The following is a 130,635-nucleotide window of genomic DNA, read 5'->3' on the forward strand; positions in this document are numbered from 1 at the left end:
TGGATTCTAATCCAGGTCACTGGTACTTAACTGCTACATTAACAATGCTGTATTACTACACCCTTTTTGCACCTTTTTTTTGGTTTTTGTATATTTTATTAATATTCCATACATGCAGTAACTAATTATAATACTACAGATATCAAAAAAGGAACAAATGATAACATACATGATAGATTTCACCCCACCCAAAAAAACCCTACCTCCCACCCATCCACCCCCCCCCCTCAACGAAACAGTATACAAATTAAAAAATAAAACTTTATAGGTATATAAAAAAAGAGAAGGAAAATATATATATATTTGGATTGCAGAGAGAGATATCGTCCAGTACAACTCATCTATCCTAACATAAACATACAGAGGAAGATCTCGCAGGCCTAGAGGGATTGGAAGGATATATCACTACAAATTTGTAAAAAATATATAGAGTATTTATTTTCTAAATTATAAGCATTTTTTTTCCAAAACAATACAACTTTGAATTTCAGCATGCCACCTTGGCAGAGTTAAAGATGTATCTGATTTCCAAGTACAGTTTCTTGCTACCACTATTGCTAATTTAACAAATTTCAATTGATAAATTTATAGTTTCAATTTAGGACTTGCACCTTCAATATTTCCTAATAAAAATAAATCAGGACTTAGCAGAAAAACAATTTACGTAACTTGTTCCAGAAAGCTACGTAAATCTGCCCAAAAAGGTCTCATATTGGGACAAGGCCACAATGAATGTATAAAAGATCCTACATTTTCCCCACACCTAAAACATTGGTCTGATAAATCTGATTTCAATCTATTCAACTTCTGAGATGTAAGGTATAATTAATATTTAAAAATTGTATTGAATTAATCTGTATGTTACATTGTTAGTATTACTCATACAATCCCTACATAAATTTTCCCACATTTGTTGATCTATTATAATCAAATCTGTTTCCCATTTCTTTCCAGATTGATGTAATCCTAGTATGGAAGTTTCTGTTTGTAACAATGAATATATCAAAGAGGTAAACATTTTAACAATCCTACTCCTAATAAGAAGTTCTACCTCTATACAACTAGAAAGAAATGGTGGGTCCTAACTTATCTCTCAGATATGCTCTTAACTGAAAATAGCAAAAAAGAGTATTATGTGGTATAGCATATTTATTTCTAAATTGCTCAAATGATATTAATTGACCTCTTTAATAACAATCTTCAACATTAACAATACCTTTACGGTACTACATATTCAAGAAGTGATTATCTCTTGGAAAATCTGAAAATAGGGTTAATCAATGGCATTTTAGGTGATATAGACCCTCCACCATTATCATTTTATCCAAACATTAAGCAAATGTTTCAATAAGGTGAAGGTTTTAGAGGGACTTTATCTTTTTTTTAGAAATCACAGTAATTAATGCCATCGAGAATGATTCTGGAAGAGAAGAAGTTTGTGAAGCCTGGTCTCGTACTTGCATAAATATAGGAATTAGTTAATTCTTTAAATTCTTTACAAAATTCATATGGAAAATCATCTTACTTTGTAAAGAGCTCATTGCTTCTCTTACTGCTGCCTCAGTAAACAGAGCATTAAGTTCAGTTTGTTCTTCTCAACTTAGCCTTGGCTGTATTTATCTGCGATAAATAATTATTTATTTTAGCTTTCTCTCCTAAAGACTCTGAAGTATATAATTTCGTATAGAAATTTCTAAAGGATTCATTTATTTCTTGAGGCTTATATGTAATTACATTAGTATCTTTTTTAATTGTATTAATTATTCTTGGTCTGTCTGCTTTTAATTGCCAAGGTAACAATTTATGTGATCTCTCACCTAATTCATTGTATCTTTGCCTCGTTCTAATAATAGCTTTGTCAGTCCTATAAGTTTGTAATGTATTATAATGAAACTTTTTTATTAATCATTTGTCTAAGCTTATCTTCAGAAACCCATTTTTGAAGGTCCTTTTCCAAAACTGTAATTTTTTAAATTGATCAACTTCTCTCATTAAATTTTAGATATGAAGCTTATAATTTGACCTCGTAACTATGCCTTTAAAGTGTCACATATAATAAATATATCACTTACCAAGTTTAAATTTATATTGCAAAATGCCCAAATGTGGTTTCGAACAAAATCACAAAAATCTTTCCTTTTCAACAATAAAGAATTTATTCTCCTTCTATATATTGACTTCTCCTTGTCAGGCATTTCCACAGTTATTAATAACGGTGAATGGTCAGATAGAATCCTCAATTTAGAGTCCGCTTCAAAATTCCTAGTTTGTATTTGAGCCGAAACCAAAAATAAATCAATTCTAGAATAAGCATAATACCTGCTAGAATAAAATGATTAGTCTTTCTCTCTAGGGTGGATTCTTCTCCATACATCAATTAAATTCAAATCTCTTATCAACCCAATGTAGCTTTTGCAGCTTTCATTCTTATCATTACTTGAGTAGACCTATCCAACAATGGGTCTAAGCAAAAATTGAAATCCCCTCCTATTAAAATATCTTCATGGGCCTCTGCCAAATTTAAAAATGGTATCCTGAATAAATTTCTCATCATCAATATTTGGAGTGTACAAATTCAAAAATGTCCAAATTTCAAAAAATATTTGTCTGTGTATTTCCCTGTAGGATCTGTGCCAATATTTTAAACTTTAATTAGGAGATTCTTTTGAATCAAAATTGCCACCCCTCTTGCTTTAGAATTAAATTAAGATGACATTACATATCCCACCCAGTCCCTTTTTAATTTCAAATGTTCTTTTTTAGTTAAATGCATTTCTTGAAGAAAAGTTATGTTGACTCCCAATTTCTTAATATATGTTAACATTTTATTTATTTTAATTGTTCTGTTTATCTCATTAACATTAAAACTTACAAACTTAATGACCTTACTCGTCTAGATCAAATATTTATCAATCCCTCTCCCTCACCTCATCCTGCAAGTCTCCTCCAAATCCAACAAAAATCTATGTCCATATGCACATCCTTTAGCAATCCAAAAGAAGAAAGAAGAAAAAGGCAAAAGTACAAAGAAAAATGTTTACAAGTTCATACCTATAGCAATATAGGAAAAATCCCTCCCAATAAATGTCTAATACAACACTAATTCCCTCCATTTTACAGGTTGTGACCAAAGTCACAAACACACACGTAATCCCATAGAAATCAACGCCTCCCACTCCTCCCAACTCCCTTGGTACATTTGGCTAATAAAAGTTAATCAATTAATTAGTTAATCATAATTAAAATAGCAATTCAAAAATCAAAAGAAAAGGGCATAAAAGACAAAAAAAATCACCAAGTTCTTCCATCTCAATTATGAAATTAAAATAAAGGAAAAAAAGGATAGTTCATTGCATCAAGTCCGTAGTAATTACTAAAGGCTGAGCTTCAGGAAGACTCTTCCACTTGAGCAAAATTTGTAAAGAATCTGTTCTGTTGTCCCGGTACAAAAATCTTCAATTCGCAGGATATCGAAGGACAAACTTGTAATCTTTATCATATAAAATTTTCTGAGCTAAATTAAATTCTTTCATTCTTCTCAACAAATCTTCATTCAAATCAGGGTAGAATAAGAATATCCCCTTCCCATAACAAATGACTTTGTCGTTCTTTTGCTCCTTTCACATCAAGTCTTAGAACTCTCTCTCTCTGTCTTGATTGCACGGAAACTTTATTAATATAGAACATGGTTTTTGATTTGGGAGAGGCTTAGGTCTTAGAGCTTTATGGGCTCTTTCAGTTTCAATCTGATTCTCAAATGATCTTCTCCCAATACTTTAGGAATCCAATCCAAGCGAATTGCATCCGGACCTTCTTTCCCTCTGGAAAGAACTAATATTTTAATGTTACTTCTTCTAAAATTCTGCAAAATATCTACTTTATCAGAAAACTTTTCATATACTGTAATTAAACTAGTAGTTGTATTTTCCACATTAAACACAGTCTTTAACTTCCTGTACTCTAGTGATTGTTTCTTCCATTTTCTCAAATTTTTTCTTCATTTTGTTTATAACATCCAACACCTTATCAGTTTCTTCTTTTATTTCTTTAATTTCAGCTTCTCTCATTTCCCCTTTCATTGCTTTAATCTGCTGCATTATCACCATAAGCCGCGGCAGGGAGAGTGCAACTGGGATGTTCAGGTGGCCATGGAGAAGATGCCTTTCTGTCACCTGAACGTGCCGGCTGAAGGAGAGATGCGTCCGAGCGAATGCCAGCCCCTGTGGACTGTGGCCATAGTCCTACTGCTGTTTTCAGGGGCAACAGGGGATTCTCCGAGCCGGAGAATATACCTACAGGAGGAGGGTTTGGTAAGTGCTGCTCCTGGCCAGGTTCTCCACTTTCAGGTGGCCACCTGACAACACATTGGGGTAGAATAGGCGGCTTTACAGTCGTGTATTCTGGCCACCTGAAAGCAGCTATAGATAACTCTTCTGTCTTGATCTGAGGATTATATTTAATTTCTTCCATTACCTCTTCTTGTATCTCTTCTTCCTCCTCTTCAGCTGATGAACCTCCTCTTGAGGCCTATTCTTCCTCTTCCGGTGCTGAAGTCGAGGTCCCCGACTTTTCTAGAGGGTTGCTGCACTCCCAGTAGTGTCTTGAACATCGGTGTGCTGTGCATGCGCGTGAGACACCAGCAAGAGTCCCCTCCAAAGGCTCACCAGGTTGGGAGGCAGAACGGAGTCCAGCACCGTTTCATCATCAAGGTAGACCTAAAATTTTATTTCTTCTTGTCTTCCCGTCAGGTTCCAGAGGTCATTGCTGTTCCTTTTTTCTTTTTTTTTTGGAGGTATCATGGAAGTAAGGTAAGAATGTTTAAATACACTTTTTAAATATTTTTAAGATTGAAACAGTGCTTATTCAAAACTTTTTAAACTAATTTCCCAAGGGAGTCAGGAGCCTACGTGTCAATCCTACAGCATAACGTGACATCCCCCTTTTTGAGTTACAGGGAAAGGTTGTGCAAACTAGGGCTTTTTTCTCTGGAGCATAGAAGATTGAGGGGGGACTTGATAGAGGAGTTTAAGATTTTAAAAGGGACAGACAGAGTAAATGTGGATAGGCTTTTTCAATTAAGAGTGGGGGAGATTCAAACTAGAGGACATGGTTTAAGATTGAAGGGCGAAAATTATAAGGGGAACATGAGGGGAAATTTCTTTACGCAAAGGGTTGTAGGGATGTGGAATGAGCTTCCGGCAGACGTGGTTGAGGCGGGATCATTGTTTACATTTAAAGATAGACTGGATAGTTACATGGAGAGGAGAGGACTGGAGGGGTATAGACCGGATGCTGGTCAGTGGGACTGGGAGGGTGGGAATTTGTTACGGCATGGACTAGTAGGGCCGAACTGGCCTGTTCTGTGCTGTAAGTGGTTATATGGTTATATGAACCATTGATGTGTGTAGAAAAAGGGATAAGTTTAGATTTATAGGAGAGTACTTAAAGAAGAGGGCAAAAGTGAGGCAAATATCACAAGGGCTCTGGCATGATTGGCATCCTAGTGTATTGGGACTTTGGAACTATGGGTAGAGAAGGTGCAACTTGGATGCTTCGAGGACTGGTTCACTGGACAAGACAGTAGTTTGTGCGGCTATAGATTTTACAGGGACACAGAAGGCAGCAAGATCCATGGATTTGAACATCTATGAATCCACTCTCTTTTGCTTTTCTTGTCTTGATAATAGCACTATATTAATGTCTCTGTGAGCCTTTACAGGGCACACAAAGGTTCTGGTGTACTTTGTGTACATGATAATAAATGGAATCTTGAGTCCAAGGTCTAAAAATTATAAGCACTTGCATTGATCGTACAAAGTAGTAATGAATATTTGTTCAAATTAAAAATCAGCCAAAAGTTTGGGTAGCTGCTACAGTTTTGTTTGAAAGATGTTTTTCAATAGCTTGGTGTGTATCTATTTCAATGGCACAAACCTACAGGACATTTAAGTTTGAATTGAATAAGTTCACTTCAAATCAAGATGCTGTTTGTCCTAATATTTGAAAGGTTTCTTCTTATTTCTGTGTTCTGGTATTGGCAGCACAATATAACAGAATATTTGTACATGAGTGATCACCAAGCTTCTGTCTTGGGTCTGGTTTTTTGACCATTTGTTCCTTGATTGGATGAAGGGTATTTCCTTTCCTAGATGAGGCAAATCTTTGAATAATCTGAGAATTCTTTCCATTCTGATGCCTATAGAAACATGGCATAAAACATTTTTAATTGACCTGTACATACACTATCAAAGAAAAGTATTGAGCATATAACTGAGAGCAATGCACCACTGGAACAGGGTCTTCAGCACATGATGTCTTCCACGAACATCATGCCAGATTAAACTACCCCTCCCCCACCACATTCCCTGCGTATTCATGTGTCTATCTAGAAGCCTGTTAAACTCTGTTATCATATTTGATTGCACACTACCTCCTGGCAGCCTGTTCCAGGGTCCTGCCATTATTTATTTGTGTAAAAAAAAATCATGTCCAACACATCTCCTTTAATCTCTCACTCCTCCAACCTCCCACACCCCACCCACTTTAAATGCATGTCCTCTTGTATTTTCCATTTTCATTCTGTAAAAAGATATTGATGCCTCTCATAATTTGATGAACGCCTCTCCTCAGATGCCATTGCTCTGGAGAAAATAACTCAATTTTGCCTGACCTCATCTTCTAGCCCATAGCCCCCAATCCAAGCAGCAGTCTTGTAAATATCTTCTGCACTCTTTCCAAAGTCTCCACACCCTTCCTGTAATAGAACAACCAGAATATTCCAAATGCAGCCAAACACAAGTTTTATACCGATGCAACAAAACACTTGATACTTAGCTAGCAGGGAGTCTCAAGTCAAGCTAAAGGGTTAAGAGGCAAGCAAAATTTTAAAATTGTTTAATTTTTAGTAATGATTGTTTCATTATTTTTTTATTTTTCATACTGTAAACCATATCAACCAAAATATGTACAAACATTTCTCATTAAATTTACACAGTGGCATTTTCTCCCTTTTTCCCCCTTTCCCTCCCTCCCCTCTTCCTACCCCCCCTCCAAAACCCATAAATATTCAACGTATACAATACAATAAAACCATTAAACAATATCTTCACACAAAGGAAAATAAACAAGAAAAGTGCATCATCTATTTGTTACATATTGAATCGAGTCGTTTTGTCTTCTTATCATTTTCAATCTCATTTTAGGGGATGGAGGTCCTAGGCAAGCTCTCTCTGTTATGTTCTATGTATGGTTCCCAAATTTGTTCAAACAATGTGACTTTATTTTTTAAATTATGTTATTTTTTCCAATGGAATATATTTATTCATTTCCATGTACCATGGCTGTATACTCATGCTCTCTTCCATTTTCCAAGTTGACATTATACATTTTTTTGCTACTGCTAAGGCTATCATAATGAAATTTTTTTTGTGCTTTATCCAATTTGAGGCCTAATTCTTTACTTCTTGTGTTACTTAAAAGAAAGATCTCTGGTTTTTTTTGGTATGTTATGTTTTGTAATTTTATTTAGTATCTGATTTAGTTCTTCCCAAAACGTATTCACTTTTGTACATGTCCAAATTGCATGTACTGTTGTTCCCATTTCCTTCTGACAGTGAAAACATATATCCGATAATGTTGAATCCCATTCTTTTAATTTTTGAGGAGTAATATAAACCCTGTGTAACCAATTATACAGTATCATGCATAACCTTGTATTTATTGTATTCTTCATTGTTCCAGAACATAATTTTTCCCATGCTTCATTTTTTATCTTTATGTTTAAATCCTTTTCACACTTTTGCTTAGGTTTATAGTTTATTTCATCATTTTCCTTATCTTGCAGCTTAATGTACATGCTCATTATAAATCTTTTAATTATCATTGTGTCTGTAATCACATATTCAAAGCTGCTTCCTTCAGGTAATCTCAATCTGTTTCCCAATTTATCCTTTAAATAAGCTTTCAATTGATGATATGCAAACATTGTACCATGAGTTATTCCATATTTGTACTTCAACTATTCAAATGTTAATAAATTATTTCCAAAAAAACAATTTTCTATTCTTTTGATTCCTTTTCTCTCCCATTCTCTAAAGGAAAGGTTATCTATTGTAAAAGGGATTAACGGATTTTGCATCAATAATAATTTTGGTATTTGGTAATTCATTTTTTTCCTTTCTATGTGGATCTTCTTCCATATATTAAGTAAATGATGCAATGCTGGTGAGCTTTTATATTGCACCAGCTTTCCATCCTACTTTTAAAGTATATGTTCTGGTACCTTCTCCCCTATTTTATCTAGTTCTATCTTAGTCCAGTCTGGTTTTTCCCTAAATAAATACCTTAATTGTGCAGCTCTATAATAATTTCTAAAATTTGGTAACTGCAAACCACCTTGGTTATACCTCTCTCTTAATCTATCTAACGCTACCCTCGGTTTCCTCCCTTTCCACAAGAATTTCCTTATTATTCTCTTTAGTTCATTTTTAAAAATTCCATTAAGGGAATTGATAACATTTGAAATAAGTATTGTATCCTTGGGAACACGTTCATTTTAATGCAGTTTACACTCCCCCCATCAACTTAGCGGTAATTCTTTCCAATGTTCTAAGTCTTCCTGCAATTTCTTTATTAGTGACTGATAATTTAGTTTGTACAAGTGGCTTAAGTTATTATCTAACCTGATCCCTAGGTATCGGATTGCTTGTGCTTGCCATTTAAATGGTGATTCTTTCTTAAGTTCTGTGTAATCCGCATTACTCATTGGCATCACTTCACTTTTATTTGCGTTGATCTTGTACCCCAATATTTCTCCATATTCCTTCAATTTCTTATGTAATTCTTTTATTGACATTTCTGGTTCTGTTAGGTATACTATGATGTCATCTGCAAATAAGCTGATTTTATACTCCTCCTTTATTTTTATCCCTTTTATTTTATTTTCTATTTCTATCAGTTCTGCAAAAGTTTCTATTGCTAAGGCAAACAATGAGGGGGATAATGGACATCCCTGTCTAGTTGACCTACTTAATTTAAATTGATTCAATACATATCCATTTACTGCTACCTTCGCCAATGGTCCATTATACAATGCTTTAATCCAATTTATATATTTTTCTGGCAGATTGAACTTCTGTAATACTTTAAATAAGTAGTTTCACTCTACTCTGTCAAAGGCTTTTTCTGCGTCTAAAGTAACAGCCACTGTTGGTTTCTTATTTCCTTGAACTGCGTGGATTAGATTAATAAGCTTACAGACATTATCCGCTGTTTGTCTTTTCTTAATAAATCCAGTTTGATCTTCTTTTACTATTTTTGGTACACAATCGGCCAATCTGTTTGATAATAATTTTGCTATTATCTTATAATCTGAGTTAAGTAGAGATATTGGTCTATATGATGCTGGTGTTAATGGATCCTTCCCCATCTTTGGTATTACTGAAATTATTGCTGTCTTACATGAATCTGGCAAGTTTTGTATTTCTTCTACCTGGTTCATTACTTCCAGGAGAGGAGGAATTAATAACTCTAAATGTTTTATAAAATTCTATTGGAAATCCATCCTCTCCTGGTGTTTTATTGTTCGGCAGCTTTTTTAATATATCCTGTACTTCCTCTATTTCAAATGGTTTTATTAGTTTGTTTTGTTCCTCTTCTTGCAATTTTGGCAGTTCAATTTTAGCTAAAAATTCCTCTATTTTATCATCTTTCCCCTCGTTCTCAGTTTGGTATAATTGTTCATAAAATTCCTTGAAGTTTTCATTAATCTCTGTTGGGTTATATGTAATTTGTTTGTCCTTTTTCAATGATGCCAATACAGTTCTTTTAGATTATTATCTTCTCTAACTTTATTCCTTGCCCGCTCCAGTATATTTTCTCTTGTCGTATATCTCAAAAATTTTACTAAGATGGATCTTGGTTTTTGATGTGCCTGCGGTTTTGGAGCTAGTGGTCTGTGTGTCCTTTCTATTTCCATTTCTTCCTACATTTCTATCATTCCCAGGACCTTTGGGATCCATCCTTTTATAAATTCTTGCATGTCTGCGGCTTCTTCTCCCGCCTTCAGGCCCAATATTTTTATGTTGTTTCGCCTACTATAGTTTTCCAACATATCAATTTTCTTTAATTTTTTTTCATTTCCAATTTTTCTCTTAAGTCATTTACTTCCATTTCTACAGCCATTTCCCACTCTTCCACATTCTCTACTCTTTTCCCTATTTCTGTCATGACCAGCTCTAAACTTTGCATTTTATCTTCTGCTCTTTTCATTTTCCTTTTAATTGCACTAAATTCTAATGATAACCTTTCTTTTAATAATCTCATTTGTTCTTCATAAAAAGCTTTATCTATATTCTGTCCATCAGTTTTACCTTCTAATTCTCTGTGAAGATCTTGGTCTTCTTCCTCTTCTTCTGTGTCTGTACCTGTGTTTGTGTCTTCTTCTCTTCTTTGTGTCTGTGTCTCTTCTGTTTTTCCTGATGAGCTGCTTGTATCTCTTTGTCGGGCCTCTTTTTGCTGGGCCTCTTGATGCTGGTCCTCCCCTCCTGGGCTGCTCGTCTACCGGGCCTCCTGTCGTTGATGTTCTTGTCGGTCACCCCTCCGTCTTTCTCCCTCGTCTGTTTTTTTCGCTCCCTCCTTCTGCCACCTTTCTTGTCCTCCAGCTGAGCACCCTGATGCTGGGCGTCCCTCAGCTGTTCGCGCTGTGGCTGCCCGCTCCTCTGCTGAGCCCCCCTCCCATCGGTGTCCTCTTTTCCCTTTGATTGTGCACTGCGCACTTTTGATTGGCTCCGAGAGCCATTTTTGAAGTCCACCATCCGGGAGGTCGCAACTCCGCAGGGCAGGCACTAACCTCGGGGATCGGGTGCTCCTCGCCACCATAGCTCCTTGTTCCTTCATGCAGGTAAGGCCTTCTTCTTTCTTCTCCAGCGACTTTACTTTTTTTTTCGGTTGTTTTTACTTTCTCCTTCTTGGGTGCCATCTTCTTTCTCTTCTCTACAACTTTATCTTCTATTTCTTATATTTTATTTTTGTTGTGCTTTGTCTTTTCCTAACTTTCTTCCTATTTTCCTGGAGAGGGCTGGTTTTCCCAACTGACCAGTACTCCATCTTGTGGCTCCTGATTGTTTCATTTTTAAACTATTAATAGTTAGAAATATTTTTTCATTGATTGTAAATGCCAGGAATATTTTAAATGATCTACAAATGTATAGCTGTGAGACTCTCCTGCTCCAGTTTCCTGGTAAAAGCATTAGTTTTGGGAGCAGGGTTTGACTGCACCGCTGGAAGCCTCGTCCACCTCCTCCGATCAGGCCAGGGTGTTCTCTTTCGTCGTGAAAAGAGGGCGCATGATGCGGGCAGCGTTGGGGATGAATCTCTGGTAAAAATTAAAAACTTACCATTCCCACAAATTCCTGCAGGTCCTTGAGGGAGGAGGGTTTGGGAAAACGCTGGACGGCTGCCACTTTCTCCAGTGCCGGAGCTGCCCCAGATGCTGAGATGGTGTGCCCCAGGACTGCAATGTCTGTTTCCCAAACTGGCATTTGGCCTTGTTGACCGTGAGGCCAAAGTCTACCAGCTGGGCGAATGGCTGAGACCCTGCGAATGGATTCAGAGATCCAGTGGACAAGCTTGAATTTCAGGATCAAGGCAATGGCAAATACACACAGCAGCTCTGATTGTGGGCAATCAGGCCTGTTGTCTAAAACTAGTTAAAGTGCAATAGGAATGTGATCAGGGCTTGACCTCTCCACTTTTTTTTTCTATTTTGCATCAATTCTTCATGTCATAATGGGCAATAATATCTCTTTAACTAAATATTGGTAAGGCACCTCAATCCTCTTTTTGACCTTAAAACCTCTGTAGTACAATCTCCCAGGTGTATTTTAGCAGAATGGAACCTTAGCCTCAGATCCTGAGATGTGGGTTATATATATATGGTGGATTCATTTCTGAGAGCATTTGAGCAGTATGATATACCAGTGAGAATATGAAGTGACTGATTGTCGTGATGTAACCACCAGCTTACTGCAGGGGGGCGACCTTTGTACCTGCAGGAAAACCAGCTGAGAGGCCGACTCCACCTGGCCGGCTGTCAATCAACCAACCTGGATATAGACCTTGATCCGGCCACTCCCGGGCCAGTCACATGTGGAATCATCGAGACTGAAGCTGGTGTACAAGATTAAGTGGATTAAAGTCTGTAGTGGTCTTTGTGTTTTGAGTCCGCTTGCTGCACCACAGCGCACCACAATTAATGAAGTGATACAGGCACATGATGCCCAGGTGACAAAGGGTGTTGTGCAATGCCTGCAATTGGTCAGACAGCATGCTGGCGCAAGTCCGGGACAGGATGTTGTGGGAGTCGTTGAACTTCCCTGGTCTGTACTGGATGTCATAGCTGAACATGGCCAGCTCAACTCTCCAGTGCAAGATCTTATCATTCTTGATCTTGCCCTTGTGGGTAGTGCTAAACATGAATGCCACTGCACGCTGGTCAGTGAGAAGGGTAAACTGCCTGCCTGTCAGGTAGTGGCGCCAGTGGCGGACCACTTCTACTGGGCCTCATTTTCAATAGCGGAGTGCCCGAGCTCTGAACCATGGAGCGTCCTGGAAAAGAAGACCATGGGTCGGTCCCCTTGGTTGAGGGTGATGTGAGGACAACATTAGAGGCATCGCACTCCACCTGGAATGGGATGTCCTTGTCCATGGCATGCATCGTGGCATCAGTGATATCCTGTCTGATATGAGCGAAACCTGTTTGCGCCTCGGAGGGGGGGGGGAAAGGAAAAAGTGGTGGCTTGGGCCAGTGGGCGGATCGTGTCTGAAAAGCGGGGGACCCACTGGGAGTAATAGAGGAGACCTAGGCACCTGCGGAGGGCCTTGAGTGTGTGAGGAGGGGCAGTTCCATGAGGGGGTGCTTGCCTTTGGGGTCAGGGCCAATGACACAATGTTCCACGATGTACCCTAGGATGGCGATGCGGGTGGTGCTGAACATACACTTCTTTGTTGTGAGGTTCAGCTCCTCAGCCGTCTGGAGAAATCTCTCCAGGTTGGTATCATGGTCCTGTTGGTTGTGGCTGCATTACGAGCCTTTAAACTCTTGAACCCTTCATGAAGCGCCCAAGCCTGAAACATTGCTTATGTGTCTTTATCTTTGCTATATAAAGTACACTGTCTGACCTGCTGAGTTTCTCCAGCATTGTGTTTTACAGTGTCTACAGACTTTCACGTTTTAATACTTAGAATATTGTGTTCAGTTCTGGTCACCTTATTATAGGAAGGACATAAAAGCCATGGAGAAGGTGCAGATGAGATTTATCAATATATTTCTTGGATCATGATTCAACAGAGCTAGGGCTTTTCTCTTTGGAGTGAAGAAGATTGAGAGGTGACAAGAGAGGTTTACAAGATTATGAGGGGCACAGATAGAAAAGACAGTCAGCACCTTTTTCCCAGGGTGGGAGTAGCAAACACCAGAGGATATCTGTATAAGATGTGGGGAGGAATTTATTGCCAGGAGTGATGGTGGAGGCTGGTGCAATAGGGACATATAGTTTATTGAGTAGGTTTATAGAGGTTGGCGTAACATCATGGGTCGACGGGCCTGTACAGTGCTGCAATGTTCTAAGATATGATAGTAGCATTGAAGAAACATTCAGACAAGTACAGGCAAGGGACAGAGGGATGTCGACCATATATGCAGGTTGATGTGCAGTTTAACCTGGCATCATGGTCAGCACTGACCTGATGGGCTGAATGACCCACTAAATGGTTAATTTCTATATTTTCAAGACATTTTAATAATACAATTAGAACTCGAAGGCTGTACAATATGTCATTTTGAAGAACGACTACAGAATATTACAAAGCAGGTCAAGGTAAAAACACGCAAAACATGAGTCTGCAGACTCTGTGGTGGAAGCAAAAACAATGCTGCAGAAACTCAGCTGAAACGACACTATTTGATGTGCTGTTTCTCCAACATTGTGTTTTTACATTACAAAGCACCAGTTTAACATTATCCATTAATTTTATTTTTTAATATAGGGTGTCATGGCTTGGAGGTAACACTTTCACTTCTAAATGTAAGGATTCGGACCTTGTTTCACAAGACCCACAAGATTAAGGGGAGAAGTAGGCTATTCAGCCCATTGAGTCTGCTCCACCATTCCATCATGAGCTTATCCATTCACCCATTCAGCCCCAACTCCTCTGCCTTCTCCCCATAACCTTGGATACTCACTATTCAGAAACCTATCAATCTCTGCCTTAAATACATCCAATGTATTTAAACTTCAGCACATATACAGGTGCTATCTTTAGAATCCTCTCAATTGTATGCAAAAGAAACCAAGAGCAGATTTCCCCATCGTCCTTGCCCTCCACCAATTTCAGAAACAAATTACCTGATTATCGGATTACTGTGCACAAACTGGCAGCGTCGTTACATCAATAACTATACTTCAGAAAGAACTTCATAAGTTGTGAAGGACTTTTGGATGCCTGTAAATGCATGCTCTTTATTTATAACTAGCTGTCTATGCAACCATGGACTGGTGTCAGAATTTGTGTTAGTTTAAAAAAACAGAAAAATTACATTTTTCAGTGGAAGCAGAAATTTATTTTAAATAAATCTGCTCCTCAAATCTCCATTCAAGTATTCAGACAATGGAGTTGATGAGAAAAGACTGGCAATAAAATGTATTCTGAGAATAGTGGAAATCAAACAATGAGACAAATGCCCTTCTTTTGTCAGTTCATTTCAAGTTTATTGTCACATGTACAGTGAGAATGTTTGTTTTGCAAGCAGTCCAGATAGTCAACCCATACAGAGTACAGCAATAACAATGCAGAGTTACAGAGGGTTCAGGTAGAACAGAGCGAAGGCAACATAATTTTACTAGTGTGAACTTCATTCAGGAATCCAATGACAGCAGGAAACAGTCCTTGAATCCAGTGGTATGTGATTTGGAATCGGGGTGGGGTGGGGGGGTGAGGAGGAAGAAGAGAATTTGGACAGTGGAAGGAGTCTGCTGCTTTTCTGAGGGAATAGATCACTGCCATTGTCTATTAAAGAAGGGCTTTTTAAGCATTAGTCTAGATATTTTTAATCCCATTTGACAAAGAGAAGACTGTCCTCTGTCAATACAGCCAGGATCTGGATAATGACCTCAAACACGGGGTAGGAATGTTGGGGACTATTTAGCCAACTCTCTATGGGCTGGAAATTGAACATTGAGTCCTGATTATACTGTTCCAGTAATTCATCAAGAGCAGAGATGTAATAAATATACACAACTGGGAAAAAAATACACACACCGAACATAAAATTTCAAATTAAAGGAAATTTTACAAAGTGGAATAATCAAACAAATTTCACTTTTTTGTGCAAGGTCACAGGACATTTCACGAAATACAAAGTCAAAAGCTTCCAAATCTGTGGTGGAACGACTGAATGTAAATGTTAGGTTCCTTAAAAAGTGTTTTAAATGGAAGTGCATTTGGTAGAGTTTTTTTCCCCCCCATGTAGCATCTAAGATATCTACATCTTGCCTGTTAGTAAAAAATTACAAATTTGATTGACATTGAGTGTTGAAGTCAACAGAAAAAGAGTCAACTTTTTGACTTGTTCTTCTGTGAGCCAAACCAAATAAGAGAAGTGAAAAACCATTGCCTAACCTGGCTTCGAACTTTAAACAAATAAAAAGTGATGAGATTGCTGAATAGTGACATAGCACATTCTCCATACATTTAGTGCCTAGACTTGAAACCTTAATCAAATAAACTGGCATGTTGGTTTAATAGTTATTTATTATTAAAAATAAACTTCTGAGATTAGAAATTTGTTTTGAGTATGAAATGAAACTGCAGTATTAGTCACAGCAACAATATTGACAGTCTGGATCCCAACATGGCATTCTCTAATTTCAGGTAACTCACACCCCCTTTGATTTCTCCCCCTTCTGATCCATCCAGGTCCTCTTACACATTCCTTCCAAACCCCTTCCTGCCCATCACCCACAAATTCCCTTCCCCGTTTATTCCCATCTTCCAACTGTCTCTCCCTTATCTGGTTCCACTCGTCACCTTCCCTTCTTATCAAATCCCGTAAATAACAGTTCATTGTGGTCTCACCTCCCAGCCTGTCACGAGTTCCACCCTTCCCTGCCCCACTTGGATCCATCGGCCAACAACCCCTCCTCATCAATGGACAGCTCTTTCCTCACCCCTTCCCATCTCTTCTTATACAGTTCAGTTCTGGTGCAAGATGTCATCATTATCACTGTCTCCACAGATGCTACTTGACTCAGAGTTCCTCCAGCAGTATTTTTTTGCTCCAGATTCCAGCATCTGCAATCTCTTGCATCTCCAACAATATTGACAGGTATGAAGTAAATTGCCATTACACACCATAGTGATAACACATTTTATGTCAGGCAGATATGGTGTGATAACACAAAAGAAGTGGGTTTTTTTTGGGAAAACATTGGTCTGTAGCTGGAATTAAACGAATTAATTGGAATCCTCAGCATTCAATCTGTACAGGAATCAAATGTCTTTGAAATTTCAATGCAATCCTCTTTTTCAAGGCAGGTCAAAAGTCATTCCTCGTTTCAGAGAGTTTCTTCTATTCCTTTGTCAGGGTGAGGAATTCCTCCCGTGTCTTTTGATCCTCACGGAAAACTCCAAGCATTGTGCTGGTTACTGTCTTGCTGTTCATTTTCTGCACACCTCGCATCACCATACACATGTGCCTGTCAATAAGATCAAGTTAGTTGCAAGTTTTTCCAAATGCTAAAATAGCAGCTATCCCTTTAATGCTAGAAAGATTGCTGTGGCATTGCTCTTTTTTGAAACCTTGTCATTTTTTAACTGTTTTAACAGTTTAGCTGCAGGTGAGAGTTTACGTCATAGAATAATTTAATACATGAACAGACTTTAAGGGTTGAGGGTTCTTGATGTAGATTCCAGTCTGCTTCAAGTAAAAACACAATGCAATTTTTTAAAAAAAGATCGAATAGTGAAAAATGTAACACTTTCATCCATTTTCAAAGGCCTCTCCTCAGGAAGTCATTGCTCCAGGTTCATTTGACCCAGAAAGGTCAGATGCCAGAGCTACTTGTTGACAGTCAGTAAGATTTTAGCCTTTACTCTGGATTTCGGGGTTAATGCAAGGGCAGGGACACCATCATAAGTCAGGGCATTGACAGGAAGAGCAGCGACATCACGTTACAAGCTGTAAAAGATGCTGGTGAAGCCACACTTGGCATACTGTTATGGTCATCCAGTTATAGGAAAGATATCATTAAGCTGGAAAAGATGCAGAAAAGATTTGCAGGAATGTTACCAGAACTGATAGGCTTTAATTTATCAGGGAGAGGCTGGGACTTTTCTGTGCAAAATAGCTGCTTACATGAACAAGAGTATGCTTACGTGGCTTCTATGACGACTGCTACTCCAGCTGGTTTCAAAGCCTCTGTGATGGCGACAGCAATTTGCTTGGTCAACCGTTCTTGAACTGCAATAAATAAATGTCAGACAGCTCACTTACAACAACTATATTTACAAATAGCAACAGAATAGAGAAAAAAAGTCAAAATTTAGAAATAGCAATGCAAATATATTAAAAGTTGAATGTTAAAGACACCTCAAAATTACTTTCAAAAGGTGGATGCCAAAAGGGTACTTACACATTTAAATATGATTGGTTTACAGTTAAATCATGTCAAGAAACATACCATTCTCTGGCCATTGTATTATTATAGCAAAAATTTATTTCATAGCAAATCTGAAAACTTTCTGCAACAAGAGGATTGACATATACATGTGGTATAATAGAGAAATGTGGAAGGAAGGCACAAAGAAAATGTGTTTTTAAAAAAAAAAATCAGATTGGTTTTAGTATTCAAGCTTGATCCCAGTCCAAATCCTTGAATTGTAACCAGCATCCATTTCTAATTAGACAATCTACCTGGTATAATCTAGTGAATATGTGAAACCATCTGGAAACAATGCATACTAGACATCTGATCTGTGACCCATATCATGGGTGAAAGTGATTCCCCACAAGATGAAGAGTTTGATTTAATGAAATTTAGAATGAAACCATAATATTGATATGTTAGCATGGATTTGATAAGGAATTAAAAGCAGTAATCTATAATATTTAGAAACTAAACATTTTAGGAGGTAATAAAAAAAAACTTTTTGAACACTGGTACCTTGAAGTCTTCTACTGTAGATTTCAACAATCCTGTGAAAAAGATAACTGTCAGTTTGGCATTATTGGTTATTAATAATTTCAAGTGCATGTGAAAAATAAACCACCTGCATTTGTCATATTTCAATTCATTGGTTAACAGCTGTACAAATATTGCCAAAGTTGAAAATGTCAAAAAGTTAAAATGTGATATTAAAATAGGTTTCCAATGAAAAACAGTACTTTTCAACACCAGTATATTAAAAAATAAACTTTGATTGACTGATATATCAACATGCTTAATAATTTAAACTTTTCCTTCATTATTACAGACATTTTATACAATAGATTAGCTATTCAAGAACCTATTAAAATAATGTATCCAGAGACTTTTTTGTGGACAATTTATTCAGAAGCTTCCTCATAAGAGTCCCAGGCCTAATTCAATTTCAAACATTCAGGCTCTGAGTAACAAATTCAATTTGATCCTTTGGACCCTGGGAATGCAAACATGAAATTTCACATGCAAACCTAGAGTTTGTAATAGTCAAGAGTATGTAATTGACTTGAAGATGAAAAACATTGAAATCACATGGAATCCATTTTGTTACAAAACACTGTTGTTCATGTGGAATATTTGTAATTATTTTTCAAATCTGTAGATTGATACCTCACCTAATGTAATTGTCATTTTAGATTAATTAAGAACAGTAGCCTAAATTAAACAAGACTGACTACTGCAAGGTTCTGAACATGCAATCAGATTGTTTCTCTGCATGTAAAATTCTTGACTTCAAACTATGAATACCAAATTTAGCTATCTTCAGACAGAGGGAGTGTCCAAGCTGGCTCAAGTTTATTGCCCAGTATCAGGCTGCATTGGTTCATACAATAACAGTGAAATATTTTGTGCTCCAGGAAAATGAGCAGGTTGCTTATATTCAGGTCATTTCCAAATCTACCAGATGATTTGCCATCTGTCATCAATTTCACATTAAAAGGCACTCAAATTCATGTTAACTTTATTTTTGGATTGATTAGTGGATAAATATTGGTGCATGTGCGTTTTGGTCTCTTGTCAGTTGGCAAATGCATTGAGGTGGGGTCAAAATGAAGTAGAAATCGGTGTAAATTTTTATTTTGTCAAATGAAGGTAGATGTGCAGGTTTGTAATTTTTCTCTTGTATATTTCTGTCTTTCATTTAGAATTCATAACAATATACAAAATGTCACTTCAAGTCCAAAAAGTTTAGTTATATACACACAAAGTGCCTTTTAATGTGAAATTGATGGCAGATGGCAAAAGGTTGAGAACCACAGACCTAAACAGATTAAAGCTCCAAGATGAAGCTGATCTGAATGAGCTGCTTTGTGCTGCACTTTGTCCAAAAATAATGGACAGGGAAATCAGCCTTGCTGCCAGGGTGCTCCCACAAGTAACCTGCAACTAATGTCAGAATTGGGTTGATACTTGGCGGAAAAGAAAGTGGGGTGGGCTGTGCAAACAACTGAATCTCTCAGCTTTACACATTTACTGTGTCCAGCTCAATAACCCCTTCCATTCAAAATCTGTGCTCAGCCCTCTCCCTCAACCTTTTCCTTTGAATATTTTGTCTTGATTTTTTTTTTAAATCAACAAGCAGTACCAAAATTACCATCACAGAAATGTGTTGCAAATATAGCCCCCATAAAAGGAAAAATTAAGGGAAGAAAAAAATTGAATAAATATCTTATTTATTAAGTACTCAACCCTACACTTTGTAGTTAAGGATCCCATACCTGTGAAAATGTGTTGTAGTTAATCCTTAAATTGTAAGTGATTTTCTCCAGGGGAACACAACTAAGCATCTCCGAATTACAAGGTAACTGCAATACATTTCCTGGCCACTGCCAATGCAATTTTAACAAATCTAATTGGTACTTACAGTCTCATTTTGGGTTTTTTTACATCCACAGTATTTACTAAGAGAAACAATTCTGGACTTTGAGGGAATTGTTTCCCAATAATTTGATTTAGTAAAACTCTTAAATTTTCCCAAAAGGAGTTTCAAATATAAGAAAGTACCCGTCTCTTCCCCATGTATAAAACATATCGGAAAAATTATAGAGTTTAATTTATGCAATTTTTGGTGGGGCAAGATATAGCTGATGCTAAAAATTATATTGCACTAGCTAACATCTTACATTAATTGTATTCGTCATACAATCATGATAAATTTGACGAGGTCTTGACATCAATACTAATATTCTTCCCATTTTTGTTTTGGTCTATTAGAACTCCTGTTTAGGAGTACCCGACTCAAGAATACATAACTGATGTGAATTTCTTTGTGTTCCCTTTTCGAATTAGAATCTACATTTCACTGCTCTCTGGTAACATCATAGTCAGTCCTAATTCCCTGAGAAAAATTCTTAAAGTAACAGAAGATTGTATTAGAAATATTATTTTTAATTTTTCAAATGACATTAAATGCCCTTGTAACAATCTTCTACATATCTGATCTCTTTATGGAACCAGACATATAGAATTAGATTGTCCATAGTTAAAGGAATTAATCTGTTCTAAAACAAGGGTGTTTTGGGGGTAATTTTTTTTCTCATGCCATTTTATACCAAATGCACAAAATGTGTTTTATTGTCGGTGCTTCTTTTTCCAGCAAAAATAAAGTTAAAAGCCCATTTATATACAAATTCTTCTGCCACTTTCTACTCTAGAGGAAAGTGACAAACTTCATCTGTGCCATAATAGTATTTAAAGTTGGGAAGTTGTAATCCTCCTGTGATATTTCCGTTATTTTTTTTTAAAAAACATGGAGATTCTAGCTATCTTTCCTTTCCATAAATATCTCCTAATTCATTTATACTAATTTTGAAAGAATGTCTGTGGTCGTGGTGTCAGGAGAGACTGGCAGAGGTACTGTAGATGAGGAAATATGTTCATTTTAATACAATTCACTCTATCAATCAATGTTATCAGGAAAGTGTCCCAGATTTTTTCTCTTCTACGCCCCATCCCCCCCCAAAACCCAGTACCAACCCTTTACCTCTTAGATTGTGATCCTCCACCTGCTCCTTTCTCTCACCATCTTTTTATCCAGATGCCTTCCTGTTTTTGCTTATACCTGCTGAAGGCCCCACGATCAAATCATTAGTTACCCTTTTGTCCTATGGATGCCGCATAGGACTTGCTGAGTTTCTCCAGCACAATTACATGTTGCATTCAGCCCTGGCATCTACCAATTTTAATTAATAGGGAGGATAGAGAAATGCTCAATCTATCCAGTTGCTGACCTTAGGAAGACAATAAAAAAAACCCTCCCCAGAGACCAATGAAATTCAGGAGGAGGAACGGAACCCAATTGTTATCATGCATCTGTAGTTGCACTAGGCATACATCAAGTGAAAGCACACAGCGTTGAAAGTGAGTTGAACCAGCCAACTTTAATAGAATTCTCGCACACATTTAAATCCCTTGGAACCCAATGACGCTTGCGACTCCTGGGACATTTATGATGTCAGCTGCCAGGCTGTGGGCCGGTTTGCCTGTTGCATGGGAGAACTGCCACAAGACCCTCCCCCAAGAACTGGTGTTTGGTTGTGTGGAATCCACGGCCAACACCTCTTTAGTCCATTTGGGTGGCTGACTTTGTTGGGGTGGGGGTGGCACAGTCACAGGAAATTCCAGGTCTAGAGGCACCGCTTGAGGTAGTCAATGGTGAAAGTCTCCTCATGGCCACTCACATGGAGGATGCACGCGGTTCCATTCTGATGTACCACATTGTATGGGCCTATATACAGCCGTTGGAGTGGAGTCTGGTGCATGCCCCTGAGGACAAAGATGTAGTCGTAGTCCTTGTAGGTCCTTGGGGACAAAGATATTGGGCCAGGAGCTAGTGTTCCTACTTCTCTCGAAGTCTTGTGAGCACTGCCGTGGGTGAATCCTCTATGCCATGGGCCGCTGGCATAAACTCGCCTGGAACCATCAGTGAGGCGCTGTATACCAACTCTGCCGAAGACATGACTAAGTCTTCTTTGGGAGCCGTGCAGATGCCAAGAAAGCACCCATGGGAGTTTGTCCACCCAATCCGGGCCGACTTCAGGAGCCAGTGGAAATGCTCTACCAGGCTGATGGACTGTGGATGATAGGCTGTGGTGTGGTGCAGCTGGGTCCCAGGTAGCCGTGCCACCACCAACCATAGGCTGGATGTGAACTGTGATACCCATCCCCTATCTGAGGTGAAGTTGGCACGTAGAAACTTGCAACCCAGCTGGCAATGAGGGCTCTGGTGCAGGACTCCATGGATGTGTCGGTGAACATTTCGGCTTCTGACCCCTCCAAGAAATACTGAAAGTGCTGGATGGTGAGGTAGAGGACTAGCAGGTCCCAGTTGAAGGCGCTATATTTCACCTCCAGGAGTCACAGATGCCGGCTGAAGTATATGAGTGTTTTCCGCTGACCCCAAGTTAGTTATTCCAGCATGCTGCCAACTGTTTTGTTGGAAGTGTCAACCATCAGGGGTGTTGGTGTATCAGGAGGGTGGCGTTTGCAAGGGCATCCTTGGCCTGCTGACTGCACGTCCCAGGTGATTTTCTTGGCCTTGCAAGTCCTCAGGCCGAACATGATTCAAGCCAGTGATGGTAGGAATCGGTGGTAAAATTTGAGCATGGCCGCGAACTCTTGTAGGGCCTTGACTGTACTAGGCCTGGCATATGGCCTCTTTTTTCGGCAGCAAGGAAACCATTTCATGCAAGTCAATGCGGTGCCCAAAGAAATCAACGGCTGACAGCCCAAACTGGCACTTCATGGGGTTGATGGCCAGGCCGTATTCTCTCAGGCAGTGGTAGAGTTGGTGCGTCAAATCCTCTTTGTGCAAGTGGCTGGTGATCAGGATTTCATCTAAGTAGATGTGACAGAATCTAAACCATGCCCCACTGAGTCCATGAGCCGCTGGAATGTCTGTGCCGTATTCTTGAGTCCGAAAGGCATCCAGAGGAACTCAAATAGGCTGAACAGGGTGATGAGGGCCATCTTGGGAGACATTGCTGGGGTGGACAGCAATCTGATGACCAGTCGACGTTGGAGAAGATATGTGCCCTGTGAAAATCAGCCATAAAGTCCTAAATGTGGGGCACTGGGTAGTGGTTGGCCATGGTGGCATCATTGAGACTCTGTAGTCGCCACATGGCCTCCATCCTCCAGCCAACTTGGGCACCATGTGCAGTGGAGAAGCCCACAGGCGATCTGAGCACCAAATGATCTCCATCTTCTCCATTTTCCTGAACTCCTCCATGGCAATACGGAGTTTGTTGGGCAGGACCCTGCATGAAGCAGTCCTTGACTGGGGATGTGGTGCTGTACACCATGCTTCAGGTCATCTGTGGAGAACTGCGGCATAATAATAGTCGGGAACTCCGCTCATACTCTGGCAAATTTGTTGCCTAACAAAGTCACAGAGTCCAGGTGTGGGACCGATAAATTGGCTTTGCCACGTGACAAGGTCTGGAAGGACTTGGCATTCATTAGGTGCTGTCCCTTGAGGTCCACTAGGAGGCAGTGTATCCCGAGGAAATCTGCACCCAATAAGAGCTGTGACACTTCTTTCTTTGGCTTGGCTTCGCGGACGAAGATTTATGGAGGGGGTAAAAAAGTCCACGTCAGCTGCAGGCTCGTTTGTGGCTGACAAGTCCGATGCGGGACAGGCAGACACGATTGCAGCGGTTGCAGGGGAAAATTGGTTGGTTGGGGTTGGGTGTTGGGTTTTTCCTCCTTTGCCTTTTGTCAGTGAGGTGGGCTCTGCGGTCTTCTTCAAAGGAGGTTGCTGCCCGCCAAACTGTGAGGCGCCAAGATGCACGGTTTGAGGCGTTATCAGCCCACTGGCGGTGGTCAATGTGGCAGGCACCAAGAGATTTCTTTAGGCAGTCCTTGTACCTTTTCTTTGGTGCACCTCTGTCACGGTGGCCAGTGGAGAGCTCGCCATATAACACGATCTTGGGAAGGCGATGGTCCTCCATTCTGGAGACGTGACCCATCCAGCGCAGCTGGATCTTCAGCAGCGTGGACTCGATGCTGTCGACCTCTGCCATCTCGAGTACTTCGACGTTAGGGATGTAAGCGCTCCAATGGATGTTGAGGATGGAGCGGAGACAACGCTGGTGGAAGCGTTCTAGGAGCCGTAGGTGGTGCCGGTAGAGGACCCATGATTCGGAGCCGAACAGGAGTGTGGGTATGACAACGGCTCTGTATACGCTTATCTTTGTGAGGTTTTTCAGTTGGTTGTTTTTTCCAGACTCTTTTGTGTAGTCTTCCAAAGGCGCTATTTGCCTTGGCGAGTCTGTTGTCTATCTCATTGTCGATCCTTGCATCTGATGAAGTGGTGCAGCCGAGATAGGTAAACTGGTTGACCGTTTTGAGTTTTGTGTGCCCGATGGAGATGTGGGGGGGCTGGTAGTCATGGTGGGGAGCTGGCTGATGGAGGACCTCAGTTTTCTTCAGGCTGACTTCCAGGCCAAACATTTTGGCAGTTTCCGCAAAGCAGGATGTCAAGCGCTGAAGAGCTGGCTCTGAATGGGCAACTAAAGCGGCATCGTCTGCAAAGACATTGCTGTGACACTGCTGCCAGCGTTAACGACCAGGTGAAACAGCTGGAACCGAACTGTAGTGGGATGGTCCGCATGTCGTATGTGAAAATACTGCTGTTGTTGGCAGTGGTGAGCACCAGTCCCGACTTCCCAGACGGGCTTTGTGACTCAAGGGGGCCACTAACCTCTGCCCTGTGTCTACGAGGAAATTTCACCCGCAGTGTTGGTCCCACAAGTAAAGGAGGCTATCATGATGGCCAGGTACCATAGCCATTAGTGACAGCTGGCTCTAGCTCCCAGAAAAGAACAGGGTGGGCGACAATGGTGGGCTCCTGAACCCCTCTTTTGGGGTTAAAAACACCCAACAGTCCGAACTGGGGTCACTCCCTTCTGTGGGGGTCACTGGCTTCATTGGTTGTATGGAGAAGGTCCAGGTCTTAGGGTGTGTCACTGCAACTTGGTTGATGGAGGCCCTGCCATGCTGCTTGGTGTGCCACAGGATATCTGTGTGGGCCGCTACTTTCCATGGGTCACTGAAATCATAGTCATTGATGAGGAGGCAAATATCTTCTGGCTTCTGCTCGAGAAAGACATGTTTCAATAGTAAACATGACTTATTGCCTTCTGCTAGTGCCACCATCTCGTTGATTAAAGCCGATGGCGCACAGTAGCCTAGGCCGTCCATGTGGAGTAACCGCACTGCACGCTCTTGGCGGGAGTGGACGAAAGTACAGACCAGGGGGACCTTGATCGTTTCATACCTGTCCACAACTGATGGCTGGTGTAGAAAGTCGATGATTCAGCCTGCTATTTTCTGGTCGAGTGAATAGACCAGATTGTAGTATCCCAGACGATTTTCCTGACCTAGAATTGTGCTTCAGCCTGTTAAAACCAGACCTGCAGCTATGAGGTCCATAGTCAGCTGTTTCAGTGAAACTGCATTCTGTATGCTTAAGTCAGTCACCAACGTAGTCGCAGTAGGCACATAACGAGCGAAAAAAAGAGTCGAAAGCGAATTGAACCAACTATCTTTAATAGAATTCTTGCACACGTTTAAATCCCTTTGAACCCAATGATGCTTGCGAATCCTGGGACCTTTATGATGTCAGCTGCCAGGCTATGGGCTTGCCCTGCACCCGGAGCTTTCAGTCACATCTGCCATGGACTCGCCCGTGACTCCGTGAGCTGCTTCGCCTGTTGCGAAGGCAAGTCACCACACATCCAAGACATATGACCAGTGAAATGTAGAGTTAGCATTAAGTAACCTGCTATCTTTTGTCAAGAAGATGTCAAGTCACATTTATTTGTCATTCATATATCTTGTGCAGTGAAAACAAGACCATGGAGCTGGTTATTTACATGGATAAATTACCTCAAACATTTTTTAATATATAAATAACAAATCATTCAAAATATCATGTAACATATGCTAGCCCTGTTTCCCCAGAGTTCAGAAGCCTCACTGCTTGGGGGAAGAAAGCTGTCTCGTAATCTGGTCGTGAGGGCCTGAACACTTCAGTACCTTTTCCTGGATGGCAGGAGGGAGAACATTGTGGGAGGGGTGTGTGGAGTTCCTCACAATGTTTATGGCTTTCTGCAAACAACGGCCGTTATAAATATCCATCATGGCAGGGAGACCCCAATAATCCCCTCAGCAGTCCTTACTATCCACTGCAGGGACTTGCGTTCTGAAATGGTACAGTTCCCAAACCAGGCAGTTACATAAGATGCTCTCAGTGGATCCCCTGTAGAATGTTGTGAGTGTGGAAGCTGAACGTTCCTCAACCTCTGCAGGAAGTGAAGGTGTTGTTGTCCTTCTTAGCAATGGATCTAGTGTTGGGGGACCAGGAGAGATCCTCTGCCAGGTGCACACCAAAGAATTTGGTGATCTTGACTACCTCAAGAGTGGAGCATCAATGATCAGCAGAGAGTGGTTCTTTCTCTCTGCTCCACCTCCTCCTCCCCCCCCCCCCCCCACCCCACCCTGGTGGTTCTCCTTAAGTCAATCATCATCTCCTTTGTTTTGATGTGCAAGCAGAAAAAGTAACAAAGTTCAGAATTTAGCAGGTATTGCAGCATCTTGAACCAGCTGACTGGATTAATTTTCATATTCACTGTGTGAAATTTGCACTACAGCTCCCTCAACATCCTATTCTCACAGGAGTCACCACAAGCCCTGTGAAAGCAGAGGCTTCTTTGGAGATTCAAGTTCCAATCCCTATGTATCTACCTTGTATTTGCAATTTGGTATTCCAGTTTCAATGAAATAAGATTCCAAAAATATTACTTTTCACCTTCTTTGCATTTTTCATCATCTTATGCAAATAGGTATCATGACTCAATCAATGCTTTAAAAATCCTTAAATAAATAAGAAATTTGATTTGCAGTTTACCTACCTTGCTAGTTTGCTTAGTCCAACCACCTTTTTATTTGGGAGGTAACCTATGTGTACCTGCAAGTGAGAAATAAATAAAAATATGAAAAGTGATACATGTTGCTTTGCCCTGGACTCATTTAAAATGCATTTATGACCTCTTGCTACAGCAAGGCCTACAAAAGCCTTTGGATTGAATACCTGAGACAGTGAAACAAAAGGAAGAAACTGCTAGGGAAGGCATAACATTACCATGCTGAGTAAATAATGAGAAGCTGCCAATAGGATGAAGAGGCTGGTTTTGCTATAGCAAGATATGTTTGCTGCTGTTCGGGCACTAGATGACTGATGCACCATCAATTACTCGAAAGATTGTTGTTGAGAAACCAATAGGCTTTTATTCATTATAGAACAAAGGCACAACCATGCTGCTCGACTGACCTGCACTGAGGAGGGAACTGTGGGTCAGTCACCTTTATCTAGGAGCCTGTGGGAGGGGTCACAGTTGCAGTCACCCAATGGATGTGCCTGACCAGATGATTATACATAACAATGAGGGGGAGAAAAAGAGGGGAAAATCACCAAATATCTCAGGTGGTCTCATCATTCATTGGGACTGTCCTAGTACCAGTTGTGGCTGAGGTGCAGAGACAGGGTCCTGGACACCTGTATGTACTCAGTGTTGTGCTGGTTGGTACGTGCCGATTAATCTGGTGCATCCTCCCTTGGGGCAGGGTACCAGGGATCAGGTGCATCATGTGTGTTCAGTGGTGAGGGGTGTACGGGTGGGGGGGGGGGGGGAGTGGTGGGGAGATCTGCGGAGGTCCCCAACAGAGATGGTGTCTTCGCATTTGTCCAGGTATGCCTCGTAGGTATATTTGGGATTGGCATGGAGGAGATGGACCCTTTCAAACAACAGGTCAGACTTGTGACTCCTCACATAGTTCCGGAGTAGGACCAGCGCTGAGGTGGTCAGCCATGCCAGCAAAGTGGTCCTTCTCGCAGATTTCCTGGGAAAGGAAAACATACATTCACACAGTGTGGCAATATATAGCAGGGACCTGAGAATGAGGTGCCTCTGGGAAGACCTCTTGCCAGCAGGATACTGGGAAACTCTTAGCCTGCAAGCCCAGGAGGACAACCTTCCAAACCATAGCATTCTCCCACCCCACCTGTCCATTCCCATAGGGGTTGTAGCTAGTGGCAATGCCCTTGACCAACAGATACTGATGCAGTTCACTCATAAAGGAGGACCCCCAATTGTTGTGGATATAACTGGGGAAGCCGAATAGAGTGAATAGACTGCATAGGGCCTTGATGACTGTGGCAGCTGTCCTGTCTGAGCAAATGGAAAATGGGAGTTTTTATTAATGATATTGAGGAAATACACATTGCAGTCAGTGGAGGGCAGGGGACCTTTGAAGTCTACACTGTAGTGCTCGATGGAGCATGTGGCTTTTATTAACTACACTCTGTTTGGGCAGTATGTGTGCAGCTTGCACTCAGCACAGACCTGACAGTTCCTTGTCATGGATCTGATCTCATCAATGGAGTATGGCAGGTTGTGAGCTTTGATGATGTGGCAGAGTGCATTGTGGAGGATTTGTAGGCACTCGATCTGCAATGCTGGCATAGGTTCAATGTGACCGGGCGACAGGTGGCTCATTAAGTTTCCCCGTCCAGTACAAGGTATCGTGGTTGTAGGTGGACAGATCGATTCTCCACCTCAGTATCTTGTCCTTTTTGATTTTGCCTCACTGCTCATCGTTAAACATGAATGCGTCTGCACATTGGTCAGTTAGCAAGGTGAATCATTTACCAGCTAGGTAATGGCACCAGTGCCAGACTGCCTCAATGGCCTGGGCCTCTTTCTCAACCAAGGAGTGTTGAATTTCTGGGCCCTGCAGGGTGTGAGAAAAATGTAACTGGCCTGCCTGTCTGCTTAAGGGTGGCAGCCAGAGTGAAGTCTGACACATTGCTTTCCACCTGGAATGGGGTGGATTCATACACAGCATGCACTGTGGTCTTGGCAAGTCTTCCTTGATGTGATTGAAGGCTGCATGAGCCTCAGCCATCAGAGGGAAGGATGTGAGGTTAAGGAGCTTGGCTGTTCTGGAGGTTGGTGACATAGTACTGCAGGCCGTGTTGTTGGTGTCATTGCCAAGGTACGGGAAGGTGGCCTGTAGCTTGAACTGGTCCACAATGTGGTCCATCTCCTGCTGAAAGACCGAGACACCATTCATAACACCAAAGGGGGCCTACAGGAAGTGGTAGAGGCAGTCATCCACCTCAAACCTGAAGTGCTACTTTTGCAGCCTGGGCAAACATCCAAGGAAAAGCTGCCCAGCAAAGAATCCAACTCGCTGCAGGAAGAATGGACACTATGCCAAAATGTGCAAGTCAAAACCACTTCTAGCAGCACTGCATGTGGATTTTAGGGGCTGCCTTCCTGGACACTGATATCACTGGGGACCAGCAGTGCCATGTGTGAACTATGGGAGTTGCCATCTTGGGTGCCATCTTAGGCTCTGCCATCTTCCACAAGAGTGACGAGCAGTGAACTGACACTGGCCTCTATCATACTCGACCTTGACGGCCCGCATCAGTTCACTAGGTCAATGATGGACATCAAGCTAAACAGCTACTTGACAAGTTGCTTATTTGACATTGGGGGCACAGAGAGCTTCATACACCAAGACATAGTGCAGCACCTTTCCCTCACAGTATTGCTGATGAACCAAAAGGTTTAATTGGCCTCCAAGTCACATACCATGGACGTCTAGGTCTCCTGCATGGTGTCTGACAGTGTGGGGTACAGACCAACCTCATCCCTGACTGTAAACCTGTCACCACTAAAAGTAGGTGGTACAGTGCCAGGAACAGGGCCTCCATCTGGGCAGAAGTACAGCGCTTACTCAAGGAAGGGATCATTGAATCTAGCACCAGCCCTTGGCGAGCACAGGTAGTGGTGGTATGGAATTGAGAAAAGAACAGGATGGTCGTCGACTACAATCAGACCATCAACAGGTACACGCAATTGGATGTATACCCACTTTAAAACATAGCTGACATGGTCAACAAAATTGCACAGTACAGGGTCTTTTCAACCATTGACCTGAAGTTGGCATATCACCAACTCCCTATCTGCCTGGAGGACCACCAGATTACGGGGTTTGAGGTGTTCACGGAGCACTGCTGCCATGGTCAGGTCATTAGCGGAGCGGGGGAATGTCAGCGCATCCCAAAATGGCAGCGCCTGGAGCATCCACAAGGCACCCAAGTTGTCGGTCCAGTTGGCCTCCAAGTTTTGGAGAGCCACTTCCAGCATGCTTGCCAGCTCGACTGCTCTCCCTTGCTCCAAAAAGTCAGTAAGGTATAATTCGACCTGATCCCCATGACGTAGGCATCCCTGATCAGGTCCAAGTGTACTCTGCAGCAGTCATGGCCTTACATTCGCAGGGCCCAAAGATACTTGGCATTGGACTCACCAGATGGCTGTTTGCTGGTCACTAGAAGGTGTCTGGCATAGACAACGTTGATCTTCAGCAGGTACTGTCCTTCGAGTTTGTCCATGGCTTCCTGGTACGATGTGCCATCCCTGATCAGGGTGCCAACCCGGGAGTACAGTACCTGCAGTTTATCGATCTCTGATCGCACAGTGGTAGAAGATGCCTGCAGTAATGAGTCATAGCAGCGTAGCCAGAGTGCAAAGTTGGTGGATGCCTCAGGCAATTGAAGGTTAACTTCCAGCCTTTCTGGCTCTATTGTTAAAAAATTTTTTAGTGAATAAAATTGATGCATAATTGAATCAATTATTCGAAAAACTGTTGGTGAGAAACCAATAGGCTTTTATTCACTGAAGAACAAAGGCACATCCACACTGGTCGACTGACCTGCACTGAGGAGAGGGATGTGGAACAGTCACCTTTATCCAGGAACCTGAGGAAGGGGCCATAGGTGCATTTGGCCAATGGGTGTGCCCGACCAGACAATTATTCTCAACCACAGTAACCAATGCTCAGAAAAATGCTCACTGTTTCTTTGCATTTCTGCATTTAAAGAAACCCGTACACCTATCTACAATGGTTGGTTTTGCATTAAAAAAAAGCAAAATATTATTGGCACTTAAAAACAAAAATAAGCAACAAATGCTGGAACTACTGAGATCAGGCAGATTCTGTAACATTCCAGTTCAATATTTTGACAGATCAAATCAAGTTTACACTCAATTAATTAACAGCTCATTGTATTCGATCCCTTTTATGGCACCTATGGGGATTGGTAGATGTAGGGTAAGTGAGTTTTCTGATTGCTTGAGCAAACTAACACTGAGGTGCGCCAATTTTAAAACTTCTGTATTTTAAAAAAACATTTATTTTTTGGCTGGTTGCTGGAAATCTGGGTAACAGGAGTTTTACTGTACTCAAGTCATCTACTGTATTCACTCCTCAGCAATAATAACTACATAATGCTGGAGAGCATAAACATGTACAAAGGTGATTAGGAGGCTTGATGGTTTCAGGGTTTTTGTGTGGTTGGAATGTTATATGAAGTTGTTCAGAAATATTGCATAGCTCTGGTTTTAGCTAAATGTTTTTTTGTTTCGGAGATATCCTTAGCCATCAGCTGGCTCCTTTCCTTTATTCTGTACAAAAACAAGAAATCTATGGTTTAAAAAAAAATCTGAAGAGAAAATGTGCAAAGAAATGAGAATGATTTTGCTTAGATTGATCATTCTACTTTGCATACACTTGGATGTATTAATAAGTAGACTGGAATTCTTTCTAGGAAAACTGAAGATTAATAGATTCAGAGCTATGATTAAGAATCATTTCCATTTTAGACCAGCAAGTTATTAACCTTGCACAAATAAATTCAGTATAACTAATTATAAGGCCAAAAAAACTAAGACATTGAATGAATCCCTTCCCAGAAACAGTGGCTTCAAGAGAATGCATACTAGCTCAGTTTAAAAGTTTATTAATATTTGCAAAATATTATACAGTAAAGGAACTGTGGACATTTACAAAAACCTTTTTCCTGTTTTTAAAAACATTTGTGCTGTCAAACAGTACAATTCTATGTATTCTGCACCACATTAGAGGTGTAATAAAGACTGTATACCAACCTTGCCAAAAAATGGAACTAAATGGTGCTCACAAAGTGAAAACATTTCAATATCTTTCACAATAACTACTTCATCGTGGTCCTCATCAAAAACTGCATCATTCAAAATTTCTGTAAAAGATGAGAGAATTTGCATTGGAAAGGAGTTGAAGCTGCACGATGGTAATAACATTTCTAAAATAATTTTTAGAACATCTGTATCTTCATTCCTGGAGTTAGGCTATTGGTCAATATTTTCTACAAACTCCAATTACCTTGATAATATTTCTTCCCACCCCAATTCCTACAAATACCATTCTGCAATTTTCTCCATTTCCATTGTATCTGTCTTATGCTTCTTCCAATGTTTCCAAACAATATATTCCTTTCCCCTCAGTCAACAAACCTTCTCCCCTCTGGTGCTTAGGTTGTCAATTCCACTTGTCCCTCTTAGATCTTGTATCATTCTAAAGATAATGAATACACACTCAAGGAAGAGCAACTAATTCATTGATTAGAACTTGCTACCTTGCAGAGAGGAAAGAAAACAATGCTGTAAACACTCAACAGATCAGGCAACATCTGTGGAAAGAGAAACAAAGTTAATATTTCAGGACAAAGACTTAAGAGTGGAGAGGCAAGAAAGGGCCTTTGACCAAAACATTAACCTAATTTTCTTGCTGCTGACTGACCAGCTGAGTATGTCCAGTATTTTCTATTTTTGTTTCAGGTACCAGGCACCTTCAAGTTTTTTTTTTAATTTCATTTGCTTACATAAAGTTTGACAAATATTTGAAATGTTCTGCAAAAGGAGGATATTGTGGCCCATATTTAGTAATTGCAAGAAATATTGTTAGAAAAGTGTTTCTAATCCAGGACACAGACACAATGCTCTTTCAATCATATGCATTCATTTATTCATACATGTTGTTAGGAGCCCAGAGGACCCCAAAACCCAGCAGCAATAGATATTAACCAAGACAAATGGTTACTTCAACAAAAGTTGCTTTTAATTATCTTTAAACATGAAAACAGAATCACACTTTATCTTATCACTATTAACTAACCATATAACTACTTACAGCACAGAACAGGCCAGTGCATGCTGTAACAAATCCCCACCCTCCTAGTCCCACTGACTAGCACCCGGTCCATACCCCTCCAGTCCTCTCCTATCCATGTAATTATCCAGTCTTTCCTTAAATGTAACCAATGATCCCGCCTCAACCACGTCTGCCAGAAGCTCATTCCACATCCCTACCACCCTTTGCGTAAAGAAATTTCCTCTCATGTTCCCCTTATAATTTTCCCCCCTTCAATCTTAAACCATGTTCTCTAGTTTGAATCTCCCCCACTCTTAATTGAAAAAGCCTATCCACATTTACTCTGTCTGTCCCTTTTAAAATCTTAAACTCCTCTATCAAGTCCCCCCTCAATCCTCTACGCTCCAGAGAAAAAAGCCCTAGTCTGCACAACCTTTCCCTGTAACTCAAACCTTGAAATCCTGTCAACATTCTCGTGAACCTTCTCTGCACTCTCTCTATTTTGTTTATATCTTTCCTATAATTTGGTGACCAAAACTGTACACAGTACTCCAAATTTGGCCTCACCAATGCCTTGTACAATTTCATCATAACCTCCCTACTCTTGAATTCAATACTCCGATTTATGAAGGCCAACATTCCAAATGCCTTCTTCACCACACCATCTACCTGAGTATCAGCCTTGAGGGTACCTAACCCCCTTCTAATTCTAATCCCACGTATATGTAACAAGTGTAAGTTCAGAGAAGTTATTTAATTCACAGTCCAATCTCATTTCTCATTCCTCCACGTTTACTGGTTGCAGACAATTCTTATAATGTGCACAGAATTTAACATTTATGAAGTTCACCAGGCTTTGGTGCTTGAAAGGTAAATGGTTACCACTCAGGAAGGTTCTTGTCAGTTTTCAGAAAGATTTGTTGTTCCTGGACACAAACTGATCCCTTTTAATCAGCCACAGCAGTGTCTTGCCAAAGAATCTTGCCCCATCAGGGTTTTTCCAGATGATCACCTCTTTCTTTCAGGTCACCACAGAGTTCCTTTTTGTTTCTCTTCTTTCAAGTGAAACATTAAGCAGCCAGTCCTCTCCTCTTGCATGAACTACACGGACTTTGACCAGACTGAACTAAACAGTCACAACCAGTCTTCCAAATGGGGTTTCCACAAGCTTGCCAGCTTGTCCTGTTCCAATCCCAGCTGCTGTCGCTGACTGTAAAACTGCAGAATGGAATTCTCTCTCTGAGAGAAAAAAAAGCCTGTTTTACTTTCTATGCTTGCAAAATCAAATGACCCTCTTAGAACAGCAAGTTCCACCCCAAATAATCTGCGGCTGCGATGAGTTCTTTCATCTGTTGTCTTTTTGTAAGCAACAATCCATTAGTGACATATCCTGGGCACTCTCCAAAGCTTTTGCAAAGGCTCTTAACACTAAAAAAACCTGCTCCAATTTATCTCCCAAAATCATATCGATATACAATAGAAAACCAACACAATCTGTCACAATGTCAAAAATTAAATGCAAAGAAAGGATGGAATGCAGTTGCACATTACATGTGCAATTATGTAATTTTACTCACTTTGTCTTTATAAAAGGTTCAGATCCAAAAATTGACCACTTCTACCCATGGATACTGCCTGACTTGCTGAGATGCTCGAGAAATTCTGTATTCATATTGCTAGAGTTGTATTGAATATTAAATCAATAGAGATGCGAGTGAGTTATCACTCTTAAAGCACTTCTTAGCACAATGACGTGATACCGCTAGGATAATGCAGTTAGCATGATGCTATGACAACAACTGCACACTGCAATAAATTAAATGCTCTTTTTCAAGTTTGTATTAATTTCCTTTAGAAAGATACAAGATCTGAGAGGGAGAATTAGGATCTTATTTACAAAGTAAATGGCTGCTCCTTGACGGCATCATCAAATCTGATCTCCCCACAGCAGAGACCATGGAACAGTACACAAAATTTAATCCAGCACTGTCTGTCCCCTTAGTTTTTTTGCTTCATTACCTGCTAACATTTTTCCATACCTTGATGAATGATTCAGGCCAGAAACAGTTACGTCTACTTACCGTTGCTATATAAAGGAGTGTTTGACGTGCTCAGTTTCTTCAGCATTGTGTCTACAAATTTTCATATTTTACTACTGTCAGTTAGGAATTTGTACATTCTACCAGTGTGTGTGTTTCCTCTGGGGGCTCCAGTTTCCTCCCACCATCCAAAATGTACAGAATTGTAGGTCAATTTGGGAGTAATTGGGCAGCACAGATTTAAATGGCCAGAGTCTGCTTTTACCGTGCTGTAAATAAAATTAAAAATTAACTGGCTGCACTGAGAAAACCAACCAATTGCACATTGTTAAGGCCAACACTTAAGACATAACCAAATGTTATTCTATAGGATGCTGCAAGTTCCATGTGATAAACCTAGATATACAACCATATAATGTCTAGGCAGTGATTACCTTGATTAAAACCTTGAAATGTTTTGGTTGGAGAAAGTGCCAAATACTAAAATACTCCTGACTAAAATGGCTTGAATTTTAAAATTTGTCTCTCCAAGTTTAAAACTATCTGCAGCCTCACCACTCCCTCAGTGTGCATCTCCTCAAGATCTGCAACTCCTCTAACTCCAGATTCCCATCATGTTCACTAAGGGGAAATGCAGAATATACCAGTTAGGACAGATGGGAGAGTAGTTTGTGAGATTAAGCATTTCTTCCAAGTTCAAGTGTATTATCATCAGATTGTACAAGTACAACCCAAAGCAGCATTCTCTGCTCCTCATTGGAAACCAAGCATAACACACATACACCCAAATGAAACATTTGCAGTACATGTCATTTACAATGGGATTCTGCTTTTCCCCAAATCATGGATTCAAGCTTCTTAGTGACATCCCAAATGCTCCTTCTCCAAATTGAGTAATCGTGGACCATATTCCTAGAAATCAGTGGAATCTTACTTATGCACTTAAAAAATCTTGCTAGATTTGTTATGCCAGTAAAAGTTGGATGGAGAAGGCAAAGATTTTGAAGTTCACACATTCAAACACTCCTCCCACAACTTGCAGTGAAATTGAGATGAGGAGCTCCCTCAATGATTTATCCAAAGATTTATTAATTGAAGTGTACTTTAAAAAAAATCAGTTTTACAATGCAGAACAGATGCTTTGGTCCAACTCATCTACGCTGACCAAGTTGACATTCTGGGGTAGGCATGTTTGCCTACATTTGGTTCATATCCTTCCAAAGCCTTCCTTTCCATGTACCGATCCAAATGCTTTTAGAACATTTACAATTACCCACTTCCACAATTCCCTCTGGCAGGTCATTCTAGGTAACGGACTACCCTCTAAGTGGAAAAAGTTGTACCTCAGGTCCCTCTTAGATCTCTCCCCTCTCACCTTAACCATGCCCTCTATCCTAAAGACTGAGCATTTATTTTATCCATTTCTTTTTATGATTTTTATCTAAAGTAGTACAATTTGGACATGGCAAACTCCTATACTGGCATGTGGATAAAAGACCAATTTGTTGTGATGATGTTGATTAACCATTAAATAAATCATTTGTTTCTTTGATTTTTTTTTTACTTCCACCTTCAAAGAGGGCAAGTTTAATATCCCAAAAGACAGCATTGGAGCATCAGCTCATATCTAGTTCTTTGTAGTGGGTTCTGCACCAAATGCTGACTGGCATCCAAAGTAACCACAGCCAAAGTTCATTTATTTAAACTATAATATCACAGCTGAATCAATTTGGTTTCCATCATTGCATAATAAAGTTTATGCTTTAACACTTTGGGGTTTATTTTATGGATTTTGGGCTGTTGATCACAAAAATCAACATAAAATTTACCCATCATGTACTTTTTAAAAAAAAAGATGCAACCTATTTTTGAGATTTCCTGTTATTTACATAGAAACATAGAAGATAGGAGCAGGAGTAGGTCATTCGACCCTTCGAGCCTGCTCCGCCATTCAACGAGATCATGGCTGATCTTAAAGTTCAGTACCCCGTCCCCACCTTCTCTCCGTAACCTTTAATACCCTTATACTGAAGAAATAGATCTAATTCCCCCTTAAATATATTTAATGAACCTGCCTCTACTGCCCTCTGTGGCAATGAATTCCACAGATTCACCACCCTCTGGGTAAAGAAATTCCTCCTCATCTCGGTCCTAAATGGTTTGCCTATTATCCTCAAACCATGGGCCCGGGTTCTGGATTTTCCCATCATTGGAAACATCCCATCTGCATCCATTCTGTCCAGTCCTGCCAGAATTTTATATGTTAGTATATTCCCCACAAAGCAAGCAGTTTTGATCAGTCCAAGCATGCCTGGGCATGCACTCAGTGTAGGTACTACACAAATGTTGTCTTGAGCCTTAGCCAGGATAGGTGCAGGCAGGCTATAAAAGTAGCTCACATGTATAGATGCTGTGCATTACAATGATTATACATTGAATATACATTGATGCAAATGTTCTTCAGGCAATAGCATAGGAGTGTGCTTAACAATAGTATTTATTGTCTTCAATAAAATTCAAAACAGTAGAAATGTCTTGTCAATACCACAATAGCTGTGACACATTTTTACATTTATTGCAAGTAAAGGTACACTTAAGGCACAAGGATAGAGCATGACTGCACTTAAAGCCTACAAGCTCTACTTCAGTTGGAAAATTGATGACCAAGTCAAATTATGGGCTCCTCACATTTGTTGTGCACATGTGCAAATCAGCCTGAGAGTTCATGAGCATTATTATGCAATTAAACAAGCCAAATTCAACAAAAGTTAATTTAATGTTTCTCCAACTTCCTACAAGATGCAGCAAATCTGAAATTATCTTTTGTGTTCGTAGACTATCATAATTCACAATCTGTCAGGAAGCAAACCTTTTGAAAAATGTGTTGTCCAGTGTAATTTAAAAACAAACAATTTAAAATAAATCAACATTACAGAAAAAACTTCCATTTTCACCAACTTTGATTCATGTTCAACTGTAATTACAAAAAAAAAATCAGGGATTACTGACAGCGTAATTGGGAGAAATGCAAACCATAAACTGTAATCTAATACTGATGACATGGACAAGATTGATTTAATAGGATTGGCATCTCCTCAAAATAGGTATCCTAAATCATCTCATCAAATTATCACCCAAGATATAGTGAGAAGAACTATTACCACTTAATTGACAAGCATTTTCAGTGCTCACATTTTACACTACACCACAAAAGTCTAATTACATACACAAAGTATAACTATACAACCATATAGCAATTACAGCAAAGAAATGGGCCAGTTGAGCCCTTCTAGTCCATGCCGAAAATCTCCTTCCACCTAGTCCCTTTAACCCCAGCCAGCCCATAACCTTCCGTACCCCTCTTGTCCATATACCTATCTAACTTTTCCTTAAATATTAAAATCAAGCCTGCATCTATCACTTTGGCCAGAAGCTCATTCCACACTCCCAGCACCCACTGAGTGAAGAAATTCTCCTTCATGTTCCCCCCTCCCCTATGCTTTTCCCCCTTCAATCTCAATTCAGGTCCCCTTGTTTGAATCTCTACCACTCTCAATGGAAAAAGCCTATGCACATTTACTCTGTCTGTCCTCCTCACAATTTTAAATACCACTATCTAATAACTCAATATTCTATGCTCTAGGTAATAAAGTCCTAGCCTGTTTAACCTTTCCCTGTAACTCAAACCCTGAATTTTGAAAATCTTCTCTGCACTCTCTATTTTGTTGATATCCTTCAGATGATTAGGTGGCCAAAACTGCACACAATATTCCAAATTTAGCCTTATATAACTTCAATGTAGCATCCCAATTCCTGTACTCAATACTCTTATGAAGACCAAAGCTTTGCTCTCAGAGAGGAAGGGAGTGAGAGAGAGGAGGGACAGAAACTTCAGTTCCAGAGGGACAAGCTGGCAAACTTTGGAAGACTGCCTGGTCAAAGGAGAAGACTGGCTTTCTGAAAGGAACTCTGTGGTGACCTGAAAGAACGAGGATCACATGGAGAACCCTGAAGGGGGCAAGTTTCGTCAGCAAGACTGCTTGAGAAGGAATCAGTTGCGGATGTCCTGGAAAAGGAATCTCTCTCTGAAAACCAGCAAGAACCCTCCTGAGTGGTAAACATTTGCCTGTTACGCACCAAAGCCTGGTGAACTTTATTAATGCTAACTTCTGTGCACAGAACAAAGAACTGCCTGCAACCAGTGACAGTGGACTGTGAACCAAAGAACTTTTCTACACTTATATACACATTACACACATGTGCGGTTAGAATTAGAGAGGGGTTAGGTAGGTTAAGTAATAAGTTAAAGTTTAATTCTGTTTTCTTGTTCAATTATAATTAAAAACTACTTTTGTTTAAGTAACCTTTTGTCATGGTACATATTTATTGCTGCTGGGATTTGGGGTCCTCTGGACTCCGTAACACTATTGTTCAGCCCATTCTTCTAACTGACTGTCTTGGGTAAACGTATACCTCTCATATTGTTCATTTTAGATCGGTCACAGTGTTTGAGTTACCGAAAGAAAATAGACACACACTCTGAGAGCAGTTCAGTTTATACAAATGTTTATTACAAATTCAAAAGCTGATTTCAAACTACAATATGCAAGCCCTTTCCAACTATACTTATCAGCGCTTGGACTGGTCCCAACTGCCAAAGCGAGGCAACGACTGCACACTTGTAGTAGGTTGTCAGGGCGCCGGTAGCAGCTTCTCCACCACCCCCAACCATGACGTTGGCTGGACTCTAGAAGTTCTTCTTCTTGCTGAGAGATGTTGCCACCTCTTGGAGAGTCTCAAACTTCAGCAGTGGGACCATGGCTTATATTACCCAAAAACTGCTTACCCAAGCACCTATTTCCAGCACAGTAAGAAAGATAAGCGAGCAAGCTAGCATGCCTAGGCTTCTATTGAATAACATAATTTTCAGATTATCACTTTGAATACAATGGTTTATTTTGCATCAAGGCTAGGCCTCTGACAGTCTGTGACCAAAACAAGCTGGAAGACTAAATGTTCTTGGTACATAGATGTCCTTTCGTCACTGCATCTCTGGCCCCTCGGTGGAATTTAGCTTATGTCTGCTGATTCTAAAAAAAACAAGCAGGTTCTCAGCCTTGCAGAAGCAAAGGCTGCAAAAATAAAAAACACGGTTAAAATCTTCCATTACACTGGCCTATATCCCACTGCAAACTTTGAAAACCTTCACTGTCCACAACACCACCAATCTTAATATCATCTACATATTTACTAATCCAATTTACCATCGCTATATCCCCTTGGCACTCCACTAGTCACCAGCCTCCAATTTGACAATTTTCCACCACTATTCTCTGGCATCTCCCATCCTACCATTGTTGAATCCATTTCACTACTTGAACATTAATATAACCGTATAACCATTTACGGAGCGGAAACATGTTGGCCTTTCAAGTCCGCACCGGTTCACTGATTTTGTGCGCCCTCTTCAGGCATTGGTCCTGGTAGATCTTCATTCAATAACGATGGACGAATTCAATGCAGGTGGAATCAGTCATAGAAATGTTTGTGGAACGTGCAGTTCAATACTTCATAGCTACTCTTCGAAAATTGAATCTTCTGGTCCTTCCCCCATTTCACCCGCCACCTGGCCCCCCAACCCTGACGTACCTCTAGAAGTCTGCATCCTCTTACACCCATCATTCATTTTAAGGAGAGGCGGAGGAACCACGCACCTCTCTGCATTGATGGACAGATTGAACCTTCCTAACCAAGCTCTTATGCTGAGTCTTGTAAAAGGTCTTACTAAAGTCCACATAGACAGCATCCACAGCCTTCCTTTCATCAATCTTCCAGCAGCATCCTTGAAAAATTCTAGGAGATTTGTTAAACATGATCTACCATGTACAAAACCATGTTGACTATGCCTAATCATTCCGTCTATCCAAATAATTGTATATCCCATCTTTAAGGATAAGCTCCATTAATTTTCCTACCACTGATGAGAGACACACAGGCCTGTTTATTTTTAGATTTTAAAAAAATGGAACATGAGCTACTTTCCAATCCTATGGCACCTCCCCCGGTTAATGACATTGTAAATATTTCTGTCAGAGCCCCTACTATTTCTACACCAACTTCCCTCAAGGTCTTAGGGAATATCTTGTCAGGACCCAGAGATTTATCCACTTTTACTCTCATTAATCTGAATATTTTCCATGACCTCACAACTAGTTTTCCTTTTTTCACCTGAATCAATATTCATTTCCTTAGTGAATATGGAAGAAAAATCATGTAAATTTTCCCCCATCTGATTCCTCACATAGCCTACCCCTTTGGCTCATTCCTGGAAATTTAGAGGGCATAGTGCACAGTATTGTCCCAATGTTCTCTGATCTTTACATCAATCATTTCCAATAGTACTGAAATTTCTAAAATATGACAACAAGATCTAAAAATCCAATCCTACACATTTCTCGATAATAGTTTATCCAGTGAATTTTCTTTTTAAAACATTAAAATATAGAAACACTCAATAGATCAGACAGGATCTGTGGAAAGAAACAGTTACCATTCAGATTGCGGACCTAAATCACAGAATTAGAGCTTAGATTACATTAGAATAGTTGAAACCACCATCTGCACTTTTTACACTTTTAATTTTTTTTGGTCTTCATAACTTTCAAATCCTCCAAAATTTGATTTGTCAGTTTTATTCAGGGTAGTTTGACAGATTATGTTACATTTTTTATTGTACATAGATATGTTTTAAAGGAGATAAATTGTGTTTGTGTGTGGGGGTTTTTTTTAAGATACAAGCACTTCACAACACAGATCTCATTTAAGATGTCAGAGCTCTGCTCAAGCCAGACAGTCCAGGCTCCAATTGCCTTTACAAAAACTTTGAATACCTATAAGGACTTCACAAGTAGGTTTTAATTGGTCATGTTGTGGAGTAATGGATTATTGTTATGGAAAGCAACAGATGCATGAACGGTAGATTAAGTCCGGTGCCTCAGTCTGAATGCAGTTTGCATTTGCATGTGGTTTTGCAAGCAGAGAGAGTCAAACAGGCTTTTCTCTGAGAGAGGGAGAGAGAGAGAGAGAATTCAGTTCAGCAGCAGCAGCTGGGACTAGAACATGACAAGCATGTGGAAAAAACCCATTTTGAAGATGGGTTGCAAGTTCTTAGTTCAGCCTGTTCAAAGCTCTTGTGGTCTATTCAAGAAGAGATGACTGGCCATATAATGTTTCACTTGGAATAAGGGAAACAAAAAGGAACTATGTGCTGACCTGAAAGAAAGAGGTTATCATCTGGAGAACTCTGATAGGGCAAGTTTCTTCAGCAAGACACTGAAGTGGCTGATCAGAAGGAATTAGTTTGTGTCCAACGAGCAACAAGTCTCTGAAAACTGACAAGAACCTTCCTGAGCAGTAGCCATTGACCTTTCAAACACCAAAGCCTGGTGAACTTCATTAATGTTAAATTCTGTGCATAGTATCAGAATTGCCTGATATCAGTAAACTTGGAGGAGTGAGAAGTGAGATTGGACTGTGAATTAAAGAACTTTTCTGAATTTACACACACTTTACATACAGGTGTGCTTAGAATTAGAAGAGGGTTAAGTTAAAGTTTCGTCCTATTTTCATGTTTAAAGATAATTAAAAAAGCAACTTTTGTTTAAGTAACCATTTGTCTTGGTGAATTTCTATTGCTGTTTGGTTTTGGGGTCCTCTGGGCTCCTAACAGTAGTGATTCAGGAGCACACAACCTGCAGTATGGAACAGACCACCCATTTTGCCAAGGAGTGCAGTTGCTCCTTGTAGAGTGCGTCAAAAGGACCAAAGACTTGTTGATCCAAACCAAGGCTTTTATTAACTAAAAGACTGGAGCATATCACAAGTAGGTCGACCAGTCCAGAATGACCTGGTCTGGTTAAACGCAATCCTTTAAGACCTGCCAGCAGGTATGGCTACACACTCAGCCAATCACAGTCATCCTTCACTACAATCTGTACATATACACATTGGTGACAGAATCTGTACTGTCACAATCACCCCTTTGAGAACTGATCCCGGGATGGATGGAGGTTTGGGGCTGCACCAGTCAGGGGGCCTGATCATCTGGCGTGACCGCCGTGGTGCTGGGATTGGGGTTGCCAGAGTAGTGTTGCCAGCAGGCGCGTAGGGTGTGGCCACTGCTTCGCTCAATTCCCCAACGGCATTGTCGACAGTCTGGCCTGAGCTGGTGGGGTGGTGCTTGTCCCTCTGTTCAAGGACATGACCTGGGGGAGAAGGAATAGGGGGAGGTTGGGTTAAAGGCACTGCTGCACCTGATCCGGCTTGGGCCAAGTCCCTTACTGAGACTCTGTCCTCCTGCCCGTCCAGGTACTCAACGTAGGCATAATGTGGGTTCGCATGGAGCAGAGTCACTCGTTCAACCAAGGGGTCGTTCTTTGTGTACTGGACGTGGCGTTGTAAGAGGACCGGGAACCGTGAGCATGTTCGGAGGGAGAAGATATACAAGCACTTAAATGGACAAGGGCTGATTAGCGAGAGTCAGCATGACTTTGTCTCACAAATCTGAGTGAGACTCAAAGATATAACCAAGAAGATTGAGGAGGGCAGAAGTGCCGACATGGATTTTGGCAAAGCAATGGACAAGGTTTAACACAGGGTTGGAGCCAAGGGAAGGGGTGGGGGTGGGGGGGGGGAGGCATGCATGGGCATTTTCCCCCTCCATATGGTCATGGCCATCACTCGCTATCAGACTCACCCCACCCCTTCTGGCATCACTAGCGTGCATTAAACATCACTAGCGACTAATTATACTTGACACCATAAAAGCACTGCTCACAGCACCTACACCGAAGGGGCAGATGATGGCAAAAGTCTCCTCCTCCCACCCCCACTGCTGGGTGAATTTTTGAGCCTTGCACTGTGCACCTCTTCTAACATTCATTCTGGTGCCAGGGTAGTCTGGTTTAGAAAGTTAGATTACATAGGGTCCAAGGCGAAATAACAGAGTGGATAGAAAATTGGCTTCATGGTAGAAAGCAAAGGGTGATAATGGAAATTTGTTTTTCCAGACGGAAAACTGTGACTAGTGGTGTGCCACAGGGTTCAGTGCTGGGTCCATTGCTGTTTATCATTTCCATCAGATGAAATGCACATGGCAGGATTAGAAAATTTGTGGATGACACTGAACTGTTGAACATTGTAGAAATTGAAGGTGGTGGCCAACATTTGTAGCAGGATCTGGATCAGTTGTGCAGAGGAAAACCTGATGGAATTTGATACAAAGAAAATGTGAGGTGCTACAATTTGGAGCTCTACCATGGGTTGGACCTACACAGTGAATGGTAGGGATCTGGCAAGTGTTGAAGAGCACATGGATCTTGGGAGTGCAGATATGGTTAGCGCAACACCATTACAGCGCTAGCAGTCTCGGTTCAACTCCTGCGCTGTCTGAAAGGATTTTTTACGTTCTCCCCGTGTCTGTATGGGTTTCCTCTGGGTGCTCCGGTTTCTTCCACCCTCAAAAAGTATAGCGTTGGAGGTTCATTTGGGTGTAACTGGCAGCATGGGCTTAAATGGTTGGAATCTGCTTCTACCATGCTGTAAATTAAAAAGTACATAGTACTTTGAAAGTTGTATCACAGGTTAGGGTGGTCAAAAAGGCTTTGAGCACATTGGCCTTGATCAGAGTATTGTGTATAGATGTTGGAGGTCATGTTGCCATTGTACAAGATGATGGTGAGGCTCCATTTAGAGTATCGTTTTCAGTTTTGGTTACCATACTGCAGAAAATATGTTGTCAAGGGTGCAGAGATGATTTATGAGGATGTTGCTAGGACTCAGGGGCCTGAGTAACAAGGGAGATGACAGGTGATCTCAGAGGTATATGAGAGGAATAGATTGAGAGCCCAGAGTAGGGGAAATTGAAGCCAAAAGACTTCAGTTTAAGACTGGGGAAAAGATTTAAACAACAACCCAAGAAGTAACTTATCTAAAAAAATGTGAGTGTATGAAATCAACTGCAAGAGGCAGTTACTGTTGCAATGTTTTAAGAAAAAGAAATTGGATGAATACATAGAGAGGATAGGTTTAGACATACAGGCCAAACACAAGCAGGTGATACATTTGATGGAATTTGATACAAAGAAATGAGGGTTTGCTTGCATTTGGGAGCTCAAACATGGGTAGAGCCTATACAGTGAATGTGGGTGGGACATTTTGGTCAGTATTTACAAGTTGGGCCAAAGGACCGGTTTCCATGCGCAAATGGAATGCACATTTTGGGTGACGCATGGAGTAAGGGTGGAGGATTGTGATGAAGATCCAGGGGCCCACTTATCTGTAATCATCAAACATTGGTTCCTGGACCAAGATGGCAGCAGCACGAGCAACGCGCATGTTAAAATAAGAGCCGTGCACATCGACAAACAGGAGGATTGGACTATTGGAGTGTTGAAAAACACCTAGAACCCAACAAGAGCATTGAGGGTACCTCAAGGTGACGTCCACGGGCACTGCTGCAGAAGTGTTGAGTGGCATTGGTGGCTGAGGAAATGGTTGGCAGAGAACAAGTTATGGAGGGATGGAAGTTGGGATCCCTTCCATACAGGCTCTCATGACAGCTGAGAGGACTGGAGAATGTTGCAGAGGCCAAAGAAGAAGTGTGATAGTGAGATCAGCCAGGCAGACGATAGGACTACCGGTCAAAGCAGGCACTTCAGTGAGCAGTGTTGGAGGGAGTCGGTAGCGACATTGGCTAGCATTGATAGTGTGTGGGTCTCCCTTTCTGGACAATGGCACAAAGTTGCTGAACTCTGGGGTCAATTGACTGGATTGTGAGTCTGTACTGAAGTAATGACGTTTATGATCTTGCCTGCTACTATGATGCGGTATCAAGCCTGCTGACTGGTCCTAACGAGGGGGTTATTTGTTAAATGGCGTCCCTTGTGAATTTTGTGTTGCTTTTTGTCTCCTTACCACAAGCATGCTCAAGATGGCTATGCATAGATCCACGGTGGCTTCTTGGGCAGGTAATGTGGTTAGGACTTGGTTATATGTTTTGTCTGGTGTTCATGCTTTGTTTTGCTTGTGACTGTGGCACGTAGATTCACAGAGGCTTCCGTGGTTGGCCGAGTGGCGTGCATGGGGTGTCTTGGTTAGTCTGGTCTGTCAGATTGTTTTTTGTTTGGGATTCATCTCACATTTATCGGCACTGTTCAGGGAAAACACAGTTTATTTTTATGCTCTAGAGTATGAAAATGACAATAAAGTAACTGAAAGACATTAAAGATTCTTACAACAACCAGAGTCTCAAACAAGTTCATGTACAAGATGTACATTTTATAGGTTATCATCATACAGGGCAATTCTGGGCAGATCATAGAGTACCATTTATAAAATCCACTGCCCTTCAAAAAGTGGTCAAATACAAATTCCTGTTTGCACTCCTATGTTTGTTGTGTTCGTGGCAACTTTGTAGTATTGGAAAAATGATGTGGTAACTCCATCTACTAGTCTCTGGCAAAGAGATTAAAATATTGTTAGTCTTCCAGTACATAGCCTCAGTCACCTCTTATGGAGGTTACAAACATCTCCAGCAGCTTCAAAGCACAGACAATCATACACACCATCGCCTTGACAGCACTGTGGTGCGAACATCCTTCTTGCCCTTTGATTTAGCATTCAGCAAACTTAATAGGAGTTCTTAGTGAAACATTCAAAAATGTACACCACTTGTACACCAGGTTTGGGTAATAGGAATGCCTGGTTACAAACCCATGGACAATGGCAACCAAATTTTACTGAAACCTCAAGTCAGTAGCAACATTTTTCAGACAATAACAGAACTTTGGAACAGCCGCAGAAAGTACCAAACATCTGCAGGATAATTAGAATACTCAAAAGAAATCAACCCACAAATTGTGAACAGTGCAAATCTTGCAATTATTAGTGATGTCACTCAAGAAGTTCTATGAATGGTATTATATTTGTATAATATGAAATTAGGAATTAAAGTGAAAATATAGTATGATCAACTCCAGTGCAGTAGAATATTGTAAAGTTATTTGTTGCAGCCAAATAGTCACAATATGGCAAGAGAGAAATATCATAAATAATAATCAGATTGCAGATAAATATTCACAATTCCTATTAGTTCAATTACAAAAAAGCAATCTTTCTATAGTGCAGTTTTTTTTGGTGATACTGGGAAAATTCATGGTTAGGGTACCAAGGGTATGTTCAAAAGTCTGATGGCTGTCGGATTAAAACGGTTCTTGAAATTGTCTTGAAGATAGCAGCAATAAGAAGTCATGGCTGGAATGATGGGGATCCTTCATGACATTGGCTTTATGAGCAGTATTAAAACATATATTCTCTTGTAGGAATACAAATTTAAGCCACACAACTAAGGAGTGATGACTAGAAAAATGTCACTTGCTCTTATTTAAGAGATATGAAAGTTCAGGAGAGAACGCAAGCGACACCTCAGCCTGAAATTGTGAGCACAGGAGCTATTCCTGCCATGAACAATTTGGGGGCATACAATAGAAGGAAAGGTTTAACAATCCCAAAAGAATTAAATGAGGAATTACTGCCAAGATACAAAAATTTGAACCATGCTCATTGAAATAATGATGGGCATGGTACCCATTTTGAAATTTTCTTGCGCTTAAAATATACTAATGTTTGGTGGCCAAGACACTGAGGTAGTTTCTGAAGAGAGCAATCTCATTTGTACATTTTGCCATGAGTTTCAAATTCCTGATGCAGGGTCTTTGTTGAATTCCTCCAAAAGATTCCCCCTTTGTAGCACTATTAATTATAGACCCGAGAGACCAGAATTGAGATTGATAGGCTTCAACTGCCATAGGTTTACCGACATATCTTACATGCACTTGGTCCAATTCCAAGGCAGTGCTGAGGGAGGGGATTGGGCGGTACGACCTTTATTAGGAATCCTTGGGGGGGGTACAGTATCAGGGGTGGGCCATCCAGTGGTATTACATCAGTGGTTTACAAACCGCCCCCTTAAACTAAACAGTCCACCTTAAGCAATTCCTATGCCATAAATGCTCTGTGATTAGTAAAAGATTGCTTAAAGTATTCAAACAAATTTGGGAACCGTACATGGAACACAACAGAGAGGTCCTCCACCACCTAAAATGACAGAAGGAGAAGACGACGAAATGAACTGACCCAGTATGTCAAAGAAGAAAACACAAATTTCTTGTTTATTTTCATTGTGTGATGACATAGTTTAATATAGGTTGAACGTTGAGGGGGTGGGGGGGGGTGAAGGAGGGAGGGAAGAAAATGACATTGTGTATATTCAAGAGGGAAATGTTTGTGTGTATTTTGGTTAGTATGGTTCATAGTGTGAAAAATAAAAAGTGGATGCGAGTGGAAACAAAAGTGAAACCTCTGCTGTAATCATACCTAAATGACTCAAGGAAATGGGCCAATGACAATTTTTCTTAAGCAACATATTTCAGCAACAATTAGGTCTAGAGCAGTATTTCTCAACCTTCCCTTCCCACTCACATCCCACCTTGAGCAATCCCTTACTCATCACAGACCATCAGTGGCAAAGGGATTGCTTCAGGTGGACTGTGAATTTCAGGGGACAGTTTGAAAACCATTGGTGTAAACCAGGTGGGTGGTATGCGAGTTTGGGGGGGGAATTAGAGTGTTCCATCACACCCTTACTCTAACCCCCCCTCCCCAAAAAAAAAACCTTCCTGTTTCGTGTTTGACCGCGACTTGGGAGAGAACATTACGACATTGCTGGTCTGGCCAGGTCTTCTCGCTTCCTCAATCCGGCCGGCCGTTCTTCCCCCACCCCCCCCCTCCTCTTCTCTCCTTCCCCCCACCACCCCTCCCCGACTCAGAAGGCGGCCCCTCTGCCATCCTCGCCCGTCACCTTGGCCCGACCACGGGCGAGTCGGAGCCGGTAGCGGGGGTGGTCACGTTTCTGTCTGGTCACTCCTCACTCAACCTGGACTCAAACGGGAACCCAGCGAGGAGTGGTGGTGGGGAGAGGAATGGTGGAAGTTTCCAGCCGAGCCCCCACCCCAGTCCTGCCAAGTTCCCCTTGGGCTGCCTCGGATTCCAGCGCGGGGTGAAATAGGGTCCGCTTTCCCGGCTGCCCTAAAACGGGACCGAGTGAGAGTCTCGGAGACGCGGCGGGACCTGCCGAGGTTCAGTGTTTGCAACGGACTCCGCGTCACCTCGCTCCTTGACCCAATTCAAAGCGGGATTGCGAAAGAGGGAAATCGGCCCTTACCGACAATACTGTCCTGATAGCCCTTCGTGAAGAACTGCATGGCTTTGGCGGCTCGGTGGGGAGTCTTGAGCAGCCCTTCCCTCTCGGGATTCTCCCCCAACCCTCTCAGGATGGTGTCATAGGCTTCCTCCAACTCCGCCAAGCTGCCACTTCCGCGGCGCGCCTTCTCGCTCCTCCACTGCGCCGGGACTCTCTTGGGCTCCAGACTCAAATTGTTGAAGCCGTCGAAACAATTGGCGACCAACTTCTTGGCGCAGCACACGCCGTTCATCTCCGCGGCCACCAGCTGCTTGGCGTAATCCATGGAGCCCGGGCTTAGGAGGGGGGTGGGGGCGCCGCGGTAAAGCGGCGGCGGCGGCGGCAGGTTCCGCGCTGCGCCCAGTGGGATCAGTGTTCACTGCATCGCCGCGCTTCTATTTATACCCCGGGAGATGAACCGGAGTCTCATCTCATTGAATTACTCAGTGCGTGGTTCACACGTCAGCATCGGTGCCAATGCAACTGAGCCCATATTAAATGGACTGCCCGAGGCAGGATTATCCTGGGGAAAGATCATTGGATGGAAGCGAGAAGCATGTCCACGCCGCACGCACTTCCACTGACTTCGAAATGGGTTGCAATCACAGCAATTGCATTCTTATTGCGTCCGGCCATAAAGTCGCCAGGGAGGGAAACGATGGGACCCTGCGGTCATCCGTTCTGAAATTCGCCTGGGGGCTTCAAAGCTTCAGGGACGCTCGGTTCGGTGAGAGGTGGCAGGGAGACCAGGACATTGGGAAGGGCATTTAGAAACCTGGCCAATACCACAAGGCACTTTTTTAAAAAAAAAACCTATTTGAGTTTATTTCCAGGATGTGCACAAGGTCAGCGTTTGCCATCTATCTTCTAATTCCCTGAATAGAACGGCTCGTTTGTCCGTGACGAAGAATCCTTATCGCTCTGGATCCAGTCGCTTATTAAATCAGATAAGGGGACAAGTTGCTTCTTCCCTGAAATGAATTAGATGCTGTTTCATAACCGTCCAGTAGTTTTCTGTTGCCTGAACTAATTTGGTTCCAGATTTTGGAATTGCATTTGAATGTTACTGATCTTCAGATAATTCCACTGCTGTGACATTATTGTACCCAGGAATGAACTATGCAGGAGTATGAAGTGCCCTGGAAGCATAACAGGATAATGTCAAGTTCCATGCCAAGGAAGTTGTGATTGAATATGCAATACATTGTGAGATGAAGTCCTGCAAGGGAGGTTCCGTTGCTCAGTATTCAGGATGAGGTAGTAAACTAGAGGAAGACTTGGAGAAGCCAGAAGTGGTAGAAGTTGACTGACTGGACTCCAGTCACAAGTGGTGTGTCTTGAGGAATAGCGTTGAGTTCATTGCAGTTTGGCATCTATATCAATTATCAGGATGATAATATGGTAAATTGGAGCCACAAATTTCCAGATGACACTAAGATTAGGGTGTAGTGGGCAGCAAGGAAGGTTTTCAGCATCTGCCTCTTTTTCATTACCCCCCCCCCCCCCCCCACCCCATATTTTCACCTCTGTTCCTAACTCCATGCCTTCTGGTCCCCACCTGGCTCCATCTATCTGTTATTCTTCATCCCTCATCAGCCTACAAACTGCCTACCCACACTTCCCTCCCTCCTCTTTAATACTGCCTGTCTTTCCTCTCTCTCATTCCTCGAGCAGTTTCTTTTGTTCTTAGTGAAATTGTTCTCCTCTTCAATGTCTCACTTCAAAACTTCATCCAGCCACTGCAGCTGTCAGCATCATAAATGGAAGGTGAAGGACTATCTGAAGATCACAATGGAAGCAGTTTTCCCAAACTTCTAAGCATATCGTGTGCTTGCAAAGATCACTTCTTGGCTGAAATGCAATCATTTAAGCCGAATCTCTAGAAGCTATGCAGTGAATGATGAACTTAGATAGATATTGGCATTAAGTATTATCTGACTCTCATGGAGAAAAGATTACTGGAGAGCTCCATTAATATGTTTCCCCATGACAATGTTATTTTAATCAGTGTGGCAGTATACTGTAAATATTGAAGGAGAGTATTTGGCCATGCTGCCTCCTGGCTGAACAATCCTACCAGTGAGTTTTTTAAGGGTTTTTTTTCCACACACAATAGTCAATTAAACTGGCAACTCTTCTTTGAGATGTGGCAGGAAACTAGAGAACCAAGTAGAAACTTGCATAGAGAACAGAGAAATTAGGTGACTGAAGTTATTTCTTTCTTCTTCTTTGGCTTGTCTTCACGGACGAAGATTTATGGAGGGGTATGTCCACGTCAGCTGCAGGCTCATTGGTGACTGACAAGTCCGATGCGGGACAGGCAGGCACGGTTGTACCGGTTGCAAGGGAAAATTCGTTGGTTGGGTTTGGGTGTTGGGTTTTTCCTCCTTTGTCTTTTGTCAGTGAGGTGGGCTCTGTGGTCTTCTTCAAAGGAAGTTGCTGCCCGCCGAACTGTGAGGCGCCAAGATGCACGGTTGGAGGTGAGATCAGCCCACTGGCGGGGCTCAATGTGGCAGGCACCAAGAGATTTCTTTAAGCAGTCCTTGTACCTCTTCTTTGGTGCACCTCTGTCTCGGTGGCCAGTGGAGAGCTCGCCATAGAACATGATCTTGGGAAGGCGATGGTCCTCAATTCTGGAGACGTGACCCACCCAGCGCAGTTGGGTCTTCAGCAGCATGGATTCGATGCTTGCGGACTCTGCCAGCTCAATTACTTCGATATTGGTGATGAAGTCATTCCAATGAATGTTTTGGATGGAGCGGAGACAGCGCTGATAAAGCGTTCTAGGAGCTGTAGGTGATGCCGGTAGAGGACCCATGATTCGGAGCTGAACAGGAGTGTGGGTATGACAATGGCTCTGTACATGCTGATCTTTGTGTATTTCTTCAGGTGGTTGTTTTTCCAGACTCTTTTGTGTAGTCTTCCAAAGGCGCTATTTGCCTTGGCGAGTCTGTTGTCTATCTCTTTGTCGATCCTTGCATCAGATGAAATGGTGCAGCTGAGGTAGGTAAACTGGTTGACCGTTTTGAGTTTTGTGTGCCCGATGGAGATGTGGGGGGGTGGGGGGGGGGTTGGTGGTCATGGTGGGGAGCTGGCTGATGGAGGACCTCAGTTTTTTTTATAAGGCATTAGTAAAACATGCCACTGTGATACACAATGTCCAGAATCTCCAAAATACAATTTTAAAAAGTATCCTTTTATATTATAAAATCATGGAATTATGAAGGCACAAAAGGAGGACTTTCAGTCCATTAAATATTTTCCAGAACCTGGAACAGGCCAAGCGTTCTCGAAAATGTGTATTTGTTAGGTAGTGTGGGGTCCAGTATAAATACATCACACAAAATTCCAGTTGGATAAGTTCCATTTTGTGAAGTTTTCACAATTCTGTGTTATCTGTTGTAAGTCTCAGGGATAATTTTTTTAATGCTGGCTCATTATTTACATTAACCACAAATGAATTGAATTAAGATTTGCTATTTTCTTAAAATTTAAGAACCTTTGGTCTTTTGATTACTTGTCTGTGCTGGTAAAATAGGAAAATGAAATGACATTACATTGTCAGCTGCTATTGGAACCCATAAATGAATCACATTTCTTTAGTCGAGGCTAGATTTTGCAATTGAAGTGATAGTGAAACCGCCATTGTTTGCCTCCATTACACCATGAAGGTAACAGCAACTTGTTGCTATCAATAATTTCATACTCCTTCATGGGGAAAGCTCCTCTGTTGTTCTCTCTGGGTCGTCAACAGAAATCAAGGAATTATTGAAAGCTTCAGTCTCAAAATCCTAAGAATCTGTGGTTCCTCACCCTTGAATGAGCTTGGAGTCTGCATGTTCAGTGGTGGGGAACTCAACGTCAAAGACTCTTGATCACCTGTACAAAATGTTGAAGTTGCTTCTGAATGCTCCCTCCACGCTCTGATCATTGCAGCTCTGCACATTGAACAATGATCTCTGCTTAGTTTCATGCCTGCATTTTCAGCCACCTGGGGAAAACCATTCTATTTTGGACAGAACAATGTGATTGAATTCAAATAACTTATCAAGTCGACCTCATGCCTCAAGATCACTCTTTCTGCCCTCTGATCAGATATGGCATCCACAAAGTGGGTTGCTTTCCTCCTTCTCCTCCTCCTTATGCCACCAGTAATGATTTGCGCAGCTGGGGCTTCTTAGGAATCTTAATGCCTCTAAAGTGATATTGTGGGATCAGATTGCAAGCACCAGAATTTGTTCGCCAAAAGCACCAGGGCATCCGCTCAATGGGGTTTCCAGCAGTGGCTGGAGGTAAAGTATTTCACCCCCAACCCCCTTTTCTTGAAAAGCCACGAGTTCAGTCTGTTCTCATTACCTTCTGTTGCTGCTTCAGACATTTGATATCTAATGTAAAGAGAGAGTGCCATTAACTGTTCTGATTTCATGAGGCATATGCCCAAATTTCTGTTGGGTCATATAGGTGCAATTTCTTCACACATTGCTATTCCATTCTTTTTTTCCTGTGGGATGGAAATTCCTCATCCAATATGTTAACCTCAAGAAATCATGGCCCTAATTCCATAGGAACACGTTTATAGTGTGCACCGTCACGCCTTGCCACCCTACCTTCCTGATCTATCCCTCAATCATTGGGGGGGTGGTCCATCCCATCCTAATCAGGAAAAGCCAAGGGAAGAAAACAGCCTGATCACTGGCTGTTGTGAAGTGACAAACCCATAAAACCCTGACGTACGTCTTCTACCTTTGTTGCGAATGCCTTGAATGTTGAGTGTAACTGTGGTTAGTTAAGTGTTAAATATGGGAGGTGGAGAGGGAGGGAGATGCAGAAAACTGAATAAAACTGATATTTCTAAATTGTAGGTCACCTGCTGATCCTGTTGACATTGATAATGTTGATAACTGAGTTTGTTTGGAAAATCATAAATAAAATATTCAAGAAAAAAGCAATCATGATCCTAAAAGCAAACAATATGTAGATAAATTGTAATTTTATTGTATGAAACATTCAAAATATAATAGATTTCAAAATAATACAATTAATTTTTCATCTTGAAAGGTTTGTTATGACGCTTTAGCATCCAGCTGTGTTCCATCTTTATTTTTCAATGAATAAAATAACAAAATCATTCAACAAATATTGTGCTATTTACTTATGATTTGGTTGATGTGAATTCTTCCTGGTGATGGGTGTTCATCAAACCCAATAATATCCCATTGTGGAAAGCCACCTGATGACAACTCACTTTGGAAGAGGGAAAACTTTTATATAGGCTGGAGACTTTGCTCTTCATGTTCAGGCCAGGCCATAGTTTTCCATTGGTGCTGATTATCTTTAATTCTGAATTGATATCTTCCCTGAATTGCTATTTCAAATTGTGCATTCCAACAGCCCCAGTTCTTGCTGTCGCAAAACTATATATATAAAAACACATAACGTCCTCCTCCGATCAATTCTCAGCTTTTCTCCCCTGCCCTCCTACTCATGCCCACCTATGGCCTCTTGACTGTGCTCCTCCCACTGCCATTTCTTCCCTCCGTCTTTATTCAGGTTCCTATCTACTTCTCAGTCATGGCTTGATGAAGGGCTCAGGCCTGAGACATTGGTTATATTATCTTTGCCTCCAGAGGAGGTGAGGCACCTGCTGTGTTTCTCCAGCACCTGTGCATATTAGCTACAATCACAGTGCGTGCAGTCATTCTTGTTTCACGATAAGTGACAGAGCCAGTTTGAGAAGATTTATGGCCTGGCAGGAACAAGTACAGCCAGGTGTATGAGATTGATATAAGAACAATTTTAAAATATCTTCCCAAACTACATGCTAAATAAATATTTCTAAAATTTGGAAATGAGACAAACCCTGCAAGCTACTTTGCCTAGAAATTGACTTGCAAAGGCTCATTAACCACTGGGTTCCTGGCAGAGGTATTTGCATGAGAATGAGCTGTTGAGGATAACGGGAGGAAAACAAGAGAGCCTCCAGAAGTTGGGGTTTAGTGCAGTACACAAAAGTGCTGGAGCAACTCAGCATTCACAAGAAGTAAAAGGCAATCAATGTTTTTAGAAAATGGGCCCTTTAATGGGAATGTTGAAAATCAGGCAGATGCCTGATTAAAAGATCAGGAGAGGAGAGGGGAAGAGGAGGAGCACAAGTTCTTAGTGCGGACTAAAAGGTAATGGATGGATACAGGTGGGAGGATAGAGAAGAAAAGTGATGGGGAGAATTGTGTGGGCAAAGGAAAATAGCTCTCTGAGAGGAGAAGGAAGGGAAGGGGGTGAACTTATACCTCTCATTTTGTTCATTTTAGATTGGTCACAGTGTTTGAGCTACCGAAAGAAAATAGACACACACACCGAGAGCAGTTCAGTTTATACAAGGCTTTATTACTAAATCTAACGCTGAATTCAGACTACAATATGCAAGCCCTTCCCAATTATATTCATCAATGTCTGGACTAGTCCCAACTGCCGAAGCGAGGCAATGACTGCACACTTGTAGTAGGTTGTCAAGGCGCCGGTAGCAGCTTCTCCACCTCCCCCAACCGGGATGTTGGCTAGACTCTAGAAGTTCTTCTTGCTGAGAGATGTTGCCACCTCTTGGAGAGTTGTCGCATGGCTTCTAGCTCCTCCTCTAGTTGCTCTCTCTCATGCTGAGATTCTACTTCTCACTGAACTGATTCTGCTTCACGCTGAATGGAGTGGCGTAAGGCTGTGGCCAGCAGCAAAAACTGTCTGTCAGCTTCCCCTTTTTAACAGGAAATTTACTTTCTCGAAGGAGAGTGGTAACCCACTCTCCCAGAGGCGCACTTGATGGATCTAACTTTTCATCCCAACTAATGGGTGGTCCCAACAAAGACAGGGTATTGGCCAACATGCCAAACCCATCGTCTTTGGAAGTTCATCAGGGCTCAGGGCTCAGGGCTCACCTCTTTCTTTCGATGAAATATCTTGAGACCAATCCTGCTCGGAGCGCCATTTGTCTTGGGTAAACTTGTACCTCTCATTTTGTTCGTTTTATATTGGTCACAGTGTTTGAGCTACCGAAAGAAAATAGACACACACACACCGAGAGCAGTTCAGTTTATACAAGTCTTTATTACTAAATCTAACGCTGAATTCACACCTCAACATGGTTATCCAACTGCACGAAAACCAACAAGGTCAGGTCAGATACAGCAAGGAGCTCTCTGAACCCTTCTCCATTAACAATGGCGTGAAGCAAGGCTGCATTCTCGCACCAACCCTCTTTTCAATCTTCTTCAGCATGATGCTGAAACAAGCCATGAAAGACCTCAACAATGAAGACGGGAGGAGTCACGTGATGGAGTAGTGGCCGGACGGTGAACTCCAGCCCTCTCCAGAAAAGTCGGAAAAAACAAAGGAAAACACAAAGGCACAAAAATAAAAATTAAAGTAAAGTGAGTATAAAGGTGGAAAGAAGATGGCGATGAAAAAAGAAAAATCGAAACCAACAGTAAGAAGAGAGGAAGAGAAGACAACGGAAGAAGAAGGAGAAGGCCTTACCTGTTCGAAGAGGCCCACGGTGGAGAGAGAAACCCGCTCCTTCAGGTCGGTAGAAAGTGGACTACAAAAATGGCTTGCTGAGCCGAGTAAAAGTGCGCAACCGCGCATGCGCGACTCCTCGCGCATGCGCGATGCGCATGCAAAAAAACACACCGACGGGAGGGATGACCAGCTGGGGAGTCGATCTCCACAGCCGGCAACGACAGCTGCAGAACAGCAGCAGCAAGAGGAGAACATAGAAGACAACGAAAACAAGAAAGAAGAGAAGAAAAGGGCAACAAAGAAACAACAGATGGCCAACCCAGAGGAAGAAGAAGAGGAAGAGGAAGAGTACAGTGAAATAGAAGAAGAAGAGAAAGGCAAGATAAAGGATATACTTTCTCTTATTAAAGAATACATGGAGTCATTTAAAGAATGGCAAGCGCAAGAATTTAATGATTTAAGAAGAAGAATAAACAATACAGAAGAGAAAATGAATAAAATAGATATGACCTTATCAGAAATGGGAAAAAGAATGGACAAGGTGGAAGAACGAGAAGCAGCAGTAGAAATGGAGGTAGAGGACTTAAAAAAGAAATTAGAGGAATCTAATAAAAAAGTTAAAGAGACACAAGAGCTGTTAGCTCAGAAAATAGATATAATGGAAAATTATAACAGAAGAAATAACATAAAGATAGTGGGCCTTAAGGAAGATGAAGAAGGCAAGAATATGAGAGAGTTTATAAAAGATTGGATCCCTAGGATCCTAGGATGTCCAGAACTACAGCAAGAAATGGAAATAGAAAGGGCACATAGAGTATTGGCCTTTAAACCACAACCACAACAAAAGCCAAGATCTATTTTAGTAAAATTCCTAAGATATACTACAAGAGAAAAGGTACTGGAGAAGACAATGGAAAAAGTAAGAGAGGACAACAAGCCACTGGAGTACAAAGGGCGAAAAATCTTCATTTATCCAGATATAAGTTTTGAACTCCTGAAGAAGAGAAAGGAGTTCAATACAGCAAAGGCGATTTTATCGAAGAAAGGGTATAAATTTATACTAAAGCATCCAGCAGTATTGAAAATATTTATTCCAGGACAGCAAAACAGACTATTCTCGGATCCAGAGGAAGCACGAAAATTTGCAGAACAATTACAAAATAGACTGAGAGATGAAGACGTGTAACGAGAGTACAAAAGACTGCGAACTAAAAAGACACATAAGTTTTGAACTCCTGAAGAAGAGGAAGGAGTTCAATACAGCGAAAACGATCTTATGGAAAAAAACTATTCTCGGATCCAGAGGAAGCAAGGAAATTTGCAGAAATGGAAACAGAGAGATGAAGACATGTAATAAGAGTAAAAATGACCACGATTTATATGTATGTGGGTAAAGAGGTATATGTGTGTATATGTATAGTGTGCATACATGAATGTATCCGTATTTAGAGGAAAATATAGAGAGTATAGACAAGAATTAATAAGGGAAGGAAATGGAATAGAGGGAATAAGGAGGGAATTAAAAGAGTGACCTTTGTTACATATCAAAAGTGAAATCTTTTCTGGGGGGGCTGGGTGGGGAGGAGTTACGGTCACTGCAAAATCAGCTGACGCTTGCGAGTGAATTCGCAAATCCAAATGGAGAGGGGAGATGTGGTTGTCCGACAAGGGATAAAGGACAACTCAGGAGGGGAAGGGGAGATTGGGGCTAAAGAAGTTTTAAATAGGAGAATAAGGAAAATGTTTGATGTTTTAGGAATGTTGTCTTATAAAGGGTTCAAAACAAGAAAACAGAAATGGAAAAGAAGGAAAGGTAATGATGGAGAAACGGAAAGGGAAGATAAACAAAGTATAAAATGGCTACGTTGAACTATATGACTTAAAATATTAATGGAATACATAACCAAATTAAAAGGAAGAAACTGCTAAATTTACTGAAAAAAGAAAAAAATTGATATAGTATTTGTGCAAGAAACACATTTAACTGAATTGGAGCACAAGAAATTAAAAAGAGATTGGGTAGGACACGTAACAGCAGCATCGTATAATTCAAAAGCAAGAGGAGTAGCTATATTAATTAGTAAAAATGTGCCATTTAAAATAGAAGAGGAAATAATAGATCCAGCAGGGAGATATGTAATGATAAAATGTCAGATATATTCGGAGTTTTGGAATCTACTCAATGTATATTCACCTAACGAAGAAGATCAAAAGTTTATGCAAGATATCTTTTTGAAGATAGCAGATACGCAAGGGAACATATTAATAGGAGGGGATTTCAACCTGAATTTGGATTCAAATATGGACAAAACTGGGAAAAAAATTAACAGAAAGAACAAAGTAACCAAATTTATAATTAAATCAATGGAAGAAATGCAACTTTTGGATATATGGAGGAAACAACACCCAAAGGAAAAGGAATATTCATATTACTCGGCAAGACATAAAACATACTCAAGAATAGACCTATTTTTGTTATCAGCTCGTATGCAAGATAGAGTAAGAAAAACAGAATATAAAGCTAGAATACTATCGGACCATTCACCCTTAATATTGACAGTAAGGTTAGAGGACATCCCTCCAAGAATGTATAGATGGAGATTAAACCCCATGTTACTTAAAAGGCAGGATTTTAGAGAATTTATTGAAAGACAAATTAAAATGTATTTAGATATAAATACGAAATCAGTAAAAGATAAGTTTATACTATGGGATGCAATGAAAGCATTCATTAGAGGGCAAATAATAAGTTATGTAACCAAGATGAAAAAGGACTATAATCAGGAAACAGAGCAGTTAGAAAGGGAAATAATAAATATAGAAAAAGAATTAGCAATGAAGGAAGATACAACTAAAAGAAGAGAATTGGCGGATAAAAAAATAAAATATGAAACACTACAAACATATAAGGTGGAGAAGAATATAATGAAGACAAAACAGAAATATTATGAACTAGGTGAAAAAACGCACAAAATCCTAGCATGGCAGCTTAAGACAGAACAAGCTAAGAAAATGGTATTGGCATCAAGGAAAAAAGACAAACAAATTACATATAATCCGAAAGAAATTAAGGAAAACTTTAGAGAATTCTATGAACAATTATACTGAACTGAAAACGAAGGGAAAGAAGGGAAAATAGATGAATTTCTAACTAAAATTGAACTACCAAAACTACAAATAGAGGAACAAAATAAATTAACAGAGCCATTTGGAATAGTAGAAATACAAGAGATAATTAAAAAATTACCAAATAATAAGACACCAGGAGAGGATGGATTCCCAATAGAATTCTATAAAACATTTAAAGACTTATTAATTCCGCCCCTCCTGGAAGTAATCAACCAGATTGATAAAACACAAAGCTTACCAGATTCATGTAAAACAGCAATAATTACAGTAATACTAAAGCAAGGGAAAGATCCACTCACACCAGCGTCATATAGACCAATATCTTTACTTAACACAGATTATAAGATAATAGCTAAACTATTAGCAAACAGATTAGCAGAATATGTACCGAAAATGGTAAATCTAGACCAAACTGGATTTATCAAAAAAAGACGCACAACAGACAATATTTGTAAATTTATTAACTTAATTCATGCAGTAGAAGGGAATAAAGCACCAACAGTAGCAGTTGCTTTAGACGCAGAGAAGGCCTTTGACAGAGTAGAATGGAATTATTTGTTCAAAGTATTGCAAAAATTCAGTTTACCGGAGAAGTATATTAATTGGATTAAAGCATTATATAAGGGACCATTAGCGAAAGTGACAGTAAATGGACATGTATCAAAGCAATTTAACTTAAGCAGTTCAACACGGCAGGGATGCCCACTATCACCTTTATTGTTTGCGTTAGCTATAGAACCACTAGCAGAATTGATAAGAACAGAAAATAATATAAAAGGGATAAAAATAAAAGACAAGGAATATAAAATCAGTTTATTTGCTGTTAAGTATAGTATACTTAACAGAACCAGAACTATCAATAAAAGAATTATATAAGAAATTGAAGGAATATGCAGAAGTGTCAGGTTACAAGATCAATGTAAATAAAAGTGAAGCAATGCCTATGAATAATGCGGATTTCTCAAAATTTAAGAAGGAATCACCATTTAGATGGCAAATGCAAGCAATAAGATACCTAGGTGTACAAATAAATAAAAATCTCGGCCAACTATATAAACTCATTTATTATCCACTAATGAAAAAATTACAGGACGATTTAGAGCATTGGAAAGATTTACCACTAACACTAATAGGAAGGATAAACTGTATTAAAATGAACATTTTTCCAAGGATATTATACCTACTTCAGGCATTGCCAATACAACTGACAGAGAAATTCTTCAAGGAGTCAAAGAAAATAATAAGGAAATTTTTATGGAAAGGGGGGAAACCGAGGATAGCACTAGATAAATTAACAGAATGGTATAAACAAGGAGGCTTACAACTGCCAAACTTTAAAAATTATTATAGAGCCGCACAATTAAGATACCTATCATTATCAAACAAGGGAAAAGCCAGATTGGACTAGATTAGAATTAGATAAAATAGGGGAAAAGATACCTGAACACATATTATATAAATGGGATGAAAAATTGGTACAACATAGAAGTTCTCCAGTATTACATCATCTACTCAATATTTGGAAGAAGATTCATGTAGAAAGAAATAAAACAAATGATCAATTACCAAAACTAATATTGACGCAAAACAAGTTACTCCCTTTTACAATAGATAACCTTTCCTTTAGAGAATGGGAGAAAAAAGGGATTAAAAGAATAGAAAATTGTTTTTCAGGAAATAGATTATTATCCTTTGAACAAATGAAAGATAAATACAATATAACTCAAGATACAGCGCTGGCATATTACCAATTGAGATCCTACTTGAAGGATAAATTAGGAAGCAGTTTGAGTTTGCCAGAGGGAAGTAACTTTGAATATGTGATTACAGATACAATGATAATCAAAAGATTTATAACAAATATGTATATTAAACTGCAAGGAAAGGAGAATGAGGAAACAAATGGTAAAATTAAACAAAAATGGGAACAAGATTTAAATATAAAGATAAAAAAGGAAACATGGGAGAAGTTATGCTCTGGAACGATGAGAAATACAATAAATACGAGGTTACGTATGATACAATATAACTGGATACACAGGCTATACATTACACCTCAAAAGTTAAATAAATGGGACCCAACAGTATCTGATAGATGTTTTCGATGTAAAAAAGAAATGGGAACAACAATTCATGCAATCTGGACATGTGAGAAAGTAGAAAAATTTTGGGAAGATCTAAATCAGATATTAAATAAAATAACAGAAAACAATATACCAAAGAATTCAGAGATCTTCCTCCTAAGTAACATAAAAAACAAAGATTTGGAATTGATTTGGAGGATGCACAAAAAAGATTTGTTAAGATAGCTCTAGCCGTAGCAAAAAAATGTATTATGTCAACCTGGAAATTGGAAGATAATTTGAAAATACAACAATGGTATATAGAAATGAATAAATGTATTCCAATAGAAAAAGTAACATATAGTTTAAGAAATAATATTGAAATATTCGAACAAATATGGGAGCCTTACATGAAACACAATAGCGAAAACCTACCGGGGACAATCACTACCTAAGTTAACGGAAGGAAAAGGAAATGAAAAGAATGGACTCAGTGGAATTTCTGGTGATTTTTATTGAATGACAATATTGTCTGACTGGTTTAATGTATCCTAGATTTTGTACCTTAAATGGACGGGAGGGGGAAGGTAGGGAGAGAAAATGGCACTGTATATGTGTGAAAAGGAAAATGCGTGTATCATGGTTAATGTGATTAATGGTGTGAAAAATAAAAAATTTAAAAAAAACCAAAAAAACAATGAAGACGCTGTTTACATCAGGTACCGCACGGATGGCAGTCTCTTCAATCTGAGGCGCCTGCAAGCTCACACCAAGACACAAGAGCAACTTGTCCGTGAACTACTCTTTGCAGACGATGCCGCTTTAGTTGCCCATTCAGAGCCAGCTCTTCAGCGCTTGACGTCCTGTTTTGCGGAAACTGCCAAAATGTTTGGCCTGGAAGTCAGCCTGAAGAAAACTGAGGTCCTCCATCAGCCAGCTCCCCACCATGACTACCAGCCCCCCCACATCTCGATCGGGCATACAAAACTCAAAACTGTCAACCAGTTTACCTATCTCGGCTGCACCATTTCATCGGATGCAAGGATCGACAACAAGATAGACAACAGACTCACCAAGGCAAATAGCGCCTTTGGAAGACTCCACAAAAGAGTCTGGAAAAACAACCAACTGAAAAACCTCACAAAGATTAGCGTATACAGAGCCGTTGTCATACCCACACTCCTGTTCGGCTCCAAATCATGGGTCCTCTACCGGCATCACCTACGGCTCCTAGAACGCTTCCACCAGCGTTGTCTCTGCTCCATCCTCAACATTCATTGGAGCGACTTCATCTCCAACATCGAAGTACTCGAGATGGCAGAGGCCGACAGCATCGAATCCACGCTGCTGAAGATCCAACTGCGCTGGGCAGGTCACGTCTCCAGAATGGAGGTCCATCGCCTTCCCAAGATCTTGTTATATGGCGAGCTCTCCACTGGCCACCGTGACAGAGGTGCACCAAAGAAGAGGTACAAGGACTGCCTAAAGAAATCTCTTGGTGCCTTCCACATTGACCACTGCCAGTGGGCTGATATCGCCTCAAACCGTGCATCTTGGCGCCTCACAGTTCGGTGGGCAGCATCCTCCTTTGAAGAAGACCGCAGAGCCCACCTCACTGACAAAAGACAAAGGAGGAAAAACCCAACACCCAACCCCAACCAACCAATTTTCCCCTGCAACCGTGTCTGCCTGTCCCGCATCGGACTTGTCAGCCACAAACCAGCCTGCAGCTGACATGGACATCACCCCTCCATAAATGTTTGTCCGCGAAGCCAAGCCAAAGAAGAAAGAATGCAAGCCTTTCCCAATTATACTTATCAACGCCTGGACTGGTCCCAACTGCCAAAGCGAGGCAACGACTGCACACTTGTAGTAAGTTGTCAGAGCGCCGGTAGCAGCTTCTCCACCTCCCTCGACCGGGACGTCTTGAAGTTCCAGCTGGACTCTTGAAGTTCTTCTTCTTGCTGAGAGATGTTGCCACCTCTTGGAAAGTCTCAAACTTCAGCAGTGGGACCATGGCTTATATTACCCAAAAGTTGTTTACTTCAGATCTTATCTCTTTGAACAAATGATTTAATTATCTTCAAGGTCTCCTGACAGACTGCGACCAACAAAGGAAAACTGCATCTCTGGGCCTCATGGTGGAAGTTGGATAATGTCTACTGATTGTATGCATCCCTGGGCTCCATAGTGTAAATTAGATAATGTCTTCTGATTCATGCTGCCCCATGGTGGAATTTAGGTGTGTCTACTAAATATGCATCCTGGTCCTCATGGTGTAAATTTGTCAACTGAATCACTGGGCCCCATGGTGGAATTTAGATTATGTCTTTTGATGCAACTGCATCCCTTCTTGCATAAGCTGGTCTAAATCCTCCATTACACCAAACCACATGCTAAATAAGTATTTTTGAAATTTGGAAATGAGACAAACCCTGCAAGCTACTTTGCCTAGAAATTGACTTTCAAAGGCTCATTAAAACCACTGGGTTCCTGGCAGAGGTATTTGCATGAGAATGAGCTGTTGAGGATAACGGGAGGAAAACAAGAGAGCCTCCAGAAGTTGGGGTTTAGTGCAGTACACAAAAGTGCTGGAGAAACTCAGCATTCACAAGAAGTAAAAGGCAATCAATGTTTTTAGAACCTGGGCCCTTTATTGGGAATGTTGAAAATCAGGCAGATGCCTGATTAAAAGATCAGGAGAGGAGGGGGGAAGAGGAGGAGCTCAAGTTCTTAGTGCGGACTAAGAGGTAATGGATGGATACAGCTGGGAGGATGGAGAAGAAAAGTGATGGGGAGAATTGTGTGGGCTAAGGAACATAGCTCTCTGAGAGGAGAAGGAAGGGAAGGGGGTGATGGAGCTGGAAAAAGGGAGACAGGGGTAGAGAGATTGGGGCAGGTGATGAACAGAAAATTGAGGTCGATATTAATATCGTATGGTTGAAGAATGTGGAGATGGAATATAATTTTTTTAATTAGACAGAGCACGGTGACAAGCCCTTCCGACCCACGAGTCCTTGCTGCCTAAATACCCCAATTAATCTACAAGCCTTTATGTTTTGAAAGATGGGAGGAAACCAGAACTCCTGGAGGAAACCCACACAGACATGGGGGTATGTATAAACTCCTTACAGATGGCACCAGATTTGAACTCATGTTGCTGGTGTGGTAATTGCATTGCTCTAACTGCTGCATTAACTTAGGTTTTGCTCTTCTAATATGCAGGTGGCCTCAGTTTAACAGTACATGAAGCCATGGACAAGCATGTCAGTGTTGCAGTGCTATGTGGGATTAAAATGGTTGGCCACTGGGAGGTCCTTGCTTTTGCAGAGGATAGAACAAAGGTGCTCAACCAAACTATCTACCAGTCTGCGTCCAGTCTCCCCAATGTAAGGAGGCTGCGTTGGGAGCACCAGATGCAGTAGTTACACCTGCAAATTCACGAGAAGTGTTGCTTCACCTAGAAGGACGGTTTGGGCCCTGATAGTGATGAAGGAAGAAGTGCAAGTGTAGCATTTTTTGTGGTCACAGGGATTGGTACCAAGGGTGTGATAGGTGGGAAGGGATGAGTGGACAAGAGAGTAGCTGAGGAAGCAATCCCTTCTCTGGTGGTGGGATCCGAATATAGGTAGTGGAATTTGCAGAGAATAATATGCTGGGTGTAGAGGCTGGTGTGGTGGTAGGTAAAGGTGAAGGGAGAGGGCAGATCTGTGGGAAATAGACAAAATGCATGTTGGGGCTGAGTTAATGGCAGTAGAAGGGAAGCAACATTTTGTGATGGAGGAGGACATGTTAGATGTCCTGGAATGGAAGACCTCATCCTGGGCTCAGATGTAGCAGAGACAGAAAAATTAAGAGAAAGGAATGAAATTCTTAGCAGGGACATGGTAGGAAGAGGTATAGTCATTAACTGTGGGAGTTGGTGGGTTTATAGAAGATGTCTATTGATAGTTTGTCTCCTGAAATGGAGAACAGAAAGATTGAGAAAGTAGACAGTAGCCAGAAATGGACCAAGGGAATTTGAGGTCAGGGTAGAAGTTGGATAAAGTCAACACGCTCATAATGGATGTCTGAGGCAGCACCAATGGAGACATCAATATAACAGAGGAAGAGTCAAGGAGCCTTCCCTGTGTTTGTTTGCAGCATGGATTTCTTCACATAGCCAACATAAAAGCAGGTATAGCTAGAGCCCATGCAAGCACCCATGGCTATACCTTTGACATGGAGAAAGTGGGATGAGGAGAAGTTATTGAGGTACAAGTTCTTCCACCCAATGGTGCATGGGGACTGGTCAGGTCTGTTATTAAGAGAGCCTTGAATCCTTCTTTATTGGCTGGTGGGTGGGGGGTTGTGAATGTTTATAGGGACTGAATGTCCATGGTGGAAATGAGGCAGTCCATCTCAGGGAACTGAAATAGACCATAGAATACAAGGAAGGGACATGGTTCTCTTGCAGTTAGTGGGAGGAGGCATTAACACCACTGGGTCTCTGCATATGACTATTGGAGATGAGGATTACTCAGCTACCTGGTAAAAGAATGTAATTAGCACCCACCAAAATGGCAAATAAACTTTGTCTGACTGACAATATCCTTTTTTGTGAAAATTTTATTTATTAATCATGATAGATCATACGACAAAGACACAAATAAAACATAATACATGATATTTTTACCCCTTATAACCCTCCCAACCCCCCTCTAAACTACCCCAAAAGAAAAGGGAAAAAAAAGGAAAGATCAATTAACATAACACTCTTCACCTCGGTAATTGTAACATACGTCCAAAATTACACAACAATAATGGTTTAACTTGATAACAAAATAAAATATCCTGCTTCATAACAATCTTCTACCAGTTTAATTGTTTTCTGTTCCCACAACTTCAAAAGTTGATTATTTAAGTGTAAAAGGAAAAGGCTTATTTTGAAATAAAGGAGTTTTAGCTGAAATTTTACCTCAAGCACCTATAATTTCATTCTTTTTATTCCATAATTCCAATAAATGTTTCAACACCGGCAAATTATAATTATTTAATAACTGAGAATTCTATCTCTAAATAAACTGATCCATCCTCTTCTCGCCAATCTGAGATAATTCAATATTAGTCCATATCGAAGGTTTATCCACTTCAAACATCCTGTTATTAAATTTTAACTGTGCTGATACATAATAATTCTGAAAATCAGAAAGTTGCAACCCTTGTAATGCATACTTCCAAGTTAATTTCTGTAATGACGCCCTTACCATCTTACCTTTCCATAAAAACCTCCTCACCAAAGCATTCAGATCTTTTTTTAAAAATTGAGGTATTTTGCAAGGAATAGATTGAAAAAGGTATTGAATTCGAGGAAAAATATTAATTTTAATACAATTAACACATCCTATTAATGTTACAGGTAAATCTTTCCACCAATTCAAATCATATTTAATTTTAGACCATTAGATAGATAATTCAATTCATATAAATGATATAATTACTATCTACTGTAATACCTAAATACTTAATCTGATCTGACCACTTAAATTTGACAATATGCCTGCAAAGCGTGTAATCCATTTCAGCTAATTTCACTCTTTTTCTAGTTGATTTCACTGATTTTCCCGATTTTCCTGATTTTCACCATACTGCTCCAATCTATCATGCAGACTCCCCAAAGATTTCAAAGGTTGTGTTAAATATATCAAAATGTCATCAGCAAACACATTTATTTTATATTCATCTGCTTTCACTTTAATGCCTTTAATATTATTATCTTGTGTAATCATCTGAGCTAAAGGTTCAATAACCAATGCAAATAGAGCTGGTGATAAAGCACAACCTTGCCTAGTCGATCTAGATAACATGAAAGGTGAAGATACCTGTCCATTTGTCACAACTCTAGCAGCAGGACTTTTATATAAAGCCTGAATCCAACCAATAAAAAAAGGCCAAAAATTCAATTTCTCCAAAACTTTAAATTAAAAAAACTCAATTCCACTCTATCAAAGGCCTTCTCTGCATCAAGAGAAATTACCATTGGTTGGTTAGATTGCTCCCAAGAAATATTAATTAAAGAAATTAACTTTACAATATTATCTGCTGAATATCAATTTTTAATAAAACCCACCTGATCTACATGAATTAAATCTGGTAAATATTTAGCTAATCTATCAGCCAGAACCCTGGCAACAATTTTATATTCTACATTCAATAAAGAAATAGGTTTATAAGATCCTGCTTTTACTAGATCCCTATCCTTCTTAAGAATAACTGTAACAATTGCTTCAGAGAAAAAATTCGGAAAAGAGCCAATCTCCTTCGCCTGTTTCAATGCATCCATCAATAAAGGGATTAATAAATCCTGAAATTCTTTATAAAATTCAGAAATAAAACTATAATCTCCTGGAAACTTCCCACCAAGCATAGATGGAAGTGCTTCCTTCATTTCTAACAGTGAAAGAAGCATCTAAATCCTTAATATCTATATCCTTCAAAGAAGTTAAAACTAAATCAGACAAAAAAATTATCAATTTTAGCTTCACTTTCCATGACTGACAATATCGATGAATGAAATAAGCTTCATGATCTCTTGAAATATTTTTATATTGATAGTTCAGTTTTGCATCTTAAAAGTAAATTCCTCTGCTATTCTTTTTCGCTCTTTCCCACTTGGTCTGCATACTATCTTAATCTTATACAACCTTCTTCACTGTCCGCAAAAAATTACTAATTATAGTGTCATCTACAAACTTACCAATCATGCCATCCACATTCTTATCTAAATTATGATTATATACAGTATGACAGACAACTGGAGACCCAGCATCAATCCCTGCAGCATAACACTGTCCTCAAGCCGTTGATTCAAAAACAGCCATCCTTGACTACCTTCTGCTTCTACCTCCCAGCCCTCCCACAACCACTCTTCTACCACCGAGACCATCCACGATTCCCCTTCAACCTCCCGTGACCACCCTTCAACCTCGCACCACTACACTTCCACCACCCAGCCCTCCCACAACCACCCTCTGATTTCTACCAGCCAGCCCTCCTGGAAAACCCTTCTGACACCGAATCCACCCACAACCACCCTTCTACCACCCAGCCCTCCCACAGCCACCCTTCTACCATTCAGCCCTCCTTTGGCCACCCTTCTACCATCCAGCCCTCCCTCGGACACCCTTCTACCACCCAGCCCTCCCACGGCCACCCTTCTACCATCCAGCCCTCCCACGGCCACCCTTCTACCATCCAGCCTTCCCAAGACCACCCTTCTACCCCCCAGCCCTCCCATGACAATCCAGCTCTCCCACAACCACCCTTCCACCACCCAGCTCTCCCACGTCCACCCTCTGCCTTCCACCAGCCAGCCCTCCACATCCACCCTGTCTTCTACCAGCCAGCCCTCCACAACCAGCCTTCTACCACCAAATCTGCCCACAACCATCCTTCTACCAGCCAGCCCTCCCACAGGCACCTTCTGCCTTCTATCAGCCAGCCTTCTACCACCGAATCCACTCACAACCATCTTTCTGCCACCCAGCCCTTCCACAACTACCCCTTGACTTTGACCACCCTCTATCATCTACCACCCAATCAATTTGAATCCACTTGTTCTGCTCCTTCTCTTTCTCATTCGTTCTAACCTTCATAGGAAGTAGGAACAGGAGTAGGCCAAAAATGGCCCATCGAGCCTGATCCACCATTCAATACGATCATGGCTGATCTAATTTATGACCTAACTCCACCTACCTCCCTTCTCCCCATATCCCCTAATTCCTCTATCATGCAAAAATTTATCTAACCGAATTTTAAATATGTTTAATGAGGCAGCCTCAACCACTTCCCTGGTTAGAGAATTCCAAACATTCACTACTCTCTGGGAAAAACTATTTTTCCTCATCTCTGTCCTAAATCTACTCCCCCGAATCTTGAGACTGTGTCCTCTCATTTTAGTTTCCCCGGCCAGCTCAAAAAACCTTCCTACATCTATCCTATCCATACCCTTCATAATCCTATATGTTTCTATAAGATCTCCTCTCATTCTTTTGAACTCAAGCGAATACAATCCTAGATGATTTAATCTTTCATCATAAGTCAACCCCTTCATCCCAAGGATCAACCTAGTAAATCTCCTCTGAACTGTCTCCAAAGCCAGTATATCCTTCGTCAAATATGGAGACCAGAACTGGACACAGTACTCCAGGTGCGGTCTCACCAGTACCTTATACAGTTGCAACATTACCTCCCTACTCCTGAAATCAATTCCTCTAGTTATGAAGGCCAACATTCCATTTGCCTTCTTAATAACCTGCTGCACCTGCAACCTAACTTTTTGCGATTCATGCACAAGCACTCCCAAGTCCCTCTGCACAACAGCATGCTGTAGTTTTTCACCCTTTAAATAATATTCAGCTCTTTTATTTTTCTTGCCAAAGTGGATAACCTCGCACTTACTAACATTGTACTCCATCTGCCAGACCTTTGCCCACTCATCCAACTTAACTATATCCCTCTGCAGACTCTCCACATCCTCATTACAATTTGCTCTTCCATTCAATTTGGTGTCATCCACAAACTTGGCTACACCACATTTTGTCCCCTCTGTCACATTTGTGGCCCGAAATGTGAAGTTAATAAAACATTAAACACAAGTTTTATCAGGTAAACTTCTTTATGGCTTTATTCTCCCATTTTCCTTTGTTCTCCTGCTTGTGCTCTTATCTCTCTCATACCACGTGACTTCCGGTACATCTCATACATATTCATTATCATGACATCCCTCCTTTAATCAGAAATAAACTTTACCTTCACTTACCAATATTCCTCGGAAACATACAAACATCGTAACTAATGGTAATACTATAACTCAACTACATAAAGTTTACTTCCTACAGCATTCATACATGCACTTTATGATACAAGATTAAATACTGTCCCAAAGTTCTTATTAAAACTATGGCACAAAGTCTTCGTATCGTTTGGGCACTTTCCGGTTTCGTTTCGGCCTGCCTGCGATATTGTCGTCGCTTCTCGGTTGTTCACTCTCAGCGTCGGAAATACTGCTCGCCACGGCATCGCGTGTTTCTGGCGCTCTAGTCACTTCATCAGGAGTGCTGGTAACTGCCTCTGGAACATCATCAGGTCTCTGTTTCAGCATCTCGTATTGGCCTTTGAACCTCTTCACTTGATGTATCTCTGGACTGGTACCTTTTTACACCTGAGACATTTCTCTTATACAGGACTCCAGTCAGAGACTTGACTGTCACCATACTGCCACTTCTGGATACGACAGTATAGGGTTGATGGTAATAAGGTGTGTCTAGCTTACCACCAGTTTCATGCCTCACTAGAACATTATCTCCTGGCATGATGTCTGAGTACTTGGCTCCACGTTTCGAATCTGTGTACAGCTTTGCTGCACCTTTCTTTTCAGCATCATGGTCCCTCATCTCCTGGTCGTCTCAGATTTCCTTTATTTCTGGCATTTTTGTGCGGATTTTTCTCCCAAAAAATGCTTCTGCAGGACTTTTTCCAGTGGTTGCATGAGGCGTTGCTCGATAGACAGCCACATAAGATAGCAATGCTTCTCGCCAATTTTGTCCTTCTGCGTGTGCAATCCTCAATCGTTTTTCAATGGACTGATTTTGTCTCTCTACTTCTCCGTTGGCTTGCGGCCATTTCGGAGTTACTTTATGATGGTGGATACCTGTGGTCCTCATGTATTCTGCAAATGTCTCTGAAGTGAATTGTGGACCATTGTCAGAGTATAATGTAACAGGTAATCCATATCTTGCGAATATCTCTGCTAACGCTTGTATTGTTTTTTCAGTGGTTGTGGACTTCAACACCACGTACTCATAGTATCTGCTGTAGTAATCTATCACTACCATAATTGATTCACCCGTCGGTAAAGGTCCAAGAAAATCAACAGCTACGTCGATCCATGGTCCTGTTGGGTGTTGCGTACTCCGGATCGGTTCTGGCGGATTACTCTTACTTGTGATTTGACAAATTTCTCTGCGTCTTTATCACAACCTGGCCACCATACCTTGGTCCTGAGGTTTTGCTTGGTACCAACAATACCTAGGTGTCCTTCATGCACTGAGGATACGATCTTCGGTCTCAATCTTTGCGGTATCACCAATCTGCAACCTCTTAATACACACTGTCCGATGCAACAAAGTTCGTCTCTAATGGGAATGTAAGCCTTGTGAGTACACTTGTCCCATTGTCCACTCTGTATGCATTCTCTTACTTCCATGAGTTCTGGATCACGTTCGGATTCTCTCTTGACCTCCTTCGTAGTCACAGCTTTTGGTGTCGCCTGAATAGCTACGAAGCGTACAAAGCTCTCTGTTTCTGTTCCCAATTCTGACTTGGATTGTGGACCTCCATCCTTCACCAATCTGGACAGCGGATCTGCAATGTTTGCTTTCCCTGCAATGTGGATTACTTTATATTTGTAGGGTTGTAGTCTGAGTACCCATCTCTCTATTCTGGCACATGGTTTGGATCTAGGTGCATAGATCACCTCTAATGGCTTATGATCTGTGATGAGTTCAAATTCAATGCCGTATAAATATGCATGGAACTTCTCACAGGCCCATACAAGTCTGAGTGCTTCTTTCTCTGTCTGAGAGTATCTTCTTTCCACATCTGATAACGATCTGCTGGCATAGGCAATGATTCTTGGTCCTCCATCATGCATCTGGACCAACACGGCTCCTAAACCAACTGGGCTGGCATCCGCTATGACTTTGGTTGATGCCGCCGGATCGTAATATCCAAGAGTTTTTGCATCTGTCAGGCTTTGCTTCAGCGCTGTGAATGCTTTCTTCTGCTCAGATCCAAAATGAAATGGTACACCTTTCCTGGTTAGTTTCCTTAGTGGTTCTGCCACTGTAGTGAAATTAGGAATGAACTTTGCACAAAAATTGACCAATCCCAGGAAACTCTTCACTTCTGTTGCGTTCTGAGGTGCACGTGCCTCTGCAATAGCTTTCACCTTGGCCTCTGCAGGGTTTAGTCCTTTCCTTGTAAGTCTGTGTCTCATGAAGTCCATTTCTGACACACCGAACTGGCACTTGTTTCCATTCACGGTAAGGCCTGCCTCCTGTAGTCTAGATAGTACACGCCTCAACTGTTTGTCATGCTCTTCCTTCGTTGGTGCATGGATTATGATGTCGTCAGAAATGTTGGCAACTCCAGGAATGCCTTGAATCACTCGATGGATTTCATACTGGTAGATCTCCGAAGCTGCATTAATTTCAAATGATAGTCTCTTGTAACGATACAATCCACAGTGAGTCACAAATGTAGTTACATCTCAGGAACCTGGATCCAGCTCTAATTGATGATAGCCCCATTTCAGATCAATTTTTGAGAATACCTTGCTGGTAGTTAGTTCTTGAAGTATTTCCTCCACCGTTGGTATAGGGTGTCGTTCTCTAATTATAGCTTCATTGGCCATTCTCATGTCAACACATAGTCTTATGTCACCCTTTGGTTTGGGCACAATCACTACGGGACTGACCCATTGAGTCGAATGTTCCACCGGTTCAATAATGTCTTATTCGATCAATTCTTTAATTTTGGCTTCGATTTTCCCACGAAGTCCAAACGGAGTTCGGCGCATTGGTTGTGCCTTGGGTTTGACCGTTTCATCTACCGCTAGCTTCAATTGTCGACCTTTCAGCTTTCCTACTCCTTGGAAGACTGTGGGGAATTCTTGCTCCATATCCTCGTATGACTGAATTGAATTGACACAAGCTCCAATATGAAGTATTGCCAGGTCTTGCGCTGTGCTTCTACTCAACAATGGTTCTCCCCTCTCTTCTATGACCATAAACTCTGCTTCGGTGTGCTTATCTCCAGCTTCAACAGTTGCAGTAAAACATCCAATGGTCTGCAATGGCTTGGTTGCTGTGTATGGATACAGTTTCTTGGAACACTTTTTTGAGGTACAGATGATCTTTTTCATTTTCAACTTCTCCCATAAATGTCGATCAGTCACATTACTGTCACTGCCTGAGTCTACATGACCTGCACTGTCACTCCACCAATGATCACTGGGACCTTCTCATGACGTACTTCATTCAACGTAAATTGGTAACAACTCTGTTCCTCCTGGGTATCATTATCGTCACCGTCTATCTGGCGAATGGTATCTTTCTTTCCAGGATACTTTCCTTTCCCCAGGCTTTGCCTTTGGAAGTTGTACTCTTCCTCTTCTGGTCTGCATTGGACTTGCTTTTGCACTTCTTTGCAAAGTGGTCCTTACCTCCACACTTTCTGCAAACTTTGCCTTTGGCCGGGCAATATGGGTCTTTTCCAAAGTGACCTCGGTATCCACATCGATAACACTCCACGTCCTGTGTCGGCGTATATCTTGGCTGGTTATGGTGATGTGAGAGCCTCTTAATTTGCTGGCTTGAGTTGTCTTTCAGGGTCATGGTATGAAATTGCCCTTCAACAGCCTCTAATGCAGCAGCAATGGTTAAAGCATCGGTGAGTTCCAACTCACTCCCTCTTTCCAGTAGACGTCTTCTGAGTTTATCTGATCTGCAGTGCTGTACAACTTGATCCAATAATTGGTTGTCCAAATCAGCTGGCATGTAATTGCATCCAACAGCTAGCTGGCGTAATCTCGTCACGTACTGAGCAATTGTCTGGCCATCTTCTTGTCTCGTTATCCGAAACAAATGGCGTTGAAATGTAGAATTCGGTGTCACTACATAGTGTGCATTTAATGCATCTACCGCTTTCCAGTACTCATCCTTTCTTCCAGTATTCAAAAGTGTCTTAAATGTTGCCCGAACTGCAGGTCCAGCAGTGAAAAGAAGTAACGCCCTTCTCTGCACTTTTTGTTCAACTGTACCGGTATCTAGAAATAGGCCACGACTGTCGGCGTAGGATTCAAATTCTTCCAGCCATGCCTTCCACTTTACACTTACAGTACTTGCATCACCCGTTGGGTCAAAATGAGCAATTCCACTATGTTTTAGAAAGTCACCGTTTGCACCAGCCATGAGGAAATATTCCCACCCCAAAATTACTAAGCAAAGAGAAAATTCTTATCACCTTGAAGTTGTCTGTAATCCTCTGTAATCTTGTTTAGTCTTTAATTTTCTTCAAGCTTCTTTCATCCTCGTCGCCAATGTCACATTTGCGGCCCGAAATGTGAAGTTAATAAAACATCAAACACAAGTTTTATCAGGTAAACTTCTTTATGGCTTTATTCTCCCGTTTTCCTTTGTTCTCCTGCTTGTGTTCTTATCTCTCTCATACCACGTGACTTCCGGTACATCTCATACATATTCATTATCATGACACCCTCCTCCAAGTCATCAATGTAAATGATGAACAGTTGTGGGCCTAGCACCAACCCCTGCGGCACCCCACTTACCACTCTCTGCCAACTTGAAAAACTCCCATTTATCCCGACTTTCTGCCTCCTGTCAGACAACCAATTTTCAATCCAGGCCAATATACTTCCCCGGACTCCACTTTCCTGTAACTTGTCTCTTGTGCGGCACCTTATCAAACGCTTTCTGGAAATCCAAATATACAACATCAACCTGTTCCCCTCTATCCACCGCACCCATTATATCCTCAAAGAATCCTAACAAGTTTGTCAAACAAAATCTTCCCTTTCTAAAACCATGCTGCGTCTGCCTGATTGAACCCTTACGTTCCAAAAGTTTCACTATTTCATCTTTAATGACGGCTTCAAGCATTTTTCCAACCACAGATGTCAAGCTAATTAGCTGATAATTTCCAGTCTTCTGCCTACATCCCTTCTTAAAAAGTGGCGTGACATTTGCTGTCTTCCAGTCTGCCGGGACCTGCCCAGAATCCAAGGAATTTTGGTATATGACCACCAATGCATCAACTATAACTTCTGCCATTTCCTTCAGAACCTTTGATGCATATCATCAGGACCAGGTGATTTGTCTGGCTTTAGTCCCATTAGTTTCTCCATCACTACTTCCTTTGTAACAACTATTTTATCGAGGCCCTCCCCAACATTCGCATCCTTAACTCCGCACTTGGGCATGCTGGACGTTTCTTGCACCGTGAAGACTGACACAAAATATTTGTTTAATGCCTCGGCCATTTCCTCATTTTTTGCTACCAGTTTTCCTTTCTCATCCTCCAAGGGTCCTATGTTAACTCTGGCCACCCTCTTCCGTTTTATATATTTATAAAATTTTTTGCTTTCTGTTTTTATATTTTGTGCCAATTTACTTTCATAATCCTTTTTCCCATTTCTTATTACCCGCTTTGTAACCTTGTTGTCTCTTAAAGTTTTCCCAATCTTCCAGTTTCCCACTGCTCTTTGCAGCTTTGTACACCTGCGCCTTCAATTTTATACTCTCCTTTATTTCCTTTGTTAACCACGGTTAATTTTTCCCTCTCTTGCTGCCCTTTTTCCCGACCGGAATATATTTTTGTTGAGCATTACAAAATATTTCTTTGAAAATCTTCCACTGTTCCTCAACTGTTTCATCAATTATCCTGTGCTCCCAGTCCACTCTGCCCAATTCCTCCCTCATCCTTTGGTAGTCACCCCTGTTTAAACATAATATATTAGTTTTAGATCTAACTATTTCCCCTTCCATCTGAATGAGAAATTCAATCATACTATGATTGCTATTTCCCCAGATGGTCTCTAACTATTACATCATTTACTCTACCTATCTCATTGAGACAGATGAGAACCTCCACATAAACCTGATCATTGAATCTCTTCCCATATCTGACATAAAATCCAAGCTGATCACAGCTGAAACAGAAAAGGACACAGTTCTACAGAAGGTCATCAAGAATCTGAATGAAGGATGGCCTAGAGTCATACTACAACATCAGAGTGTGGTCAAGGGGTTTCTACTCAAACAAAGCAGAATTATAATTCCTCAATCACTGACAAGAAATGCTGAAAAGGTATAATAAAGGGTACCTTGGAATGGAAAAATGCAAGAGGAGGGCCAGAACTGCTGTCTATTTACCAGGGATAAATGTTGACATTAAGCTGTGAAACCTGCCTGACACATCATGTAAAGCAGACAAAGGAACTCATGATTGTACTGACTTAACAGCAGAACCATGGCAGAACATTGGGACTGATCTATTACACATGGATGGAAAAAATTACTTGCTGGTTATTGACTAACTATCAAACTATCCTGAGATGGCATTGCTTCCTAACAAGTGCGCTGTTTGTGTGATCAAATATATGAAATTGATCTTTGAAAGACATGGAATTCCTCACATTGTCTACAGTGACAATGGACCATCCTACAGTTGTAGAGAATCCCAGAACTTTGCAGAACATTATGATTTTTGACATGTGACTTCAAGTCCTCTGCATCCTCAGTCAAATGGTGAAACAGAGAAAGGAGTTTACAGAGGTAAACAGCTGATCAAGAAAGCACAAGGCAGTGGCTTAGATCCTTATTTAGCTCTGTTGAGTTACCGAGCTTCACCACTTGAAAATTGCATGTCTCCCGCTGAGCTTCTGATGGGATGTAGACTGCACACAACACTTCCCTCTTCTGTGGACCTAAACAAGAACAGAGATGTCAAACAGAAACAAAAGCATCTGCAAAGGAAACAAAAAGCAGGCTATGACAAGTCAGCAAGAAGCCTAGGGCCACTGGCACAACATGACACAGTGAGACTCAGAGATGCCACACCTGGGACAAGAAGGCTACAGTTCTGGAGGAAGTAAAAATCTAAAAGAAAAAGAACTGCACATTTAAAACGTTTGTGCTACTGATACTTGTGTTTATGTTGGTGTTTAACTTTAAATTGAAATGAATACTGTATTAGTGTGTAAAATTGCTAGCATGAGCATCTTAAGGAAAGGGGATGTGGTGATAGAGTGCTAGTGATACTTATGACCACTAGACAGAGTTGTAGATGAATGCTGCTCCTTGGGTTAGATTTTTAAAAATGGCTGCACCATGAGATTATGAGTTATTAATACAATATTGTTAATATAAAATAACCAAGTTTCTTTATTACTTAAAAGAAACATCACCCTCGCCTGATGTGCTATCAGGACTGATAGTTCTCACACGCCCTCTCTCCTATTTCCCCAAAAAGCACATTATTGGCCTTCACTTTGAAATCCAAAAGGTATCATCATCTTGGTGCTCAGGTTGGGGGCATAACATGATGTCAATAGACAATAGACAATAGGAGCTGAAGTAGGCCCTTCGGCCTGTCGAGCCAGCACCGCCATTTTACAGATCATGGCTGATGTCATGAGGAACACCATGCACCCTACCGACTTGCGAGGGATTTACTAAAAAAAGTGCATATTAAGAAAAATTAAAGTTGTAAAAATAATTTTAAAGTTACTTTAAAGTGATTATCAGAAAGAAAATGGTTGTCTCCAAAGAAAGAAAAAGTTGTAAAGACGACACCAAAAGAGAAACGGGAAGAGAGAAAGGAGAGAGAACTTGGGCCAACCTTATCATCGAAGCAGGCTGCTGAGGTTGGATCTGGATCTGCTGGTGTGGGCCCTAGCGAAGGACCATCCTCCGGAGCCTTCTCTGTGGCACCCCTCAAAGATGGCACTGCTGGAGAAGAAATGAAGGTGGAAAAACTTTTAAAGGGCCACTCCAGAGTCTCTACCTCTGAGAAAAAGGAGGACACATCTAACACGGAGGAAGATTCTGACAATTCTGGAAGTGAAGATGGAGAGACAAGCTCAGAAGAAGGAAAATCTAAAGGCAAGAAAAAGATTGGATAAAATTGAAACTAAAATTGACAAATTTTCTGATACACTGGAAAGTAATTTTAAATTTTTAACTGTATAATTAAAACAAGTTAGGATTGATATGACTAAATTGATAAATAATGTTTCACAAAGATTTGATAAAGTGGAAGAGAAAATGCAAGATGTGCATGAAGAAGTACAACATATTGAAGAAAGGACAAATGTTAATGGAGATTCAATGATTTCTATGAATGAAAAATTGCTTTAGAAAGTTGAAATCTTGGAAAATTATAGTAGAGGAATAATCTTAAAATTGTTGGAATGTCTAAAGGTAAAGAAGGTCAAGATGTGATTCATTTTTTTCAAGAATGGATACTGAAAATATTTGACAAGAGCATTTTGAAGATTAAATTTTGATTGAGAGAGCTCACAGAGATCTTAGACCAAAGCCGGGTCCTAATCAGAGACTTTGTTCTATCGTGATTACATTTTAAAACTATCAAGATAGAGAGAAGATTTAGCGATGAAAAGAACTAATATGGACCTTTGAATTATGAAGGGGATAAGATTTTCTTTTATCCAGATCTGAGTCAAACTCTTGTGAAGAAAAGAAAAGAGTTTAACCTGTTTAAGAAGGTTGTATATGATTATAGATTTGTTCTTCATTATCCAGCTAAGTTGAAAATATTTATGCCAGATAATCAGAATGTGTTTTTAACAAATCATATTCAGGCTGAAGAATATGTGAATGGTTTGTCTAAAATTCAAGAAACAGTAGAGGATGATTTGTTGAAATAAATTACTGATGTATAAAAGGGGGTGCAATCCTCCTTTTTTTCTCTTTTAATTGATGAAGAGATTTTGTATGGGGAAGTATTGTTGTTTGAAAGGAAAGTTTATTTTCCTCTGGGGGTCGGGGGATGTGATTGTTGATTTTTGATGGCTACATGTTTTATCGTGGTTTGACCACGACCTGTAAAATGGAGAGTGGTAATGCTAGTATCTCTGGCATTTTGTGTGTGTGTGTAGGCGGGGGGGGGGGGGGGGGGTTTGTTTTATCATCCTGGTGCTCAACAACCATAATCAATGGACAGCTTTACCAATAACATTAGTTGAAAGAGTTAATTGTGTCAAATGAATATATTTCCAAGAGTTCAGTACCTATTTCAAACATTGCCCATTCCATGAACTAATAGATTTTCCAAGAGTTAAATATGTCAGAAAATTCCTTTGTAAGGGAAGATATCCAGAGTCTCCATAGAAAAATTAACATGGAAATATGATTTAGAGCTTTCAAATAAAAAAAAATTATTATTGAGCAGCCCAGGTGAGATTTCTAACTTCCTTTTTTGAGGAAGGAGACAAACCTGCGTGGTTGAAAATAAAACAAGAAAAAGTAGGAGAGAGAATAGCAGGAAATGTTATATTTAAACGGGAAGTGATATTAAAATCTGGTGAGAAAGAAGCCCCTTTGTTTCAATTAATATTTGGAATAAAATAAATTATGAGATTGGAACAAAAGGGATCTTGCTTCCTAAAACACCTCTGATTCAAAACAGGTTTATCCCTTTGACAACGGATAATAAAATTTTAGAGACTTGGTTTTGTAAAAGGATCAGATATATTAAGGATTGCGATGAGCAGGGGGAAATTATATCATTTGAACAATTTTAAAAAAATATGAATCCTTAACAACACAATCTTCTGCTATTTTCAATTAAGAGCATACATTAGGGAAAAATTGGGGCAACAATGTAATGATGTGGAGATTCTGATTCGAAAGGGAAACACAAAGAAATTCACTTTGGCTATGCATTTCTTACTTCAAACGGGAGCCCCTTAACAGGGGATTCATTAATCTATACAGAGATGGGAATCAGACTTAAATGATGAGCAAAACTGGTCTGATTTATGTAAGGAAAGTATGGCAAGTGCAATAAATGTAAGGTTTAAATGACTACAATACAAGTTTTTGCATCAGTTCTATCTCATGCCATAGAAATTAAATAAGTTGATGTCAGACTTAACAGATAAATGTTTTAGATGTGGTGAGGAGATAGGAACCTTCTTGCACTCAACTTGATCTTGTTCCAAAGTGAGACATTTGTTTTGATGGATTTAGGAAAATTTTTAGAACGGATTTTTGGAATTCCATTTCCACAAAACCCAGAATTGTTTTACTGGGAAATATAATGGGGATAAGACCAAAATTGAAATGATCTAAATATCAAGTTTAATTTGTTAAAATTGCATTGGTAGTGGCCAGAAAGTGTATTGCAGCCACTTGGAAGTCTGATTCCCATCCAGGTATGGCACGCCGCAATGAAGAAATGCATAGCTGTGTTCCCCTTGAGAAAATTACTTACAGCCTAAGAAATAGGTATGACATATTTCTGCAAATGCAGAGATCATATTTACAGATCTCAGGTGTAAATCTTTAGTTGAGTTTCTTCCTGTCCTCGAGTCCACATTAACCTTCTCCAAAGAAGAAAATTAGTTAAATAATTAATTGAAATCTGTGGGAATGAATGGTGCTTTCCAGCAACTTTCCTTATTTTTCCACTCTAACTTTCTTTCTTTCCTCTTTCTTTTTCTCTTCTCACACTTTTTTTTGGGATCTATTGGATAGGTGAAAGGTTTGGATTGCAACCATCATGCAGCATAAATTTGTCTGCTTATGTATTCGTATTTTTAAATTTTGTATTTGACTACATGTATGGCTAAAGTTTTAAAAATAAAATATATTTTTTAAAAAAGCCATAATCAATGTGCTCCAGACACTCAACAGCTGAGATTCTGCTGTTATGAAGCACACAAAAGAATCACTTCCCTCTGAGTGCAGAAATCTCTCTTCATCTCTGTACTGAATAACCAATTCTTATGTTGGGACGTGTTAGGTCTGCTTTGTTCGAGAATGAGTGAGTCAGACACCAGACTGAGTCGAAATCAAGGTTCTTTATTACTGGATTGTTACACTTGCAACTAACAGTGTTAATTGGAGAAGGCGCATTCTCGAACAAAGCAGACCTAACAATTTGGTGACCCCGACATGATTTAGTGCAATCTTTCCCATCACAGCAAATAAAAACATAAATAGGATCAACCTAATTCACTATAATGTCCAGCGCCTTACAAATTTGACCAGGGACGTTGTTGAGACAGTACACCAACAACTGTCAGAAACTTCCCTTATGACGCTTCAGAATAGGATAGCGATTGATATGGTCCTGGCGGAAAAAGGCGGAGTGTGTGCCATGTTTGGAGATCTATGCTGCACTTCTATCTCTAATAACACAGGGCCAGATGGGTCACTCACTAAGGGGCTGACAAAACTTAAGGCATTGGCGAAGGAATTAAAAGCCCAATCTGGAGTCTCTAACCCTGTTTTGTCCTGGTTACATGGAGTGTATGGGAAATGGGGCACAATGTTGGGACAACTTTTCCTAGGATTGTTCATTTCTGTATCCATTTTTATCACTTGTGGCTGTTGTTGTATTCCATGCATTCGAACGCTGGTCACGAGGACCATTGAGAGAGCCTTTGCCAACCGCGATGAGCTGCCTCCAAAATATCAAGCTCTACAAGCTACAGAGCGGGACTATCTCACGCCACAGGAGGCGTCAGAAAATGCTGAGATTGATCCAGAGTCTGATGGAGAATGCGACAGGGAGGAGGGATTATAAAATAGATTGTCGAACAAATATTATAAAATAGATTGTAGCACAAATGTTAACTTTTATCTTAACTAATTACAAATGCTTAGAAGAGATAGCCAGTTATTTGCTTGGGGGAAAACGGGGAGGAAACTTGTAAATGGGCAATGGGATCGGGGAAACGGATGGGGGGTATACGCTAAAGAGGGTTGGGGGGAGCCCTCGCCCACCAGCCGAAAAACCCCATGAACAGAACCCGTATAGAGCTTGGCAATAATAGGCGAATTAATGTAACGTGTTGGTAGCATAGTCAGGGCAAGATTTTCCTCTAAAGAGGACAAAGGAGGGATTGTAAGGTAAAAACATCATGAGTTGGGACTGGAGAAGGAGTCACCCAGTACTAAGGAGTAACAGGATTCAGGTGTGACCTTGTACACTCAAGATAAGTGTGGCAATAACAAGATGATGTGCAGCAGACTAACAGAGAAGGGTAGCAACAGCTTATTCATTGGACAATGTAATGGTATGATAATTTACTAAGTGCGTGTCCTGAGGTATATAAAAAACACCACTTGCTGATATCGGGAGAATGCGCCTTCTCCAACTAACACTGTTAGTTGCAAGTGTTACAATCTGGTAATAAAGAACCTTGATTTCGACTCAGTCTGGTGTCTGACTCACTCATTCTCGAACAAAGCAGACCTAACAGACGGTAAAGCTTGGTCTGGGCAATGCCGTCATAAAACTTCATCCCTGCCATAACCCTGTCAAACGTGATAATAGCTTTAAAATAAAAATGACAAATGCTGAAACTAATCTGAAATATTGATGTTGTTGTAGAAATTGTGGTTGCTGACCACAAGTGCATCCACTGTCTCAATCAATCAATGCCATTCAAGACCTTGAAATTCAGGGAAAGACACCTTTGTTTTCTAGGGCACTCAGTTATGGATAAGGTATGATCCTCACCAATCAGTTGTTGTTGGCAACAATTATACTTAACCTTTTTCTCCAAGGGAATGTCTGGTGATACTATGTGCCATCATCAAGAGCCTATCATGTACACCTTTTATACGCTGATCCCATTTAATTGGTATGTGAATGACCCGTGATTAAAGCCAGGTCACATCATTCACACTGAGCCAAGAAAAGCCAGGTCAGTGTGACCTTTTACATAGGGACCCAGCATCCCAGTGCAAAAGAAGGTGGGACTTGCAGCATTACAGCGTCGGCAGCCCAGGAAGGCGGGTAATCCTTTTACAGAGGAGCCGAACTGATACTACCTACCTTGCCGAACAATTATCAGGATGAAAATAATATTGAGTTCACACAGGTAAGGGAAGCAGTTAAAAGCCAGTTAAATCCCATTTTTTTGTAAGGGCAGTGCAAAAGAGCCATAAGTTAGATGAATAGGGGTGGTTATGGACTCAGTGAATCATATATATGAAGAGAATCAACAAATCATTGATCAGCATAGATGTAAGACAATTGTGGCATTCAGTGCTGTCCTACAGTCCCATTTCATTGTTTTTCCCCCAACCCTGAAAACAGTTTTCTCTCTCAACTGCTTATCTAATTCCATTTTGAAGCTGTCAATTGATTCCATCTTCATCTGTTTCAATCACCCTTACAAGCAGTGAAAAGTATTCTTGGAATTTTTATTAAATCTTCAATTTTCCATTGCCTTTCAATCAAAATATTGAAAATTGTTCCCTTTGCTCCCTCTACTAAAGGAAGCAGCTTTCTTTGTTAAAACAAACCAGGATTTGCTTAAATAGCCTCTCAATTTATTTTTGGTCCATGGACAACAAAACCAGAGCCTTCTTTCTAAGATTATATTGGAAATTCTCCATTTATGGAGCAATTCCAATGAACCTTTCTAAACTCACTCGTAGGAGTGGCAAACTAATTTTGATGCAATATTTCATTTGTAGCTCAGTCAGTGTTTGGTACTGGTTATTAATAACATCCCTGCCTTTGTATTCAATATTTGATTATAAACCACAATCTCAATTTTTTCTTCCTCTTTAAAAGATTTATGCAAGCACATGAATGAGAGGGGATCTTATGGAGACAGGAAAAAATATGAATAGGATAGATAAGATTGAGGCAGGTAAGTCAATTCTACTGGTGGATGAGACTAGAACTAGGGAACTTAGTATTAACATTTGGGGGAATAGATTTAGGACAGAGATGAGGGGGAACTGCTTTTCTTGAAGAGCAATGAATCTGTAGAATTCTCTGCCAAAGGAAGCAGTAAAGACTGTCTCATTAAAAATATTTAAGACAGAGTTAGATAGATTTTTGCTTAGTTTGGAAATTAAAGCTTATAGAAGAAAAGCTGATAGGTGGAGCCAAGAGCATGGTCGTGATCTTGTTGAATGGCTAAGCAGCCTCAATGGGCCAGATATCCCTCTCTTGCTCTTGCTCTTGCTCCTATTTCTTGTGTTATCCATGCTGCTACTTTAGACTCTCGGGTTTGTCACATATTCAATGTTGGGTCACATCATTTAACCTGCTTCTACAAGTGGTAAAATCTCGAATGAGGGGACAAATCTGCAGAACATTGGCTTTACAGAAGTTAAATGAAATCCTGGATAATTCCTACTTAAAATAACAATAATAATATCAAATAACATTTATAAATAATAACATAAAGTAAAGCGAAATTCCAATTACGGTAAGTATTGAAAAATAATTTCCACGAACTAAGTCCATTTTAAAAAATTTGTTATGACCCTGTCAATATATTTTTAACTGTGGAATATTTTTGCCAGTCATTTAAACAATATGACTCCCCACTGGAGTATCATGTTAGACCTTTAATTTAACATTTTAACAAATCACATAAGAAACATGCGTTTATGTTGTAAATGCAAATTACATTTTTCAGTGTTTCCTGTTCAGCTGGTTTTGGACATTTTCCAGAAATTTGTTAATGAACTATTAGCTTCCATTTAAACTGGATCAGTTAAAAACATCCAGGGTCTAATCTGATATGCCATTTATTTTGCCTTAGGTACAGAAATAATACACATTCAGGCATCTTAATGCTTCTGAGTTACAATGAACACTTTCTGTATTGTAACATTTATTATCTCCATCACTTCAAGTCCAGGAGCGGATCATATACACTTCTAACATATCTGTGACACTAATGTTAACAGCAGAACAAATGTAAATGTATCATGTGTCGTAACCGATTACTTTGACAAGATGACTATCCCTCAGTAATTGTGCAAGTCTAAACGTGCTCATTTTCTTTTTTTTTTGCTTTTCACATCTGCTCACATTGTCATTTTACAGCTCAGACTGGTCATTTTCATTCCCTTTGTCTGACTTGGTTTGCTGATGTAATCCAATTGCATCACCGTTGTTATACCAACAAACGTAAGAAGAAGCAACTGGATAAAAATGGCAATGAATGATGATTGGAGTGAACTTTAAGATTGCCAACTGAAAATCAAACAAAAATCGACAGCTTTAATGGAAAGACAGCAGTATTTTTTATGGTATTTGTTTTCAAGAGAATTTGACATTTAGACGTTGTTTTAAAGAAAATCTGTTTTTCACTGTATTGATTTTGAAAATGTTCTTTTACTTTTTTAATATACCTCATTTATTTCAATGTCACTGGCTGATAAGTGCTTGTATTGATAAGACACAGGAGCTGGTGAACATTTTACGAGAGGGTTTATTGAGGATGTGACCTGAGGTCCTTGTACATTTTGTCTGTGAACCATGCCATTGGGGAATTAATGGAGGAATGTGGTTGTGGATCTTGATTTTGGATTTGTAGGTCGATTGCATTTAAGTGAAGCCCATAAGATGGGATGGGAGGAAGGTTAGGAGCTTCAGTTGTTGGAGAGGAGTCTGTAGGTCACAAAAATGTGATGAATGGAGGAATGACTGACTGTCTTGTAGAGAGGCAAACAGAATTAAGAACATTGGATTCTTCATTTGCTTTTACGGCAGGCAAAAGTTAGCATTTCTCATGTATATTACATTGTTTTTTTGTAATATTACATGACAATTAAGGGAAATGTATCTTGTATCAGTAAAGGAGAAATTGCAGTTTTCCAAGTGCATTGAGGAAGAGATAGTTTCCACTTCCGACATGGGATAGACGCATGATTGATGCAGGCTGCAAGCCATTTGCAATGAATGGAACTCCAGAAAAACAGATGCTGTGTCATATAAAAGGAAGATGAAAAGTCTGGGGAAGGGTCAATGAAAATAATACTAGACATTTCTGTTAAACACAAAATAGAAAAAAAGGAGATTCACCAGGAAATTTTGAATATGGGTCTCAACCTGATACCTTGACGGTCCATTTCTCACATAAATGCTTCCTGACTGGCTGAGTCCCTCCAAATTCTCAACATTTACTTAACATTCTGCAGCTGTTTTGTTTCATCAGAATTTTGCCTGGGATGGGACTTTTCAGTTATGAGGAGAGATGACAGAAGCTCAGTCTGTCATGCCTGGAGTGGAAGCTGATAAGAGGGGACGTGATTGAGGGATATCAAATTATGAAGGGTAGACTATAGGAACCTTTGCCCGTATCATAGGTAGATAAGACAAGAGGACTTGCGTTTAAGAAAATGGGTAAGAGATTTAGAGGGAATTTGAAGGAACATTTTTTACTCAGGGAGTATTTTTTACCCTGGAATTCACTGCTAGAAAGAATGACTGATGCTGTGTCACTGACAGCATTTAAGAAGTATCTGATAAGAATTTAATTGATGTAATTTTTTATTTACAACCTTTCTATAATGGTTCAATTTTTCACATTTATGATATGTTCTTGGGAACAAGAGAGGCTCCTTCAGATAAAATTTAAAAAGACTGGAAAAAGGACCTATAGTTTTTAATTTCTAAAGAAACAGAATACAATTTTCAAATTGTATTCTTCTTTATGTGCCTGCCACTCTCTCCTACAATGTAAAATAGTCCACAGAGCTCACATGTCCAAAGTCAAACTATCTTGTTTTTATGTGGATGTATCTCCTCATTGTGATAAATTCAACAATGGAGATGCTTCAATAATTCAGATGTTCTGGACATGTCAGAATCTTGAGCAATATTGGAATGAAGTATTTCAAACTTTCTCTGCACTTTTTGAAGTTAATTTTCAACCTAATTCCTTAACTGCTTTATTTGGTATTGTTGGAGAGAGTGACATAACATTAATGGCATCGATCTGCATGTATTAGCTTTTATTTCTCTTATGGCTAGATGGGCAGTGTTGCTCAAATGGAGGGATGTTATCCCACCTAATCAATGTCTATGTGATGTCATGTTTAAACTTAGAGAATATTAGATGCTCAATTTCCAATATGAATGTAAATATTCAAACACTGTGGGGACCCTTTTTGAATTACTTTCATAATCTTTGATTTGCTCTGAAGGTAGAACTGTTGACTAATGAGATACCTGGTAATTTATCTCTCTCTGGATTTTTTTTTGGCCAAACAGCTTCTTTCTTGGTAGTGGGTTTAGATTTTACTTTGTTATAATAAAATAATAGAACATCAATACAATATAATTTGTTTGATTAAAATGTGGGCTACCTTGGATGAAATTATATGATTTAAGTGTAATGTATCTTTTTGACTTTTTATATATATCCATATGTACTCTATATTCTTGGATGTATAATAAAAAAAATGGAAAAAGAAAGAAGTGTCCAGATGAGCAACTGAATCTCAAGTTCAAATTCAAGATTATTGATCTCATACAGTTGTATAGAGGAAGTGGATGAAAAATCATTCTTCAGTTCTCAGTGTAAAAAAATGCATAGTCATAGAACGTCTTCCTTCTTTGGCTTGGCTTCGCGGACGAAGATTTATGGAGGGGTAAATCTCCACGTCAGCTGCAGGCTCGTTTGTGGCTGACAAGTCCAGGCAGACACGGTTGCAGCGGTTGCAGGGGAAAATTGGTGGGTTGGGGTTGGGTGTTGGGTTTTTCCTCCTTTGCCTTTTGTCAGTGAGGTGGGCTCTGTGGTCTTCTTCAAAGGAGGTTGCTGCCCGCCAAACTGTGAGGCGCCAAGATGCAAGTGATATGCAGTACATATGTAAAAATAAATAAATATTGTGAAATAATAGTAGAGTCTCAGAGGGATTTGAATGAACAGTATGAGTCTTTCAGCAGTCAGTAGAATCTCCCAGCAACAGAAAGTTTATGGGTTCTAAACTGGAAGATGGAAATAATACACTAGTTGGTATAGATGGTGGACTGAATGGCCTGTTTCCATGCTGGATGCTGTCATGGCAAGAATATTCCCTTCAATTACTAAACTATAAATCTCTTTCTGCCCGTTGAGAGTATTTTAGAAGGCCTCAGATATTCTTACACAAATCCTTTCATGATGAGAATTACAATGAAGCCCTGTGAGGGTATACCGATGGCATTTTGTAGTAGCCTGTCAAATCTTCATACCTGATGTACTAAAATGGGAAGGGCAGGGGATTGGTTGTGAACCATCTGAAATGTAGCTACACAGGAAATGATGTGAAATTTGTTGGTGCTGAATTAGGGCCTTCTTTCTTTTATGCATGTTACACAAAAATAAAATTGAATTTAGATAGTTTGAGTGTCCAAAGTTCTTCTATTTAATTTCTAAACTGAACTCTTAACTTCAACATTGCCAAGTTAGTCTTATGTTATAGTCCTGAGTAAATTATTCATTCAACATTAAGCAAACTTCAATCCAAACTTGCGTGTCAATGTCAGCCAAGCCATGGGAGAGTCTGTAGTTTTATCTGATCTCCCTAACCAAAGATTTTAATCAGATTATAGCAGCATTAATAGATGCTTTTTTTAATTCCAGAGAAATCCCAAATCCTGGCATGAAAACAGAATTTTAGAATTGAAATTAAGTTTACAAATGAACTTTCCTCTCTGCAGAGCACACTTTGGGTGACCTGATTTTACCTGTTGATGATATCCTGAGAAACATGACACATGTTTTAAACCATATATGCTGCAAATGGCAGGTCAGCCAGCATCTGTGCAGACAGGAAAACTGAGTTAAAGTTATTATGTATACCCAGCATATTTTGTTTTTATTTCTGATATCTAGCATTCACAGGTTTTTTTTTCTTTTTGTGATTCAGATTATCCTTCCATGATTCCAATTTCCTTACTCCAGAAGTCAAAATTGGATCTTTTTTTTTCTTTAACAAATGCATCAAATGCCTGGTGGCCCTAACTCTTCATATTACAAAGCACCATTGACCAAAAGAGACTACAGTACAAGAACAGTTTCAAAAATGGGTTGACATAGCAGTTAGTGCATTGGTTTTACAGGGCCAGTGATCGGGACCAGAGTTTGAATCCCATGCTGTCTGTAAGGAGTTTGTACATTCTCCCTGTGTCTGCATGGATTTTCCCTGGGGGCTCTGGTTTCCTCCCATTCAAAAATGTACCAGGGGTGTACGTCAATCAGGTGTAATTAGGTGGCATGGACTTGTGGGCTGAAATGGCTTGTTACTGGGCAGTACGTCTAAATTTAACTTTAATATGTGTTTATTGTATTCCCCTTAGAGCCTTCATTCCATTCAGGTACAATCAATGCTATTCCTTTATTCATTTTGTCGCCTGAGCCTTTGAAGACTGCACAAATTTGTAAGTTAATAAAAACTATTGAACAAATGAATAATGCACAATACAACGGTAATTTGCAATCATTTTAATCGTTGCATGCAACATAGCTTGTCTATTTCTGTCCTTATCAATAGAAATACAGCAAAATTGGTAACAGACACTGATCTAAGGTTTCTGTTCTTAAAAGCATGGAGCATTAGGAATAAAGTAGATGACTTTGTTAAACAGCTACAGATTAAAAGATATGACATTGTGGCCATCACTGAGACATGGCTTAATGATGAATGTGATTGGGAGCTGAATCTCCAAGGATACACACTGTATCTGAAAGATAGGCAAGTAGGTAGAGGGAGAGGTGTGGCCCTGATGGTAAGCAATGATATTAAATCACTAATAAGAGACATAGGGCCAGAAGTGGTAGAATACTTATGGGTTGAGTTAAGAAATGGCAAGGGTAAAAAGGACCCTATTAGTAGTTATATAAGGCCCTCAAACTGCAGCTGAGAAGTGGACTATGAGTTATAGGTAGAAATAGAAAAGGTGTGTCAGAAGAAAAATGTGAAAATAATTATGGGGGATTTTAACATGAAAGGGGATTGGGAAAGTCAGGAAGGTACTGGATCTCAAGAGAGAATTTGTAGAATGCCTACGGGATGGCTTTTTGGAACAGTTTGTCAATAAGCCCACCAGGGGATCGGCAATTTTGGGTTGGGTGATGTTTATGAACCTGAGGTGATTAGGGAATTAAAGGTAAAGGAACCCTTAGTGATCAAAATATGATTGAGTTTAGTTTTAAATTTGAAAAGGAAAAGCTGATATCAGTTCTGTCAATATTTCAGTGGAACAAAGAAAATTACAGTGGTATGAGAGAGGAACTGACCCAAGTTGACTGGAAAAGAAAGCTAGATGGAGGGATGGCAGAGCAGAATTGGATGATATTTCTACAAGAAATAAAGAAAGTACATGATAGATATATTCCAAGATAAAAGAAAATTATGAATGGAAAAATAGCACAAATCTGGCCAACAAGAGAGGTTAAGACTAAAATAAAAGCAAAAGGGAGTGCATGCAAAGAAGAGTAGAACTTAATTCTAAATTTGGCCTTCTTGCAACTTATCATATTGAACAACCATTTGCTGAAAAGCAGGAGTTACTTTTAGGTATATTGAGAAAAAAGAGGTAAATTACTGGCTGGACAGTTAAAAGTCCTTTCAGCTAAAAGGCAAATTAACAAGATTAGAAGAAATTATGGTACAATAAATGAGATTTTTAAGGAATTTTACTCTAAATTTTATACTTAGAAATTTAATAATAACATTACTGCTATGTCTGATTTATTGGACTCTACCAATCATTTCAGAATATAAATGTGCTAGTCAAGAGGAAATATTTGTTGCTATTTCTTTCCTGAAATCTGCAAAAGCTCCAGAATCAGATGGATATCCTGTTGAATTTTATAAATCCTTTTCTAAATCACTGGTACCATATCTAAGTTCTGCATTGGATGACTCATTTAGGGAGGGAAAATTTCCCTCTTCTTTTAATGAAGCAAGTATATCTCTTGTATTGAAGGAGGGGAAAGACCAATTGAATGTGCCTCTTGTAGCCCCATTTCATTACTCAATTTAGATATGAAGATCTTATCTAAAATTTTATCCCATAGAATAGAGAATCTTTTACCATTAAGTATCAATACTGATCAGACAGGTTTTTATCAAAAACTGTTACTCATTTTACCATATACATTGATTATTGAATATAGTATATCTTTCCTCAAACCCAACCAATGAATGTGTTATTGCTAGATGCTGAAAAAAGCATTTGATTGGGTTGAATGGGAATATATGCTCGTGGTTTTAAAGAAATTTAATTTTGGTCCAATTTTTATTGTGGATTTTTATGCCCTATGGGTCCAATACACTCAAATATTCAACAATCATTTTTTTTAGTCTTTATAGGGGAACTCGATAAGGTTGTCCATTAAGACCTTTGCTATTTGATCTTAGCTTGGAACCTTTAGTGGCAGCTTTGCTGGATGGTAGAGAATTCAATGGTGCTTTCAGAAAGGGATTTGAACATAGTTTCCTTATATTCAGATGATCTTTTGTTATTTATTTCTAACCTTGAGGCTTTATTACCCACCATATTATCATTATTTGCTCAATTTATTAAATATTCAGGATATGGGATAAATTTTCATAAGAATTAATGGATCTTTGGGAGTTTATGCCAATTTCCCTTTCAAATTAGTTAAAGACAGGTTTAAATATTTTGGAATTACAATTACAAAGAGTTGCAAGAATTTATTAAAAGAAAACATTTTAGGCCTTTTGCCCAATCTAAACTTTCTAACTTTCCCTGAGTTCTCAAAACCAATGTTCTGGATTTATTTTTTGATATAAACTTTCATCATTGCGGCTTGATAGCTACCATTTCTGAAAACCTGACGGATCTAAAAATGGGTTCTGGAAATGCAATTGGGAGGGAATGGGAAAGTGATTTGAATATCTCTACTTCAGATGAAGATTGGGATACTATTTTTTTATTGAACATTTTATTTTTCATTTTTCAAAACATAGTTGCACATTTGAAAACACCGTCATTTTTAACATATTTACACATTCTTTTAGTACAATTCGCTTCTGAGATTCAAATACAATATCAATTTACTCATAGTTCCCCTCTCTCCCAACACCCCTCAAACATCAGAATAAAACAAAACAATTAAAAAGACAGAAAATAGTAAAGAAAAGAAAAGAAAAATTTAGTGTTCCACCAGTCGTTATCTACTTCCACTCTCTGAGGAACATCACTGCTGTTTTATCAGATTATTAGAACTGTGAGCTGTTGTTATAACTGGGCACTAATGTACTCTGGATAAGGTTAGCATATTTTGGTAAAAGTGTCACATTTATTTCTTAAATTATATGTAATTTTCACCATGGGCAGACAGATATGCATCTCCGTGGACTATTGAGTGATGAGCAGGGAGGAGTCGGACCTCCAAGTGATCGCAACACATTTTTTTTCTACTGACAGGGCACTATCTACAAATTTAATTTGGAATTTTGTTAATTTTATGCCCAAGTCCACCAGGTTTCCAAATAAATACAATTCTGGGTCCAGCAGGAAGCCTGTTTCTGTAATCCAGGTTAATATATTAGATAATTCAAGCCAAAAGTTCAGGTCCATGTGGAATGTATAAAAGTACCAATTTCTAACTCACACCTAAGGCACATTTCCAATATCCTTGGTTTTCTTTTATGTAAATTTTGTGGTGTGAGGTATAATTGGTGTAAGAAATTGTATTTTACCAATCTAAGTCTGGCGTTGATCACTGATGTTGTGCTCTCCCTACATAAATCTGGCCAGCACTCTTCATCAATCATTATTCCCAAATCCGACTCCGACATCTCTCTCGATTTTTGCAGGCCCAGTTTTGGGTTCTCATTTTGAAGCACAAGGTATATTCTGGATATAAATATTTACTGAAAAGATACCTTCATTTTGACACAATTTACCCTTGTTATGAATCCAGAGGACCTCAAAACCCAGCAGCAATAGATATTCACCAAGACAAATGGTTACTTAAACAAAAGTTGCTTTTAATTATCTTTAAACATTAAAGCAGAATCACACTTTAACTTATCACTATTAACTAACCTAAATTAACCCCTTCTAATTCTAAGCAGACATGTATGTAATTTGTGTTTAAGTTCAGAAAAGTTCTTTGGTTCACAGTCCAATCTCACTTCTCATTCCTCCAAGTTCACTGGTTGCAGGCAATTCTTATACTGTGCACAGAATTTAACATTTATAAAGTTCACCAGGTTTTGGTGCTTGAAAGGTAAATGGTTACCACTCAGGAAGGTTCTTGTCGGTTTTCAGAGAGAGCTTCATTGTTCCAGGATAAAGAAAGATTGAGTAGACTGGGTCTTTTATTCATTGGAGTGAGGGGGATTTGATAGAGTAGATGTGAATAGGCTCTTCCCCTTGAGGGTAGGTAAGATTGGAATGAGGGGTCATATGTTAAGGGTTAGGGGGTCAAAAGTTTAGAAGTAACATGAGAGTGAGTTTTTTCACTAAGAGAGTGGTGGCTGAGTGGAATGACCTTGCAGAAGAGGTGATTGCAGCAGGGTCAATTTTGTCATTTAAGAGAAGGTTGACTAAGTGGATGGATGTGAGGGGATTGGGGAGTTATGGACAGTGAGCAGGAAGGTGGGACTAGAGGTGATCACTTAAATCGGTGCAGACTAGAGGGGTTGTGATGGCTTTTCATACTGTAATTGTTATATGGTTATCTAGAGTCTATACTGTATTCTTCCAGGGTGGCTTGTAATTTGGACAAAGATTCAAATGATTTTGTCAAGTATAATAGCACAGTCTGTAAATAAACTTATTTTATGCTCAACCCGCCCACCTTGAATCCTTTCATATTTGGGTCTTTTTAAATATATTCCACTAATAAATCAACAGCCAATACAAACAACCCTGAAGACAGCAGGCAACCGGTCTGCTAGATCTACTTAAGGGGAATTTGGCTATTTGTAACGATAATTGCTTGTAGTTTAGAATATAATGTTTTCACCCAATTAATATATATTTGTCTCAGTCCAAATTTTTCCATTATTTTAAATACATCTGGCCATTCCAATCTATCAATGGCTTTCTCTGTATCCAGGGATATTGTCACACTAGGGTCCTTCCTAGACTGTGCCAAATGTATTATAGTCAATAATCTTCCTAGGTTGTCGGCAGAATGTCTCTTTTTTGTTTAGTCCTGCAATAAATCTGATTCATATAATTCTATATTAAATTGTTTAAAAGTATCATTAATTACTTTTAGATCAGGAGATATCGTATCTCGCCCCAGTTGAACGGTATTAATTGTCCTCGAGGTTTCCTCTACCTTTAACTGCCAAGACAAAACTTTATGCGCTCTCTCCCAATATTTTTGCTTCAATCTCATTATATCTTTTTCCATTTTGTATGTTTGTATTGTATTGTATTTAAGTGTTTTTTATTTATTAAAGTTTGGTATTTGTCCTTTGAGCCAAATTTTTGATATTCTTCCTCTAATGCCATAATTTCCATTTCCAGATTGTTGTTTTCCACTATGCAGTTTTTCTTGACATTTTTGGTGTTTGATATTATTTGGCCCTAAAATAGGCCTTCAGCGTGCCCGATATCAGGAAACTGTTATTAGTAGATGGGAAGTTAGTTTCACAAAATGCGTTCATTTGTTCCCTTATAAACATACAAAAGTCCACTCTTTTCAAGCGCATAGAATATAAGTACCACATCGATGCCTGTTTTTCCAGCATCATTATTATCAATACCAAAGGTGTATGAATATTTAGTCTGGCCAAATATTCCAATTTGACCATTCTACTTACCAAATGTGCTGACATTAGGAAGTAGTCAATTCTGGGGAAAGAATCATGGGGTTTTGAGTGAAAAGAGTATCTCTAGCTTGAGGGTTGGGTAGTATTGATGGTGAGAGAAGGGACCGACACGATTGACAGGAAGGATATTAACTCAGAAGATGCGGAATCTATATGGGTAGAAATGAGGAATAGCAAGGGGCGGAAAACGTTAGTGGGGGTGGTATATAGGCCTCCAAATAGTAGTGTAGAGGTGAGGGAAGGCATTAAAAGAGAAATTAGAAAAGCGTGCAATAAGGGAACATCTGTCATCATGGGAGACTTTAATTTGCATATAGATTGGACTAGTCAAATTGGTAAAAATACAGAGGAGGAGGAATTCCTTGAATGTTTACGGGACGGTTATCTAGGCCAATATGTCGAGGAACCAACTCAGGAGCAGGCCATTTTAGATTGGGTATTATGCAATGATAAGGGCCTAATCAGCAATCTTGTTGTGCGAGGCCCTTTGGGTAGGAGCGATCACAATATGATCGAATTCTCACTCGACATGGAGAGTGATGAAATTAAAACCGAGACTAAGGTCCTGAATTTAAATAAAGGGAATTATGATGGTATGAGACCGGAGTTGAGTAAGATTGATTGGGTGGTGTTTATGGGGGAGTTGACTGTGGATAGACAATGGAAAGCAGTAACAGATCTAATGGAGAAATTGCAAAAATCGTTATACCGGTTTGGCATAAAAATAAACCAAAAAAGGTGACTCAACCGTGGATAACAAGGGAAATTAGAGACAGCATTGGGTCCAAAGAGAGAGCATATCAATTGGCCAAAAAAAGTACCACAACCGAAGACTGGGAGCAGTTCAAGATGCAGCAAAGGAGGACAAAGGGATTAATCAAGAGAGCAAAAATAAATTACGAAAGTAAGCTTGCGGCAAATATAAAAACCGACTGCAAAAGCTTTTATAAATATGTCAAGAGGAAAAGATTGGTGAAATCCAGAGTAGGTCCTTTGCAGTCGGAATCAGGGAAATATATAATGGGGAATAAGGAAATGGCAGACCGATTAAATTCTTACTTTAGTTCTGTTTTTACAAGAGAGGATACAAATAACCTCCCAAGGATGTTGGGAAACATAGAGACTAATGCAAGGGAGGAACTGAAAGAAATCAGTATCTCTAAGGACATGGTCTTGGGGAAATTGATGGGATTGAAGGCAGATAAATCCCAAGGGCCTGATAATCTACATCCTAGGGTACTTAAGGAAGTGGCCATTCAGATAGCAGATGCTTTAAGAATTATTTTCCAGAACTCGATAGACTCAGGATCAGTACCCATGGATTGGAGGGTAGCTAAAGTTACCCCACTATTTAAAAATGGGGGTAGAGAAAAAGTGGGGAATTATTGGCCGGTGAGCCTTACATCAGTAGTGGGCAAAATGATGGAATCCATTATTAAGGATGTAATAGCGGAGCATATGACTAGCAGAGAAGGGATCGGACGGAGTCAACATGGATTTACAAAAGGTAAATCGTGCTTGATAAATCTATTGGAATTCTTTGAGATGGTGACAGGTAAAATAGATGGGGGAGAGCCAGTGGATGTGGTGTACCTGGACTTCCAAAAGGCCTTCGATAAGGTCCCGCATAAATGACCGGCTTCCAAAATCAAGGCTCATGGGATTGGGGGCAAAGTATTGATGTGGATTGAGAACTGGCTGGCAGGTAGAAGACAGAGAGTTGGGATAAATGGCTCGTTTTCTGAGTGGCAGGCGGTGACCAGTGGGGTGCCACAGGGATCTGTACTGGGACCCCAGCTGTTCACAATTTACATTAATGATCTGGATGAGGGGATTGGATGTAATATCTCCAAATTTGCAGATGACACTAAGCTAGGAGGGGTTGTGTGCACGGAAGAGGGGGTCAGGAAGCTCCAGTGTGATTTGGATAAATTGAGGGACTGGGCAGATACATGGCAAATGCACTACAATGTGGATAAATGTGAGGTTATCCACTTTGGTAATACAAACCGGAGGGCAGATTACTATTTGAATGGCAATAGATTAAGAGATGGGGAAGTGCAGAGAGACATAGGGGTACTTGTACATCAGTCTCTGAAGGCGAGCATGCAGGTACAGCAGGCCAGTTAAAAATGCAAATGGTATGTTGGCCTTCATATCAAGAGGGTTTGAGTATAGGAACAAGGATACCTTACTGCAGCTGTACAGGGCCTTGGTGAGACCCCACCTGGCGTATTGTGTGCAGTTTTGGTCACGTTATCTAAGGAAGGATGTTCTTGCAATGGAGGGAGTGCAGAGGCGATTCACCAGGCTGATACCTGGAATGGCAGGAATGACTTATGAGGAAAGATTGCACAAATTGGGATTGTACTCCCTGGAGTTTAGAAGATTGAGAGGGGATCTCATAGAGACATATAAAATTCTGGCAGGACTGGACAGAATGGATGCAGATGGGATGTTTCCAATGATGGGAAAATGCAGAACCCGGGGCCATGGTTTGAGGATAATAGGCAAACCATTTATGACTGAGATGAGGAGGAATTTCTTTACCCAGAGGGTGGTGAATCTGTGGAATTCATTGCCACAGAGGGCAGTAGAGGCAAGTTCATTAAATATATTTAAGAGCGAATTAGATCTATTTCTTCAGTATAAGGGTATTAAAGGTTACGGAGAGAAGGCGGGGACGGGGTACTGAACTTTAAGATCAGCCATGATCTCGTTGAATGGCGGAGCAAGCTCGAAGGGTCAAATGACCTACTCCTGCTCCTATCTTCTATGTTTCTATGTTTCTATGTTTCTATCTCCCTGCATCTATTAGATTTAGATCTTTCATGTAAGCTAGTGTAGCTTTTGTTGCTCCAGTGGTGGTGTAGATTTATCTAATACCGGGTCTAGTCAAAAATTTCCTCCAATTAAAACATTGTTTTGTCCTACAGCTAGTTTAAGAAAGATATTTTGTATAAAGGACTCATCATCTGCATTTGGTGCTAAAGGTTTATAAGTGTCCAAGCTTCTGAATAAATCTGACCATGTGCTATTATATATCATCCTTTTAGATGCACTGCTACATCCTTCACCACCAATGGAACATTTTTCATGAATTAAAATGGCTACCCCCTCGCCTTGGTATTATATTACTTGTGCCACCCAATCTCTCTTCAGTTTGGTATGTTCCTGTTTTGTGAGATGTGTTTCTAGCACAAACGTTATATCTGTCCGTAATTTCTTGAGATGTACCAAGACTCTCTATTAATATTTCCATTCAATCCATTTATATTAATACTGAGAAATTTTAATGCTCTACTCATTGATATCTATATTTATTCTTATCTACAGCTGGTAGCCCGCATATATTCTTCTGCAGCCATGTGCATACCTCATTTCAAATATTTGTTTTCTTTGCACGAGTGGTTCTGGTAAAACAAAAACACATGAAGAAAAAGGAAAAAGAAGACAGATCCCTGCTTTATAGATATTAGATTCCCTCCCTTTTGTTTTAGCGCCAATAGCTATCCCCTTGGTGCTATTGCTCCCCATCAAACTGAGTACATTTGCCACTCTCTTTGGTGCTTTTAACATTCTGTCTAGTTCTCGTTCATGCTCCTCATTGTATATTTATATTATCTACATCACCTCTCCTTATTTCCTCTTGCTATATTGCATCATTTAAACTTTATGTCACAATCCATTTGCTACTCATTTTTACATCACAAAAAAATGCCAAGGAAAGGATATATCATTATTTTCAGTATCCCTTATACCCTTTGTCCCTTAGTCTATTTTTGTTGCTCTTCCATCATGCTTTCAGTCCCTCCTTTCATTTTTTGCGCATCTCCATCGCCTCTCCAGGATCTTTAAAATATTTTATTTCACCCCCTGGCATATTGACTCGTAATGTCACCAGGTGTATGCAATAATAAAATGTATGCAATATTTTTTTGTGCATGGAATTCTTTTGATTAAATCAAAGTCTTTCCTTTTCTTGACCAATGCTGCGCTCAGGTCAGGGAAAAAGCTGATCCTCTCCCCTTCATCCATCAGTGGCCCATCATGTTCCTGGCCTTGTGTAATATCATCTCCCTATCTTGGTATTTGAGCAGTCTTATTAATACCAGGCATGGGCATTGATTTGGCCCTGGTCGGGGACCGGAGGTTCAGTGGGCCCTCTCAATTATAATAGGTTTGTCATGCCCTTTCATTCTTAGGACCAATTCCCAAAGAATCCCATTGAATCTTGACCCTCCACCCCTTCCTTCAGCCCCATAATCCTTACATTCTACTGCATGTAATTTTCCAACAAGTCCAGTTTCTCCAGAAATGTCTCTCTCTCGACTTTCCATGCATCTGTGTCATCCTCACACTTTGCCATTCTTTCTTTCATGGCCTCCATTTTATCCTAGGTGGCTGCCATGCAGGTGGTTAGAGTGGTGTGCAGTCTTCAAATTGCCCACTCCTTCTGGGTCCTCCTGTCGAGGGTCTCAATCTTGGTTGCTGGCATCTGTATGACGCTCATAACATCACCAAATGTTAGCGTCGATCTGCTGTTTGGCAGGCTTGGGCCCTCCACCATCATGTCGGATTCTTCTCTCATCTCATTGCACCTATGCAGCGGCTCTGATGGCATTTATCCTTGCCTGTCAGTCTCACCTGATCCCAGGAGAGCTGCTTTATTCTTCTTTCCTATGGCACTATGTTTTAGACACGTATTTTTTCAATTGCTTAATGTTTTGGTGGATTTTCAGGATTATGTTGTGGAGCTCCTGTGAGCCACTCAGCTCCTCAGCATCACGTGGCCTCTGGGATACTACTCTTGACTTGATTAACCATACCTTAATTTGTGCACGACATTGTCTATTGCAATTTAAAATGGCATATAGAATACATTGGTCTAAGGTTAAATTATCCTGTTGTTGTTCTGACATGGATCCAATATGTGTATCACTGGTTCATATGTTTTGGAAATGTCCAAAACTGAAAGATTTTTGGGGATGTTTTTTTCAGACGGTTTCAGAGATTCTTAGGATCAAGATAGATCTTTGTCCCTGTATTGCTTTGTTTGGTTATTCTCAACAGGAAAATATTTCCTTGAACCTAACTCAAAGAAGAGTTGTAGCTTTTACCTTGTCGATGGCCAGATGAGGAATTTTAATTAAATGGAAATATAGTCTACCACCAAAACACATGCGCTGGATACAAGATATCACGTCTTGTTTGAGCTGGAAGAAAATCAGATTAAAGAAACTGTGATTGAATTCAACAAATTATGCATTGCAATCATTATTTGATTACACAGACTTGAGTGCTCAATGTGCGAAGGCCGAAACTCAATCTCTGGCTTATTTTCCCTTTTTTTCCTTTGCTGTTGACCATGTTTAGTGGGAGGGGTAGGATTAGTATGGGGGAGTGTGTCTTTTTCCCTATTTCTTTCTTTCTTATTCTTGTTTTTCCTTTTTTTCTTTTTTTTTGCTTTCTTTTTCTTAATACATAGAAAAGATTACTTTATATAGGTATCCAATCAGAATCATAGTTAGTAATAGAATATGAACCAAAGCTCCTCTAATTAGTTTTTTCTTATTATTAATATGATCTATATATATGTATTACACTATAATTAGCTTATGGTTCATATTCTGTATGTTAATGCATTAAGATTGATGACTATTTTCTGTTCTATTTTATTACTCTCTCTCAAATTAATAAAAATATATTAAAAAGAAAAGAAAAGGGAGGACATACAAGGAAGCAAAAATTAGTGAAAAACCGAGGATTGGGAAACTTAAAAACTTACAGAAATAGACAAAGAAAGTCATTAGGAAAGAAAAGATGAATTATGAAAGGAAGTTGCCAAATAACCTACAAAAGGATACCAAGAGGTTTTTAAACATATGAAGAGTAAAAGAGACAATTAAAAATTATACTGAAGAGATTATAATGTGCTACAAAGAGAGGCTGTGGATGTTGTGTATTTGGATTTTCAAAAAGATTTTGATAAGGTGCCGCAAAAGAGGCTGTTTAATAAGTCCTTGGAATTACAGGGAAGATATTAGATTGGGTGGAGGATTGGCTGATAGGGAGAAAGCAAAGGTGGGAATAAAAGGATCCTGTTTTGGTTGGTTGCCGGTTACTAATGGGTGTAGGTTTTGGGGCCACTTCTTTTTACAATGTATATTGATGATTTAGATTATGGACAATGGTTTTGTGGCTAAATTTGCAGATGTCACCAAGATAGATGGTGGAGTAGGAAGTGTGGAAGAAACTAAAAGAGAGACTTGAACAGCTTAGCAAAGTGGACCAAGAAATGGCAGATGAGATACAATGTCAAGAAATGTATGTACATTTTGGAAGAGGAAATAAACAGGCAGATTATTATTTGGATGGGGAGAAAATTCAAAATTTGGAAGTACAAAGGGACAGGGGTCCTCATGCAAGATAACCTAAAGGTTAATCACCAGGTTGGATCGGCAGTAAAAAAAAAGCGAATGCTATGTTGGCATCATTTCAAGAGGAATGGTGTACAAGAGTGAAGAGGTGTTGATGAGGCTCTATGGGGCACTGGTGAGACCTCATTTTGAGTACTGGGTGCAGTTTTGTGCCTTAACTTAGAAGGGATGAAATTATGTTGGAGAGAGAACAGAGAAGATTTACCAGGATGATTCCTGGAATTCAGGGGCCCACGTATGAGGAATGTTTAATGGCTGTTGCAGAGAAGGTTTACCAGAATGTTGCCTGGGTTTAAGCATCTGGAGTATGGGAAGAGATTGGACAGATTGGGTCTTTATTCTTTGGAGCGTAGAAGGTTGAGAGGGGATTTGATAGAAGTATTTAAGATTATGAAAGGGATAGACAGAATGGATGTGGATAGACTATTTCCGTTAAGAGGAGGAAAGTTTAAAACAAGAGGACATGAGTTAAGAATTAAGGGGCAGAGGTTTAGAGGTAACATGAGGGGGAACTTCTTTACTCAGAGAGTGGTAGCTGTGTGGAATGATCTTCCGGGAGAAATAGTGGCGGCGGAGTCAATTGTATTATTTAAGAAAAGGTTGGACAGGTATATGGATGAGAAGAAGATGGAGGGTTATGGGCATTGTGCAGGGAGGTGGGACTAGAAAGGGGTGTTTGGTTCGGTGCGGACTAGAAGGGCCTAATGGCCTGTTTCCGTGCTGTAATTGTTATGTTTATGTTATGTTATGTATTCATTGGAGTATAGAAGACTGGGAGGGGATCTCATAGAAACATTTTGAATGCTGAAAGGAGTAGACAGAGTGGATGTGAATAAGATGTTTCCCTTCGTGGGTGAATCCGGAACAAGAGGATTAGAAGGTACCCATTTAAAACAGAGATGAGGAGAATTTTCTTTAGCCAGAGAGTTATGGATTTGTGGAATTTGTTGCCACATACAGCTGTGGAGGCCCGATTATTGGGGGAGTTTAAGGAGGAGATTGATCAGTATCTAATTAGTCAGGGTATCAAGGGATATGGGGAAAAAGGCCGGAATTTGGAACTAGATGCGAGAACAGTTTAGCTCAGGGTGGAGTTCTGTTCCTTTAGCTTGTGATCAATAATTTGTTCACATTTCCACCCACAAGTGCTCATCATCTTCTATTCACAATACTAGGTCTCCCAAGTTGTGCATCATCAGAGATGTAGAGTGAACCTCCCTCTCTAAGAGCAATCAATACTTTCAATAGTCTTCACCAACAATATCAAAACTACCAATGAAATGTACAACCTTTGTTTGATTCTCCCAATCTCTTGGAATTCAATGATCATGGTGGCTTCTGAGCTCATCTAGCCCAGCACAAATGTGAGTTTGAACCTACTTCTTTCCCCTCTGATGCACCATTAATAACGTTAAAGACTAGAAGTTTCCAGAGAGATAGGCTTTTATTTGCTTAAAACTGTATGTACACTCATGTTGCTTGGCCTGAGCCAGAGCTCGTACTGGGGAGGGGATTCCAAGGGCAGGAGTCACTGGGGTACAGTCAGCATGGAGGCGGGCCAGCCATACGCACAGAAGTAATATAAGGCATAACCACACCCTGCTTGCATATTTTCATTCCCATTGTTGTTACACAGACATTAACCAACCCACTAAAGTAACCAATGGCATTTGTTGGCCCAACACCACACAATACTTGTAATTTGGATACTGAACCTATGGCATTTTACTGTTTGTGATGATCTTCTCATCTCCTCCTGAAATGTAACATCCATCCTCTTAACATCTTCTTTGATGGCGTCATTGGATCTAATCTTTAAGCATATAGTCAGAATTGGTCCTTCAAAGATAATAATTCCTCTGGTGTCTCGCTAATATTTTTGCAGGAAGTTGCTGTGTTATTTTCTAAGACAACAAAATCATTTTTCCCTCAAGAGAAAAATTATGCTTTCTACTTGGGTACATTCAAAGTGAAAATTGTTGTCTTGCAAGAGCAGCTCAAAGAGATGAGGTCAAGTGAGTTTCAGCCTATGAATAAGAATATAAAAATTGGAATCAGGAATTGACTTGTTTTCCCAACATCTGCTCCATGGTTCAATAAGGTGATCATCAATCTCATCAATTTGCCCACCTGAACCTCATAGCATTTGAGTTATAAAACATATTCCACTCAGCCATGAATGCATTCCTTGGGAGATGAAAATTCCAAAAATGAACAATCCTGGGATGAAGATATTTCTCCCTATCTCATTCCTTGTTGACTAATTTAATATTGCTCTGGACATTCAACAACTTAAGAACAATGATTGCATCTATAATGTCAATAATACTCAGAGTATTTTTTATTTCAATGGGGGATCTCTCACTTGTCCAGACTCAGGTGAACATATGTCTATCCCTCACAATCTCTCTCAGTATGATGATCAATCAAAATAAAGATACCGTATTTACTTTGTAATAGTTGAGTTTTTTGGATCACTTTTTCAGGACTAATATAGGGGGGACAATTTTTACATGGGTCATACTTTTGACCATGTTGAGAGCTCCAGTGGGTGGGCAGCCAAGGAAAGGATCCATGGTCAGGGCATCAAGGGCTCTGGTTGATGAGCGGCTAGGGCGAGGAATCACGGTGGAGATTGGGAGCTCCAGCAGGCAGGCAGACAAGGTAAGGGTGTCAGGAGGTTAGATGGATGGGTGGACCCATAAGTAGAGGGGCGGACTTTTACATGGATCATATGGAAATGTTTGGGCCAAAAAAGTAGGGGTAGAATATTACACGGGATCAACTACTACACGAGCATATATGGTAACTTTTCAAAGTTATATGAAGGTTAAAATCAAAGACAAAGCAAAGTGATTCCTCAAATGATGGACTGAATGAATCTACCACATTGAGCATTTTACAGCAGAAGAGTAAAAGATTCATATCTTCACTGGAGACAAGTTCAAGCACTTGACTGTCAAAGGCAAGGTCGATGTAGCTGTGACCAAGATTGTCCAAACACCACCTAAAGCATTCATTCCCTGCACTAATGGCACATCTTGGCTGCATGGTGGAGCATCTTCAAAATCTACTGCAATTGTGGGGGACGTAGGGCCAGGATGAGAAATCTGGCTCCTCTGTGAAAAAGTTAAAAAAAGTGGAGGGAAAGCTTGAAATTCATCCAAATAAATTACAAATAACCAAAGAAAAAAATGCAATGCCGCTAAAGAAAGACAAAGAAGCAGAAGAAATTATAGAGAAGATGGAAGAAGAACAACCAGAAGAAAAAGAAAGGCCTACCTTGGAGAAGAAGCCAGGAATTGTAGTGAAGCCTACTCTCTGGTCAAAGAAGGCCTCCTGACTTGCCTCCCAGAGAGCTGTGGCATCCCTGCAACAACAGGGATGCCTGGACGAGTCGGGGAGTGTAGTGACCCAACTGCGCATCCGCAAAGAGTCGCGCATGAGCAGTTAAGAGCAACTGGAGGCCCTGTCAGAATGGTTCACTAAGTCCTCTAGACAGGCTCCTGGGCAATCCAAGAGGCTGTGGGAGGAGGGAAAATCATTAGAGCTGGAAGAAAAAGAGGAAGAAGAGGAGGAAGAGGAAGAAGAAGAACAAAGCTCAGAGGAAATGTTGGAAGAAGAAGAAGGGGTAAGAAAGAAAGTTAAAGCTGTCCCTAAAGTTCAAGATACACTGATTATGATTATGGAAGAATTGAAGTTAATAAGACAAGATATTAAGAGATCAGAGGCCAAAGTTAATAAAGTATATGAAATTGTTAAAGAGATGCAGAAAAAGCATCAGGAAATGGGAAAAAAATCAAAGAATTAATTTGGAAAATAAATTTCTTGAAGAAAACATAGATAAAGTGAATGAAGGATTAGAGCAAGTGTTGGTGATGAATAAGCAATTGTCTGAGAAAGTGGATTCATTAGAAAATTTTGGTTGAAGAAATAATAATAAGAATAATGGCTTGAAAGAAGGAGAGGAAAGAGATGATATTATTCATTTTTACAGCGTTTGATTCCTCAGACTTTTGGGCAAGAGCATTTTAAAGGAGATATTGAGATTGAGTGAGCCCAGGAAGCTCTTAGACCTAAATCTCATTCGGATTGAAAGTCGAGGCTTATTTTGATCAAATTTCTTCATTATCAAATGAGGGAAAAAAATCTTGGAATTAGCAGCCAAACAGGGCTAAAGAAAGAAAAGCACCATTGGAATTTGGAGGGAACAAAATCTTCTTTTATCCTGTTATAAGCTTTGAAGTATTTTAAAAAAGGAAGAGTTTTAATGCAGTTAAAAAATATACTGTGGAAGAAGGGATATACTTTTATTTTGCATTATCCTGAAACTTTGAAAGTATTTGTTCAAGGTGGTCCAAGTAGATTTTTTATGAATCCGGAACATGCTCAAGAATATGCAGAAAGTTTGCTGGACATGGATCAAGAATTGACCCAAAGAGTGGACACTTGAAAATGGAAAGTTGTATATCGTGGTGAAAGAAATCTGGAAGCGGTTTGCATAGATGAGTTTAATATTCTCGGAGGAGAAAGAGGCATGCTGACTGGTTCCTGCCGAACTGTGGAGGTAATTTTGAGGCTTTAGTTGCAACCTGAAAAATGGAGGGCAATAGCACTGTCAGGGGAATTTATGAAGATGCTCAAGGGGGGTTTTCTTTTCTATCTCTTTTTTTTCAAATATTCAATCAAGTACTTTTTTTTACTGGATTTTGTTTATTACTGTTTATTTTGTATTTGAGGTTGGTGAAGAGACTGGGACTGATGAAGGGGAATTATGAAATGGAGGAAAGTGTAATCATTTTCAAATTTTTACAATGTGTAAAGAATTAAAATTTATGTTTCAATGTAAATGGGCCTCAAAACCCTATAAACAGAGAGTTTTGACATACATTAAAAAATTGAAAGTAGATATTGCTTTTCCACAAGAAACACATTTAATTGAAAAAGAGCATCAAAAATTAAAAAAGGGATTGGGTTGGAATGGTATTAGCTTTGCATTTTAATACAAAAGCTAGAGGAGTAACAATTTTGATAAATAATTATCTTCCAATTAAAATATATAATACAGTTTTAGACCCATTTGGTCAGTTTGTTTTAATAAATCGCCAGATTTTTCCTGAACAGTGGACATTAATAAATATTTATGCAACAAATGTAGATGATGGTAAATTTATACAAGAAACCTTTTTAAATATGGGGAAGCTAATGAAAATATCTTAATGGGTGGAGATTTTAAATTTTGCCTTGAACTTCTATTGAATAGATCTATGTTGAAATCTAAGGCAGCAAAAATAACTTTGCCGTTAATGAAAGATTTGAATTTGGTTGATATTTGGAGAAGGATATATCCTAGAGAAAGGCCCTATTCATTTTATTCTGACAGACACGATTCATATCCTAGAATTGATATGTTTTTGCTAACAGCAAGACTTCAAGGTCGGGTACAACAGGTTTAATATAAAGCCAGGCTTATATCAAATCATTCTTCTTTTTTCTTGGTATTATATTTAGAAGGCAAGCAGGATGGAGGTTTAATAGCATGTTGTTGAAAAAGAACGATTTTTGCCAGTTTATTAGAAATCAGATAAACCAATTCTTGGACATTAACGCTGATACTATGGATAATAAATTTGTTCTCTGGGATTCAATGAAGGTGTATATACATGGACAGATAATATGTTTTTCTTCTAAAGTTAAAAAGGAATATATGTCTCAAATTAATAATTTAGAGACAGAAATATTGACTTTAGAAAAGGAATTACAAAAACAGTCGTCAGAAGAAAAAAATAATTCTTTTGAATAAAAAGTTACAGTAAAACACAGCAATCATAGAATGGAAAAAATGATTATGAGAAATAAACAAATATAATGAACTGAGGGAATGAGCACATAAAGTGTTAGTGTGACAATTGAAAACAGAACAAGAATCAAAAGTTATTATTGCAACTAGAGATGAGACAGGTCACATATCTTATAAACCCCAGGATATAAATAATAGTTTTAGGCAATTTTATACAAGATTATATAAATCAGAATTTATGCAGGATGATTACAAAATTGATCAATTTTTAACAAGTAAATTTGCCTAAATTAAATATGGAAAATATTAGGAACCTCTTTTACAGTTGGAGAGGTTGCAAGAGTTATAGCTTATTTACAAAATAATGAATCTGCTGGTGAAGATAGATTTACATCAGAATTTAATAAAGATTTAAAGATGTGCTAATTACAGTATTTACGAAAATTTTAATAAAATTGGAAGAAACTGGAAATTTACCTGATTCTTTTAAGACAGCATTTATAATGGTGATTCCAAAAAAAGGTAAAGATCCATTAATGTCATTGTCTTATAAACCGATATCATTATTGAATGTGGATTACAAGATAGTGGCTAAATTATTGCCAAATAGACCAGAAATTTTTTAATGAAATTAATTAACAAAGACCAAACAGGATTCATTTAAAAAAGAAAATTAGTGGATAATGTAATTGGATTGATTAGTTTAACTCATCTAACCCAAAAGAAAGACAATTTAAATGTAGCAGTTGCTTTAGATGCAGAAAAGGCATTTGATAGAGTAGAATGGGACTTTCTTAAGACAAACATTTATAAATTGGATTATAGCATTATCCAAGAGCAAGAATAGTGACAAATGATCTTATATTAAATTAACAAGATCAACAAGACAAGGTTGTCCATTATCACCTGCCCTTTTGTATTAGTAATTGAACCATTAGCTGAATTAATTAGAACAGACTAGGATATTAAGGGTATTAAAATAGGGGCTAACGAGCATAAAATTAGTTTATTTGCAGATGATGTAATTGTTTATTTGACAGACAAGGAAAATTTGTTAGGTAAATTACATATGCAATTAGAACAATACGGAGCAGTTTCTGGATATAAAGTTAATTGAGATAAAAGTGAAATTATGCCATTGATCTTTGGTGACTATACCCAATGTAGACAAAATACGAAATTTAAATGGCCTGAATGTGCGATAAAATATTTAGGAATTAAAATTGATAATAAGTTAGGGAATCTTTTTAAAGTCAATTATGGACCATTGTTTAAGAAAATTGAAAAGGATTTAAAAAAAAAAGGGTTGATTTACCAATTAAATGAATTGGCCAAGTAAATTCTATTAAAATGAATATTTTTCCATGAGGGCAATATTTATTTCAATCTTTACCCATTGATATTCCTAAAATATTTTTTAAGGATCTAAATAAAATTATAAGGAAATTCTTGTGGAAAGGCAAGATGTCGAAGATTTCTATGGAAAAATTAACTTGGTGATTTGAATCGGGAGGTTTACAGCTTCCAAATTTGTGTAATATTATAAAGTAGCCCAATTACAATTTATTTCTTCTTTTTTTGAAGAAGGAGAAAAAGTGGCTTGGGTTAATATAGAAACGAATAAGATAAGTGTATTCCTTTCTTTCTTTCCTTCTTTCTCTGTTCTTTCTTTTTTCTTCCTTCTTCTTTTCTTGTTTTCTTTGGGGTTTTTCTGTGGTGGAGGAGGGAGAGAAAGTGATTAAAAAGCATGTATTTATTTTGATATATAGAATTTTTGGCTCTGTATGCAATTTTGTTACATGTGCCAATAAAATAAAATTTGAAAAAAAATCTGCATAAGGGAAAAAAATAATTGTGAGGCATCTGTTGGATAAACCAACATGGTGAGCTAGCAACAACTCTGTCCTGCCACCCAATCCATTACCACTATACTCCACCATCTTTTCTATATTAACATAATTATTTTGAAACTGTAAATATATTTGTGTGGTTTTGAGCCATCAACATTTATTTAATTCTAGATTAGCTTACAACTGAACAGTTGTTCCATGTTAAGCAGACAGGGAATCATGCAAAACTTAGTACATTTCCTAAATTGAAAAAAGAGCATTACTAAACGCATCCGATTCCTCAATGTCAAATATCTGAAAATCCCATCTACAAATTTAATCAACATGGAACAAATAAATGAATGTTGCATTCTGTTTATTAAGTGAATGGAATTATGCCATTTCACAGAGGTGAAACTTTAAGAGTCTTTTTTTCAAATATAAACAAATTGAAACAATAAAAAATAAAATGTAAGCAAAAAATCTACTGCAATTACCTGCCTAGTTTTCACTTGAAAGCACTTCCTAAACCTGCAACCTTCATTGCCAAGAAGAATGAACATGTGGAGAAGTGAATTCCAGATGGCAATACGATACACTTATTCACAAGTGTAAGCGACAATACCTAGCTTGCTTGAATGGAGGAGATGGATGTGACCAGTGACTACAATGTACTTACAACCATGTCCCAGTAAGTTTTTTTCAGTCTCCCAGAATGTCCCTTCTGGCGTTCACCTCACTGATGCAAATCCCAATACTCTTTCAGTAAAGCTCTCTCTCACCCTTGTAGGCTGTCCACCTTCCAAGGAACAGCATGTGTTGCTGGTCATTGGCTTCCGGGGGTGGGGGGGGGGAGTGGTTTTAAGGAACAATGCCATTCTCAGGTTATTGTGCAACTAAACTGTTGGAAACCATGCTGAGCTGAGCCTGATCACTTCATAACTATTCAGGTCCTATCTTTTTGCATAGTGCAAGGTGTATTCCCATTTTATGTTACAGCTTTAAGCATTGTTTCATATCTTGTTTATGTGAGACCTGAGAATTATAGGAGAGAGCAGGAAAGCAGTGTATAGGCCAAGATCGATTTGACTATTGACATCGAATGGTGCAGCTGGCTCTTTGTGCTGATTGGCCAACTACAGCTCCTGTTTCTTACATTCTTACCTTCTAATGTAAATGTAGCAATAGTTTACTGCACCAAAAATAGACAAAATGTACCTTCTAGACAGTAGTTTATTTGACAGAAAGACTTAAAAGTTCAATGTTCAAAGTTCAGATGTGTTGTCAGAGTACATACACATACAGCCCTGAGATTCTATTTCCAGTGGGCCAGGCAGAATTTCTACTTGTTGTGCAAAAATCTGTATTCCAGAAAAGATATGTGTACAAAAGAAAGAAATGTGTACAAGAAGGAATTGCAAACAAAGTGACTGCAATGCAGAATATAAATATTCAATAATAAATAGTGTGCAAAGTAAGAGTCCTTAAATGAGTCTCTGATTGAATTTGTTGTTGTGGAGTCTGATGGAGGAGGGGTAACAGCTGTTCCAGAACCTTGTGGTGTGAACAGAGTGTGAGCTGGGTGGTGTGGATCTTTGATGATTGCCGCTGCCCTCCAACAGCAGCATTCCCTGTAGATGTTCTCAATAGAGGGAGGGTTTTGCCTATGATGTCCTGGGCTGTGCTCAAGAGGTATTGGTATCCCCATACCAGACTGTGATACAGCTGGTCAGCACACTTTCCATCACATAGCACTGTTGGCCTCGCGATAGTGCAATGACTTTAGGGTACTAGCTGTCTGTAAGGAGTTTGTAGGCTCTCCCTGTGTCTGCGTAGATTTTCTCCAGGGGCTCCAGTTTCCTCCCACCCTTTAAAAACATACCGGGATGTAGACTAATGGAATGTAAATTGGGCGCCATGGACTCGTAGGGTGAAATTGGCCTGTTACCGTGATGTATGTCTATGTCACACATCTGTAGAAATTTGCCAGGGTTTCTGGTGTCATACCAAACCTCACAAATTTCTGAGGAAGTAGAGGGACTAAGATGGTTTCTTCAAGAAGCCATTAGTGTATTGGGTGTAGGAAGGATCCTCCGAGATAGTGACTCCCAAGAACCTAAATTTGTTCACTCTCTCCACATCTGATCCCCAAATGATCACTGGATCACTCACCTCTGGTTTTCCCCACAATTAGCTCCTTGGTTTTGGTGACTTTTAGTGCAAAGTTGTTGTTAGTACACCATTCAGTTTTCAATCTCACTTTCTTTCTCCCTAACCCTAATGTGCTGACTCATCACCCCTTTTTATACCACCCATTACCATGGCATTGTCAGCAAATTCACCACTGTTATTTAGAGTTTAATTGAAAATGTATTCTGTAAAGAGGGACAGGACCAAAACATATGTGTAAGGGAAGCTATTTCCAATTGACATTTATCACATATAGGATCGATATGAGAATAAAAGCGATGGAGTTTATCTTTAGACATATGAGCTCTATGAACAACTTTAAACTGTATTAGTGAATGTTTTGCACATAGAGAAGAAGAGTTTACCAGTCGCAGAATTTTATTCCAATTTTCATTAGAAATATGAAGGTTGAGTTCTCTTTCCCAATCATTTTTAAACTTTTCAAAAGTCCCAGAATTTATTTTTGTAATTATATTATATAATTTAGATATCACACCTTTTGGAGGGAATTTTGAATATAATATATCCTCTAAAACAGTCGTAGTCTCCCGATTGGGAAAAGAGGGTAAAGTCGAAACTAAGAAACTCCTAATCTGCAAATATCAAAAGAAATGAGATCGAGGTAAATCATATTTCATGGATAATTGTTCATATGTTTTGGTCCTGTCCCTCTTTACAGAATTATTGGAAGGAAATTTTTTCCATTATATCTACTGTTTTGAATATTGATTTACAACCAGATCCCATTACTGCAATTTTTGGATTACCTATGATAGATTTGACTTATTTATCTCTTCCTGCGGATCGTATGATTGCTTTTCTTACACTAATGGCTAGAAGATCTATACTATTAAATTGGAAAGAGGTAAATCCTCCCACTGTTTTCCAATGGTTTACCCAAACTATACTATGTTTAAATTTAGAGAAAATTAGAAACTCTGTCTATGAATCCCCTTCTAAGTTTGAGTTAACCTGGCGACCATTTATTCAATATTTTCATTTGTGGTGAGTTGATCTGGCTCTGTTTTCTTTCTATGATTATGTATGATAATTGGGCTGTAAGATGAGATCGGAGTGATCGGCGTGGTTTAGCTATATCTGTAGGTTTTTTTTTAAGTTTTTTTTAAAGTTTTTTTTTAATTCAGATTTGTTTTTTCTTCTTTTTTGGGTTTTTTTTCTCTTTTTTCATATATTGTTATTAATTATATATATTTTTTAGAGATAGTTCACACCCTAAACTGATCAAAAATTTTTTTTTTTAATGATATATTTTTATTCTGTAATATTATTGTTTAATATCTCTGTATTAATTCATTACTTACTATGTATTTTTTTATATCTCTTTGAACTGTATGTGTTTATAAATTATAATAATAATAAAAAGATTGAAAAAGAAAGAAAATGTATTCAATATATTGTAACACAGAGGGTTTGAAGTAATAAGCCAAAGGTCAATCAAAATCAGACTTGCCCACGGACAATGACCCCTTTTGTTTTTGTCATCTTCCATCCTGAGGTCACATGACTCAATACCAGTCTGACACCTTCCCATTGGTCATCCTCCTCGCCTGAAGTCATGTGCTCTGGGCTTGTATCCAGTCCCCAGGAGTACAAAAAGCAGCACAAGTGTGATTATTTTTTTTGTTATCCTAAGCTCACTCTGGCTGTGATTTGTAGGCAGCACTTGAGGACCATTTGTGAGGAGTGTGTCACAAGGTGTGGGCTCATTTTGGGTGTCCACAGTGGGGACTCATTATGATTCACTTGTTTTACATTGAACATTCAAATCAGTAACACAATAGCTTCCTTAATCTGTGTGCTGTGCCTCTACATTGGGGAGGAGTTTGCTTTTAACTCTCAAAACTTCAGATACTTTTCATAGATACAGTAGCTGAGGTATCCTACATGTTCATGAGATCAAGATGTGTGCGAGCCTGTTATATCCTGTTTTGTATTTGTTTTGCATTTGTAAATAAATTCTGCATTTTTACCCCTAACACGTGTCCAAGGTTGTAAGTCCTTGAACCTTTTGTATCTATTACCTGAACCCTGACCACTGTGATGTTTCTTTTATTGTAATAATGAAACCTGGGTTCTTTTAAAACAACTATGTTTATTAGCTGTAGCGCACACAGACAAGACCTTGTTCAGGTATCCATTTTGAATATACCCAAGATATAACAGGTCATCTCCTGACTCCGCCTAGTGGTCAGGATTAGCACTACCACTCGATCAGTGCAAGCACCACGTACATTCTGGTGATGGAAGCAGAAATCAATCAGTGCTTCAAAAAGAATGGGATGAACATGAGCGAGAAGAGCAGAGGAGCAAGACCGACAGGATTGCTCCATTCGTGGTTAAGAACGTTTCAATGGGCCAAATGACCTATGATTCTATGAGCCTTTGAGAATACAGAAAGCTGAAAATAGACTTCACCACACAAACATGCTGGAGAAACTCAGCAGGTCACACAGCATTTATAGAAAGTAAAGGCTAACCGAGGTTTCTGGCCTCTGCCCTTTGATGGTTGCATGAGCAAAAATCCTCATGTTAGGTGTCTGAAAACAGATTGCTGCTCTGGAAGTCAAATTAAAAGAATTACCATTCTCAACTTTTTAAAAATCAAAACTTAGGAATGTTTTTCAAGACTCTCCTGAGGTTTAAGATCAGTCCAAATACATAAATGGTGTAAGCTTGGAAGCTGGCATGGAGCAGGTAAAGTATCGGTGAGGGTTTCAAGTGGCAAAGAGCTGAAAAATGTTTGCATTTACTGCTCTAGAATTTTCTGTCAAGCAGTAACAGTAGTAAAACTTCACACTGGAATTGTATTAAGAGGCCATCTGGTGTTCTGTTAATAATGTGCAAGTATCAGACACATGTATCCTGTTTCCATTCAAGGCTGAAGCAATCACCACAGCATCAAAAAATGGAACGCCAACAAAGAAAATAATGTACTTGGAAAGAAGTTGCTGGGCTAAACATGAAACGATGATCCAGGAAGAAAACAACGCATTTAGGAAAGGAGAATAAAATCAAAGTAAAATGGCCATACAAAATAATTCCTTGGTTAAATGAGTGGAAATGGAAAAGATTAGTTAGCCTCTTGAATGCCACTATTATATTTGCTTCCTCCACTACTCCGGGCAGCCTGTTTGATACACACAAAGTGTAAAAAAAACTTGTCTTCTGCATCTCCTTTAAATTTCCCCCCCTCACCCCCACCTGCCAAACTCACTTCATACACATCCTCCAATATGTAACATTTTTATCCTGGGAGAACGATTCTGACTGTCTCCCCCATACTTTTATCGGGTTACCTGTCAGTTTGTCCAACCTATCCTTGTGTCTCATGCCTTCTAAACCAGTTAGAATCCTATGTTATGAGCCCAAAGAACCACAAAACCCAGCAGCAATAGATAATCACCGCAACAAATGGTTACTTAAACAAAAGTTGTTTTTAATTATCTTTAAACATGAAAACAGAATCAAACTTTAACTTATCACTATTAACTTAACTATCCAACTTAACCCCCTTCTAATTCTAAGTGCACGTGTATGTAATGTGTGTGTAAATTTAAGAAAGTTCTTTGGTTTACATTTCAATCTCACTTCTCATTCTTCTAAGTTCATTGGTTGCAGGCAATTCTTATACTGTGCACAGAATTTAACATGTATAAAATTCACCAGGCTTTGGTGCTTGAAAGGTAAGGTTCTTCTAGGTTTGCAGAGAGAGATGTGTTGTTCCAAGATTTCCACAAATGAGGTACCACCATTAGTCACCTCAATGTCTTGCTGATGAAACTTGCCCCAGCAGGGTTCTCCAGATGATATCCTCTTTCTTTCAGGCCACTACAGAGTTCCTTTCTGTTTCACTTATTCCAAGAGAAACATCAGACAGATAGGACTTCCAGCCATCCACCACTCTGGAGCTTCTGTTTCAGTTCCAACCAGCTTCTCCTGGCTTGTTACAGCTGTCTCTCTCTCCACCTGAGATTCAAAACTGCCAGCCACATATCCTTCTCTCTCTCACTTGCAAAAACCCCCAACTTCTCCAGCAAACAATAGGAGTTAGTATCATGATCCATCTATTGTTTTAGGTAAACAAGAACCCAGTTCTGTGCACTCTGTCAAAACCCTTGCAAAAGCTGGGAGGTGTAGCAAGATGGTGTAGGAAGAAGACATGTGGAACCACCTTCCCCAGCTAAATAATTAATGCCCGAAAAGTAAAGACATTCAACATATTTAAAACTTTATCTGAAAAGGTTTAAGTGTTGTCTACAGTAACAATGATGAAAACAAGAAGCCAACTGGTGAAGAAATTACATTTTAAAAGAGCAGAAAGTGCAGAGGAACTGAGGTCTACCTTCCAGAAGGATCCATGGAAGTCGATTGCTGAAGCCCTGAAGTTGCAGAGGACTCTCCAGACCAAATTAACAATTACACCAGCATCCTTGTTGGGTTCAGGGATGTAAGATGGCACTGGTGCAGTGAGTCTGATCTCGGAGTGGGGGGGAGGCACAAGTGCGGCACCAGACACATGCCCGAGGAGCTTGGGGAGCATGAGGGTGAGTGCACTGATCGCGAACGCGAACACATGTGCATGGCTGGTGGCATTGCTACTGCTAAGTGCAGGGTCGGAGGACTTACGCCTCCAAGCCCTGGCCGAACAGGGCATGCGCGATTCCTCGCCCATGCACACTACACCCGATCGGGCCCAGGCTGCAGGGATGACCTGCCTCCACTGGGCCAACGGTGTTGGCTTGGCTTGAGGGCGTTCAGACCAGCAGCCAGGTGACCCGGGCTGAGATGGTCACTGTGGAACAAGAAGAAGAAGCAGAAATGTTGACAATGATGGAAGAAGAAGAGGAAGAAGCAGCAATATTATAAGCAGCCAGAATAATTGAAGGTAGGCCTCAAAAGTTTAAATCTATCCCATTGCAAACTTTTAAATCTTCAGTTACTGAAGGTGAAGCTACAATATCTCTATCAGAAGATTTTATGCCAAGAATGTATAATATGGCTGTACAAGTAATTCAGAGCTTTTTAGACAATAAGTCTCAATTAGCTGAATTAAGAGGGAAAATGGCCAATATATATGAAGAAGTGTCTGCGCTTAAAATGGATGTTAATAAATGTTTGAGAGCATTGGACATGGTGCAAGATGAATTTAAAGAAATTAAACGGGCATTTCGTGACTGTAGTGATAAAGTGGAAAGATATACTGAAAGGATGGACTACGTTAAACATTCCAACGCTTGAAGAAAATCAAAGTCGGCATAATAATGACAGTAGGAAGATATAGAAGGAACAAATCTGGTGAAATTTTTTTGAAAATGGATTCCAGAAATGTTGGGGGAAGATGCGTTCCCGGAGGAGTTGGAGTAAGACCAAGCACTTAGGGCGATACGGCGAAAACCTTTCCCAGACCAACCCCCTAGGGAGGTTCTTATTCGATGTTTGTGGTATTAGGATTGCGAGATGATTTTACGTCTTGCAGTACAAAGAGCTTGCCATAATCAGGGGCCTTTAGTGGTTCGAGGGAATAGAGTTTTTTTTATGCCGATTTGAGTCAGGATGTTATAAGGAGATGTAAGGAATTTAATCCTGTGAAGGCAATGTTATGGAAGAAGGGGTACAGATTTGCTTTCAGATATCCAGCTGTATTGAAAGTTTTTATGGAAATTTTCAGGCTCAGTTTTTTGAGGACGAGAGTGATGCTTTCACTTTCGCCAATTTTCTGCCAATAATCCAATAAGTTCTGAGTTACAGAAACAGTTGAAATCCTCGAAGAAGAATGGGAATGGAAATGGGAAGAAGATTCTGGAAGTGCAGTGATTGATTGAGATTGAAGGAGAAGACCAACCTGTTGGTGGCATGGAGTCCATGAATGTCTGAATTTTGGAAAAGTTTTTTTTTGGATTATCGGCAGTGGGGGAGGGGGTGGGCAACTCTGAAATTTCCAAAGTCTTCTGCCACTAGTGGTATTGATCACACCCGGTTTATAGAGGGGGGTACCACTAAGGCTGGTTTTTTTGTTAGATTTTTTTTTGTAAAGGGCCTTTTTTTAGTTAATTTGCTTACTTTATTTTTTAAAAATATATTTGTAGTTTTAGAGGGTTCTTTTTAAGGGGCTTTTATTTTGTGTAAGGGTTAGCTATGTTGGGCACCACTCTAATGGGAGCAATGAGTAATTTGAATTTTGCAACATTTAATGTTAAAGGGCTTAATCATCCAATAAAACAGAAATGAATATGGATTATATTAAGAAGATGAAGGTGGACACCACATTCTTACAAGAGACCCATCTGACTGAGAAAGAATACTTGAAGCTGAAATGGGACTGGGTTGGTCATGTAATATTGAAAGCATCTTCCTTTAACTCCAAAAATAAAAAGGTACCTTTTATTTTGGAATCTTTCTCTGCCAATGCAGGTAGAATGTTGAAGGTTAATTGTAAAATATTTTCAGAAGCCTGGACCTTGATGAATGTGTATGCACTAAATGACGATGATGTAACATTTGTTACGGATACATTTTTGAATTTGAACTAATCAAATGACAATATTATGGTAGGAGGGGATTTTAATTGTTGTTTGGATCCATTATTGGATAAATCTCAAAAAAACTGTGAAGAAAACTAAAATGGATAAAAGAATGTCTGAGTTGATAAGAGACTTAAATTTAGTGGAAAAATGGAGGCGGATGAATCCTACTGAAAAAGATTTTTCATTTTACTCTGCCCATCATGATTCATTCTCAAGAATTGACCTATTTTTGGTATCGGCACATTTGCAAGGTAGAATTATTCATACTGAATATAAGAGCAGGATTTTGTCTGATCATTTACTATTGTTAATTTCATGTAGTGGACTGGGGTGGCAGAAACTACTAACTGTTGGAGATATAATGAAATGTTGTTAAAGAAACCTGAATTTATTAAATTTGTTAGATGCCAAATTAGTTTTTTTTAGAAATAAATGAAGGTTCAGTACAGAGTAAGTTTATCTTATGGGATGCTTTAAAGGCGTATTTGAGGGGCCAGATTATTAGTTATACAGCAAAAGTGAAGAAACGGTATTTGGCAGAAAGTTAGAACTTAGAAAAAGAAATTACAGTATTAGAGAAGAAATTTCAAAAGAGTTCAATTGAGGATAATAAGGTACAATTATCTAAGTTGAAAATATGTTATAATACTTTGCAAACTTATAACGATGAGAAAATGATTCAATGATCAAAGCAACATTATTGTGAGCTAGGTGAGAGGGCTCATAAGGTTTTAGCCTGGCATTTGAAGACTGAACAAGTATCTAGAATGATTAATGCAGTTAGGAGAAATTCAGAGATAACATATAAACCACAGGAAATTAATGATGAATTTCATGAATTTTACTGAGATTTGTATGCATCTGAAGGGACTCATGACATGGACAAGATGTAATCCTTTTTGGCAAATTTAAATTTATCTTTGTTAAATGATGCAGATATTAGGGAATTGGATGGTCCATTTACTGATTTAGAGCTTAAGGAGGCATTGCAATCTATGCCTAGTGGGAAATCTCCTGGAGAAGAAAAAGTAAGTAAAAATAAAAAAAAACCCTTGCAAATAGCTATTAATAAATAGTGTATCTCCTGTTGTTGCTTTAAAGACAACACTCCATTCAGTCATGACATTGTTTCAATTAGCACCTACTTGTGAAATGTGCATAACATTCTCCATAGTTTTGGTTAAGTCACTAAATATGAATTCTTCAGTATTTCAAATAAGATCTTTTTTAAAGTGTGTGTATGTATGTAACCTACTCTAATTTTACCAATTTATCTCCCAAAAATATCTCCAAGTAATCCATCACACCTGATAAATCTCTTCTTTCCAAAGCCTCCATATCTTTTCTGTAATGGGATAACTAGATTGTGCACACAATAAATTGACCTAACTAAATGTTTATACAGCTACAACATGACTTCCTTACTCTTATACTCAGTTTCTCACCCAATGAAGACAAGCATATCATATACCTTCTTTACCATCCGATCTACTTGCTTGACCACTTTTAAGGAATCATGGACCTGAAACCATCAATTCGTCATGAATCCCATTCATCTGTGCATTCTGGCACAGTCTACATAGGGAGTTAAACAAGAAAATCTGCAGATGCTGGAGTCAAGTGCAGTACACAAGCATACTGGAGAAACTCAGCAGGTCATGTAGCATCCATAGGAGGTAAAGGGTAAACAGCATTTTGGCCCTTGAGGGTCCCAGGCCCAAAATGTTGGTTGCCCTTTACTTTCTATGAATGCTGCATGACCTGCTAAGTTTCTCAATGTGTTTTTGTATTGTAGTCTACCAAGGGACCTTGTTAAATGCCTTAACATAACATAACATAACAATTACAGCACGGAAACAGGCCATTAGGCCCTTCTAGTCCGCACCGAACCAAACACCCCTTTCTAGTCCCACCTCCCCGCACAAACTCTATGTCGACAACCTTTGTCACCTCCTCAAAAACTCAATAAAATTCTTAAGACATAATCTACCCCCACAAATCTTTGCTGATTCTTCATATTCTGCCTATTGTTATGAGCCCAGTGGACCCCCAAACCCAGCAGCAATAGGTATTCACCAAGACAAATGGTCACTTAAACAAAAGTTGCTTTTAATTATCTTTAAACAAGAAAACAGGATCAAACTTTAACTTATTACTATTAACTTAACTTCATGTGCATGTAATATGTATATAAGTTCAAAAAAAGTTATTTGATTCACAGTCCAATTTCACTTCTCACTCCTCCAAGTTCACTGGCTGCAGGCAATTCTTATACTGTGCACAGAATTTAATATTTATGAATTTCACCAGGTTTTGGTGCTCAAAAGGTAAATGGTTACCGCTCAGGAAGGTTCTTGCCGGCTTTCAGAGAGAGATTTATTGCTCATTGGACACCCACAACTGATTCCTTCTGATTGGCCACTTCAGTGTCTTTCTGAAGAAACTTGCCCCTCAGGGTTTTTCAGATGATAACCCTTTTCTTTCAGGTCACCACAGAGTTCATTTTTGTTTCCCTTATTTCAAGTGAAACATGATGCAGCCAGTCCTCTCCTCTTGTATGGACCACGAGGGCTTTGATCAGGCTGAACTAAGAACTCACAACCCATCTTTAAAATGGGGGGTTTCCACAAGCTTTCCAGCTTGTCATGTTCCAGTCCCAGCTGGTGCTGCTGCTGAACTGTAGAACTGAATTCTCTCTCTCTCCCAGAGAAAAACCACATGACCTTCTTAGAACAGCACTCTGCACTCAGACAGACTGCGGCTCCAGACTTAATCTTCTGAATTCTTTCATCTGTTGCTTTCCAAAACAATAATCCATAACTCCACAGCATGTCCAAGTAACACATACTTGTGAAGTCTTTATAGGCATGCTTCAAAGTTTGTGCAAAGGCACTCAGAGCCTGGACTGTCTGGCTTGTGCATAGCTCTGGCATTTTAAATGAGTTCTGTTTTGAAGTGTTTGTATATGACCTGCACTTAAAAAAAAACCTGCCCCAATTTATCTCTTTTAAAACATATCTATATAAAATATAACATAAACTGTCACATTATGACTTTCCAAATGTGCATGGATTCTTTCCATAAGTATTCTTTCCAATAGTTTCCCTACCACTGATGTGAGGTTCATTGGCCTAAAACTTCCTGAATTATTCCTTCTTCAACAAAGTTACAACAATGGCTATTTTACAGTCTTCTGGAACTTATCCTGTGGCTAGACAGGATACAAAGATTTTCATCATGAACCAAGTAATTTCCCTTATCTCTTTGAATAACCTGAGTTATATCCCATAAGGCCCTGGGAACTTGTGCACCATCATACTTTTCAAAGGGCACAGCACCAACTCTTTCTTGATCTCAACATGCCCTAACACATCAGCATTCTACACACTATGCTCTTGATCACTATCCTACATGTCCTTCTCCTTGGTGAATACCAAAGCAAAGTACTCACTTTGTAATTCACCCACTTTCCTATTCTTTTCCTGGTCAAGATTTAATGTAAGTATAAAATAACTCCAGATTCTCTTTAATCCTGCTCACAAAAACATTTAATGGCCCCTTTTGGCTTTCCTAATGCCCCTCTTGAATTCTTTCCTGCAAACCCAGTATTCCCTCAGGAATGTATCCTCTGATTTTCCAAAACCTTACAGGTGTTTCCTTTAACTTGTAGATGACTTTTTTTTAATTCACCTTTCTTGTATCTCAGGTTCTCTTAACTTGTCATCCCTGGCCTTCCTCTTTATTGGAACATGGGGTCATGGACACTAGTTAGTTGGTTCTTATGCAATTGCCACATCACAGTTGGAGACTTGCCTGACACCAGCTCCCAATTAATCTTCCCTACTTCCTGCCAAATAATGTCATAGTTTTTATCCACAAGAACCAAGCTTATTTTTATTCATAACTATCTTTAAACTTAAGTAATTATGATCACTATTCCCAAAATGCTCTCCCAGAGAAACTCATTTTCCACTTTGAGGTCCAGTTTAACCCCTTGCCTAAAAATTCTGTCCCATTTAAGATTTAGGCAACAAGAACATCTAAGTTAATAATGGGGAAATGATTTTTTCCCACTGTGATAATCCGATGGCTTTTACATCTTGCATTAATCTGTCTCAGTTACTGTTCCTCTACCCATCAGTAATTATTGGGAGGCCTATAGTATAACCCAAACAGAGTTATTGTATTTTTTGTGGTAAAGCACTGATATGCTATGATTTGCTGCTGCTGGCTGGACACGCCTCCCAAGACCAATCCTACCCATAGCCCCTTGCATGCTACCCTTCCACTCTGCCTCAATCAGTCAATGAGGTTGATGGCTGTTCCAGTCTGTAGTTAATAAAAGCCCATCATTTTCGCATCTCCGGTCTTTTGTGATTATTGACGGTGCATCAATTTTATTAACTATATTTTTCAAAAGAAGCATGGAACTGGACTTGAAACCTGAGAAGCTCAACATCAACCCTCGATCGCTGGATGCCCCGAATACGATCGAACTCTGGCTCCGTTGTTTTGAAGACTTCCTGGCAGTGGCCACGGATGTTATCACCACTGAAGCTAACCAACTGAGATTACTCTTCTCACGAGTCGGGCCCCAAGTATTCCCACAATATCGAGTATTCTCCATGATTGACCTGAAGTTGGCGTATCACCAGCTCCCAATCCGCCCAGAGAACCGCTAGTATATGGCATTCGAGGCAGATGGTCACCTCTACCACTTCCTTCAGGTTCCTTATGGCATCACAAACAGGGTTTCCTTCTTCCAGCAGGAGGTAGACTGCATGGTGGACCACTATAATCTGCAGGCCACCTTCCCATACCTAGATAATGTAATTATCTAGGTAATTATAATGTAATGTAATTATAATGTAATTATAATGTAATTATAATGTAATTATCTGCAGCCATGACCTGAATCTTACTTTAACGAGGACAAATGTGTGTTCCGGACAGCAGGAATAGTCATCCTCAGCTGCGTGGTTGAGAACAGCATCATTGGCCTTGACCCTGATCTCATGCATCTGTTGCTGGAGCTACCTCCACCACATACCCTCAAAGCACTGAAGAGATGCCTCATGTTCTTCTCATATTATGCTCAATGGGTCCCCAACTATGCAGACAAGATTCATCCATTGGTCAAAGCCATCATGCTTCCCCTGCTGGCAGAGGCCCAAGCTGCAAGGACAATATTGCCAAGGCAACCATGCATGCCATAGATGAGACAACACCGTTCCAATTGGAGAGAGATGTTTCCGACTTTGCCCTGGTTGCCACACTCAACCAAGCAGGCAGGCCTGTCACCTTTTTCCCATGCACCCTCCAGGGCCTTGAAATTCACCATCTCCACGGATGATGAAGGCTCAGGCCATCATGGAGGCAGTACACCACTGGAGGCACTACCTCCAGGAAAACGATTCACTCTCTTCATGGATGAACAAGTGGTCGCATTCATATTTAGTAATAAGCAGAAGGGAAAAATCAAGAATGATAAGATCCTCAGGTGAAGACTCAAACTGTCCATTTACAACTATGAAATCCTCTACCACCTGGAAAACTTAATGAGCCCCTGGATGTTCTATCCTGTGCGATGTGCCAGTGTCCAAATGGACAGATTGCAGACCCTCCATAATAACCTTTGTCACCCTGGAGTGACTAGGTTTTTCCATTTTATCAAAGCTCAGAACCTACCATACTCCATTGAGGAAGTCCGGACAATGACTAAAAACTGCCAGGTCTGTGCCAAATGTAAACTGCATTTCTATTAATCGGACAAGGCACACCTAATCAAACTACCCGCCGCTTCAAACACCTACTTCCTTACAATCATCAATGAATACTCTTGTTTCCCCTTTGCCATACCTTGCCCAGACATGACCACAGCCACAGTTATTAAGGCCCTCCTCATTATCTTCACATTTTTTGGGTACCCGGGCTTCATCTACAACAACCAGGGACCTCATTCATGAGTGATGAGCTGCAGCAGTACCTGCTGGCCAGAGGCATCACCACAAGCAGGACCACCAGCGATAACTCTAGGAGAAACAGACAAGTGGAAAGGGAGAATGCCGAGGTCTGGAAAAACATTCTCCTGGCACTGAGGTCATGGGGCCTCCCGGTCTCCCCATAGCAAGAAGTCCTCCCAGTCTGGTCACTAACAACACACCTCATGAACGGATGTTTGCTTTCCTGAGGAAGTCAGCGTCAGGGACTATGGTGCTGACCTCCTCAGGATTGGTACTGCTTCGGAAGCATACCAGGCAATCTAAGACAGATCCACTGGTCGAGAGGATCCGCCTCCTCCACACTGACTGTCAGTATGCCTATGTTGTCTTCCCTGATGGGCACGAGGACACGATCTCAATCCAGGATATGGCACAATCAGACAACTCCTTGACCACCACTGACTATCTTAGGGGTCCTTGTGCTTGCAGCTGACCACTCTCCATGCCTGGCCACTATTGTTGCATTGATGTACCAGCACCACACTCCATTACCCCCTCACCTGTACACCCCCCCTCAACAAACTGTAACTGGTGATGACAGGCCAACGCCACAAGTTGCTGAAGATGCTATGGCAGTGCCCCAACCATTACCATGTCATTCGCTGTGGCAGAGGAGACCCCAGGACAGACATAATCTGTAAAATGTATATATGTATATTTACCTCTTCGGAAGCATACCAGGCAATCTAAGACAGATCCACTGGTCGAGAGGATCCGCCTCCTCCACACTGACTGTCAGTATGCCTATGTTGTCTTCCCTGATGGGCACGAGGACACGATCTCAATCCAGGATATGGCACAATCAGACAACTCCTTGACCACCACTGACTATCTTAGGGGTCCTTGAGCTTGCACCTCTTCTTAAAAAGGAGGGGCAAATGTGGTAAACCACTGTTAGTTAAGGATAGTTCAGTCACTTGGTATTTCTGGTGAGGTAGTAAACTTTATGGGAGAAGCCAGAGAGTGGCAGTGGATGATTGCCTCTCTGATTAAATGTCTGTGACTAGTGGTGTGCATTATGGATCGGTGCTGGGTCCATTGTTGTTTATCATCTATATCAATGTGGATCAGAAAATTGCAAATGCCACAAAGATTGGAGAGGTAGTGGACAGTGAAGAAGCCTTTCAAAGCTTGCAGAGGGATCTAGACCAGCTGGAAAAAAGGATTGCGAATGAGCAGATGGAATTTAATGCAGAAAGAGAAGTTTAGGGGGAACCTTGGGGAGAATTTCTTCACACAAGGAGTAGTGGGAGTGTGGACGAGCTGCCAGCTGAGGTGGTAAATGCAGGCACAATTTTAACATTTAAAAAAATTAGATATGTATATGAATGGGAGGGATATGGAGGGATATGGACTGCATGCAGGTCAGTGGGACAAGGCGGCATAATAGATTGGAACAGACTAGAAGGGCTGAAGGGTCTGTTTCTGTCCTGTAATGTTCTATGGTTCTGTAGTTCTATTGCCAGTGATTCTGATGGAATTGACAACCAGATTCTGCCCAATGGGCAAACAAATGTGTAATGATGGTGTAATTTGTGGAACACTGTGGTTAGGTTACTCAACTCATATCCAGAGACTTGATAGGTAGTTGTGAATTCAAATCCCATTATGATGGCTGAGCAAAATAAATTCAATTAATTATTTAATCCTGATAATAAACTAGCATCATTAATGGGAAATATAAAAGCACTGTGGTGATGTTGAATTTCCAATGGCTCACTAATGTTCTAATCAGGTCTGCCTCATATATGACAGACATGCAGTTGATGTTTAACTGGCTTAAAATATCCGGGCAATCATTAAGTTCAGGGCAATTAGAAACAGGCAATAGACAGGAACATCCACCTTCTGTGAATGAATTAAAAAAAGTTAATAGTATGGTCCAGCCTGCAGCTTCGTGAATTGATGTTGAATATATAGTCTTTATCACAAAATCTAATTTAAATAATTTAACAGACAAATTAATGGTGCTGTTGATTGTCTTCAGCCCAGTGTACTATTCCGGTCATTAGCTCTCCTTGCTACCATGCCAACAGTATTCTTCACACAGAACTGCAAATATTTGAGTCACTGGAACATTAAACAGGATGATTCAACTCTTTGCTACCTATCCTTCAAACACAAATATTAAAAGCATGTGTTCAAATAAATAAATAACTTGCCCTAATACTTAGTGAAAATGATGGTAGTTCCAATGTAGATGGAAATCATACCAGAAACACAAATTACAGCTGTGCATATCAATCAAGTGCACCCTATCACTGCAATAATATTAGAATCATAGGAGCTTATGGCACAGACATAGGCCAGTGTCAATTGGAAGACCTGGCCAAAGCAAACCCACTTTCTGGTTCCTGGTCTGCAGTTGGTTCTTCCTTTTCTTAGAGAGAACATTAGGATTGAGAGTGACTTACATTGATTCCAATTTCATGAGTTCTGAGGTGGCTGGTGAGCCTAATGTGGGAACTGCAGTCTCCAAGTGTAGATTGCAGGATCCATAGATTGGGCAAGAAGGTGGTTCGTTCATTTGATCCTGATCCTGATTGAGGGAATCGAGGTTCTCAATACCGATTGCTCATTCTCCACAGGCCTCTTGTGCTGTTCTATTCCAAAACCAAAGATAAGTTCGAGGAACAGTGACTCATCTTCTGATCAGGCCTTTAACGGGTCTTAGAGTTGTACTTAAATCTAACAAGTTCTGATAATCTTTTGGCTTTGTTTCAGAACTGGCTACGTCCATTGAAGAAATCCTTCCACCAAGAAGAAGGGAGAGGAACATCAAAATCAGGACTGTCAGGCTGGGGAATAGCTTCTTCCCGCAGGCTGTGAGACTGATGAACATGATCCTGTAACTGTGAAAATCATCCCAAATATTTATATACAGTATATTTATTTTAATTATTTATGTGATCCTTATGTCCTGCACATTGTGTGGTTTTGTGGATGCACTATAGTCTGGAGAGACACGGTTTCATTGGGTTGTCATTCAAATGATAATGGACTTGAACTTGAAAGACCAATAACTCTTTACATATGCTCCCTGACTTATAGAGTATTTCTATCATTTGCTTTCCTATCGTATTTTCTGCAGCACCTGTGCTCTTTATCTTGCAGAATCCAAGACTGCTTTTCTCACTCTGCCCTATTCTCATTCATCTCCCTCTGCTCCCATCTCACCAAGCAGATCTGCTGCAACAGATAAGCTTTCACTGCCATCTGTATCACTGCTCATGCCATTCACCCTCTGCTAGCCTCCAACCCATCACTAACATTCCCTTAGCTCTTCTCCCTCCCCTCTCTGTAACTCAGCACATCTTTCCTCGTTCTGATGAAATGACATTAGTTTGAAGCATTGCCCATACTTCCCTCCACAGTTGCTGTATTTCCAGCTTTTTCTGTTTACAGAGTTCCTGCATCACCAGTTTTTTTCTTTTAAAATGGTGGGTCAGGAGATGTTCTCAGACTAAACTCTAGGGGACACTAAGACCTTCAAAATGTATTGTAATTTTTAAATTAAAAATTATCGAGAAATATTGCATCTGCTCATAACCCCTTTGTGACTACACCATAATGTCAGATGGATCAGATTCGTTTACATGAAGCTAGCTTGCTTTATTTGTTCCTCAGTCATTCATTTGTTCTTTGTGTGTTCATTAAAGGTCTTTTGAATTTCCTTGATGATATGTGTCAGTACCCTTGCCCTGTGTTTGCTTTCCTGCATTTTCAATATTTCGCAAGAGTTTTTTTTATTGTCATGTACATAATACGCAAAATCTTCCTACTTTTGTTTGCGTGTAAAGGCACACAATGAGGCATCACTAGTCTGGTGTCCCCATCAAGAAGAGAAGGAAACAAAAGAGAGTCTCACCACCTCCTCCTGTGCTTCTGTAACCTCATTAGCTGCACAGCCACCTGCCTCAGTGTTAAACCCAAGCCACAAGCATCCAAGTCACCCTCGTCGACCCTGGTTCTGAATCCCCAATATGCCTAGGAAGCTGTGAACACCCAAGGCCCTTCGGGAGCCCTGCTTGCCATCATCACAATACCTGCTTTTCAGGAGACAGCTTCTCTTCATTCAGCTGCTGAATTGCTTGCTGGTCTGCTGCTGTGGCCACATATTCTGTGGGACCCTTCCCCAGTCTTCTCCTTCTTGGTAGAGTGGGGTTCTCCTGTTCTGATGCCCTGCATTGGCCCGCAGTTCCACCAGAGCTTGCAGCCCTTGTGGTATGGGCTGCCAAGCATGGACACTGCCATCTTGGCCACAGGTCTCCATGGCTTCTCCATTGTTTTAAAGAACACCACCATTCCCTTTCTACAAGTGGTTTAAACCTGTATAATACCCAGGCAGTAGGACCCATTGGAGGAGCACAGGAAGACCTGCATTCAGACTTAGGAATCTTAGTTAATCTAATTATCACATATGCAGAGATTGTGGTGAAAAGTGTGCAATCTCCGAAATTCACTGCTCTCCAGTATGATATTGAATTTTAAAAATTCATAGAAAACTATCAAATAAGCAGACAAAAGGTAAAAGAAATTAACCATGACCACATTCAAACAAGGTTTCTAGCATTTTTAGGTGCAAATAAATGTAAATCATGGCCTGGTAAGTGCAGCACCTGTAGTCATCCTGCCCCCTGAGTAGCCATTGTGCTCTTCCTGGTGGCACTGACCTGCATTGGCAGAGCTGCTCCTTGCATTCTCACAATACATGCCACCTCTCCTGTGGTTACCATAATTGCCTTCACTTCAGTTTCGCCACTGCTGCACTGTTTCTTGATGAGGCCCCCTACATAGGTTCAATAAGGTTCCACATGGAAGGTTGGTGAAGGAAGGTTAAGGCACTAGGGATTAATGTTGAGAAAGTCAGATAGGTTCAATAGTGGCTAGAAGAAAGGCGCTAGAGAGTCATGGTGGATAACTGTCTGTCGGGATGAAGGCCGGTGATGAGCGGTGTGCCTCAAGGATCGGTGTGGGGTTTGATGTTGTTTGTCATTTACATTAATGATTTGGATGATGAAATGTAAATTGGGTTAGTAAGAATGCAGATGATACAAAAATAGGGGAAGTTGTGGATAGTGAGGATGGTTTTCGGGGACTCCAGAAGGATTTGGACTGTGTAGAAGAGTGGGCTGAAAGGTGGCAGATGGAGTTTAATGTAGATAAGTGTGAAGTGCTTCAGTTTGGGAAGAATAATCAAAACAGAACATAGGCAGTGAAGGGAGGGTATTGAGGAATGCAGAGGAACAGAGAGATCTTGGAATAATAGTTCATCATTCTTTAAAGTGGGTTCTCATGTAGATGGGGTGGTGAAGAAGGCTTTTGGTATGCTGGCCTTTATAAATCAAATCATAGAATATAGGAGCAGGGAGGTGATGTTAAGACTGTTCAAGCCATTGGTGAGGCCAAATTTGGAATGTTGTGTGCAGTTTTGGTCCCCAAATTATAGGAAGATTATTAATAAGGTAGAGCGGGTGCAGAGAAGATTTACTAAAATGTTGCCTGGATTGCAGTATCTAAAATACAAAGAAAGATTGAGTAGATTGGGTCTTTATTCATTGGAGCGTTGAATGTTGAGGGGGGGGGGGGGATTTGATAGAGGTATATAAAATTATGAGAGGGATAGATAGAGTAGATGTGAAGAGGCTCTTCCCTTTGAGGGTAGGGGAGATTGGAATGAGGGGTCATAAGTTAAGAGTTAGAGAGTGGAATGACCTTCTGGAAGAGGTGGTTACAGCAGGGTCATTTTTGTCATTTCAGAGAAGGTTGGATAAGTGCATGGATGTGAGGGGATTGGAGGGTTATGGAGAGGGAGCAGGTAGGTGGGACTGGTGGAGTTCACTTAAATCGGTGTGGACTAGAGGGGCCAAGAAGACCTGTTTCCGTACTGTAATTATTATATGGTATATGGTGTGACAGAATATATAGAAATGTTTTGGGGAGATAAATTGGAAAAGTTAGAGTAGGTTACATACATTCACACTTTAAAACAGATCTTATTTGAAATGCTGGAGGATTCATATCCAGAGTGACTTTGCAGAAGTTGTGAAGAATACCTATGGAGATTTCACAAGTTGGTGTTAATTGAATTGATGTTATGGAATGAATAGACTA

The 130,635-nt window shown here is 39.9% G+C and overlaps 1 protein-coding gene and 1 long non-coding RNA gene across 3 annotated transcripts; one reads left to right on the plus strand and one right to left on the minus strand.

Annotated features, from left to right (window-relative positions):
• The first annotated feature begins 931 nt into the window (after window positions 1-931).
• LOC138759813 (uncharacterized) lies at window positions 932-12,195 on the plus strand. Of its 2 annotated transcripts, none has more exons than XR_011355109.1 (3): window positions 932-1,010; window positions 4,749-4,808; window positions 12,054-12,195. It is a non-coding gene; the product is annotated as an uncharacterized lncRNA (long non-coding RNA). The 2 variants fall into 2 exon arrangements; XR_011355108.1 differs by lacking the exon at window positions 12,054-12,195 and adding an exon at window positions 7,203-7,996.
• Window positions 12,196-14,743: 2,548 nt separating this feature from the next.
• On the minus strand, window positions 14,744-50,050 carry gch2 (GTP cyclohydrolase 2). The gene is made up of 6 exons (XM_069931113.1): window positions 49,623-50,050; window positions 32,282-32,391; window positions 27,176-27,231; window positions 18,222-18,253; window positions 17,434-17,518; window positions 14,744-16,754 (listed from the first exon to the last, which is right to left on the minus strand). The coding sequence occupies exons 1-6, from the start codon at window positions 49,924-49,926 to the stop codon at window positions 16,628-16,630; spliced, it is 714 nt and encodes a 237-aa protein (XP_069787214.1). The 5' UTR covers window positions 49,927-50,050; the 3' UTR covers window positions 14,744-16,627.
• Between the last annotated feature and the right edge of the window lie 80,585 nt (window positions 50,051-130,635).

This window comes from Narcine bancroftii, chromosome 4, assembly GCF_036971445.1.
Source record: "Narcine bancroftii isolate sNarBan1 chromosome 4, sNarBan1.hap1, whole genome shotgun sequence".
Taxonomy (NCBI): domain Eukaryota; kingdom Metazoa; phylum Chordata; class Chondrichthyes; order Torpediniformes; family Narcinidae; genus Narcine; species Narcine bancroftii.

What these genes read in the sequence shown, in the direction of transcription:
- gch2 (XM_069931113.1), bottom strand. Translation starts at nt 49,926, where the DNA reads ATGGATTACGCCAAGCAGCTGGTGGCCGCGGAGATGAACGGCGTGTGC. An exon ending in CTATCAGGACAGTATTGTCG is followed by an intron (nt 32,392 to 49,622) that starts GTAAGGGCCGAT and finishes CATCTTTTACAG; the next exon opens with AAATTTTGAATGATGCAGTT. An exon ending in GCAGTCGTCATAGAAGCCAC is followed by an intron (nt 16,755 to 17,433) that starts GTAAGCATACTC and finishes TCTTATTGACAG; the next exon opens with GCACATGTGTATGGTGATGC.